This window comes from Liolophura sinensis, chromosome 1, assembly GCF_032854445.1.
Source record: "Liolophura sinensis isolate JHLJ2023 chromosome 1, CUHK_Ljap_v2, whole genome shotgun sequence".
NCBI classification, from domain to species: Eukaryota; Metazoa; Mollusca; class Polyplacophora; order Chitonida; family Chitonidae; genus Liolophura; species Liolophura sinensis.
Genome location: NC_088295.1, coordinates 50,099,904 through 50,224,419, shown reverse-complemented (window position 1 = coordinate 50,224,419; position 124,516 = coordinate 50,099,904). Strand labels below are relative to the sequence as shown.

General features: G+C 37.7%; 4 protein-coding genes across 6 annotated transcripts; 2 read left to right on the top strand and 2 right to left on the bottom strand.

The window, feature by feature from the left end:
* Positions 1-4,044: 4,044 nt before the first annotated feature.
* LOC135482091 (toll-interacting protein A-like) lies at positions 4,045-12,394 on the bottom strand. The gene is made up of 7 exons (XM_064761929.1): positions 12,324-12,394; positions 10,057-10,227; positions 7,112-7,245; positions 6,842-6,890; positions 6,275-6,427; positions 5,862-5,970; positions 4,045-4,602 (listed from the first exon to the last, which is right to left on the bottom strand). The coding sequence occupies exons 1-7, from the start codon at positions 12,375-12,377 to the stop codon at positions 4,418-4,420; spliced, it is 855 nt and encodes a 284-aa protein (XP_064617999.1). The 5' UTR covers positions 12,378-12,394; the 3' UTR covers positions 4,045-4,417.
* A 1,371-nt stretch (positions 12,395-13,765) lies between these two features.
* LOC135482090 (homogentisate 1,2-dioxygenase-like) lies at positions 13,766-41,462 on the bottom strand. The gene is made up of 16 exons (XM_064761928.1): positions 41,444-41,462; positions 40,267-40,338; positions 39,732-39,820; positions 38,980-39,085; positions 38,269-38,328; positions 36,025-36,116; positions 35,285-35,319; positions 26,126-26,205; positions 24,694-24,793; positions 23,423-23,544; positions 21,825-21,929; positions 20,980-21,106; positions 19,468-19,520; positions 19,089-19,217; positions 17,405-17,549; positions 13,766-16,825 (listed from the first exon to the last, which is right to left on the bottom strand). The coding sequence occupies exons 1-16, from the start codon at positions 41,459-41,461 to the stop codon at positions 16,794-16,796; spliced, it is 1,365 nt and encodes a 454-aa protein (XP_064617998.1). The 5' UTR covers position 41,462; the 3' UTR covers positions 13,766-16,793.
* LOC135482089 (mitogen-activated protein kinase kinase kinase 15-like) lies at positions 30,768-84,865 on the top strand. Of its 3 annotated transcripts, XM_064761925.1 has the most exons (42): positions 30,768-31,169; positions 31,330-31,468; positions 48,789-48,955; positions 49,470-49,692; positions 49,988-50,169; positions 51,884-51,959; positions 52,531-52,623; positions 52,945-53,051; positions 53,648-53,696; positions 54,543-54,664; positions 55,029-55,141; positions 55,552-55,711; positions 56,077-56,167; positions 56,711-56,779; positions 57,063-57,134; positions 57,524-57,612; positions 58,653-58,748; positions 59,283-59,376; positions 59,875-60,008; positions 60,329-60,456; positions 60,893-60,996; positions 61,357-61,495; positions 61,827-61,888; positions 62,337-62,402; positions 63,309-63,409; positions 63,671-63,739; positions 64,211-64,287; positions 64,899-64,968; positions 65,453-65,527; positions 68,061-68,129; positions 70,005-70,034; positions 74,400-74,565; positions 74,860-74,928; positions 75,233-75,311; positions 75,670-75,749; positions 76,973-77,078; positions 77,576-77,741; positions 78,174-78,266; positions 79,305-79,363; positions 79,866-79,939; positions 80,699-80,775; positions 84,466-84,865. In XM_064761925.1, exons 2-42 carry the CDS (start codon positions 31,424-31,426, stop codon positions 84,545-84,547), a joined length of 4,023 nt encoding a protein of 1,340 aa, XP_064617995.1. In that variant the 5' UTR covers positions 30,768-31,169; positions 31,330-31,423; the 3' UTR covers positions 84,548-84,865. The 3 variants fall into 3 exon arrangements, with proteins under 3 accessions (XP_064617995.1, XP_064617996.1, XP_064617997.1); XM_064761927.1 differs by lacking the exons at positions 30,768-31,169; positions 31,330-31,468 and adding an exon at positions 41,791-41,867; XM_064761926.1 differs by lacking the exon at positions 70,005-70,034 and having other exon boundaries at positions 30,768-31,468.
* A 5,066-nt stretch (positions 84,866-89,931) lies between these two features.
* LOC135468149 (SWI/SNF-related matrix-associated actin-dependent regulator of chromatin subfamily A containing DEAD/H box 1B-like) lies at positions 89,932-123,580 on the top strand. The gene is given in 24 exon segments (XM_064746237.1): positions 89,932-90,037; positions 91,987-92,156; positions 92,844-93,048; positions 93,344-93,471; positions 94,064-94,215; positions 94,217-94,271; positions 94,979-95,059; positions 96,216-96,409; positions 97,133-97,276; positions 97,606-97,820; positions 99,156-99,246; positions 99,915-100,014; positions 100,453-100,591; positions 101,438-101,573; positions 102,634-102,771; positions 103,963-104,032; positions 104,035-104,057; positions 104,992-105,249; positions 105,737-105,838; positions 118,121-118,216; positions 118,392-118,510; positions 119,077-119,259; positions 121,298-121,407; positions 121,716-123,580. Coding segments are annotated over 23 exon segments (2,994 nt in total). The 5' UTR covers positions 89,932-90,037; positions 91,987-92,017; the 3' UTR covers positions 121,832-123,580.
* Positions 123,581-124,516: the final 936 nt, after the last annotated feature.

Genomic DNA, 124,516 nt, shown 5'->3' with positions numbered 1-124,516 from the left:
TTTTTTTTGTATTAGAATGAATGTCAAAGTAACTCAAACAATTGTGCATGTGTGTAAAGCACATTGACTGGTACAGGATGTTCCATGGATGCCCTGCTAGTGTATTAATTACCTTAAATTACAAAATTCATGACCACATCTTTTCTGTGACAGAATCTATGGTAAGGTAAATGTTTGAGGACTTAATGTGTTGAACTGAAGTGTTCCTACAGGTGAGCTATTTCGTAGCCTTGTCTAGGTTATTATTTATTTCTCTTCCGGCTTATACGTTATGAGATAACATTTGTGTATATGTGTGTGTACTTCAGTATCGATTTGTGTTTTTGTTCATCAGCTTCTTACACTCATACAGCTTATCACAGTGTTTCCCCTCGCTCTAATCAGCTTCATCCACCTGACCACAGTGTTTCCTCTCATGCTCTGATAAGTTTCATCCACACATACACCTGATAAGTGTTTCCTCTTGCTCTGATCAGCTTCATCCACCTGACCAGTGTTTCCTCTCGTGCTCTGAAGTTTCATCCCCTCATACACCTGATAAGTGTTTCCTCTTGCTCTGATCAGCTTCATCCACCTGACCACAGTGTTTCCTCTCGTGCTCTGAAGTTTCATCCCCTCATACACCTGATAAGTGTTTCCTCTTGCTCTGATCAGCTTCATCCACCTGACTACAGTTTCCTCTCATCCTGTGATAAGTTTCATCCTCCTCTCCGGCCGTATGTGGGAAGGTCTGCCAGCAACCTGCGGATGGTCGTGGGTTTCCCCGGGCTGTGCCCGGTTTCCACCCACCATAATGCTGGCCGTCGTCGTATAAGTGAAATATTCTTGAGTACGGCGCAAAACACCAATCAAATAAATAAATAAATAAATAAGTTTCATCCACTCATACACCTGATCACAGTGTTTCCTCTCATGCTTTGAATAGCTTCATCCACTTGTACACCTGATTACAATTTTCCTCTGGCGCTTTCTATCACAACGTTTTCTCTTGCTCTGATCAGCTTCATTCACTAATACACTTGATCACAATGTTTCCTCTCATGTTCTGATTTCTCTTCTGTCTTGTGCTCCGACACATATTATGAGATGACATTTATGTGTATGTGTTTACCTCAGTATCGATGTGTGTTTTTGTTGATCAGCTTCTTCCACTCATACGGTTCATCACAGTGTTTCCTCTCGTGCTCTGATCAACTTCAAACACTCATACACCTAGCCACAATCTTTCCTCTCATGTTCTGATCAGCTTCAAACACTCATACACCTGGCCACAATTTTCCTCTTGTGCTCTGATAAGCTTCATCCACCTGACCACAGTGTTTCCTCTCAAGCTCTGATCAGCTTCAAACACTCATACACCTGGCCACAATCTTTCCCCTCATGTTCTGATCAGCTTCTAACACTGAGACACAAGATCATTTCAGTTTATGGGGGCCTCCGTAGCTCAGTTGGTTAGCGCGCTAGCACAGCGTAATAACCCAGAAGTCCTCACCAATGCGGTTGCTGTGAGTTCAAGTCCAGCTCATGCTGGCTTCCTCTCCAGGCCCGTATGTGGGAAGATCTGCCAGCAATCTGTGGATTTGTTGTGGGTTTCCTCTGGGCTCTGCCCGGTTTCCTCCCATCATAATGCTGGGGCCGCCGTCGTATAAGTGAAATATTCTTGAGTACCGCGTAAAACACCAATCAAATAAACAAATAAATAAATTTCAGTTTACAGTTCAAACTTTTTATTCAAATGAATTATGTACATACTGTGCATGATCAAACAAATGAGCACAGAAAGTTTGTATGCCCGACTTTAAATAACTGTGTCCTTGTATATAAACAAGTACTCATCTCACACAAACAAGGCAAGATATGGAAATGTATTACTGCTGATACATAAGCAGTGACCTAATTAAATCAACCAATTATATCACTGTGTTACAAAATGACATTGGCAATTTACCAGGAGCCTTGTCACAGATGAAATATAAAAATAATAATTTCACAGAGAATCAGATTGAAGGATGACTTACAATAATAGATCCATGGCCAAATCCTGATAGTACTGGGTCACATGACCCATTCACAACCTGTGCACAAAGAGCTTGAATTAATTTCAAGATCATATATGCCAAGAGCTGTTAGTATAAAGCCTTTACCAATGGAGTCAGATAAGCTGGTGAAGCCTTAGAAATCCAACCAAAACATCTCACTCCTCATATTTTTTTTAGTAAATTCAATCATAGTGTGTGATTATTCTGACAACACTTCATTGTGCTTTATAGTTGTTTCCTACAAGTAAGTATAAAGATCTTAGCTGAGATCAAGGGTCTGTTGATGTTATATTAATGTATGTTATATTAATGTAATGTAAGTAAAAATTTAAACTAAGCATTTAGGTCATAAAAATGTGATCAAGTTACAAGTAGTGGTGCCACAGTTGGCTGATATTTTTCCAAGCCACATGCTCATGTAAAAAGAAACAACACACGCAGTTTGCTGATCAGGCTATTTTTAGCTCAACTCACAGATGTTCCCTCGGACTAATATATCAGATTCTTTATGATGCCTAAAATGATATCAGTCTACATAATAAATACTCATAACTTTTTACCAATCCTAATTCTTTCTAACAATCAGCGCTTCTTGCTAAAGATTCACAAACAGCCAACAAGGTAAAGGAAGCCATCTTCTTTAATTAAACCCTCGCATGAAAAAAAAAATTTGTTGTCCAAAATGGGATTTTCAGCTCCCAGTGTCATGATAAGGAATATCGATTACCCACAGAGAAGCAACATTTGATACGTTCAAGGTCATGTGAACACAAAAACTACATGTAGTGTCACATGGGTAACAGATGTCATTTGTATACACTATAGTACAATTCCATAAACTCTGACTGGTTGATCTCACAAGATTCAGGTCACGCGCACACTGACACAAATCTGTGATTGGCTGATATGTTTCTGACCTTTCTGTCACTGGATTTCTGACCTTTCTGTCACTGAATCTTTGGATCTAGCTTCCCAAATTCCTGGTTACCCACATAGGAGTGAATTTTAAAGAATTTTGTTGCCAAGATTAAGAAATTCTGATTTCTGTGACAAATATTGTCCTTGTGCACTGGGCAGTCCTGTTATAGAATAATCCATGTGCAGTATTTAAAAAATAAATTAAGAACTTGATGTATCAATCCAAACAATCCTTTGAGTTTTAAATTAGTTTTTCAAAATGCAGGAGAAAAGACAAATAAATTCTTTAGCACTTTATATAGTTCCTTAATAACATGTGCAAATTATGCTTGTACAAAAGTACTGAGAGCTTTATAGCATATGGCCTTAATAATTTGCTATTTGTAGTCTAATATCAGCTATGAAAATAACCTATTCACACAAACTCCCAAAAAAAACTTGGTCCATTTAAAACAAATCAAAGCACCCATTTTACACAATTCATGATCACATGGAGGTCACACAGGTCACGAAGAACTGAGCACATAACACACGCAGCGAACATAAACCAGGGGAATGCTCAGAGAAGAGAAGAGCACAAGTTTAATATGTAATACAATTAATATACACAGCTACAGCAAATATACACAACCATTAAATTATAATACAACATTTACAGATTGAATTGTTCAGTGGTGTGCACAACACTGTCTTTACTTAGAACAGGGGAGTTTTCATGAAATTCATGATACTTGCAAGAAGAGTGAAGTTTTATTCTCCCGTTTCTGAATACAAGGTATCTACAGCCTGATGATAAATCTAGCTTGCACTACCTAACAAACCTTCATTCTACATCTTAAAAATGATTTATCACACCTGAGCATCACAAAGATTATTAAAGGACAATTAATAAGCTGTAAGTTTCAAACAGTTTTGGCCACATTCACTCTCCTCCTTAAGTTAGATTGTGACCTAACTCCAGAGTAACTTCCTTAGAATTTCAGTATTGCAAACCAATAACAGGAGCACTTACTGATCTGTGAAAAAGTGTCAATACTGCCATCAACAAAATATGTGTACACCTTGACCTAAATTAAACTATAAACATACATTGTTAGCATTTCAAACTGAACACAGTTGCTATGTTGTGAATAACCTGTGTTTTTTATCAATAAGTACAAAAGTGAACTAAACAAGGAGCTTCAATATTCTGAAAATGAGCAATGAACTGTTCGGGTGCAAAAGTTCAGAAAGAAATACGTAGAAAAAAAATGCTTACTTCAAAAGTTTTCGGCAGAGTTTCGGTGAGCATCAGCAATTAGAGTAATGTCAAACATCTATTACACAGAACAGTATTTCTTTTCCTGGTTGGTGTTTTTCTTTCTGTTTTTTTTTTTTTCTTTTTTAATTTTTCATATTTGTTACTGTTTTGCAGGTGGCTATAAAGCAGTAGTTACATCCAATGCGGCAGGAAATAAGGTTCAGTTATCAGAGTTCATGGACAACAGGGCATTGATGGAGGCATCCTTATTTCCCCGGTTAGCCTCAAACACTGATTTGATCACATCTTCCTCCATATTAGGAAACATGTCCTTGGCCTGTTTGAGGTCCTCTTCTGTAAACATGGGCTGCTGAGGCATAACATTACCCACTGGCTGAGTGTACACTGAAGACAAAAAATAAAGGGGAGATAAATGACAGGCCTAACAGCAGTTATCTCCCCTCATTCAAATTTGTTTATTATGTACCGTGATCATGTAGGTCCTTCATGAGACTGATATCATATCAAACAGAAACTAGAACATTTTGCAACCAAAACAAATATCTCCTCCATCCTAACAGCTATTTAACAGTGGTGCAATCTTGCAAAATATCAGAATGGTTCAAAGATGATCAGATGGACAGCCACCAGTGGGAAACCAAAAGCTGATTAAATTTATTTATTTATTTATTTGATCGGTGTTTTACGCCACAATCAAGAACATTTCACTTATACGACGGCGGAGAGCATTATGGCGGGAGGAAACCGGGCACAGCCCGTGGGAAACCCATGACCATCTGCAGGTTGCTGGAAAACCTTCCCACGTACGCCTGGAGAGGAAGCCAGCATGAGCTGGATTTGAACTCAGAGCGACCACATTGGTGAGAGACTCCTGGGTCATTATGCTGCGCTAGCCCTTACCAACTGAGCCACGGAGGGCCCCTGATTAAATTAAATCAAACCGAAACTAAGTTTCATTAAATCATTCAGTTAGTCCAGACGATACATGTATCAAGCAGACAAAAGTAGCCAAAGAGAATTACTGGAAACCAACAAAGAGTCAAACGGGTAAAGACACAGGCACCAAAATCTAATCAGTTATTAAGGTCCTCATAAGACAGCTTGAAACTCGGATTAGATAGAGAGTTTCAAAGATATCTTGCAGACAAGCGGAAGTCACAAAACACCAGGCTCCCTCAACATAAGTTTTTTGGAAGAAAATGAATCACAGTATCTTGCTCCTTGAATGGTGTCTTCCCCCAAATTCCTCAAACACAATGTGTGGGAGTATTTACCAGGAACATTCACACTTATGATTTTCACCAAAGTCTTAGCACATGCTGATTTATTGGCACTTTGAACGGCACAGGAAAAATATTTTAATTATATGACAGCAGTTAGTATTTTTGAGTGTCGTAAAGCCAAAGCCGAATCAGCAGAATAGGTGGGTTTGAACTCATTGTATACAGGCTATTCATCCTTCAGGACAATCCAATACGTCACGGCCAGAGAACATGTCAGTTTAAGCAGAAGTACTACAACTTCAAAGTGTGTCACTTGAAAGTCCCCCCCCCCCCACAAAAAAAAAAAACACAAGGAGTAGAAATATAGTAATAAATATATATATAAAAATAATATATAAAATTCAACCATATAATACATACTCATGGGCTGTGTGGGGTAATATGTCACCCCTGGGGCCATCATGGGGACCATCATCTGTGGGGCAGCTGGGTACATAAATCCGGTAGAAGGTGGCAAGTTCTGCACCGGCTGGAACACACAGATAGCAATGGCTACCATCACTAAGACACAAGTGTGTACTGAATGTCAAAGAAGCCACTCTTATTCTTGACAAAATAACAAAAGTTTATGGTTAGATTGTTGTTGTATTGTTGTTGTTGTTGTTGAGGCTTCATGCAATCAACATTATTTTGTTCCTATGACAACAGTGAGCTTCCAATATGATTTCTATCCTCACAACAAGTAAATGGAAAATATAACTGCAAGTATGTGGAAACACAAAAAGGAAATTTACCAAGTTTTGAGAAAATCTGACCAGCACAATCATACTCACAATGAAAGACATGACAAGATTGATCATTCCCTCTTTATCATCTCCTTGACGACCGCTCAGTGAAAACCAATCATCTACTGTCTCCCCATTGAACACAGACTCTGGCAGCTTGATGTGAGCCCAGGCTACACGGTCATCCATGGAGAAGGCCCGCTGGAGACAAAAAACAAACAAATTCATAGCTGTAACCATCCGATCTTCAGCTTAATTCATTGACAATACAGTTATTATCTAAATGGTACAGTCACCTTTAATTTGGGTCCACTTATATGAAGCCCACTTAACACTATGAGTACACAGCTGCCATGGCGATGTAATGCCTACATTCCCGGTTGCCATGGTAGTTATGTGCTCGTTATGTAAAGATGGCTTCACACAAGTGGGCCCAAGGCAATAACCCTGCAATATTTTTCAAATTATTATCATGGCATACTTATTTTACTCCAAAGGCAAGCTAATGGTAACAGCTTACTGCAACAAATTCACATTAAACCAATCAAAAACTTAAGATACAGATTTGATCAACTTTTGTCATGTTTATCGGCCAAATAATTAAACAATACCCACCTCATCAAAGATTTCAACATACATGGTATCCACACCAGGGGCCATGTAACTGTTGAAAACAGAACAAAATTGGAGTAAGAAAAAAAAGATTCCAATCTTCAAATATCATAATTCCTCTCAATTTAACTGAAATGATTTCAAAATCTTATAAAAACATATCTGTGTCTTTCAAGATTAAATTCTGACCTGTCACTCACGAAAACAGTAGTAACAATCCATGATCCATTGATGTGTACAAGAAGACAGACAAATACTGCTAGTATTTCTTACCACTGTATAGATTTGGCCCATCTCGGGTTCTTGGCGCCATTGACAGCAGTAGGTGTCTCGAAGACAGCATGACCCACTCGGATGCGACAGTACGGATCCATCTTTGTGATGCCATAATTCTTGGCAAGCCTTGCCTGTTAAGCAAAAGTGGTACCTATCAGAATGGTTGATTAATTAAATTTACTAAAGAACTGTTCCAGAACCCAGAGTCAGTCAGTGGGGAATTTTTTTTTCTTCTAGCAAATGAAAAAGATGGGGATTTCAAAGAAATTCATACTGAGAGAAAATAACCAAAACGAAATTCTATCTAAATCCCAATAAAATTTTTAGAGCAGGGGCCTTTATAGAAGGTTGGGTCCCCCCCACCGACCCCCAACAAGCATATTTTGATAATGGTAGCCCTATATATACCATGTATCCTCTGTTGTAGTTGCAAGTAGTGGCTCCAAATCTGTGTCAATAGGTCAAGGACTGTTGAGTGTCCAGTACATGTCATTAATCCCTTTGATGAGTTAGACGTACTGTGTCTCACTTGTTTATGATATCACTTTGACTAAAAAGGGCATCACTGTGATAATCAACTACTAGTATGATAGAGCTGACACTATAATTCCGAAGCACATTATTTAAAATCTACAGTATCTGTTAATACACTGTGTAGCTACAAAGCCATGTCACAGGTACACGTAAACAACTGACGCAGACAAATACAGAGGCAGATACTGCATTTCTCCCATTAGGCTTTAACATTTTTCAAGTGACACCTTTTGAGTGTTGGCGTCAAAAGTGTTATTTTCAGGCCTTTGTGTGCTTCTGAAAGTGCTTGTTTATTTACCCACTTAAGGTGTTATACAGTACATGTGACCTCTATCACGTCTATTTACTACACAGTTTGACCTTGATGTAATAATGACAACAAGCACTTATATCATTGCAGGATTTTCACAACATCTATGCTATACTGCCAGACACAATGTCCCACATGTAGCTGTAAAACCGCTATATGTATTTAGTGAATTCTTCAACTTTTCCGCATGTTTGAAGGTGTTTATTCCAGCATACTCTAAGGCAATACTGGTTGTACACTGCCAAAATTACACTCTTTGTGAAACCGTAAACTTGGCTAATCCCATCAATGTAGTTCTGTCTCCAAAATCAAATTAAAAAGCTGCATAAATTGCACTGAAAGTTCTTTCATGAGCGAAAAGGTTGAGGAATTAGGGCACCTTATCCAGCCTAGGAGGTGATTACAGTGAGGGGGTGTAGGCTAACCAGTCCACGCATGGAAGCAAATCACTTCCTCACTACACAAATCTTGTTATGAGACAAATCGGTTGTAAGTCTGGCTATCAGTGGCATTGGCTGCTGATTGACCTACTGCATCAGTGTTTGATTGGTGGTAATCAAGAATTTATAGATAGGAGAACCAGAGTGTCTGGAGCAAACCCTCCAGGCACCTGACACAGCTTCTGACTTTAGGTAGAAGCTGAAACAGCGGGACGCATTCGCACAAGACCCCATTTGTCAAGGTCCTGACAGTTGCATGGTCTAAATAAGACACAAACTCTCGTGGTTTGCAACACTGTAAATTACTTAGCGGACATATTTACAACCACACCCTATTGAATCATGTGGCGTGATGATGCGTTGTAATATCGCAGTGCACTCTCCATAATCCCACTTGGGTGCATGTACTTTGCATGTGCTTTGTGCCACTATCTGAACACAACCAAGTGAGAAGAAAGGACAAACTATTTATCTTCCTGGCAACAGTGTTTAAAGGCAGAAAAACACATTCAAGGAAGCCTTTCATCGTAAGCCATTCACAAAAACAACACTAGTGTCATCCATGTACTTAATTCACACTGCTACGCTCCATTGCTACACCATTCGGTATCAAACCATACGCTATCCATTCATGATCCATACTCTCGGACCTACATGCAAAGATTATTACTGTAAAAACGTCAGCATGACACATATTTGAGAGTCTAATTTAACCCTGAAAACAGATCATTGAGGCCCATGTCCCCCAACCAACAATAGCATAACATGTAAATCTTCTCACTACCTGTATTATATTCTACGTGCACACTGCTTTTATAGTTATTCCAGATATGAGGAAGAAAGGAATTAAATTATCAATAACATACAGGCCTTTGTTTTGATGTCTTTGAGTTTTTATCGCTAGAGGTAAAAAAAAGTTCTACTGTATCATGTTACCCATCAAAAATGTTAGGCCACTACTGCAGGATCACATTTTACTACAGCATGGGCATCTGATAATCAGGTTTCACAAAAAGTTGTATAGAGATGGAGAAATTTGTGGAGCAGAACGTTCTAGAACTTGAGAAGCTTCCAAAGGAAAGAGGTGTTGTTTGAGCCTCTGAGCCACAGTGAAACAAGTGATGGGGACATTAACATCTGCAAAGGTTGCCTAACATTTTCCACAAGTCACTTGATACAAGAGGACTGTTTTTACATTTAACGACAAAAGAGTCGAACTTGAGACTCCCCTACTGAAGGCAATAAGTCAAACTCACAGTTTTCACTCAAATTTTCTTGTTGACAAACAACAAGGAAGCCAGGATGGTTGAATGAATGATTATGGCTTAACACCACATCGGCAATATTTCAGCCATATCGTGGCGAGCAGGATGGTTGAAGCATCTTCTTAGCTTAAAACCAATCCCAGTGATTAACTTATTGATGTCATGTCCCAGAATAGCTTGAAAGTGTTCACGAGATATTGTTCGCATATCTTTTCCAGTTAATGTGTCTTCCGCAAGTCCATAATGGGGGACAAAACAACTTCAAAGCGCATTTAGAATGACTTTTAATGTTAAACATCACATAAACATTTCTGATGATGAGCTTCAAACTTAAATAAAAGTGAAGAATGTAACTGGCACAGGAAAACAAATCAAGCCATGTGATATACCCACCTGAACAACAGTGATGGACAGTTTTCCTGTGATATTTGAAGGTTGGCAGACATAGCCAGCTTGCTGCTGAGCTTGTAAAATTTGAGCTATCCGCGCATCTTCTGCCATTTGCTGCTGCTGTGGGTTTGTCTGTACTCTAAGAAAGTCATCAGGCAAATCACCCAGCATTACCTGTAACATAGACAGAAAAGTGTGTAAATCACCCTGCACTACCTGTATTAAACACAGGTAGAAAATCATCAAACAAATCACCCAGCACTACCTGTAATAAACGCAGGTAGAAAATCATCAAACAAATCGCCTAGCTTATCCGTAACAAATACAAATACAGAGAATCAGCTAAATCACACAGAATTACCTACAACAAAGATGGAAAGTCATTTGCTAATCCACACTATGTTACATGTAACAAAGAAATACATCAAGTAAATCATCTAGAATTATCTGTAACAAATACAAATACAGAGAATCAGCTAAATCACACAGAATTACCTACAACAAAGATGGAAAGTCATTTGCTAATCCACACTATGTTACATGTAACAAAGAAATACATCACGTAAATCATCTAGAATTATCTGTAACAAAGTCAAAAGAAGTCAAAGAATCATCAAGCAAATGATCTCTTCATACACCAATGAAGCTCTGATCTGTGCATCTCCTATTTTCTTCACTTCCCCAGGCAAAGGCAAGGCTAAGTACAGTTTTTATTCAGCAGTCTGACTTTTCTCCAGTTATTAAAGGAAAAGACAACAAATAATTTAACCTTAGTTATTCAAGAAGAGAGGTGGAAATAGATCTAAATGGTTGCAGCAATTTTTCTCTGATGAAATTGGTAACTCTGTTAATCAACTTTTACGCTGGACTTCTTACGAAGGCAGAGACTTCGTCAGTGAAACCAGAATTATGATGTTGTGTGCCCCACGCTCATGTGTCTAAACAGCAAAACAAAGTTTGGGTGACATCAGTGAAATTAGTTTAAAACTGGCAACATGGCAGCTGTTTTGATTTTCTCATTGTGCATGATTTATGCAATAAGAAAAAAAAAGAGAAAAAGAAATGAAATGTTTGCTTTTTAAACTGTATGTGGGGTACTGTATTGATGCATATTTGCACTTGGTCTAGAGTTGTCTTTACTTTTAAAACCAGGAAGATAAGAAACCAGATCCACTGATATAATACCATATATGATCAACTCTGTTTCATGGTTAACAGGAACAAGTCATCTAAATTCATGATGATCACAGTTATCACCTCCCAAAATGTAATTTCTGATAATATTGTCTCGTCTGATAGATGAGTAATGGGCAGTTACAGGAAAATAACTTATACAATACAGGAATTGATAATCCTTGATTCCTACTAAGATGACATAGCTCATTATGGAGTTTCAATAGAGGGTTAATATGCAATTCATGTAGACATATTTGAGAATATACATGTACTTTACATATGTGACTTATGAAGTCTGGTGGACATATAGACATTCTGAACTTTGCCAAACAAATCAAACCTTAGCATAGGAGAGGTGGTCTGCCAAAGCTATACCAATACAAGAGCATGGATCCAGATGTAGTACAAGGTAAGTGTGGTGGTTTTTTTTACCCTGCATACTGGACAAGTTTACTGTACTACCAGATGAGACATGTGCATTTGTGTATATCACCACCATTACATTAGGAAGAGACACTGTTTAATTAGCATGGTTAAAAAAGTTTTAAAACACTATCAGCCACGGACATGGACTTTATAGGGACTTAGTGACGAAAAGGACATTACAATAACAGAAGTTCACAAATGTAGAGCGTAATTTTAAAAGTATCGTTAACATTTAATGTAAATTATAATGTAAAACGCCATAATTTGCGCATGATGCAGAATATATGATACTACAATATAAATTATTGTGACATGACGACGACAAATTATCAACTATATCATGTAGCCGATTCTTCAACTGTCTAAAGTGAAGTGACAGGACAGGAGATTCACGACTGTAACACACCATACTGCTTTCATGTCATCAGTCCTTGGTCTCAATTATTAAGACTGTGGCTCAAAGAGCATACATGCATCAGATCTATGCAATGAAATCTCAACCTTAACCTAAGTCACACTCGATCAGTGACAGTTGAAAGATCACAATGCATAAAATGGAGATTGCCTCCAAGATAATGAGCAATTGGATCTTTAAATCGACGTCACTGAAGAGAAACCTTCCACACATTGTCTAGCATCTCAAAAAGAACGAATAAAACAATAAATACCCGATCTCTTCTGGATCCTGACGAGCTATCATGACCTGGTTGCGTCGAAGCCATTTTTACTGTACGTGCACCTGTGAGTTGTGTGACTTGACGTCACATGCTGCTGACTTCCTCGTAAAGGGGAACAACTCTGCAGAATGACACAGCTGTTTGCCCTTACAAACGTTGTATAGTGTGTATATTGATCAACACTTAACTTGAACTTGAAACTGTTGTCAAAGTCTCAAAGGCAAAATTACCACCAAAAAAAACAAACAAAAACACAACACGAAAAACACTTCTGCAGATTGAAACGACAGTTCCTTCAGTATTATAGCTCAAGAATGTAATTGTAAGGTATGTGTAGGCCAGGGGATTAGGAGAACCTATCTTAATCCCACGTAGGCCCTAATATATGATTTTTTTCTTAGTGTATTTTCACAAAAAAGTCAGTCCAGTAAGCTTTTATATGATTCAGTAATATAATTATTGGGTAGATAATATTGCAATATCCAAAAAGAAAAAAGGAATAGATAATAGATAATACCAAATTATAAAAAAATAGGGTACTGGAACTCTGCCAGTGAGTTTGAGAATATCCACCCATACTGACCAAAATGAACATACTGGAAAAACTGATACTGGCTTCTAGTAAAAAATTATGTTATAATTTTGGTAATCACACTCTCTTGCCTACGTTTTGCAGATTGTGTGGTCAAGATAAAAGGGAATATAGGTTTATTTATTCATCTGATTGGTGCTTCACGCCCCGCAATCAAGAATTTTAAACTTATGTGATGGTGATGACTTAGGCTTACAGGTAGAGGATAGCAGGACACCCAAAGAAAACCCCTGACCTCAAGCAAGTAACTGACAAACTACATGGAGTTCACTATTACTTATGGGAACCACTGGTTCCGAACTTAGAAGAGACTGTGTGTCAGCTGTTAATAATAATCGGTGTTTATGAACATTCATCCTGATAAAGTCACCATCAAAATAAATTCCATTCTTGTAATTAAAAGGGTATCCATCCGGAGAATATACATGGAGGTTGTGTTGGCTTCAGTGGGTTTTATGTTTGCACAGACATCTATACATGTTGGGTAATTTGGTGGTTTACTCTAGCTGGGCACCCTGGTTCCCGACACCCACTGATGACCCGAGCTGGGCACCCTGGTTTCCGACACCCGGTGAAGACCCGAGCTGGGCACCCTGGTTTCCGACACCCGGTGAAGACCCGAGCATAGACCAACATCATGATGGTACCAAAAATAGGAAAAACTCTCCTGTGCAGCATTGCACCAAAAGCAAAGACCTGAACTCATCACATACTACGACTCTTCTTAAGACAGGAGAACGAAAATAAATGCATATCACTGCTACATATGTACCCGTTACCTGAAAATCATTTGAAAATTAATTCATTGATTGCAAAATACAAAGCAAAATCATTGTTCTTTACCACATTCAAGATTTATTGAAAAACTTCAACTTCAGACGGATTATCCATTCTTAACATTAGCTTACAAGGCATGTGGGTCTTCACAAGAATAACAAAATACAGTACACCAATTCCAAATAGCTAGACACCTGTAACCAAGCACTTATAGTCAATTAACACTGAGATATATATATAGTAAGCTTGTATTTACTCACCGTGAGAAATGCCCAAAACAAATTTCTTAAAAAACACATCTTAGTAATTGTTACCATTATTCAAGTTGGAATTACCCCATCTGAATAACTTACATTTGTTACATAAATGTTTTTTGGGCAGAAACTAATTTACATAACAAATAATGGCAGATCAGATCTTGGACGCATATTGCAAAATATATATTATCTTCTTTTAAAAATCCAATTTATATATTGCAATGGGAAAAAAAACCCTTTCACCACATACACAGCTTACAATACTTTTCAGAATGTATTTTACCTTATTTTTGTGTTCACTTAACACAGGCATACATACTCTGATTATTACTGATATCACATAGCCTTCTGGTTGATAGCAGATTTACACAATGTTCTTAAAGTTTTGACAAACACATCAGTGTCAGTGCCCAGAACAAAATTAACCGTTCTTCAAATAAGCTTCTGGGCCTTCTTTCACAAAACTTTTCTTGTAAACGACATCGCCTTATAGCACGGTAACCTAGACAACGTCTGAAAAATGTTACGAGAAATATGACTAGGAAGTTTTGTGAAAGGGGGCCCCTGGGGTATAAATCACAGCAAGCATGAATGACAGCATGAACATACTTATATATACAATAAGTATATCCTTTATGATAACTATGAAAAAAATGAGAACATAATTATGATAGAGTAAATTTCATACCTTCTAAATGATGTAGCAGCTTGAACAGATCTACAGAAGAAGACCACTCAAAGTTTGCATCGACCCAGTGGTCAATGCCAAGCACTGGTTAACTCCCTTTGTTTGTGTTTCTAAACAAATCTATACACAATCCCAAAGATTTCCCACATGAATGTACACATACATTAGGACCTTGGCCTCGACCAACACAAATAACACAAAACAATTTCACTTGGCTGACATCAGTAAGTCCCCAAATACTAGCCTCCTGTCACTATGACATCATGACAAGACTGAAGATACATGATTCCTGTTTCAATATTTTGGGACATTGATGCTGGAATCTAAGAGCAATTTTTTCAGGATCATTAGGTTGTGTCACCTTTCGTGAAAGTTTTTACATAACAATGAAATAACGAGTTCCATAGTTGGGGTGCCGAGGATGAAATGCTGGCTGCCAAGGGAAACAATTAAGGAGTCAAATGTGATAGGTTTAATTGGACAGTAACTGAACCATTGCAGTCAGGGTTGCCCGGTAAAATTTTGGTCAAATATTATTGCAAATTTTAAATAACCAGCCAACAATGTAAAGCATTAGCATATGCTTATATTGTTGTTAAAAACGTTACGGTATGGTAAGAGGTTTTAATTTAGAATTCACTACAAAATATCAATATATCTTTGTAATCGTCATACAGCTGTGAAATGATATAGTCTTCTTGGCTGAAGTAACAACACCTAATATTTTTTTATTATTCATGTTTGATACCAAATTTGATCGTGAAGGTTTGATCAGAATAATGCCCTCACAATATGCTTAAAAAAAACTCTAGCACACCTGTAAAAAGTTGGAAGAATTCCAGTAGTCTAACATACATGTAATCGTTAAATTTTACAAGTGGAACAGTCTATGCATCAGCCCTCCTTCTTTACACTTTTGTATTTATTGACATAGACCTAATGGAGCCTAATAATTTGCCAGGAAAGCTGGCTACTTTGCTAGAAATGAATACAGTACGAGCTCTGGCAGCACCTGAATATTGCATAGTATCACCCTCTCACCACTCAACACAAAATCAAAATTTCATTTCACACAAAGCACCAAAACCAATTCACCACAATTTGATAAAATATATTCTGGAATACATACATTGTATATGTAGAAAAACTGTAAATGGGCTTAACTGACAAAACATGAAAAGCACTTGATTTGCATAATGCCCTTTACTTTATGATTCATAAAGAAATTCATGCTTTGGTGTTACATATTTTTTTTCCATCAAAACTACACAGCATGATATGTATTCCAATTTAAAACTCATAAAATTCAACGTCCCAAAATAGACTTATGCATTGTCAATTGATACTGACAACACATTGACAACACAATGACAATGCACAAACAGAGCTTTGAAGCATACCAGTGCATGTATATAGATATTTATTTTATCATATTACATAAAACAGACTTTATTATCATTATTTTAGATTCAAGACACTTTGGAAGATCACAAAATGTGCTCTGGAAAGAAGGATAATACTGGATGTTAAAATACCTCCTACAACAAACCCAAATTAAATTGTTACAGCAAATTGGTAAATTTATAGCTTTGCACGTAATGTCTCGTGGACTTCTGTTTTACCAGAAATATTTAATTTCTCATGTAGCCTAGGCTCTATAAGACACCAACTTTCTCTGAGTATGATGATTTTTCTCACCTAATTTGGAGTATACTATCAGCATGTTAACACAAAAACAGGTTTTATGCCATTGTGGCTTTGCCACAAAAAGACAAAAGTATACCTTTGTGGGTGATTTATTGCAATTCACATGCATTTGCATGCTTCTCTGGCAATGTATGTACATGTAAATAATTCTGTTTTATCTTCTTTCCTTTAATACCAAAGGAAAGAAGCATGTTGTGTATGTCAATATATAGCCGGTATTATCAGTTTCAAATTACAGACCACTTAATACTGTGGTGACTAGTTGGATGCAAGTTTTTCCGTGCAGAAATTAATACTTTAAATGAGAAAATATTTGTAAATCATGCAATTCATTCACTAAAATCATTTAGCTAGCTGCCAACATAATAGCAATTTCTTTTAACTGATCACAAGATATGTCTCAAAGCATCCAGGATGAAGACTGACAGCAAGATTCCTGTCTAAAATGTGTAGGTTTTTCTCTCGGAAGGGTCTGTTAACAAAAAAAGGAGAAAAAAAAAGTTTTCTTAAACACAATATTAAACAAATATTATTCAATTTTTTTTATTTGCTCAGAAAACATTATATCTTTAAAAACAAATTTTTGTCTTGATTAAAATAACACTCTCTGATAAAACATTACAAATCACTTGCTGTCCACAAAGGGAGGCAAATCTTGCACACATACATGTCCCTCAAGCCTTCCTTTGTGCTTTGCCCACATGCATGTATAAGTCTGCCTTTCATTTTGCAACAATCTTAATTTGTCCATACCACATAATTCTTTCATTACAGATAAAACACACAGGCAAAAAGACTGAACTAAAGGCCGCAGTAATATTCATATACAACTGTAGTTTTACTGATGATTACAACCTTGCTCATGACCATTCTACTATAAACAGTGGTCAGCTGTATTAATGACATAAACCTTAATGTACATGAACAGCTGATCTAATGAGAGCCATATTCAAGCTGGATGACCTGATGGGACAAGTGGAGATATGCCAACTGGGTGCAATGAGATAAGAACATTAGCTGAATAAGTCAGAACTTGTGCTAAAATCTGTACCTTTAGAGTCAGGCCTCTTCCAATTGGGATCAAAGTGTTTCTTGAGGGGTTGCCAGCACTGGTAGTAATTTTCATCTACAGCCTCACAGGTTGAGTTCCCCCACTCAGTCACAGCCATGCTAAAACTGGACTCAAACATGAATGCCTGTAAACAGCAAACAAAAAATACGATATACACTCCATTTTTTTCTGACCCTAAAGTCTAGGTTTGACATTATTATCACCATTTTTGTTTGAGCACATCAGTTTTTCCTTGTAGCAGAAGAGCCAGAATCCAAAGTACAGCTGCAATATTACTGACCATTAACATGAAACCCTCCTCACATACAGTAACATAATAGACTCTACTATGGTTGATCAGCCCAAGCTTTCTCTTTCCCCAAACTGCTGAGCCCCAAACCAAGCAGCCAAGAATGATTTTCCAAGAATTCAGTGTGAACAGCCAGTTTAAACTGATCAACTGACGGACTGATGACTAATAGCTTATTTCCCTTGATTGCTTCCAACACTATCTGAATCTCCTTGAAGTAGACTGCTTGGTTTCCAAGCCTCTCTATCCAGTGTTGTCTCATCCAAGCCTCTCTATCCAGTGTTGTCTCATCCAAGCCTCTCTATCCAGTGTTGTCTCATCCAAGCCTCTCCATCCAGTGTCGTCTCCTCCAAGCCTCTCTATCCAGTGTTGTCTCATCCAAGCCTCTCTATCCAGTGTTGTCTCATCCAAGCCTCTCTATCCAGTGTTGTCTCATCCAAGCCTCTCTATCCAGTGTTGTCTCATCCAAGCCTCTCTATCCAGTGTTGTCTCATCCAAGCCTCTCTGTCTTGTCTCATCCAAGCCTCTCTATCCAGTGTTGTTTCATCCAAGCCTCACTATCCAGTGTTGTCTCATCCAAGCCTCTCCATCCAGTGTCGTCTCCTCCAAGCCTCTCTATCCAGTGTCGTCTCCTCCAAGCCTCTCTATCCAGTGTTGTCTCATCCAAGCCTCTCCATCCAGTGTCGTCTCCTCCAAGCCTCTCTATCCAGTGTCGTCTCCTCCAAGCCTCTCTATCCAGTGTTGTCTCATCCAAGCCTCTCTATCCAGTGTTGTCTCATCCAAGCCTCTCTATCCAGTGTTGTCTCATCCAAGCCTCTCCATCCAGTGTTGTTTCATCCAAGCCTCTCTATCCAGTGTTGTCTCATCCAAGCCTGTCTATCCTGTGTTGTCTCATCCAAGCCTGTATATCCAGTGTTGTCTCATCCAAGCCTGTCTATCCAGTGTTGTCTCATCCAAGCCTCTCTATCCAGTGTTGTCTCATCCAAGCCTCTCCATCCAGTGTTGTTTCATCCAAGCCTCTCTATCCAGTGTTGTCTCATCCAAGCTTCTCTATCCAGTGTTGTCTCATCCAAGCCTGTCTATCCAGTGTTGTCTCATCCAAGCCTGTCTATCCAGTGTTGTCTCATCCAAGCCTCTCTATCCAGTGTTGTCTCATCCAAGCCTCTCCATCCAGTGTTGTTTCTCATATACAAGATGGAACAATGTCACTCGTGAAGACGTTATTGAATTGCTTAAAATTACATAAAACACTGTATGCCCCCAAATATTAAAGCATTTCAAATCAAACGTCACCATAAAATTCTAGGTACTATGTGGTTATTTATGAATTCATTTATCAATTCCCAGGAGTTTCCATTAACTAACTAACCATACCATGGTGCCTTCCGCTATCTTGACTGCCTTCAGTTCATCTGTGGAGGCCTTCTCAAAGCAAGTGGCATCCGGACCATGTGGGGTCATCATACTGTGTAAGGTGGCTCCCCCTGGACGGAAACCTTCTTCCTGACAACATGACATAGTGCATAGGCTAACAGGACACTCCTTCCTTTTTCACTTGGTATCTGAACAATTTGTTGATCCACTATAACAAGAACCTCCCACCATGAATTGTATCCAAGTATACCCTAAATGTACGCACATTCACACAGACTGACAAAAGTTTGGTCGAGTTGATTTACAACTTTAATGTCGGCACCAGTTTAAGAGATTATCAAGAAGGATAAAAATGTATCTGCATGTAGCATGTACAAACCTTGGCTTCATATGATCCACAGATCAGTCCCATAAACTCACTCATACAGTTCCCTGTAAGACAAATCCCATTTATCTTGGTTTATTACTGTAATTCTAAGCTTCCCTCGTCCTTCATATAATGCAGTCCATCACTGAAAAATCTTGTACCATATTTACTCATCACAAAGAGGTAAAACCAGTTCTAACACAGTCCTTTAGTTGGGTCAATGTATTACTGTTTCATCTGATAGATTTATTTATTTTAAAGTGCTGCTTCAAGCCATCAACAAAACTTTTTTCCTCATGTGACGGAAGTTGCTTTTACGTGCAGAGGAATCTGGAGCGCACAAAGTAAACCAGTTAAAACCGCAGACCTTCGGGAAGTTACTGATGAACCTTTCCATGAAAATACTGGCCGAAAACAAGTAATATAAAACGGCCACATGAGCGCTATTGACTGCTTCTTGTCACCAATGACTCGTGCACATAGAAAACGGGAGAATCTGCAAATTTCAAGTCCAAGGCACAGGTTTATTTGAGAAAGTTTTAGATCATCCCAATTACACGTGACTTATGGCACAGCAGTCAGGTTAATGCATAGGTGTAGCAGACAAGTCAGCTGACAAATGGCCCGACAGTAAGTCACAGGTGGGCTACACGGACTACCTGGATATGAATGCTACAGTCATTAACCTGGGGTCACCACCAGGGATTGGATATATAATGCACCAATATTAGAATAATTGTCCATTGAACATGCTTGCTTGTTTTACTGTTTGGCAGCAAACATGATAATATCCAACTGTTCATTCCACCAACTGGCAAAGGAGTACACTTGAACAAAACAAGTGTTCAAAATGTAAATAGGTTAACTAATAATGTGTGCTCCTTACTGTTAATGGTAAGGTGGTCTGAATGTGTGCTCCTGTAGTAGGGTATTTACTGTGATAGTAGGGTGGTCTGAATGTGTGCTCCTGTATTAGAGTACTTACTGTGATAGTAGGGTGGTCTGAATGTGTGCTCCTGTATTAGAGTACTTATTGTGATACTAGAGTGGTCTGAATGTGTGCTCCTCTATTAGAGTAATTACTGTGATAGTAGGGTGGTCTGAATGTGTGCTCCTGTATTAGGGTACTTATTGTGATAATAGGTTGGTCTGAATGTGTGTTCCTGTATTAGGGTACTTAATGTGATAATAGGTTGGTCTGAATGTGTGTTCCTGTATTAGGGTACTTACTGTGATAGTAGAGTGGTCTGAATGTGAGTTCCTGTATCAGGGTACTTATTGTGATAATAGGTTGGTCTGAATGTGTGCTCCTGTATTAGAGTACTTATTGTGATACTAGAGTGGTCTGAATGTGTGCTCCTGTAGTAGGGTACTTATTGTGATAATAGGGTGGTCTAAATGTGTGCTCCTGTAGTAGGGTATTTACTGTGATAGTAGGGTGGTCTGAATGTGAGTTCCTGTATCAGTGTACTTACTGTGATACTAGGGTGGTCTGAATGTGTGCTCCTGTAGTAGGGTACTTACTGTGATAATAGGGTGGTCTGAATGTGTGCTCCTGTACTGACCACCTGGGAGGGAAAATGACGAAATCTGCCACAGCCACCCCTGGTTTCAAAGACGGACAGGTTAACACAGTGAATATTGAAGGGTCCTGTGTATGAAAAGAAAATGACCTGAGCGTGTCCAGACATATGACATTTACAAATGGTGATGAATTCCTTTATATTCCACTAAGGAGAAGCATAAATAGTTCAGCATTTTGTTTCAAACATTATCAAAATTCAGTATTCATACATTATAAAACTAAGCTGCAAAATAAAATTAGCAAAGAAATGAACAATTAAAGCAAAATATTCATACTAAGATAACTGATAAAATTTATCACATCTTAGTCAAAGCTAACAAAATTTTGAAGAGAAAATTCAACATAAGAGTGTTATTAACCAATAACATATTGCAAAGATGCAGAAAAAAATGCAGGATGACATACATCAGATATCTGACCCACAGAACCCACCTTATAACATAAACATTCGACTGCATTTAATTTTCCATTCAGCGAATAAAAATTTCAAAAAAAAAAAAGAAAAAAAAAAGACAAGATACAGTTTTTAATGGTCTTTCTCCTGTTGCTAAATTCACTTTTTGCTTTTCTTTCCCTTTCATTGCTATGTTCACAACACACATGCATTGCCTGACTGACCTAGATCTGATTGGGGTCATGATGGCCTCAGGCCTACAGTGAACACTGTAGTGCCATGGTTGACAGCACCCTAGTAACTAGATAGGTTTCTTTCCTATATATTTTATGTTGATCAGTTTTTTTTCTGCATAAATATGTATATTTTTAGATGATTTCTTATACCTACAGCATGGTCAAAAGCCACACAGTTGATGGTCATGAAATTACTGAGATTGTACTTGTAAGGGGCGTAGTTCCCGTGCCAGGCCACAACATCGAATGGGGAGTGGTTCTGCAAAAACAAATTGTCATTTATTATAGAGGTTTTTTATGCGTGCATGTGAATACCCTTAAGCTTGACCCTATATCATGTCACTTACACGATGGCAGTAAGCTTTATGTGAAAACTAAACACAGTCAACAAAGGAAAGCTCTGTCACCTTGCCAAGTTCCTGCCAAAACTCTAGACCTAGAGAAATAGTGTTGTCACCATACTGTGTCCCCAATCTAGAGAAATAGTGTTGTCACCATACTGTGTCCCCAATCTAGAGAAATAGTGTTGTCACCATACCGTGTCCCCAATCTAGAGAAATAGTGTTGTCACCATACTGTGTCCCCCAATCTAGAGAAATAGTGTTGTCACCATACTGTGTCCCCAATCTAGAGAAATAGTGTTGTCACCATACTGTGTCCCCAATCTAGAGAAATAGTGTTGTCACCATACTGTGTCCCCCAATCTAGAGAAATAGTGTTGTCACCATACTGTGTCCCCAATCTAGAGAAATAGTGTTGTCACCATACTGTGTCCCCCAATCTAGAGAAATAGTGTTGTCACCATACTGTGTCCCCCAATTTAGAGAAATAGTGTTGTCACCATACTGTGTCCCCCAATCTAGAGAAATAGTGTTGTCACCATACCGTGTCCCCAATCTAGAGAAATAGTGTTGTCACCATACTGTGTCCCCCAATCTAGAGAAATAGTGTTGTCACCATACTGTGTCCCCCAATCTAGAGAAATAGTGTTGTCACCATACTGTGTCCCCCAATCTAGAGAAATAGTGTTGTCACCATACTGTGTCCCCCAATCTAGAGAAATAGTGTTGTCACCATACTGTGTCCCCCAATCTAGAGAAATAGTGTTGTCACCATACTGTGTCCCCCAATCTAGAGAAATAGTGTTGTCACCATACTGTGCCTCCCAATCTAGAGAAATAGTGTTGTCACCATACTGTGCCTCCCAATCTAGAGAAATAGTGTTGTCACCATACTGTGCCTCCCAATCTAGGGAAATAGTGTTGTCACCATACTGTGTCCCCCAATCTAGAGAAATAGCCTTTCATAAAATGGATTACCGAAGGGTAACTACTTAAATGTCTGTCCTGAACATGAATCCATTCTTAGAAAAGATATAAGAAAATTTACCATGTTTGGAAGTATATGTTCCTGTCACATGTTCAAACACCACAGAAAAAATATTTCAAAACAGAACAGTCAAAAAAAAACGTAACTTTATCTTAAAAATAATGAAATAAATAAAAAATGGGTTATGTGTCCAGGCCATGGGCTTTTCTGCCAACAAAGCTAAGAAGCCACAAGAGGCGAGTTCAATTCTTACATATTTACAACACTTCTTCAGCTTGTGATAATTTTCCTCACAAATCACCTCTCTTGTTTAGGTACTACCACTTCAGATAATTTCCAGAAAACAGATAATTCTGTTTTGTTTTGTTAACATATAAATCACCATCACATATAGATCTGACCATCTTAATCTGTTCAGGTTACCTGTTTAGCAGAAAACAGCTTTCCCTGAAATTTACTGATGACGGTGTAATTGGGAACATCTCTGTCTTCATAACAGGCTACAGGGGTGAGGAAGTCTCGTGGATTGGCTAGACCATTGGCTCCTGTAATACACCAATTGGAAATCACTATGTAATTAAGACTTGAGAATAGTGTATGTATATAAATAGTGTGGTCTACAAGACTGTTATAGGTACTGACTGAGGAGAGTTGAAAAGTTAAACAAGCTGTCAGGTTTGGTCTACACAAGACGTATACAATACACAAATGTCAGCTCAAGACAAGTGATATTCCAGAAAGGCGAAGCCGACAATTCCTCATACCCCATCCCACAGCATGCACCATATGTTTTATTACGCCGAGAAAACAAAGTACCTTTTCAGGTAGTGTTTAAATCACCGAATTTGTATGTTGATAACAGAGCTAAGAACCCTTTGTTTATTTTACGAACAAGCAGATGTCAGAGAGCTAATAAAGGGAGATAACTGCCCTGGAATAAACACGTGATCGTTGAATATTAGCACAAGATCGTTGGATATTGCAACATGAACGTCAGATATTACTTCGTGAGCATGACGTTGCATAACTTTGGCGAGTGATCGTTGCACATCATGTTCTGCTGAACATCATGTGACCGTTTCTCCACCAATGGAAACAGAAAACAACCCTATAAGTTATAATAATAATACAAGATTTTACATCCTAACTATCTTGACCCTTCAACTGCACTTGTAAGTATTTATCATGAAATTTATTTTATGAGAAATTTGGAGCCAAAATTACCATCTAAATTACCAATGAAAACCTTTCCATTTCTATGAGGCTGATTTACGAGGCTTCTCCACTTATGTTACATGATTGAAATGCAAAATGTGGTTTCTGAGATATGACACCATTATACAATGTCTGTTTGTAAAGTGACACTGTTCAGCAAAACGTCAATCAATTTAAACAATGATGTATATCTTCTTGTTTTAATTTCTTTAAGTGATATAGAATAAAATATATTTACATTTTCTGCTACAAGGGAGTTACTATTGCCATGCTGCAACATAATTCCAGAAATGCAAATCAAAAGTCAAATTTTCCACTGAAAAAACTTATTACTGCACCTGCAATTACCTGAAAATAACCCAGCAGACTTCAGGTCAAATCTGTTGTGAGCTTGGCACTTATAACTATTGGTTAAATATCTACATGTACAACGTGTACAACACATACATTGCACCAGTTTATGGTAGAGCTGAACTTACCAATGGGTCCCAGGTTGGGCAATTGGAAATGGCCACTGTACACTTCCAAAATGTACCCTCGGCTTTCTGCTTTCACACTAACACTGAATCGTATACCTTGCTGAGAAAAGAATTAATGCTAGTCATACAGTGATACATACATGTGTAAGAGCATGTAAAACAGAATCTGCTTTTACAAAACCATAGGAAGCATAAAATGATCTTCATAGTTGTGTGAGGTGTAAAAATTAAACCACAAATCTATAATCTAGGACTCAATTAATTGTGCCTTTCCATTAATTTGTTTCATCGTCTTTTTTTTTCTCCATACTCAGGATTATTTCTCCTCCATGATAACAGCGAGTTCTTCAAAGTAGCATCAAAAGAAAAGTATAGCCCCATACACATTCTACATTACCAGAAACGCCGGACATTTTTCTTTGCATATCTGCAATCACAGTATGTTTTTTTGATTTATTCTACGACAATGAACAAACCATAGTTCCCAATAATCAACTGCGTCAAGCGGGCTCTTGAAAGTGACCAAAAAGAGGCAATATTATGTACCCATGTATGGACATAGCCAGTGATATCAACATCTGCCAACATAAACTGGGTTGCAAATGCATTACTGACTGCCTTTAATCAAACTCAATACGTCAATATCACTTATTATTCAAGTGATTTTTGCGAATTGCGTCACACAGTTGAACACAAATTTCAAATGAGCAAAACCAGATGTTTTAGGTGATGTAGCTATTATAGGCTATACTTTTCTTATTTATTTTATTTATTTATTTATTTGATTGGTGTTTTACGCCATACTCAAGAATATTTAACTTAGGCGATGGCAGGCAGCATTACGGTGGGAGGAAACCGGGCAGGGCCCGGGGGAAACCCACGACCATCCGCAGGTTGCTGACAGACCTTCCAACATACAGCCAGAGAGGAAACCAGCATGTGCTGGACTATAATTCACAGTGACCGCATTGGTGAGAGGCTCCTGGGTCATTACGCTGCTCTAGCGCACTAACCAACTGAGCCACGCAGGCCCCTACTTTTCTCTTAAGTCAGAAAGCCTGAGTGAGAAGAAATCCCTGCACTTTGCCACAGTTAAATAAGTGAGAGCTGTGTCAGCTGTAACACATTACCCTGACTACTAAAAATATAATGCCTTAATTCCTCAGCATTTTCGCATAGGAAAGATCAACTTTAAGTGCAATTTATGCACATTTTTAATTCGATTTTAGAGACATTGGTTGGACTGGCCAGTTTCAGGGCTTCACAAAAACTATAATTTTATCAATCTACACAGAATAATGCCTTCAGAAGATGCTTGAATAAACACTTTGCAAACAATTGAAAAGGTTAAAGAATTACAGTCGTGAGCGATCAAATGCTGTAATGCTTTATTCAAAGTTGCAAAAGTCAAACCAGTCATGCACCCCCTCACCTGAATAACACAGATCTCGTTAGGGTCAACTTGAATCTTCCCAAATTCTGTTGTGATCCGCAAACTTCCTTGTTGAGGCACTAAAGGAACAATATTCCAAAATTATATTACAATCAATATGGGAATAAGCATTTCACACTGTCTGCAGCTTACTGCAGTAATAATTCAACATGCACCAGCATATTTACCAGAGCATATTTATTTATTTTAATTTATTTGACCGACATTTTAAGCCATACTGAAGAACATTTCACTTATACAATGGCAGCCAGCATTATGGTGGGAGGAAACCTGGCACAGCCCATGGGAAACCCACAACCATCTGCAGATTGCTGGCAGATCACCAGTAAATATCCTTTTCACTTCTTGCGCAACATCTGACAACAAATGAATGCAACATGGCTTACACACTAAAACAAGTAGTTTGATAATAAAAGATAACGAGACCTTTTAATTTACCAGCAAATAAAACTTTCTAGAAGTAATACAACTGTTTATTTTGTTACACACTAAACACCAGTAGCTATATTTTTTCTGCATACACTCCACATAACATAATGTTTAAATTGTCTTGTGCACATGTATAAAATCATAAAAATCAGGTCACCATGACATGAAAAAGCTATATGAAGTTTTTAATGATAATACAGTTAGCTTTAGATTCATTAGTCACAGTCGCCACAATATGGCTGAAATATTGCCGATGTGGCGCTAAGCCATAATCATTCATTCATTCATTCGTCACAGCCTTGTACACAAAAAATAAAAAAAGCAAAAAGACAAGATTTAACATCACCAAAAAAAGTCAAAAAAAGTGTGTCAAAGTCAGAATTTATCATTTTTTTGTACTTTTACATACCAACTGTTTTCATATCTAAAGTGTTAAAGCATATTTTAGCTTAAGATTTAATATTACTGTTTGCAAGGTTTATCAAAAATATATCATAATTATGACATACAAAATATCTGTGATTGACATTTTTTTTCAATTTTGTCCTACTCAGAAATCAGCCTCATCACTGAATCCCTCATGTCAGGTCAAGGTCAACATTTGGCTATTGTTGAAAATGACCTTTGAAGATGAGGTCAGGCCTGGAACACCATGCAGAGTAGGTCAGTTATTGAGTGGAAAGAAACCTTAACCCAGTTGTTTGAAAGTGTGTATTAGCTAATACTGGTATTAATTCATATTTTATATTTAAATTTTAGGCCAAACTCAACAACCAGTGCAGTTCTTGAAAGATAAAGTATAACAGTAGCAGTTTTAGTTCTTATTTAATATCATGTTACACATTTTTTTTTTTTTTTAGGCTTGGCTCAAAGTACAAAACTTGAAGACTTGGCTTAAAGTAAAACCTGGTATGAAGTCTTAAACCAGGTTTGAAAAACCAGGACCAGATCACCAAGCAATGATAAATAACAGTCTTAGACAGCAGCATGGATGTCCAAAAGGTGTAGCTATTAACCCTATAAATGTTCTTTCTACCAAAGATTTGCATGTACACCATGCCTTTTCTGTATCCACTGTTCAGCCAGAAAGCAATATTACTGCAAATCCTCAAAAAAAGGATGGACTTAAGATGCAGTTTGGAAATATAATTTTGAAGCCAGAAAGGTATTTTTAAAGTAGGCACACAAATTATAAAGTAACTTTGTATAGACAGAGAATACTCCTTGATCTAATACGCTAAAGCACTTTTCATGCAAACTGCATCTTGAGTTTTACCATTGTTTTCATCTTCTTTTGGTTTTACTAAAATCCATTTATTTTATTTGTTTGATTGGTGTTTTATGCCATACTCCACAATATTTCACTTATACCATGGCGACCAGCATTATGGTGGGAAGAAACTAGGCAGAGCCCGGGTGGAAACCGACAAATATCCGCAAGTTGCTGGCAGACCTTCCCATGTATGCCCGGAGAGGAAGCCAGCATAAGATGGACTTGAACTGTACTAAAAGCTGTTGCTCCAAAGAAAGTTTTCCACAAATTTTGTTAATTTCATGGTCAATGATGTAAAACTCAAATGTATACTAGCTGAAAGGAGGTACAGTTATTAGAAATTAGCAATCATAGCCTCAAGTTGAAATTTTGTTCACAGTAATTTGTTTGGATTCCTGTTATTTTGGTTAACAACAGCCATAAAATGAAAGCCAGAATTAAAATCCAAGATTCCTGTCTAAAAAGACCTGGAAATTATACCCTATTTGTCCCATTTGATAAGGATTTAGAGCAGGTAGTTATCACTGTTCAAGTTATTACATCAGGGTAACCTTTTAGCACATTTTTGCTTTGTGTTACGGTCAAAATATTGGACACATTTTCAGGGAAGCTCATGTCTTGGCCAATCTACCTCTGCTGCCTGCATTGGTGGTCTTGAACCTTAGGCCTACCCAACTAAACCTCTCGTCCACCCATTTAAACCTCACGCCCACCCATCTAAACCTCAGGCCAGTCCAACTAAATGTCAGTCCCATCAAACTAAACCTCAGGTCCACCTAACTAAACCTCATGCACACCCAGCTAAACATCAGGCCCACCTAACCAAACCTCAGGCACACCCACTAAACCTCAGGCAAACCCAATTAAACCTCATGCAAACCAACTACACAGTAAGGCCGCCCAATTAAACGCCAGGCACACCCTATTAAATGACATGCACACCCAGCTAAATGACATGCACATCCAGCTAAATGCCAGGCACACCCTACTAAATGACTTGCACACCCAGCTAAATGCCAGGCACGCTCAACTAAACACCTGGCACACCCAACCAAACCTCAGGCACACCCACCTAAACCTCAGGCACATCCAACTGGAACATTAGGTCCACCCAAGTAAATGTCAGGCACACCCAACCAAACGTCAGGCACACAGAACCAAACCTCAGGCACACTCAACCAAATTTCAGGCAAACCCAATTAAACATTAGGTCCGCCCAACTAAACATCAAACCAAACAGCTGTTCTGACTGCTATCACAGCCGACATCACAACTGCTGGTTTATTGTCCAAATTACTGGCTTTGGTTCCTTGGGGAATTTTCGTTTAAAGCCGGTTTTGCACCCTCAACCTATGTATCCCATAATAGATGGGGTTTACCTCATATGTATCACAATTTTTATCTACAAATTTTCCCTGTATTAATACAGGATGAAAAGGATAACACTTCAACTTTCTAGGTAAGCTTGGCATATTAAAGAGGCAACTATTTAACAATGTTAAATATTGAATTTTAACTGATTTTTGTTTATCATAGCTTTTTTCAAAAGTATACCAGTCATTTAGAATGTTAGAATGTTATCATTCCCAATGTCAGAGACAACTGTTTTCCTCATTCTCGCACATTCTCACCAGAATTTGGTTGAAGTAATGACAAATGTGATGTTAAACCCTAATCATTCAATCCTTCATTCTACAAAATTTTAACAGTTTAATTTTATAATCTAAAATATAACACCGGCCATCAAAAAAGGAACTCTCCGCAACATGGCTGCAATATGGCTGAAGTGGTGTTAAGTCATAATCCTTCATTCCTTTCATCAAAAAAGGAACAAGGAAAACCAATTCACGGAATACAATGTCTCATAACGAAAAGGATGGAAGTCATTGCATGAAGCAGCAGACCACACCTCTCATCTTTTCAGGAAGTCATTGACCTATTTCACTGTGGAAAGAAGGCAAGTGATGTGCGTAACAGGATATGAATTCAACCCTTGATTTGTTACGTATACAATACATGGTGTGCCACTGGGTGCAACTGTACATCTCACATTTGCTCTACACTACATGGTTGAAGTATAGAACACGAGATTTCCCATCCTAGCTACCCATACTCATGACCTAATAATCACCACAAATTAAAAGCTAATTATTACCCTTGTTTGATCAAATACCTGTTCTTACAATTATGTATTCAGTTAATTATAACCTTGAGCCGTAAGTGGGAAGGTCTGTCAGCAACCTGCATGTGGTTGTGGGTTTTCCTGCGAGCTCTGCCCACTTTTCTCCCACTACATGTATAATGCTGGCTGCTGGTATGTAAGTAAAATATTCTTGATCATAGTGTAAAACAGTGTACATAAATTATAACCTTTGCTTTGACCTTTTCTGACACAAGAAAAACTTCATCAACATTCAAACTCTTTAGAGAAAACTTATCAACCACATTTTCGATTTTGTAAAATGTTATGGAAATCCCAAGTTATAAAAAGAATGAAATACAACATACAACTTTGAGAAATTGAGTTTACTGAGTACATTTTACTTTCATCAAAGATTTCTTGACATTTCTGCGGGACACTTGATAATGGCTGATATTACTTTTTTTTTTTTCACATCGTCTTGTCAAGAAAACAGTTTTTAATACTGAGACATAATCTATAGATGGCCAGCTTCAGCAGAGGAGGTCATATTTCTCATAATTATATCTCTCAAAAGATAATCTCAGGTTACTTCAAAGCTGCCATTGCGTCACAAGCGAGGCAATTCAGTGGAGGCCTATTACTTACTCTTCGCATCGAGTACATGACACCAGATCTTAATCAGATCTTTAATCACTGATGACCAGTCACTATTTTAATTACCATTTAATTTGACAGGCAATATTTTCTAACAGAATTATGATCAAGGCAAATGAATTACAGCCCTAAGTATTGTACATGAATATATTTATGTGGAACTCTGCTGGGTTTTTTTTGCATCTATATTTGTATACATAGTCTCAGCCATCAACAATGAAGTTAAATTATCAACTTTTCTTCAATGTAAGGATGTCATTAATCTTCCTTTATGCACAATAAAATGAACATACTGTACTTTATGACCCTAATTTAGGTGAGCAGAAATGTGCTTCAAGCCCCAAAAATAAGTACATGTGCCAGCCATAAACAGGATACATTTCTCTGGCAAACTAGTCTATGCTAGGCGCTGTGCTGCTTTCGTACTATCTCACTGTGAAACAGGTCAGACGAGAGAGTGAGAGCAAAACACAGAACTGCATTTGACCTGTTCACTGGGTGTATTACTCTCAAATGCCTTCAAGGTGAATTTTTTTACATATACGGTAATTTATGTTAATGGCTGCACAACAAACCATACAGAGCGGATAATGGCCGTGGTTGAATTCATGGGTATGCGATCGACTCCTTCACAAAATACCCAGCCACATGTATACATCATCATGACTTCTCATCTTATTGTAGACATAAACCATAAAAGGGGAAGGAATACTGCTAAATAGGCCGGGTCAGAATTTCTGTGACGACAACATTATCATATCCATTGTGAGAATACAGCATGTGCAACAATATGACTTCGGCAATGAGTAACCATGGAAACAAGGTAAGTAATATTTCACAGTAGTGTCACACAATCATGATAGGGATTGCTAGTGTATAACATCCATAGCAAGACTATCCTGTGGTGGACTTAACTCAGTATTATACTGAAATCACTCGGACTAGTAGACTAAGCCATGAAATCAGCTTCCCCATGTTCTTTGCTGTGCAGTCACAAGTACATAGTACACAACTGTTATCTAACAGGGTCCATTGTCTGCATGATATATATATATATATATATATATATAGATATAGGCCAAGCTTTTGTTGTATTAGATCATACAAATAGGCCCAACACCAATATGGCATGTATAAAACATCAAAGTGTCCAATCAGGCTTGTTACATACATTACATAGGAATTGATTTATAGTACCCGTATATATGTTAATCTGACGTAATAACGTCAGCCTATCTGTCATGTAGGCTTTTTATTTTCATTTTCAATAGGAAGTGACAATTATGCTCATTGTTATAAAATGTTTGCTGATCAAAAGGAGCACTAAAGTAAGGGCTAGTTGATATAACAAGATTGGATGTGACATAGTCTTCACCTTAAAGACTATGTACAGTAGTATTATGGAAAAAAGAAGCTAGGTGGAGTACCTGACATAAAACCTCCTGATTTATACCTACAGCTGAACCAGGGGGTAGTTGGCTCAATTGTGAAGTCTGTCATTTGTTCAAGGAGAAGAAAATTTTTAAAATGGCACTAAAAGTTGAAAAGAGCACATTTTTTTTCTATCTGGTGGTGCCTGCTGCATAATTTTGCGATTTTTCCTCACCTTACACGTAAAGCCTGAAAACGGCAAAGCTGGCATAAATCAGCCCATGAGAGTCAATAAAACTGCTGGCTTGTTCGTGTAAACTCTGAACCTACGTCCAAGATTCCGGATTCATGATTGTCAAGCAGCAATCACCAAAGCAATGGGAAGTACCAGTGGTTGGCAGGTCACGTACATTTTCTACCAGAAATGTACGAAATGCACTTCGGCGGTTTCCGACAAAAATTCTCCTCTTAACACAGAAGACTTCAGCACTAGTTCTTGGGCAAAATGGAGACATCTACAGCGGATTTTGAAGCTGAATTTCTTTATAATTTATCAACTTGAGGTACATATTACAATTTTTTTATGGCATGTACACGAGTGGAAATGCATACCCTTTTCAATGGTATTTGTTTGATATTTAAATTTTCTTGACTGAATTGAGCACATGTAGTTGTACTGAAGTGAAGAGAAAGACAACAAAGGTGGTAAAAAGGGAAAAGGATCTACATTCTAGATTGGACTGAGCACGGGTAGTTATACTGAAGTGAAGTGAAAGACAAAAAAGGTGGTAAAAAGGGAAAAAGAAAAAGACAAGGGGGAAAAATTGTCAACACAAAAAAAGACAGCCTTTAGCCATCCACAAAAATCTCAAAAAACATAATTTGCACCTGATTTGCACAGATTTAACCTGACAATGATCACTAGTTGACTTATCCACCCCACCCCATGTGTTATAGTGACATTCACTCACTGTGTATGTGACAGTTTAGAATGTACTCATTATCAAAAACCTTGCCAAAACAGAATTTCCCTTGAATCTAAGAGTAAAAGTTAGAAGTGGAGTTTATAAAAAGTACAGCTATATCTGTATGTTGTGTCACTAGGTGTACATTTACTAACCTGTGTTTTCCTGGAACAATTGCATACATATTGAAAAAAACAAGATGTCCCCAAAATTATAAGAATTACAGTATCCTCCCTGTAATCAAGGGAAATCATCCAGCTTCCAGATGAACATCTGTCCTTGGTAAAAGCTGTGAACCAACTAACCCTGCAACCTCATACAGTGTGGAACCAATCAGCTGCTATGTTGGTCAACAAGGCCATGGAGGGACATCAAATGTTGCCAAATTATCCACGTCAATACATAAAAGTACATGTATATTAACTACACTGTACTGTACCAGAAATATGTTATTTAAAAAACAATGGCCAAATTAAGCAGCCAAATTTTATTTAGAAATTTCCAAAGTGACAGGACTAGATACATATGTATTACAACAATTCCTCAACCTTTGCAGATATGAAAAAGCAACTTTCAGTGCATTTTATGCACACTTATAATTTGACTGGAAACAAAACTCTATTGATTGGATTGGCCAAATTTCAGAACTTCTCAAAAAATATAATTTTATCAGTCTACTCAGAATATCAGAATATGCTTGAATAAACATCTTGCAAACATGTGAAAAGATTGAAGAATTACAGTCAATACAGGTTTTAACTTATGAATGAATTTTCAAATATACCATACACTATACAGCATGCAATGAGTTGTCTTAGCCAGCCTATAAAACTTTAAAGAAATACACTTGATTTCCTGACATAGTATAATTATCAATGTTAGCCAATGAAGATAAAGAAAAAAGTACAATTTTATTGGTCAAAGGGGTTGTATGGTCTTCATTAATATTCATAACTTATACATAACCAGCCTGTCAAGACATCTGCCAAGAGGCTGACTTTATTATTTGTGAGGAATTCAGGGCCTATTCACACTAGATATATCATGAAGAGTGTGAACAACATATTCTTTATGAAAAAGAGGTTTCTGTATGCCAAAAACTGTATATTTACAACATAAATGTATAACTAGAATCTGTTACTCTTTCCATTAATCAGTTCGGATTAATGTGTTAATTACATATATTTCAGTTGACTTTCAGCCTATAAGCACGACATGTAAGTGGAATTGGACCCAGATGCTGGGAATCAAAATTCGATTTACTTTCGACTTAAGAGAGTAAACTAAACAGAGAATACAGAAAAACTCTGGTAAACATGTACATGTATGTCAGTAAGTAGGGTTCTGGGTTAGTACATGTTTGTATACAACACTATCACCTAACAGCTCCTGTTACACATGAGAATTGCAATACCCGAAATCCTCAATAAATTCAAACAGTAATGTAAACTTTAAATGCAGTCTATAAGCACAATTCCCACGATTTCCAAGACTAAGTTGATTTTTCAGGTAGGGTCACATATGACCTTCACAGGAATCTTAAAATAAAATGTCCAGATCAAATAGACCACTGGTTTCAGGCCAAACATATACATTCACAGACCTAAAGTGATGAATAATCAAAGGTGCATATACCTATACACAAACTGTATTCCCTGTACCATGACTACAATTATTCACTAAAAGCAAACCTAAGTGAAAACATAAAAATTACTGTATTTCACATAAAATTTGGTACATAAATGAGTGAGTGCTTGGCCTTTAACATTGTACTTAACAATTTTTTTAGTCACATGATGGCAAAGGAATCCCTTAGAGTGCATGAAATGTGCCTCCTTGTTGCTCTTTTATATAGTGCTGCTTCACTGAGACCACTTACTGAAGACAAGTAAGTCGCCCCGCCCAAGGCATTATACTGATACGGGTCAACCAGTTGTTGCACTATCTCCTTAATGCTGAACTCCAAGCGAGGAAGCTACAACTTCCTCTTTTAAGATCTCAGGTGTGACCCGTCCGAGGATAGACCCTGGATCTACAGCCCCCAACGCAGATGCTCTACCGGCTGAGCTATCGGGGCCAGTCAACTTGGTATGCAAAATGCCCTTTCAATGGCATATAATGCATATTAGGCCTGTGAATACTAATTCACGGCAACAGCTTAGATTTTCTGATAAGAAATTATTATATCTTCACAAAAAAAAGTTTTTAGTGGCACTCTAAGGTGCTTGAGTCACTTGAAATCAAGCAAAATTTGCCATCTGAAAAAGCTTAAACTTTAAGCAATGTACAGTCAACGCACTTACCTATTAAGAAATCTCCATCTGAGTTGTAGAAACATCTGAAAATGACAAGAATGAGTATTAAATTAGACACATTATTTTTACATCCTTTGAAAGTAAAGTAGCAACATTACGTCCAAATATAATTTTGGGTAGATCAATCAGAAGACATTTATTCACAAATATAAAGTTGTATTTCAGGGAAGCACTTGCACATGTATGGTTTTACAAAACACTGACATAAAAGTGCTACTCCAGTATCAAGACCTGTATGCCATAGAAGCAGGCTTAAATAATAAGGATCAAGATAGTCTGAACTGATTGCCTTAAATTGTAAAAATACATCAGTTGTTTTTTATTTATTTGACTGGTGTTCTATGCCATATTCAAGAATATTTTAAATATATGACGCAGGCCAGCATTATGATGGGTGGAAACCAGGCAAACCCCAGGGGGACACCCACGACCATCCGCAGGTTGCTCACAGACCTATCCACTTACGGCCAGAGAGGAAGCCATGAGCTGAACTCACAGCGACCGCATTGGTGAGAGGCTCCTGGGTCATTACACTGTGCTATCGCACAAACAAACTGAGTCACAGAGGCCCCCATTAGTTGTTAGTTTTGGAGGGATATATGGAAACGTCACATCAGGAAAAATTTATGGAAACTGATGAAAATTTTGTTTTTTGAGGATTTAAAAAACTGTTAAGCAGTGTTATTTATCGTAAATCTTTTGAGTCAGTAGATTCAAAATGATCTTACCTATCCTCCATTGGTGTGTTGCAAGTGTAAATATGAATGGCTATCCCACTCCTGCTCCTGGAGTCCCCCGCCCCACAGATTGTGTGTAGACCCTGACAATACAATGAAAAGATAACAATTACCTATTTATCTCAATATGTCAAAACACAATGTATTACAGTTATTCACATAATTAACAAACATGATAAGGTATACATGTATGCATTCACAACTATGTATTCACACTGGAGACCACGCCCCCTGTAATTACATGCCCTTATCTGGAGTAAATGCTGCTTCATCAATGTACATGCTATTGAAACCTATTTATTTTTTTATTTGATTTATTGTTAAATGCCATACATGATATTCAGGAATTTTTCACTTAATGTATGATGGTGGTTGATTTTATGGATGGAGGAAACCAGAGTGCCCAGGGGGGGGGAAACCACCCACATTTTGTAAGATACTAACAAACTTTCCCACCTGTGACGTAATTGTACACACCATATTGTTAGAAGACAGGTGGTCTTCAGCGAACACTAGACAAATGGCCACGTCCACCGTTTAACTATTACAATGTATTACCAATGCCCCACTAACGGTGAAAGCAGTAAAATCCACAAATTCCCCATCCTATATTCTACGCACACCTAAATGCACATGTAGATTTTGTGCCAAAAAAGTCCTCATTGTCTACGTTGTTTATACAGTAATTGTTCTGTGTGGTTAAGCATTTCTTCATGGGTGAGTTCATTGTGTGAGGGAGTTTTGTTTACAATGGAGTATCCACCAGTTTTCCACATGAAACATACACAACATTCATTTTTAAACTGACGATTTTTGGCCGTCTACATAAGTGAACAATCATACAAGCAAGCACACATGGTTTTAAGGTGGGAAGAAGTAGATGATACACATTAACACCTTCAACGAGACAAGAAAAGGTGAAAGGCATTTCAAAGGTGTTAATGTTTCATGAATACCACAAATTGTTTGTTTGTTTTGTTTATTTGTTTGTTTATTCACCAATATAATATACAAAACATAAGATTCATATAACATACTGAAACATGCTGGCGGGAATAAAGCTCCACGGAGCTTGCTCTATTCCATTAACACACAATTTGTATATAATACAAGCATGTAAACAATGGTGATTATAAACATCGAGATTATCTGTTCCTGTGAAAAAAAGTAAATAAGTAAATAACATATACAGGTGCTTACAGTAACGACTATCAAGTATATTATTGTGTATTAGACTAAACGGAGAATAAGTGCTGCAGCATGTACGATTTCAGTTTGGATCTGAGTAAGGAAATTGACTGAATATTGCATAAGTATGAAGGGAGTTTGTTCCATTCCTGAGGGCCAGCTACTTTAAGTGAACGATAGGACAAATTACTTTTAAAGGAGGTTCGATACAGATCTAATGGCCAACGTGTTGTGCCATAGTGATGTATGTCAATGTTTTTAATAATGTAATTATTTAAGTTAGGTGGTAATACTTCAGGGGGCAATATCATATTAGTAGAAAAAATGTTCAATTCAGATAAGGGCAGAATTTCAAGACTACAAAAAAGTGGCTTTGTGTGTTCAAGGCACCTAGACATAGTCACAATTTAAATAGCACATTTTTGCAATATTTGCAGAGGTGAGGTTAAAAACATGATTTCTTTGTGGTGCATTTTATAATGATTCTATTTATCTGTCTTTCCCACATAAAATTAAAACAAGAGAAAACTTAAACAGCTTCCATGAGTTTAGGTCATGCAATATTTTTTCAAAAATATATTTTTTCCTTTTACAGTGTATTGTCTACATTGCTATCTTCTCTTACAATTTCATTGATAAAATTTCAACATTCTTTCTATACATTAACAGATTAGTGCTTTATCTCTTATTTCCACGCATGGAAAAGCATAAAATGTTGTTGCATCCCTTTAATACCAAATGAAATATCTAATTAGTATATGAAGGAAGGATTATCTGTATGTATGTAAGAAAAAACAGGTACTAAATTTGTAAAATTCGACGTGAGGAGGACACAAACGGCACTGGATTAATTCTCCAAAGGCTTGACTCCATAATACTTCAGTTGTCTGAGAACATAGTTCTTACAACCCACACTTTTCCATACAAGTTAAAAGCTGTAACATGATACTTTCACGTTTATTGCATGAACATGCATCTTTTTTTGCATATAAACCTATAACATCTCATTAGTTACCTAAATGCAGATGTATACATGAAAGTCCATACCTCCACAAAATCCACGGTTTTCTCCATTTGAGGAGTAATTTTGAACGGATGCCATCTCAGCTGAAATGAATACTTGCAAGATAATATAAGCAATTATACGTCAGGGTATCAAAAACATTGACACGTAACGCAGAAATGTACAAACTGTGTGATTTCCTATCTAATTAAACATACACCTCGCTGTGCAGCAAATCCAAGGAAAACAACACAACCCACAAAGTACAGGGCAACATCTAAAACCATTTTAGTTTTCGAGTTTGGGTTCAAACTGTTAAGCACACAAGATAATCATGCACTTTTAATGAAAATATGACTGTTTACCAATAACACTTTTTAAAGATTTTTTTAATATTAATTTCTTTTATTCAGGTGCTATGAACAATCATAATTTTGCTGTTTTTAAATTTTGGCATCAGAACCTTCAACTTTTTCCTAGATATGGCCCAGAGGTAGCAGTTACATGTAAAAGGAGAATTCTGCAACCATTTTTCAAATCATTTTTAATCTTGGAATAACAGTTATATATATCTAAATGTTCATTGAAAATTGAAAAAGTCACCACATATCTATCAGTGGGGGGAGTTAATATACATGTATAAGACTATCAGACGAATGTGTAAACTTTTGAGTTTGGAATTAAAACATCATATTTAAATAAATAACTGAAACTTAAGATGATCACTGTTAGATGCCCTAGTCCGCACTGCTGACCTGATTAGGGTTAGGTTCCACACTATCCCAGTCATCTGTTAGACCACCCTTCTCCAGTGGCTTGAATGGCTGATGGATGGCCGATGGTCGAATTCGGTACAGCCAACTGCATAATAGGTGTGAGAAACAAAGTGTGTCTATTTATAATTCCATGGAAGAGCACAGACACTTCATTTCAGCATACACAAATAATATGCTTTACACAGTGATGAGAGTACTGATAAAGTACATTGTATTTGCGGATAGTTCATTGTTGATTTCTCTGTTTTTGGCTGTTTCAGTGCTTCTCTAATCCTGAAACCCTGCAAAAACTACTAGCTACTAAAAATTACTATAAATACTAGCTGTGAGTAATCTGTTATATTGTCACTAACAGGGGAGACAATGCAGTTTCAGTTTTAAGTCTCTTATTACTGATTATAATGTCAATACTAAGATAATCAACTGTGTCTATTTTGGTATGTTACTTATAGTGTATGAGCATATGAGATGACCTGTTGCCTGTTAAATGAGCATACGAGATGACCTGTTAAAACAGGTTATTGTCTTCTAGAATGGTTAATGAAGTGTGTAAGTCACTGCATATAATTCACTCATTTACAGAGACAGTTACAGTTGAGTTTTGTAGATGAAAGCTTATGAGAGCCACAGAATGCTATTGTCAGTTATATAGATGAAAGCTAGAGATGGTTTACTGTTTCCCTTCTAACTTTATTGGTCAAAAGCTATATGAATTTACCTCCAAAACTTACCTTCTTTGATTCGTCTCTCTTGGGCAAGTGAAGGCTGTTCCAGACAATTGTTCTGCATAAAGGCCGTATGGGCACCTTTGAGGGTTATTCTAAAATCAAACATACATTTACAACATAAAGAAAACAATATAAGTAACCACAGCCAATTTGATACACTTAGCATCTATGGGCAGCCAAACTCGTACAATAACTATGGACATAATTTAATTTTCATCTTCAAGATTTAAGCATCACTAATAGGCTCCTCCAACATGACCCATAGCAAACAAGATTACATGCACATTAACACAAAGAATCCATGGACATGCACAGTTTAATGCTAATGTACATATAACAGTGAAATTATGTCTACCTGCGCATTCTGACTGTAAAACAAGTTAAATGCTTGAATCCAGTTATTTTTTCAAGTACCTGATAAGTGTTTTCCTCTACCCATAAATCAGACAGCTGACACATAAACATTTGCGGTTACAGCAACCAAAAAAAAAAAAAAAATTAAATAAATAAATAAATAAATTTTAAAAAAATGCCTTACCTGTCCCTCAGGGAGAGAGCCTGGACACCTGGGATCTTCTGATGCAAACTCATTGCCAAATCCAGACATATACTGCAAAACAAAAGATCAGAAAAAGTTCCTTTAATTATTACTACTAGTACACCCAACTATACATTACGTTTAACTGCAAGATACTTCTTTGATTCTGGAGGTTTGACGCATGTACTTTAGAATGTGGTACTTGCACTAATTATTGGCTTGTCTCTGCCAGACAGATTTCTGATGTGACTCCAAAATTTTAATTCAAATTCATGTTTATGATGAAACACCAGTGCATATCTTGCGGAATAATGCATGAAAAGCCACTCCCGACTTAGACACTGTAGCATATTGCTGGTACTGTATATATGGGGTTTCACTTTACTATTGTTAGAGATTTCTGTGAACATATGCAAAAATCCATAGCGCCTACATGTACATAATATTATAGTACATCGAGTAAGTAAAATTTCTTTTTTCTTCCCTACAAAATTACACACACATACATATATGTATATAAATTAGAATATATTATGTGCCCAAAAAATCTCTGAAACGTTAGTGTAGGTGCACAATTCAATTTTCAATTGACATTCATCAAAAAAAGTTGTAGGCAAATATTATATCTGCAATTTTGAAAAAATCATCAAAGCAGTCTTTGATTTTTTAAAATCCAGCTAGATGGGTACAATTCAGCTGTTACCATGGTTTGAACTCTGTACCATGGATATCAACCAATCAAATTAATGCAACGTCAACACACCCCCAATGTCAAACAATGTCATCCTTATTCTAGGTCACAGATGCTCTATCAAAATACAGAGGAATTAATTCACTCTGTGAATTAATGGCAAATGCAAGTATGATTTTCATGCAATATCAAAAAGTGATGAAAATAAAATATCTAATGAATAGGTGTGATCAAGTGTTTGCGAATGTATCTGTAAGGAGTTATGTCTGGTAGAGCCTTTCCCAAGACAGCTGTAAATGCTGAAAACGATGCGGCGTCAAAGTACGCGAGACGTTTGAGTGTTTCTTAAGGAGAATTTCAGAACAATCTTAGGCAAATACCATTCCTGATTATTGGGTCAACTAATATTTAAATAGCTTACGACATATCATTTAAGAAAACTTAACTGACAACAGAGGTAACATAAAGTGCACAAGTCCAACGTACCTTCAAGTCACCTGCCATGGTTGAGGGGCCAGCATTAAATGATCTCCACACAGCGCCTGTTGTCGGCAGTTTTTTCTGTGTCAGCTGAGCTGCCTTTAAATTGTATGTCTAAGGTCACGGTTTTGCCCTTGACACGAAAATACCCTGAGGCAGGAGAGCGTTTGCGTGGCTAAGCCACATTTGCTCATTTATTTTAGCGCAATTAAAAGAAAATCAGAGTTATTATCGAAACAAAATAGTCAAGTAGAATAAAAATTATGGTAGAATGTTAAGTTTAGCGAACATTTATGTATATTAAGGAATATTTTTGAAAGTTTAGATACGAAACAGTGGCAGTTGCCCACAATTGACGAGTTGATATGTGCGTCGAAGGTTGTCTACAAACTCGAACTTTATTTCTCTAGGATGCGTTTACTTTTGTTGGGTAAGGTATCTCTGATTACAACAGTGTTAGATTGCTTTATTTCAGGAGGCGTTGACCACTAGCTTTGGTGATGCACTGGCATCGTCTGCTTTACTTGCTGCATGCATCCCGCAGATCTACAGTCTATCTCATTTTGAAGAGCGTGGCTAGCCTGTTTACTGTATGATAACTTGTTTTCAGTTAACCTCGAAAACAAATTAGCATACCCAGGGATATGCTGGCCATGCAGGATCTTGTAAACAATGCTGTTAAAGTCCCTGCACAGCTTATGTCATTATCCATTTTAGCGTGAGTCTATGAAGAACTCAGACCTGCCTGAATAAGTAGCCTATAAGTAAAGATGTATCAAGAGTTAACAGTTCATCCAGGATATAACCTACAAAGATACATGCCCAGAAAAATTATTATATTATATTCAGCCACTTTGAATCGGGCAAATCTGGCCATTATTTACTGTCCCAGTTCAGTTTTAAACTATAAGTGGCAAAATCTCAACAGTACTTTGGATTTCGTAAAATGTTGTTTTGTAGTTTTAACTTTGAAAGTTACTTTGAATTCAGCCTAAAGTAAACTGTTATCTCACTCACTCATCACCTGTCATCAACACCAACACCTACCTGTTCACGTAAAATATTCCCTTGCACAACTTGAAAATGTGCCCTGGGATACAATATGCCAGATGTACCATATCAGCTATATAAAGGCAGGAAGCATTTTTTTTTCAAGACCTTGTAGCCCTGTGCCATGGTTCTTTTGCCTGCAGCTGATGATGAGAGCTGATGATGTGAATTGATACAATTTCAGATTTTAAATGTCCATTTGGTCTTAAATGATTACAATATTTATCATGTAGCATTATAGAAATCCAGCAGAATATTAAAATGAACATTGTTAAGGTTATCATAAGGTGTGAAATAAAACATCACTTTATATTAATACTGAAATAAAGAACAATCGTTTTCATGGGGGATATCACTGTGACATGATGTGGAATCAAAATGTTAGTAATCTTGCTAATATTGTGGCCGGTCTTTATGTGGCCCAAAGATCTGGCGCTGTAAACAGTTGTATGATTCATGCGAGAGCATTCTGACTGTAAGTAATATGTAAACAATCTGAGTGTTGTGAGATCAGCTTTTTTTTTTTCTTTGTATGGAATGTTTGTGATAACTTAACATCAACTATTTATTTCGTGTATTTTTGAACCACAAATCCAATAAGATGATATCTTCAAAATGTACATAGCATAATGTCATACACACAGTCACTTTTCAGTTACATCATCGTAAACCTCATTTAGGTAAGTTAATGTTATCATATATCATTCCTAAAGAGATTGCACTGATTCGTCTCCTATTCATGATGCACAAAAATACTGAATACATAATACTGTTTAATTGAATTAAATGATGGTGATTACCAGTAATTACATGAAACATGCACGTTTCTTATCAAGGGCAATTAAATACATTTATGACGAAGATTTGATGTGATAGTGGGTTTTAAGAAATCATATTGTTCCTAATCTGAATGATAAAGATCAAATTGTCTTTACTATTGATTAGATTCATGACTTTATTAATTGTTGTAATTGTTTTGTCAGAGTGAAACTTTTTCATCATTGACAGTAATATACTCGTAAGAACATATAAAGCTGAAGATGTTACTGAAGTTACCACCCCCTCCCATCCTTGCCCCTCCTGTCTTTCCCCGCCCAGCAACCCCCTCCCCACCAACAATTTGAAAAGGGAACAAAATCATGCACTTGTAGTATATTACCAAATTTTGAAATAAAAAAAAAATATAGTAATTTTCAAAGTTACTTGAAAATGTTTGTAATGGAAGTGAACAGATTTCCCAAGCTGTTCTAATCTGTATTTTTACCATATTACAAGTGTAAAACTTCTAGACCAAGTAACTTTCCAGATGAGAACATGTAACATATGTCAGCAATGTGGAAACAGGTTAATTGCCATATACCCTAACTGTTACAGGTGTGGTAAGCACATATGTTTCATTCACTGTCCAGGCTTAACCTGAAGGTCACCTTTGGCATGAAGTTCAATAGTAGACCTGTGTGCTGTGTCTTATATCATAGTTGTTGACAGCTGCAGTTTCCACAGGCATCAGTACTTAGCCCTGACTGGTCAAACTGTTATGTATTAACCTCTTCAGCCCCCATGTATGCAGAAGGGGCCAGGGAAGTCTCAAATCGTTAATACTGGTAATTTACTAGGTAATAAAAGTGTACTGTCAGCTAGGAATAATCTCAGCATTTCCCACCCTCTCAGTTCTTTCCTATACTTGTTGGAGCTGAAATGTATTGTTTCTATTAATACTGGGTTTCATATTCAAGAAGTGTATTATTTTTCTTTTCCGTTTTACAAGGGTTATTATGTTTTTTCACTGTGCACAAGAATACATAAAACCTAATTTACATCCTGCATGATCTTGTGCCATTCTATTGTCTTGAAAAGTAATGCGGAAGAGCTCCGCTTCCCAGCACAATATGTTACACAAACCCCGTGCATATGGACAACATTTGTTGTCGAAAACAAGATTTTACTCCTTGAAATTTACTTGTGTGTGGATAACTGCAACAATCTGGATAGTGTGACATCGTTGTCATCTACATCAACCAATCAGCATCTGTGGAAATGTCATGTGAGTACATGCAAAGTGGAAACTGGCAACTTTTTGGGGTCACATGACCTTGAATGTATCAAGTGACCGTCTTTCGCCGTTGGAATCTTCAAAAATGGACAGCAAATGTTACTCATGTGCAGGTAAATGATATTCCAGATCATTTGATACTGGGATCAGAAAATCTGATTTTCGACATAAAATGTTGTCCGTGTGCACTAGATTTTAGTTTGTATATTCTTCTTTCTGAAGGATGACATAGTTTTCACAGATTACTTTTGTTGTTAAGCTTGCTTTAAGCCTGTTTGACTGTGAATAACTGAAGTGGGTGTACACAATTAGTACTTAGTACCTATAAGGTACTTTACTTAACATTTTTATACACATACTGTTGTTCTTCAGATATGAAACACTCAAAAATACATTTTTATTGTTTGGAGATATCCCACATTGCTAAGTGAATACATCTGTTTGTTTGTTTGTTTGTTTGGTGTTTTATGCTGTACTCAAGAATATTTCACTTATACGATGGCAGCCAACATTATGGTGGGAGGAAACCGGGCACAGCCCAGGGGAAACCCACAACCATCCACAGGTTGCTGACAGACCTGGCCACTTACAGCCGGAGAGGAAGCCAGCATGAGCTGGACTCGAAGTCACAGCGACCATATTGGTGCGAGGATCCTGGGTCATTACGCTCCACTTGCGCGCTAACTAACTGAGCCACGGAGGCCCCTTGAATACATCTGAGTCATAGTATTAATATCCGTCTTATTGATAATAACACAAACATATTTTTTCTTAGAAATTAAAATTTTTAATATTTTTTTTGTTTCTGTCTTTGTCAGGAGTCAAAAAAATCCGGTTTGCAGTTTAATGTCTTAAAAAAAAAAAGTTGACATTGTTCTGTTAGGCGATGCATTTTTGACACAACACTTTGCAGAAGCCAAACCTTTGTTAATTTGGGTGTAACAAACAGATATTTTCCCTCTGCTTTGCTTAACATGTGCAACGTTATTTGCTTCTGTTGGCTGATTTATTATGCATTGCTTTGCTATTTTTTGCTTACTGTTGCTTCTGCTTATTGCTTAATTCGCTTATTTTATCCTGCAGCTTCCTCATAATGGAATTGTCACTCTTTGCCACACCCATGCGAGATCGGGTGCCGTCAGTCGTTCGCCGGGTATATACTCCACCATCAGTGTTGTTTTAGCTGTTCCTCTTTCTACTTCCTTTGTGTCACACTTTGTTCTTGTTTTTGGTGTGTGGGTGCTGGGTTACATGTTAACATTTCCACTCTCTAAGAAATCTTTCCTAGTCCTAAATGGTACAGCTTACCTCCACATGCAACTTTTTGGGAACCTGGGCCTAGTTCCACAAAGGACAATGGTATAGTAATAGTGATGTACAAAATATCTTACGAGAAATGCACTATAATAGAATGTTGTATGACACTTTGCGAAACTGGGCCCTGATCACTCAATATCACGAATATTATTTATCTGACATTTGCTTATTTATACGTATCTAATGACATGTAAGTCAAACGACGATATCTTTCATGCCCTTTAAACAAACTTATTGTGGCATTGCTTATGCGTAGGTCATCAGGAACAGTTGTTTTTTTATTATTACACTAATATAGTCCATAGTAAACTAGCTCTATGGGATTATGTTTATGTAGAAAGATTACATAAACATAGCCCCATAGAGCTAATATTACACGTATCAAGCCCCAAGCCACAATCATTACAGTAATAAACAGAGACGTTAATTACATATACATGTAACAACAAATCATCAAGGCAAATTTTCTCTGGGAATGGGATTTTGACGTACTTGTAATTAAATTTTAAGCACAGCTTTATGATTTTTCAGCACGTTGTACAGATTTTGGAGTGTTGTGTGAGTTTAAGTCCAGCTCATGCTGGCTTCCTCAATGGTCATACATGGGAAGGTCTGCCAGCAACTTGCAGATGGTTGTGGGTTTCCCCTGGGCTCTGCTCAGTTTTCTATCAACCTAGTGCTGGCAGACATCGTATCATGCATGCAATATTTTTGAGTATGAACATAAAACTCCCATCAAATAACTTATCATAAATGATCACACCCATTTAAGAAAACCATGTTGACTTCAGTATTAATTTGTTAACCTACAGATTACTGATATGTGAACTATTGTTTATGTCAACATTACTGTACGAGTTAATTTGTGTGCATCTGGGCATACAGTATGGTTGCACACTGTGTGTATATGGTGTATTAGATGTTACATGGTAGTGTATGTGCATAAAGAGACAATGGACTTGCTACAGTGTAAACATGGTAGATGTATTGTTGCTGGTCTACTGAGCTTGTTCGCTGGCATTTTGACTGGAGTAGTCTGGATTCACAGAGATCACACGCGCTGCAGGCATATATGGAGGTTCTGCAGGACTATGGCCATAACATCTGTAACACAGAGACTTTACACCTTTACATGCCTTTGTGTGCAGTCATATAGCATGAGCTGCAGAAGTGAAACTAAATGTAACATCTACCTACATGTGCTCATTTTGCTGGGTGGACTATCTGGGGTCTTTCTGAATGCACAAACCATGGCTCTGATGGCATACTATTGCGTTGGGTGTAAATATCTAAAGCTTTATCAGCCAAGACTGGTTACATGCGTGCCAACTTACAAACATATACATGTATATACAATCACTACGGAACTCCTGCTCTCAATTATTTCAGCATGGGGAAAAACGTTGAACACCCTGTTTTAGATATAAAAAAAAAATTGTGTACAAAGCATATGTACTAGTATGCTTGTTCACGGTCATAAGATACCTTTTAAAACAATGAAACAGGAAACAACTGGAGTTGTGATATACTCTGACATAACACCTCCTTCATCTGTTTGCAGACAAATCTTCCTACCATGTGTATTATATGAGGGTTAACTAGGTAGTATACATATATATAGATGCATGCAACAACGACTCAGTGGAAATTCAGGGCACACACTTGTGGTTGTGCTGTACTGAATCGTGTTACAATGAAAAAAAATGTCCCATTAAATGTGAACTTTTAACACAGGATATGGGCTTTTGGAATACAACCTAAATGTATGCATCATAGCAGTTTGAGATAGTTTTACTGCATTAAAACTAGGACACATTCTGACACAACGTACACATACATGTCGGAAAAAATTGTCAGGTTTGCTCTAGGCTGTGTCTGGTTTCTTCAGGGTCCCATCTGGTTTCATCTTGCTCCTGCCCGGTTTCCTTTGGACCCCATCTGGTTTCATCTGGCTCCTGCCAGGTTTCCTTTGGACCCCATCTGGTTTCATCTGGCTCCTGCCAGGTTTCCTTTGGACCCCATCTGGTTTCATCTGGCTCCTGCCAGGTTTCCTTTGGACTCCATCTGGTTTTCTCCTAACCCAGAAACTTCAGATACCCAATATCTTGTATCGTGAATAAATGAATATCAGTAACTGAGCACTGACCCATCAGACTTAATGTAGTAAATCTGAACTGTTATCTAACACTCTTTCATTGTTTTGCACATGTAGCACTTCAGTCTGGTTGTGGTGTTTAATACTTTTACATATCATTAAGATTTTTTTTCTGAGGGAACTGGGAAATAAACTATTTGACTGTCAGACATATAAAGTTAAGCGTACCTAATTTTTTCAGACAGCCTGTATTTATGATTTCAGTGCTTTGATATTAGATTTACGTTTGTTTAGTTTGCATTGTATAAGCATGTGTGTTCTGATTCAGTTGTTCTCCGTGTTGTTTTCACTAATCTGATATTGGCCCTTGAAATATACTACATGATTATTTTTATTCTGATCAGTGTACAGGGGTTTGACATTGCAGTGATTCTGCGGATAATACAAGTCTACAAATAAAAATTTTTTCCCTGATGTGTTTAAAAATGCTATACCTATCTATAACATTTTTGGTGTTTTACGCCATGGTTTCTGGTAACCATGGCAACTGATTTTATGTGGATGGAGTATTTCCAAAAATATATACATATACTCCATTTCTGATTTTTTTGAATGAATACATTTGTATTATAGAAGTGAAGTTCATGTAAATTTATGCATATGCTAATTAAGTTTATAAAAGTAATGTCCAGGATGTGTTGTTTTTCTGTAGAAAGGCCAATTAGAGATGACTCATAAAATCAAAAACTTTCAATCAGTTGTTTTAGAGCTTTTTGCTGTACCTTGTAAAGGTAACCTATATGTAAATTTCAGCTGATTGTTTACTTGTTTGACAGGCATGCTTGGCGAGGGTGCAGACTGCTGAGAAAATTATGAAAGTAGTGTACGTGATTGATGTGGAAGGAACAGAAAGCTCAGATATCGATGAGCCTACTAAAATCATTTCCGCAGACATCGCGGCACGGAAGACTGCCCGCGCAGATATCCTCAAATCATGCCAGTTGTAAGTCTCTCAGTGGATTACCACGATAAGTACTTGGATTCAGTGGCTTTTAGTTGAGAAAGTTTGGACTTTTAGAGCTGTACGGCCACGTGCTTCTCTTGTAAAACCAGAAGAAATTACTTCGAGCAGCTTATACATGTACATGTAATATCTATGTGTAGCTCCCAGAGAAAGTTTTTTCAGGAATGAGCAAAAAATGTTTTTGATGCAAAATGCCAGCATGTCCATGTATTACAAACTATATAAATGTCCAGGTAAAATTTGTATTTAATTTTTGGTCAAAAATATTGTCTATTTTTTCAGAGTTCGTGCTTACTTGTATAACATAGAACTGTAAAGTAACCTCAAAGAAGTTAATGGCCCTAGTCAGTATGGATTTGGACAACTAGATTAGTTTTATTTGGATTAGTTTGTTAATTTTAACTGAAATGTAAATTTTGCTGTGAAGAAATGTGATTATTTGAATGTCATGAGGGGGTTGATGAATAACATCACGTCCTATCATATTGATCAGTGCAAAAGCACAACTGGAGCAGGTGTTGTTTGAAAAGCTGGACTTTGGAGAGACGGCCGTCCTGGACCTCTTCTACAATGCCGACGTGGTCATCGTGGATCTGTCAGTTAGCGTCCAGCGCTCTCCGCTCTTCTACCACCTGGGAGTGCGCGAGTCCATGGGGATGAAGTACAACATCATCCTGCTACATGACACGGAGCCTGAACTCACGCTCTCTCTCAGGGTGAGCTACTCATGGCCTACATTACGTAGTGAAAATATTTAATAACAGCTGTGCAAAAGAACAAACACACAGATAAGTGGAAGCCCATGTCTTCCAACTTGCAGACCTGTGTTTTGCTACTTCTGCTATAAAAAAAAAATAATATTGACTTTTTTATTTGCACATATACGCATACTTGTAGTTTTGGCTGATTGCTTTTTTCTTGAAAAGTAGATATTGACCTATATCTGTATAGAATCGGTAGTCATGTAATGTTACAGATGTTAAATTGTTATGCTTGATTTTTTGTTTTTAGCTGTCCTGTAACAATGGTTCTACATTCTTGCCATATAAACTGGATGGAGACGGGGTATGTGTGGTCACAGACAGCTGCCCCCCAGGACTGAGGGCTGTCCCTGAGGCTGGGAGTGCTGAAGGGGGACCCACATTACACGCCAAACTCCGGAAGGCCCTCAAGGAGGTTGACCAAGACAGCAGGTCAGTAGTACAGTATGGGCCCAGAAATACTGAGCAAAAGTGCACAGGTCAGTTGCACATTGTGGATTTAGAAATACTGAGCAAAAGTGTGCAGATCAGTTGTACATTGTGGGCTCAGAAATACTGAGCAAATGTGCGCAGGTCAGTTGCACATTGTGGGCTCAGAAATACTGAGCAAAAGTGTGCAGGTCAGTTGTACATTGTGGGCTCAGATAGACTGAGCAAAATGTGTGCGCAGGTCAGTTGCACACTGTGGGCTCAGAAATACTGAGCAAAAGTGTGCAGATCAGTTGTACATTGTGGGCTTGAAAATAATGAGCAAAAGTGTGCTTGTCAGTTGTACATTGTGGGCTTAGAAATACTGAGCTAAAGTGCACAGGTCAGTTGTACATTGTGGGCTCAGAAATACTAAGCAAAAGTGTGCAGGTCAGTTGTACATTGTGGGCTCAGAAATACTGAGTAAAAGTGTGCAGGTCAGTTGTACATTGTGGGCTCAGAAATATTGAGCAAAAGTGTGCAAGTCAGGTGTACATTGTGGGCTCAGAAATACTGAGCAAAAGTGTGCAGGTCAGTTGTACATTGTGGGCTCGGATATACTGAGCTTAAGTGCACAGGTCAGTTGTACATTGTGGGCCCAGAAATACTGAGCAAAAGTGTGCAGGTCAGTTGTTGTGGGCTCAGAAATGCTGAGCAAAAGTGTGCAGATCAGTTGTACATTGTGGGCTCAGAAATACTGAGCAAAAGTGTGCAGGTCAGTTGTACATTGTGGGCTCAGAAATACTAAGCAAAAGAGTGCTGGTCAGTGCGTACATAATCCATACATTTCAAAATTTCAGTCATTTTATTGTGTTATGCTTGCAAAAGATCTAAAAGTTTTAATTTGACCTAAACATAAACCTAATACTTGGCTCAGACCATTGAAGCCATTCCTCACTGCAACGGTCGGGTCCTTGACTAATGAGATAGTGCGGTTTTAATTTAAACCAAAAGTCAAAGTGGACACTGGGACCAGGATTCTCCGAGTTCGAGTTGTTCACTTACGTTTACTCATCCTGACGCAAAAAGATTTGTGTTCTGATTTTGCATGAGATAGTCAAAAACAAACTTGCTAATGACAAACGAAGATTGTTTATCATTTTTGGTGGACGCCTATTTCAAATTCTGATACCACATACAAGTCATAGTATGGATTACGTCCTCATAACAATGGCCTACCACGACCCCACAAAGCTTGAAAGGTTCGCTGCTGATGCTTGTGGTGGTATTGGAGGTTTCTTTGAAATTTTTGATCACCTGATAATTTTTACACCCTCCTTTCTAAATAAGACAAAGATTTATTCTCTAAGAAATTTTATTTTCTGCTGGTCCATTGGACCAGTACCTTATTAAATGTAGGATTCTTGCAAATTTCGTGCCTTAGTGGTGAAGTCTGGCTTTGGCAACTTTGTCTGTGGGTTTCAATCAGGAAATTTGTCAGGTACGCCCTCGTATAAACTGGAAGACCGTCACAAAACAAAAGCAGTAAATATTTTCAAATAAATAAACTATTTCAGCACAGATATGGATACATGATTTGCTGGTCAGTGTGAGAAAGCAGTGTGATTATCTGATCTTGGACATGTGTACTGTTAGTCAGTTTACCCAGCATTATAGCCAGAAATTAATTCTTTTTATGTATATGTAATACTCAACCTGTACAATGTATGCATTTCAGCGCCCATGTCAAGGAACGATTTCTCAATGATTTGCGGAAGGCACGGGAAAACCTGAAGGGAGATGACTTAGGAAAGGTGAACTTTTTTCATCTTCAACTTTAAGCAGATAAATATGTGTATATGTGTATGAGTGAGAGTCAGTGCTTTGTTTTTTTTTTTCACAATCGTTCATCTAGTCGACATCACAAACACACTTGCCAGGTGTATTTGTGAAGATCCAAGGAAGTTAAATCTGGAGCATCGAAAACTGAGTGCGCAAGTTAGGCAGTTATGATGTCAGAACTCTCGTCAGTCGACAATGGCATCAGCATCCTGGATTTATAAACTAACCAACAATTGTGAGATCCCAAAATGGTTTTATGATTATTCTTTAGCGATGGAATGAATTCTGTATGATGGGATTTACATTTGTTGTGGCAGATATGCATTACATGTACTGTAAATGGGCTATGCCCTAGTTGGTATATGATAACCATTCAGTATAGATTTGGAATTAAGAATTTGTCTTTGTTTAAACCAGTAATTTCTCAGTCATGAATCTTAACAGCACATCAACTGATATAAAAACTGAATGGAAGTGATGGTTTAATGTGAATGTATACACTTTACAGCTTTCATGTTTTATGGTTTTTTTTTTTTTTTGTAGGCATTAAAGGCATTGCGTCACAGGCTGGACGATCCTCAACTACTGGCTTTTGATGTGATTTTGAATATACTCATTTCATATAGAGAAATACAGGTAGGGATCTTCTAGCAATAACCTGATATATAGATTGCCCAAAAAGTGACGCATAGTTTGAAATTGCACCTGTAAAGATCTCTGTATTGTTAAAAGGTGTATAATTAATTTAATAAGATGTCATTTTCAGCCAAGTTACACAGTGAGGAAATCAGTAATCATTAATTAATAATGAAATAAAGGCCAAATGTGGTATTTTGTTGTTGCAACTATAAACTGATTCTTATGCCTTTGCTTAATTAGTAGGAGGAGAAAAGGCTATCAAAGGTAGTTATATTCAGTATGTAAATCACTTAAAGGCTTTCATGTTGCTGTTTTCAGGATTACAATGCAATGGTTACCTTAGTGGAAGAATTGGCAAAGATCCCCAATAATAAAGTAGCAGATCTGGTGACAATTCAGCATTTATACGCCTTTGCTCTTAATAGGTATGTGTGAAAATCTGATTTTATTTATTTATTATTTATTTATTTGATTGGTGTTTTTCACTATACTCAAGAATATTTCACCATAAAGGCGGCCAGCATTATGGTTGGAGGAAACCAGACAGAGCCTTTAGGGGAAAACCACGGCCATCCACAGGTAGCTGGCAGACCTTCCCATGTGCCACTTTGTTGAGCGGCTCCTGGGTCATTGCGCCGCGCTGGCAAGCCAACCACCTTGACCATGGAGGCCCCAAAAATCTTGTTTATACAAGTGCAGAAATCAATGTGGCATTCTTCACTTTAGTATGGTGGTGACTTTTACAGTAACAAGTAGTTAATTCACAAAAAACTTCAAATGTTTTATTTTTCAAAGATAACTGGGATAAGAAGGGAACAGTTCTCTTTAGTTTTTTTTTACGGTAAATCTTGTCTTGAGCATATTGATCTTTGTTAATGTAGTGTGGATTTGTTGTTGTTGTGGTTAGCTTGGCCTGATTATTGAAACCTGAAAGTCCTGAAGCACACATACAGGAGTAATATGTGCATGCTGATGGATGTGACTTTCACATTTAAAGTAAATACATGTTTTGTGCTTCCAGAAGAAACAATGGTGGAGATAGAGACAAAGCTTTGGCCGTGATATTAAGGGTAAGTAAGATCAACGTTCTAACTGTTCCAGCTGTTTGTTGAGGATGTCTGATATTCCATTGAAAGTCCATAGACCAGTGTGAAATCCCTGTGCCTGACATAATCTTGATAGTTGTTGCCAATGCTTGATATTCTGTTGACAGCCTATAGAGCAGTGTCTGTACGTGGGAAGGTCTTACAGCAACCTGCGGATGGTGTGGGTTTCTGCCAAGCTCTGCCCGATTTCCTCCCACCATAATGCTGGCTGCCATTGTATGAGTGAAATATTCTTGAGTATGGTGTAAAACACCAATCAAATAAATAAATCAAAAAAATAGAGCCGTGTGAAACCCCTGTTTATAAAATTTAGCTCTATGTGGTTGATGTGTGATATTCTATTAACAGGTTATAGTCCAGTGTGAAACCCCTGTCCCTGACATGATCTAGCTCTTTGTTGCTGATGTGTGATATTCTATTGACAGGTTATAGTCCAGTGTGAAACCCCTGTCCCTGACATGATCTAGCTCTTTGTGGCTGATGTGTGATATTCTATTAACAGGTTATAGTCCAGTGTGAAACCCCTGTCCCTGACATGATCTAGCTCTTTGTTGCTGATGTGTGATATTCTATTGACAGGTTATAGTCCAGTGTGAAACCCCTGTCCCTGCCATGATCTAGCTCTTTGTGGCTGATGTGTGATATTCTGTTGACAGGTTATAGTCCAGTGTGAAACCCCTGTCCCTGCCATGATCTAGCTCTTTGTGGCTGATGTGTGATATTCTGTTGACAGGTTATAGTCCAGTGTGAAACCTCTGTCCCTGCCATGATCTAGCTCTTTGTGGCTGATGTCTGATATTCTGTTGACAGGCTATAGACCAGTGTGAAACCCCTGTTCCTGACATGATCTGCTTGTGTGGCCGCATCTACAAGGACAAATTTGTCGAGTCAGAATTCCAGGACAAGGAATCGTTGGAAAATGCAATTGTCAAGTAGGTGTCATAGGGATTTTGTACAGACATTATTTTCATCTCCTTTAAGGTATGAACAAAAGGGTAGACATTTTTGTTCCAAGTCTTTGTTGGTTTATGGTACCAAATGATTGCATTGTATTTGAGCATCTTCATTCGAATGGCAGAGTGAACGGTGATTAAAAGTATCACACGCTGAAAGTCTGCCAACCCTTGACAACAATGTTGCGGGTTCAAATCCATCTGTTGCCGGTTTATTTGCAATTTTAATTTGGATACTTTGTTCTGTTTTTCATCCACTAATACTGATGAATGTTCAGTATTCTAGAATATGGCATAAAACACCAATCAAATAAATAATTATTTGTGTCGTGGTGTGTTTCAGGTATCGTCAGGGTTTTGATGTCCAGCCAAACGAGTATGCAGGAATAAATCTCGCCACTCTTCTAGTCATTTCTGGCAAACAATTCTCAAAATGCCCAGAGTTACAGAGGATAGGTAAAATAATATTAGTGTTTTTAATCAGTTTCAAAACAGGGAGCCCAGATTTTGTTTTGTCAGTGACAGTGTGAACAACTTGATGTGTCTTATTACATATTGCTTGGGTACACATGTACAATTTCTGACAGTGTGAACAACTTATTACATATTACTTGGGTACACGTGTACAATTTCTGACAATTTTCTACAATATGCGAAATTTTCCAGATAAAATTTATATATAAGAGAATGAAACATAAAGTTGTCCATTTTGTCATATTTTTATTTATAGTTCAACAGATTTTTGCAGACATTTTTGTATGATGTAAGATGTTACCTCCGATTTTGTCTTTATTTATAAAGTACTGATTTCATTGATTCACTATTAATTTGCTCAGATTTATGACTGTCATCCTTCCATTTCACAGGATTAATACTAAACAATTTAATTGGGAAGAAAGGAAGTTTGACATCGTTGAAGGATTATTGGGATGTTGCTACCTTCTTTGAAATCAGCGTTCTTGCCGAGGATTATGGGAAGGCAGTACAGGCAGCAGAGTGTATGTTCAAATTAGAGCCCCCAAACTGGTGAGTGTCAGCAATTGCTTTAGAGTTGCTTTCTCCGTTCACGCATCTAGTTTTTAAGAAAGAAATACCTGTGTCTCATCACTTATTTTGCTCTGATATGTTTGAATATCATCGCACCACTGGCTCCATCTTGATGCATTAATTCATGGTAATTCTTCTGTTTGAAAATGTATTCCAGGAAATGTTAATATGTTAATAATGTTAATCAGTGTTCATGCATGGCATATTTGCAAGTGTGTGATTGTAATTAACAGAAGGTCTAGAGTGACAAGATGGTCATTCTATCTTTGTTTTTATAAACTTAACTGCAAACAAAGAGTTTGTAATATACATGTATTGACTCCATACTCGATCTGTTATGCCAGGTATCTCAAGTCGACCATAGGTAATATCACGCTTATCAACGGATTCCGAGTCCAAGAGGAGGATGGGGGTGTAATGGGAAAGGAGAAACAGGTATGTAAATTACTAGAGGTGTATAATCATCACCAGTCCAGGCTTAAGAGAGGAGAGCAAGTGTTTTAACCTGGAGATCAGTGTTTATCTTTATCAGCCAAGGGGAGATAATCAAACACAGGCTGGTGTCCTCCATCCTGCAGTGGTTATGTCTTTCTTTATGGTAGTTGGAGGACTCATATTTTTTGTGCTATTCAGGATTCGATGTAGCTTAATGGCCATGGTATCTCTAGAACTAATGAGTCAAGATCTTGTGTTGAAGGCTTTTGTCTAGGTTTGCCCATCTCTCCCTCATATGTTTGTCAATATTTTGAAATTTTAGCTGGTAATAATCATGCCCATTGGATATCTCCGGAAATTCTTGGTTGGAGCTTTGTAATATCAGAGTACCACAGAGGTGATCATTCTGAAAAGTAACCCAGTGTGTTAAAGAAAATAATTGGAACTTAGTTTTGAGTGTGACTGGAAAACTGGAAGATTAGGAGATAGAGAAATTTGACTTTCTAAGAGGATTTTATGTGAAATTTTCATGATGTTTTACAGCTATTTTTGTTTTGGATGGACTTCTTTGTGGAGGCGACAAAAACAGATATGTCAGATGTCCGCTTTCCTGTAAGTAATTGATGTCCAGTAACTATGCTTATTAGGCATTGAGAAAATAAATGTTAACTATTAAATGACCTGTGGCAAACACTTGTGTCGTTTTTGTTATGAACTAGTGAATGGTGTTGAATCTCTTGCTAAACTTTGCCAGGGCAATCGTTTCCCAAATCACAGACTGTTTGTATTGCAACTCATGTCAAGGAGACAACTCTGAAGAGATAACGTTACTGTGTGATTTTTACGCCTTCACAGTGTGAAGTAGAAATTGAGTGGAGATATTTGTCGTTTCTAGGTGCTTGTTCTAGAACCAACAAAGGTGTTTTTACCAAGCTACGTCCAGATCAATGATCACACAGAAGACAATGTGAGTTTTGGGGTTTCTTTCTGCTCGTTCTGATAAAATTCTAACCCATAAAGTTGAGCAGCCCAGTTCTGGTTCATGTTAAATCAGTTGACTATGATGAATAAATTACATCGTGAATTGCTCTTCTACATGCGTAAAGGTTGGACTATTAGAATAGATTGGATCACATTTCTAATTTGATGTGTAAAAGTTTTGTAGTGCATTGAATATGGAAGAATGAAAAGTATCATAGTTACATTTTAGTCATGGAAGAAATTAATACAAAAAACAACTTCTTTTGGTGAATGGATCAAATGGAACAGCAGAGGGTTTCTGGGAAAGATTTTTATAAATATGACAGTGTATTCATGTGCCAGTGTTATATTAAGCTTGTTGTTGTTGTATTTCAGTGTGTAAGGTTATGGCATGTGATCTCTGACCCAGAGGACAAATTCGGCCATGAGTGGATGTTCCCAGGTGCCACAATAAAGGGTGTTAGGTTAGTCAGTCTAATTTGCAGGTTTGAGGGTTAATGATAAATGATAAACTGGTCAAGGATTCTGTATTACAATTCTAACTATCATAAAAACAGCGCCAGCCGTACGTGGGAAGGTCTGCCAGCAACCTGAGGATGGTGGTGGGTTTCCCTCGGGCTGTGCCCGTTTTTCTCCTACCATAATGCTCGCCGCTGTCGTATAAGTGAAATATTTTTGAGTACGATGTAAAAAAGGATTCAAGTAAATAAATAAATAAATTCATAAAAACAGTTTTAAAATGGAGGGTTGTCATGCTTGAAACAACTTACACACCTATTGTAATTCTTCAACCTTTTCGCATGTTTGCAAAGTTTTTATTCAAGCCTATTCTAAAGGCATTATTCTGTGTAGACTGACATAGTTACACCTTTTGTGAAGCCCTGAAATTGGCCAACCCATCCAATGTAGTTTTGTCTCTAAAATCAAATTAAAAATGTGCAAAAATTGCAACAAAAGTTGCTCTTTCATATGCGAAAAGCTTGAGGAATTAGCGCAAGCAAAACAATACTATAACATAGTGCCTTTTGCTCATGATCTTTAACAAAAAAATTATTTCAACAAGTAAGTTGTAACACTGGTCTATTTGTTTACGATTTCAGCTGTTGGACGTAGACGTATTTACTGTTTTCATATTTAAAATTTGGGATGTTGTGTACTGTTTCTACTTGTTAATATATTGTAAATTTAAATATGGAGGGCATCCGAGAAGAGCAAATTGTACGATTTGCTAGAGTTACTGTCTTTTATTAGGGTTTAAATGATTCATCGTATAGATTTCACGAAAGACAAGCTTATGAGAAGGCTGACACAGGTTAGGTAGCTGATTTATGTGTATTTCGTTGCCTTCACAAAAGCAGCAGGGAGAAAACCATGTCATTATTCATGGATGACAATCTGATTATAATTTTTAACCCTAAAACATTGTAGCTTTTGGACAAGTTACTTTTCCTTAGTTGTGTGATTGTAACAAGTCTATTTGAGGATATATATCTGTTTGTTTCAGTAAGTACAAGCGTGACCACCGGGCAGTATTTCTCTATGTGGAGGAGAATTCAGATGACTTTCACATCTTCTTCTCATCAGAACTCCAAGCTACTAGGTAAAATTTCGATTTTTTAGAACCTAATCATTGATACCATCTACGAAACTGATGTATTTTTGCTCTCTAATTTTGTAAATATAACCACTATACTTTGCAATAGTATTTGTAGATTCCATCTCACTATTTGTGGAACCTTGTTGACACTAAATAGTTTTGTGAAGCTCGTGTGACCATTTGTAGAGTCTAACATTTGTTCAAGACCACTTGTGCTTATGTGTACATCACACCTGAGAAAGTTTTTTCATTATATAATGTATAATATACATGTATAATAATTAAATTAGTTAACAATTAATTGTTTCTGACTTCACTTAAAAATTTGTTAGAGGCAAATAGCCTTAAAATATTACTTTTGACGCAGAATCTGACTTTGTTCCAGCAGAATATCATCCTACCTTCCAACCAAGCCTCAGAGCACCTGTCTAAGATAAGGAAAAACTCTCAGGATCAGGAAAATATGTTACTTTTTCACGGATGGAAAATTTAATTCAAATAGTGTAATCACGCTGAATTATATTTTATGTATTTTAGATTCTGTGACCTGGTAACTGAGATGATCTCTGCATGCAAACAGGGTATTGACCCATCTGACCTGGACTTGGAGCCTATAGGAGGGTTGCTGGAGGTAAGGTGCCAGTGTACACATGCACTATACACGGCAAATATGCTCAACCAAAGCCTTGTTCATTATTGGAAAGGGGTATAAGCTTTAGAATTTTAGAAGGATATGCTGTCTTGCCTATCTTTGGACCCTACATGGAAACACAGAAAACACGGACCATAAGGAAGTGGCATGATCAGAGCATTATAAATTCACCAGTTAACTGTACAGCTGTCGTTGAGCTGAAAATTGACTACGGTGTAAAATATGGTATCAATCACAACAGTGCCCCACACCCCCCACGCCCCACCCCAACAAAAAAGAAAAAGATAATAAACTATATAACAGTGTTTTGAGTCAAAACAGAAATGAATTGAAATATATTTTTGAATAGTGGACATTTATTTATTCCGATTAACAGATTTGCTTCTCTTTGCAAATAATAAGGCAAAAAGAAGTAAAAGTGGATAGAATTTAGAACTGAGATTGAAAATTAATTTCATAATTTTGTGTAATTTTCAGTATGAGTATGACACTGATGAGAAGGGAGGGCGTGTGGTGTTGGGTAGAGGAACCTATGGGACAGTGTATGCAGCTCGCTGTTTGAAGACTCAGATCAGAGTGGCCATCAAAGAGGTGCCAGAGAAAAATATACAGTGAGTGGTTTCAGCACAGTGTACAGTCTTAAATCAAGGATTTAAAATTCCAGTATGAAAGTTTAATAAAACATTAAAAACTTCGAAATGAAAGTGTTGATATTATGGACAGTTTAATATTCCTGAGATTTTGCAGGAAACTTAAATAGCTCGGTGCAAGTGTGATTGTTAAATTATTAACATTGGCGATAATGTTTGGACCTGCGTAAAGTTTTGTTCATCATGCTCGTGCTGATTTGCAAGACGAAGATGATATTTTATCACCACAAGTTAATGTTTGACATCTTAGCGTTTGCATTGTTAAATTTTGAATTTTATAGAGAAGTTCAACCCCTCCATGAAGAAATCAAACTCCATTCCCGCCTCAGCCACAAAAACATCGTGAAGTATTTAGGATCTGTCAGTGAGGATGGCTATTTCAAGATATTCATGGAGCAAGTCCCAGGAGGTATGTGATGTCTGGTCTTGTCTTTTTTCCAGTTCTGGTTTGAATTCAGAAGAGAAAAGCCAGTTTTTGTGCAGGTTTATTCAAGATGAGCACACTTTTCTCACAGTTTTTTTTATTTTTTATGCATCATGTATAAGTTGTAGAAGATACATGTACGTGTACTGTAAATCACTTAGAGTTTAGCCGTTGATTTTGAAAAGTGTATCCCATGATTCCTTATGTCTGGTTGTGATTGTTGGTAATTGGGGGTCATTGGGGGTTTTAGAAGTGTGTTCACAAGATTGTAAGTGCTGGGGACAGGACCAATAAACATGTTCACGCTTCACTGAACGTGTAACAGTTAGCTCTAGTAGAATCACTTCACAGCTTACTGGCTGAATGCAGAGCTCATTCGTTACGTGGCCGAGTCTAAGTTTTTGCCATTTGTGTTCTTCAGGAAGCTTATCTCAGTTACTTCGGTCAAAATGGGGGCCACTGAAAGGCAATGAAACCACAATTGCTTACTACACCAAGCAGATTTTGGAAGGCTTGAAATACTTGGTAAGTGCCGGGCGGGTATTTGCTGTGTCACACATAGGTGGCTGCATGTTAACATGTTAAGCCCCCTTCACCTGCCCTCTCCCCAACATGTCCAACCCCCACCCCCACCCCCGCATATCTAAGGGTATTTCTTGCCCTCAATTTATTACCCACATGCAATTATAGAACACTCTAAAAACATATAATATATAATTTTGGTTTGGACTGTTACTATCTAAGTACGTGTATAATGACTTGACAGTTTGATCTATGTAGTTAGTGTCTAATTTTAATACCCAGAAATATTGTTTCTGGGTATTATAAAATTATTTTTATATTTATGCTCCAGATTTGAAACTGTTGATAATTTGTCTTTGACAGCATGACAACAAGATTGTCCATCGTGACATTAAGGGAGATAACGTACTAGTGAACACATACAGCGGGGTGTTGAAGATCTCAGACTTTGGTACATGTAAGCGGCTGTCTGGTATCAATCCAAGGGCGCTTACTTTTGCAGGTAAATTTTTTTTGGATACATTTGGAATTTAAAGGACTTTGTGTCCGACAGCACATCGGATGCGGAAGTCATTTGCAGCACATTTACAGAGTTTTCTCTATGTTCCTTATACCCATTATACAGTTATCTCAACAGGATGTTTTTGATTGGTAGATATCCTTTGGAAAGCAGGTTTTGTGTAACAACATCCAGAAAGTGTAGTCGCCAATAATGTTAGTTTTGTAAAGATGCTATTTACTAATATTCTTGTAGAAACATTCCTCATATGTCCTGCTAAAGCATTCTGTGAATCTATATGCTTTGTAAATGATTGTGGTGTAATTTTCCCCAGGCACAATACAGTACATGGCCCCAGAGGTCATAGATAAGGGGTTTAGAGGGTACGGACCAGCGGTAAGATTACATCACTTCTCTTGTTGAATTATTAATGTTAGTGTTCATAGTTCCTCTAACCATAGATCTCATTTCCATAGTATTTTGTGAAGTTATCTCGACTTTGGCATAACCAAAGGGTTTGGCGTGTGAGGGAAACTCATTGGTAAATCTTGGCATTAATGCATCACTTGATATTATAAAAGGTAATAGGGAAATAATAGGGAATATTTTTTCAATCTGTTTCAATTATTTTTCTAGCAATCTTTCTATGTTACGATTATAGTTATACAGGAATCATTGTAGCTAGTTAAAGCCTTGAGCAAAAACAGTTTATAGTTGTGAAAAGATAAATTCGAATAAATGTTACTTTCTAAAAATGCATGCGTTTCCATGTGTATGTGTATATACATGGTTTTTTTTTTGTGTGTATGTGTAAAGTGTAAATAGATTGTTGTCTTCTCGCCAGGCTGATATCTGGTCATTGGGCTGCACTGTTGTTGAAATGGCGTCTGGAAAGCCACCTTTCATTGAGGTATGAGATTAGTACTGGTGAGCAGAAAGCTGTGCTTGCCAGGGAAATGAACTTAGTCACTTCATACAAGCTTGTATTAGGCAAAGCTCATTTCATTGAGGTATGAGATTAGTACTGGTGAGCAGAAAGCTGTGCTTGCCAGGGAAATGAACTTAGTCACTTCATACAAGCTTGTATTAGGCAAGGCTCATTTCATTGAGGTATGAGATTAGTACCAGTGAGCAGAAAGCTGTGCTTGCCAGGAAAATGAACTTAGTCACTCCATACAAGCTTGTATTAGGCAAGGCTCATTTCATTGAGGTATGAGATTAGTACCGGTGAGCAGAAAGCTGTGCTTGCCATGGAAATGAACTTAGTCACTTCATACAAGCTTGTGTTAGGCAAGGCTCATTTCATTGAGGTATGAGATTAGTACTGGTGAGCAGAAAGCTGTGCTTGCCAGGGAAATGAACTTAGTCACTTCATACAAGCTTGTATTAGGCAAAGCTCATTTCATTGAGGTATGAGATTAGTACTGGTGAGCAGAAAGCTGTGCTTGCCAGGGAAATGAACTTAGTCACTCCATACAAGGTTGTATTAGGCAAGGCTCATTTCATTGAGGTATGAGATTAGTACCGGTGAGCAGAAAGCTGTGCTTGCCAGGGAAATGAACTTAGTGACTCCATACAAGCTTGTATTAGACAAGGCTCATGCGGGCAATATCTGGGAAATTTTGAAATCTGTTACTTATACTTGTTACTTATATAAATTAGGAACTTATATGAATCCTGTAATAATGGCATATTAAATGGCCCAGAATGACCCAGGTATGCAGGGATTAAGATGATGAATACCATACTTCCTGTGTGAAAACTTTTGAGAAGGTTGTGTGTTTCTTTCTCATGAAGATGTGTTGTCTATTTGTAGCTGGGTAGCCCTGAGGCAGCCATGTTTAAGGTGGGATACTACAAGATCCACCCTGAGATTCCAGACTGCATGTCTGAGAAAGCCAAGCAGTTTATTCTGAGGTCAGTGCCTGCATCAGAAAAAAAAACAAAAAAATATTTCTAAGCTAAATAGCGTAATATAAAGTATGTAAAGCCAAGAAAACTGCTCAGACTTTTACAATAGTTCTGAAGACATTCAACAAAATGTGTTGAAGCCATTATTGGGGAGATTGTTTTCATCTGGTTGCCATGGATTATGCTCAACTGACAATGTGTGCCCAAACCGTGCATTTTGCATGATTGTTTTAGCAGCTGCCTGATTATGGTATGTTGTCTCCACAGGTGCTTTGAGCCGGATTCAGAGACCAGGGCCTCAGCTAGTCTGTTACTGGAGGATCCGTTCATAGTCGAGTGAGTACAAGCCATACAGCAGTTTCAAGTGTGCATCAGTATTCTTAATATAGAATGGGCCGTACATGAGACAAACAGTTGGCCATGTGACATTTAATTCCTATCCCACAAAATTGCTGACTCTGGCACAGCCCAGGATGTGTGTTTTTTTTTTTTTTGTTCTTTTTTCTTTGACTGTTTTTATGATTCGACAGTATCCTATAAGTGAAATAGTTTTTTGTAACGACCTCACAGTTTGTATGTGGATAACAACTTCTGATTTGTCATACATAAAGAAACTCTATGGTGTTACTCTGTCATCTTCTAAATGCATCTTGAAGAATGTATAACCCTGCAACAGAGAAACATAAACTTAAATACATTCACGTATTCCAGTGCTGTTAAGCTGGGTTTTGCTGTTTTCTATGAAGTTGTTGTCAGGACATGCAAATTCAGTTAGTGGCATCGTATGTTTTACTGACCATGCTTCAGGTCCCTGGGATCTAAAAAGAAGAAAAAAGACAAGAAACCACCTGAACCAGCTAACATGTTCCTCAGAAGTACCTCAGGTGGGAATCCAGGCTGTTTTTTTTTTTTTTTAGACCCATCGTTAATGATGGTTTGTATTACGGTATCATGTTCTCTGGTCGACAGTCCGGCTGGCTGTGTGGCTGTCGGTTCATGAAGTTTTCAATGTTAACACTATAGCTACAGGGCCACTTCACTTAGAACTTTTTAACTGTAGGTGCTTATCTACCATAGGCCTAGAAGCCCATTAAAACAAGATCCTGACAGGTGTTTCTTGAGTTTCTGAAATCTGTGTTATTACTTGTTATGAGTTGCTCACCTCCATTGATCCATTTCAGTGTCCATCATTGCAAACTGTTAATGAATAGATGTAGAATTGGCTGTGAGTAATACCTTCTAATATATTATGTAACTGGATTTCTGGGAAGTGCACTAACAGCTGGGGCGTTACAGAAACTCGTGTTAGAAGCTTATTAGTACTTAAATATATGTAGGACAACTCCTAAGCATGCATGCATGTGCTAAGAAATGAAAACCAAACGTTTTCATGTGTACTTTCAGTCAAAAATTGTTTTCTGGAATCTGCCCCTGGACTGTATTTTACCAAGGTCAGTCCGCTATGTATATGATCTCTGTCTTGATTTTTCTCTAGTTCCTCAAGGCAATGCTCAGATGAGGCCACCAACGAATTTGAGACTTCCTCGGAAACGGCACATGCGACCGTGAGTCACTTTTTTTGTAATTTTTTTTGCCACCTGGTACATATAACTATTTACAATATGTTAAGACTTACAATAATTATTTTTGTTTGAAAATATAAAAAAAGTGTTTGAGGACACAGATTTGAATCCACCTCTTACTGAGTCGACTGGGGCATTATTAAGTCAGTAAATGGTAATTAAGAGCTAGCATATACCTGGCAGATATCTGTAGGCCACTGCATCCATTCCAGTATTCCAATATTTTTCATAAAACCGAAAAACCTGACCATTTTTGTACAATTGAAATTTTGTACTCTTGCCAAGTAAATAAATGACTAATCTTAGAATGTTACTTTTCATATTATAAACTTGTTCTTGTGTACTTTCTCTGTCAGTGTAGAAGGGTCTTCCCAAGATAAGATCATTTCTTCTTGATATAACAAGGCTAAAAGGACAAAGAATTGTGTAAACAAAACTGTATCTAAGATGTTTCGTCTGATTTTAGGACCAGGCGAATATCGTCCCCTGAAGATGAAGCTGATTCTACACAAACGGATGGATCCATACCTGAGCTGGACAGGTAGGATCCAGCTTTGTCAGTCACACCCCCATCCCACCCCCAACACAGTAACTAGTGAACTAACCCGTAAACATAACCCATGTGTGTGTGTGTGTGTATATATATATATACACTCAAAAGCACATACATGTATATATACCCTCCATGTAGAAGTAGGGAACATATAGCAGACGCATTGTTACAACAGTCCTCTATCCAATCTCATCCAGGCCATATCTGGGTAATAATTGGTGGTAGGAATATAAACTTGGGTGACAGCATTATTAAATGAGTGCATTATATCTATGCACTCTCATATTTTTGGTTTGTGCTTCTGGTACATTTGTAGAGAGAGACTTCTTCTTGTCATACATATATCTCAGTTACATATGGTGAAAGGAATCTAAAAACTGGGTGATAGTTTTCATGGGTAACCCAGTAGTTCATTCTTATAAATGGTTTGTGTTCTTACAAATGTACGACATTTGTTATGGTTAAACTGTTTGTTGTTAGATAGATTTGGTTGGCAGTTTTGACGTGCATTATGGTGGTGACCATGTTATTGGTCTGTCGTGTCCATGAGAGGCTACAGTATGCAGTCATGAAAATAATACATTTCTCATCTCTTGTTTCAGTGATGATTGGTGGTAAAAAACTTGAAACTTGGGTTACAGTTGTGATTATGTTCTGTAACATTTGTCTGTCTGTCTGTTTGTTCTTTTGTCAATACAAAACAGGGTGAACTTCTTAACACGTGTAAGTGGTCTCCATTTCTTACCCTTGGTTAGAAATCTGAAATCCTACCAGAGTTCTGGTGTGAACTCAGCGTGCTTGTGTGCATTGTCAAGTACACGTAGTTTGTTAGTCCTTCTGTTTGTCTGTCTGTTCTTCTGTTTATCTGTTTTCTGTTTGTCCATTTGTTCTTTTTGTTCGTCTGTCTGTCCTTCTGTTTGCCTGTCATTCCTTCTGTTTGTCAGTTTGTCCTTCAGTCCTTTTGTTTGTCTGTCTGTTCGTTCATCTGTTTGTCCGTCTGCCCTTCTGTTTGCCTGTCATGCCCTCTGTTTGTCCCTCATTCCCTCTGTTTGTTTGTGTGTTCTTCTGTTTGTCTCTCTTCTGTCCTTTTGTTTGTCTGTGTGTTCTTCTGTTTGTCCACCTGCCCTTCTGTTTGCCTGTCATTGCTTCTGTTCGTCTGTCTGTCCTTATGTTTGCTTGTTGGTCTTTCTGTTTGTCTATCTGCCCTTTGTTTGTCCTTCTATTTGCCAGTTTGTCCTTCTGTTTGTTCGTTTGTCTTTCTGTCCTTCTGTTTGTCTTTCTATTTGTCAGTTTGTCCTCCTGTGTAGTCATAAGCTCTTGCCTTGACAATAAACCCATAATGGCAGCGACTGAAAAGTTGGGTGGTAACTTTGATGTACTAATAGTTCTTATCTGTGATGTTGGTTTAACTCTCCATCTGTTCTTTTTGTGATTCTGTACACACAAAGAAGCGAAACCGTTGTGGTTGCTGTAAGGGTCCTGAAGTTTGGAGGTGTTGTGGGTGTGTACTGTTGGTCTGTGGTAGAATTATTAACTCAGACTGTGACCAGTGTTGTTTTTGTACAGATGTTGATATAATGATATACCAGTTGTAATGAGATACATGTATGCCCAGAAGTTTTCAGGGACGGAGAAAGATATACATCCTAACATCTATGATAGACACTACGCTTAAAAATATAGGATTAAAAAAAAAGGCACATAAATGAATGTTGATATAGCTTAAAGAAAATACAGACTGGAATATGTATGGTTCCAAAGCTAGTGTTTAAGCATTATGAGTTGAAAATTGAAGGTAATAGCCATTTAGTATCACTTCAGAATTGCATAATTACCTTAAGGCCCCCTGTTGGAACACCCTACTTTTCCCCTATATTATGTTTCCATACACATTTTACGTACACACTGTTGACCCACACCTGTGACACATAAGTACTGTAAGTAGCTACAGGGTGCTGAAGAGGGTAGCCATGGAGCAGGAACTGTTCAAAGCCAGGCCAGTGTAGTGCGAACTGGCTGACGGCTACAGTTTACGGTTCAGCTCTTCACGGCATGGTCTACATTGAAATGACTTTCTAAATGCTTATTTCTGCAACAAATGCCTTGGAGATGCTCTTGAAATATTGATGTATTCTGAACGGTCAAATTTGTTCGTCCAAATGTCATAACAGATAAATAAAGAACTGTACATATGACAATGTTTTCTCTATTTTTCAAAGTAGTATCAGGTAAAAGTATAGTTACAGTCAGCCTTTGTGTTAATATGCCTTCATTTCATCTCAGGTAGAAGCATTTGAAAGTGTTGTGTCAACTGTCAGTGGCGGTATTAGTTGTCTTTGACCTTGAAGTTCTTATAGGACTTTTGTTTCAGAGATCTCGGAGGTTTTCAGAGATATATACTTTTAGTGGTGAAAGTCACATGTCTGTGTCTTTACATTTCCTTTTTGTCTACTCTGAAAGCACATTCCTGTTGTTGTTGTTCTTTTTGCACTCCTTGTTTCACTTTCGGTTTTGTTTGCAGTCCTATGGTTCACCCTAAAACATGGCACAAGTCAACAACTGCTGTTCCGGCCTCTGCTAGCATTTCAAGGTAGATAACCCCTTGTCCCCTATCTCCATGGTTATGCAAAATTGATACTATTAATAATTCAGAATTACATGTGTTCATTATTTACTTTTTCATGTCTAATGCAGTCAGCTGGAACCAGGTTTTGAATTGCCCAACATTTTCTATACCAGCTGGCTAAAGACAGAGAAAGTTCCGATGTGTAAAATCATTAAACATCGAAACAGAGCAGAACAAAAACAACTTAAACATTTTGATTTCTGTTGAGGCAGCATATCATGTAGATGCTGTAGACATGCATTTGTCTGTGAATATGGAATGATTTGACATCAAGATGTGTGAACAATCTGGTAAAGATGAGCCGTTCATGAATATTATAATGGTTAGCAGCAAAAATTTGGTCAGTGTGTAATCATGATAAAATTTTATAGTGGAAAATTACAGTAAAAGTAGTAGAAGGAATCAGTTGTCTCATATTAAATCTGACCTGCAGAATTGCTGTGTACATGTGTCAGCATGAATCTTTTGAGCATGGTGTTTTGTGACTGGCACATTCGCCGTACAAATTCATACCAGCAAAGTACAGTGTAATCTTAAACTATCCCACATAATCTAGAAAATGAACGTAAATGGCCTGAAAATATGTCAGAGTTCTGAAAAATCCTTATATTTTTATAATGTATATGAATGAAGTTTGGATGAGATTCCTGGATGGGCTGTGTAGTTTTACCAAAACTCTGTGTGGTATTTATATGTGCCTGCGTTTGGTTTGATGTTGCATGCCCTGTTATTTTTGTTGTTAAAGTTGCACGGGAAAGAATATAGTCAGCTGAATCACTCTCATACATTCATATGTTCATAATTTTGTGGCACTCAGTGGCAACTGTCTTCATACATATGCAAGGCAGACTACCATTGTAATGAAATCTATCTGGTTTTGATGTAATAACACTTTTTTTCTAGGATTTAGAAACATGAGCAACCTGGAAGTCGGCTCGTTTTAGCCAATCTACATGTAACCGTAACAGGAATGCACAGTTTCCAGATAGTTAGTCCATTTAATGAACAACATACATGTAACCATATCTTTACTTTTCCACAAAAAAAAAGAGAGAGAAATGTAATATTTTGTTTTCAGCTCTACAAATACATGTATCTGTCCTAAAAATGAGAAGACTTACATTAGTAGTTGAAGTCTAGCTTGCAATCTTTGAGTCCATCTTGGTATTTGATATCTCTTCACACACACCCTCTGTATAGACATAGCATCTTTCTCTGATACAAACCACACAAGATGTTTGACTCTGAAATTTAATGTCATTAAGAGGCACATCTCGTACAAAGGTGCTTTAAATTCCTTCAGAGAACAGTAGTGTAATTCTTCAACATTTTCACCTGTTTTAAAGGTGTTTATTCAAAATATTCTGAGGGCAATATTCGTAATATTCGTTATAAACTCATAAAATTATGCTTGTCATGAAGCCCTGAAATTAGCTAATCAAATTTTATGTAGTTTTGTGCATAAATTACGCTGAAGGTTGCTCTTTCAAATGTGAATAGGTTGAGGGATTAGGGTAATACAATTGATAACAATGAATGAAGAGTGGTCTACTGTTAAGAGTTGTGCGACGGATGTTTTACTGTCTTACTGCCTGTTTTCTCTACAAAACAAACTCCTGGTTTTCTGACATACATGTAAGGAAAAATATAACCCAAAATGAATATAAAATAAAAATATCTTCCTTAGTATGATGGAAGGTTTGTGACCGTATAGTTTTGGGGGTATTTTTTATGTTTTTTTCTCTCATTTTTTCACGATATTGAGAGGTCCTATCTGGCCATTACGATTTTACAGTGGATTACACCCCCTGCATGCATCTGTTCATTTTTTGATTTCAGCACTAAACGCTCAAAATCCAGTGCATCAAGGTTGGTACTGTTCCATCACATGGCAACATCTTTGGTGCATCATGTTCCTTCTTTTCTTTTTTTCACTGACAGCTTTCTGTTGGAATGATTTTCTGTTTAACTTCCAGGCTGGTTTAATTTTAGTCCTTACTGGATTTTGTTGTTTTTGAGAAGGACGAGTGCTGGTCCAGTGTTTTTCAAACTTTGAGACATCTGAAACACGCATTATGATAATATTAATATAACACGTTGTTGAAAGAACAAACACCAGTGTTTGAAAAAAGCTATTTTCAATATGAAAGCTTTAAATTAACATAACTTTGGTCATTTTTTGTTAAATTGAAATAGTACAAATACATATACATTATGAGTGAATCAGTCAAAGATAACTCACATTGGTGGCCTTTACTTGCAAAGATTACTCTCCTTTCATTTTAATACCATGTATTTATCTTTGGTGACATGATCTTTATCGACTTTAGAAACGTTACATCAGAAGTCAATATTTCTTGTCCTTCTAGAATAATCCTGGCAAAATTATTAGGTCTTCATACTTTATTCATAAAATTGTTCATAATTTGTATTATTTATGTGAACTAGACCTTGTGATGCTCAAAGTCTGAAAATTCACTTGTTTAGCACTTTGCTAAATTGGATAGGAAACCTTAACCCATCTACTGAATGGTGTCTGTCTTTTACGCCCTTCTCAAATGATTGACCTGACTGGACATTGTGTTATGTGTATTACAGTTAAACGCACGGGTCAGTGAGCTGCATGTAACAGCATTTAGGAGGTCTGAAGGCTAATGTCTGAAGGATAACAGTGCTGCACATGCACAATTCTCGCAGTATATGTTTGTGCAGATGGACTTAGAACTTGATTTGGACAGGGGAGACCTATACCCTTTGGCTTGGAGTTGTTGTGCTCATTAGGTTCACATTGCTGTCCAAAGTGCTGAAATTCCTCAACCATCCTCACCATAGCAGGAGAACTGGCTTGTTCTGTGCATGATCCTGGCATCAGAGCTACACTAAGTCATACCCTTGGCTGTATCTTCCATGGCTTCACATATTGAACAGCAATACTATATCCAAAATCCATTGTTTAAAAATGCATGATTTGTTTACATTATTGATTTATTTGACTGGTGTTTTACGCCGTACTCAAGACTATTTCACTTATACGACGGCCAGCATTATGGTGGGAGGAAACCGAGCAGAGCATCGACCATCCACAGGTTGCTGGCAGATCTTCCCACGCACGTAAAAACGCATGACCTGTTGCAGTTAATGTTTGTCAGTTGAATTTATTTTGCTAAACATTGTGGATTAGTGATTATTTAGAAATTCTCTCTGTTTAGGTAGTGATAATAGTTTTGGACATGAGTATACCAGTTATTTAGAAATGTCTAGAACTTGATTAAATTGCCTTTGACAGTTCAGTTAAAGTGGTTAGACTTTAAACTCTATTTAAATATGTAACTTTAGGAAGTTTTTCTGTGGAAGAATTAATCATGGATGAATCCTCAGTTGACAAAATTTGATACAGGTAGATACCATTCATAGGAATAATTGGTAGATACTTGATAGCTACACATTATTTACAACAAGCTACATGTATATCTTCATACCACACCGCTGGCTTCCTCTCTGGCTGTATGTGGGAAGCAACCAGCAGCAGGTCGTGGGTTTCCCCTGGGCTCTGCCTGGTTTCCTCCCTCCATAATGCTGGCCTCCGTCATGTAAGTGAAATAGACTTGAGTAGGGCGTAAAACACCAATCAAGTAAATAAATAAATCATACCACACCTCCCCATGGTTAAAGATTTTTGTATGTCCGGTCGTGCAAATATCATTTAATATTTCCAGAGATAGAAAGGTGAAATTCAGAAACACCATACATGTGTTGCTCCAACTTTTTTACCATTTTTAACATGTCAGTGCACACAGTGTCACCACGATCGAGTACCTTGAGACATATTTTAACACAAAATGTCACAGAAACAAGCATTGGCTCACAGGCGTGTCATCAGGACAGTTTGACTGAATAAACTCCAATTTCACTTACTCTCACTCAGAAAGGTTTTACTAGGAATATTAAGATCTTTTTTTTTTTTTGTCAAATTGTTTGGACATTTTCCCTGCTTGGAATATGTTTAAAAAAAAAACTGTCGACTTACACAGTTACATACATTCCTTTTTATTATGAGGTAGAAATAACCATCACTTTAGCACATTCCACCTGCCTTAATATATGGTTGGATCTGTAGTATGTTAGCATTGTAACCGAACACACCATTTAGCATAGAAACTTTAAAGATCCATTCATAAAGCAGAAAGTTATGTGTTGAGGTACGAAGCTATGGGTTGTATGGTAATGCATGTGTAATGTAATATCAAAGCTAACTCACTTAACCCAATGATATGCTTATACATGTAATGCTTATTGCATGTAGGAAATCTTGAAATCAGAAATGTTCATAATGTGGTTGCACCATGGCTGGTGAATATCATTAATTGGCCATTAATCATTTAGTGCTTCAGGTATATTTTGTATATTGTACAGGATGAGTCATCGACTAACAACTTATTGTAACATTTTAATATTTGCAGGCCTTAATAATATTAACTTATAGTAAACTACGTAAAAATTCATTTAATTTTTCACAAACTAATCACCTCGCTGTACTACGATGGTGAAAAATCATGCGAAATAATGTGGGATTTACTGAATAACGTATAACTTTTTTTATGATTTTCCACCAACGACTTCCGCTTCTGCTCTGCGGGGCGATTAGTTAGGGGGAAATTCCACGAAATTATAGGTGTTTTACCATAATCATAGTGAATACTTTGCCATAATCATCCTGATTACTTTACCGTAATCATCCTGATTACTCAACCTGATTACTTTACCATAATCGTCCCGATTGCTACCATTGTATGTTTTTCGAAATAGCATGATTATAGAACATCTGCTTTGTAACTATACAGAAGAAACAATATGTTTCAAACAGCTTTTAACTATTGATCTAGTTAGCTCCATGTGCTGTGGAATTTGCCAGATGGAACAGGTAATTGAGGCATTTTTACAAAGCGATGGGAACTTGATTTGCATGTGACTACTGTGGTGAGGTGGTGCTGTCATTCAGCCCAGTTCACTATGGTAGTTACAGAAGGTATTGGAGGTTACAAGTGCTTCCCTGTCTCTTTGTAACGCTTGTCTCTTGATCCGATGCCATTGTCTCTGAGTGAATTCACAAATTAACTTAGTTTGTTCTGTAAAAGTGTTTGTACTTTACACGTAGCTTAAATCACAAAACCCAGCCCTTACGTTTACATGAAGACCCATTTTTACTTGAATGTTAATTAATTGTCTCGCTTCATGAATGTGAATTTAGACATTCCTTTATTTCATAGGCATGCACTTCAAGGGCCCATTCTCAGTGAAAAAATGAAAAGTGTAGCACTGTAGTTACTGAGACCTTTGTCACATGGCAGTTGTAAACTTTAGTCATATTCAGGGCTGAATATAATTATCTAAAGCTACACGTGCATTATAAATTTTTTCAGGGATACATATACATAACAGAGACAGATTTGAATTCCCTTCTGTTATGTATAAAATTATTATATAAAATTTAAAATGTATAAATGTATAAAATTTAAGCGAAAACAAAACTTTGTCAATATTAGCGCTCCCTGAAAACATCATTGCCATGGCTAAACTATGTTAAGTTTACTTTTAAAAACATTTAGAAGTTGAGGATTTTGACAAAAGAGCAGTTTTATTACATTTATTGTAATGATACAATATTATATGTACTTCTAAAGCAAAGATAAAAACGCAATAAACGAGGAGACAAGGAAGTTAGGATTGATAAAATTGTAAGCGTACAACCAAAACATGGCTTATTGACTCTGTCTTGCAAACAAACATGTCCACATCATGCAGAGTAAACTTTGATAGGTAGCCACTAGGAAGATGAACATGCAAACAAGAAAATAAAATACAGTTTGAAAATCAAGCCTGGTAAAACAACTCCTTGAGCTTTTTCTACAGCATTGTCAGGTACAAAATTTCATCCTACCAACAGGATCACTCCAAAAACAGGCATCTGAATTCAGGCATGTTCCTGGCACAATATTCGCTGTGAAAAAGCTGCAAAAGTATTGTCTTGTGGACTGTAAATGCATTTTTCAGGAGAATAAAAAATAGAATATCTACAGGATTCTGTTACTTTAAAAAAGATTGTAGTTGGATTGGTTTATGATTGAGAAACAATGTAGCACCAGTTGTCAGGTTTTCAAAGAAATACGATTAATCATCCTAGTGCCCTGTACTAAATGTGTGTCTTCTAATTACCATGGTTACCGTGTGTTACAGTGCCGGAACAGGATCTTCCCATTCTCCTGTTTCTACAGCTGAACTTGATGACCAGCCGCCAACAGCCGATAGCTTAACAGGTCGCGAAGGAGGACTTTACCTCCTCCGTAAGGAATCTGAGAGGAGAGTTACACTGGTCCAGATACTCTCCGACGATAAGGATGATGTAAGCGATAATAATACACTTTGTGAAAACTTTCTCCTTTGAATGCCATTTTTATAAGTTTTACTACCATGGTGATATTTCACATTACAGCCTTCGTTGCCATGCAAGATCATCTTTTTGATCTTTGCAGGTTTGTAACTATGGGAAATGTTCATACAACAGGGTTATGCTGAAGTTAAAATTATGAATTTCATCAAGAGAATTATATGTTGAGTGAAATATGAATTATGAATTACCTTTTATCTCTAAACTTTATGAAGGTGTGTAGATGTAAATTATGAATTTTTTTTTCAGATTTGTCAGAGATGGCTGCAATTTAAGAATTCAGATTGTCATGGAATTACAGATCCAAAGCTGACTCTGGTAGGTTTGTCCTGCAGGTTACGACATACAGTGTTTGACCCATGTTATGTTATCTTCGCCTGTGTTAAAATTACTCATTTGGCCTGATTCTAAGAGTATATTGATCTAAGAAGGCAGTGTTAAGGGTTGTTTGGACATTAGAATGCTCTCCTACTAGAATTTTGAGGTTAAATACACATTAAAGTAATCTCCCTGATTACAGCTAATGCATCATTGAATTTATAACCTACCAAATGCAGTGGATTCCCCACATCTACATCAAACTATTAAACTAGCTATATGCCTTTTTTATTTTGCTTTTCAGGAGCATTTAAAAATCCTGCTAGAAGGTCTTAAAACTTTTATCCAAGACCGTAACAAAGTGGTCATCTCTGAGGTGCTAGGTAAGTGAGAAATATTGTGGCAGTTAGTTTAAATGTGTATACCATTTCAGATGTAAGTTGTTTACTTATTATGTTAAGAAGGTCAAAGATTTTACATATTTTTATACATTAAACTTTCAGCCTGTCACAGTAAGGAGTGCAGCCCTAAACTCGACGACAGGCCACCTGTAGACGATAATCCGATAGCAGTTCTAATTGTGATATTATCAGTATATATGACACACCTGATCTATGCTATGTGATCCATGCAATAACTCAAATTAAACCTAATTAAATGGACTGGGATTTAAATTCTCTGAAATTCTGAAATTCCGAAGTTGCTTGTCACTTACTGGTTTTGCATGTATTTTCACCCCAGCTAAATTGAAAGAGGAACTAGATTTTGACATGGCAGCAATAATGGAGTTACAGATGGCACTCTATGTGTTCCAGGAAGCTGTGAGTATAAATACATGTTGTTCAAAACGGATATAAAGTCAAGGCAAAACTTGAAATATTACTGCATGTGTATAAATTTGAAATCTAATATATGTAGCCATATTGTGTTTATTTGCTACCTTCTGCTATCCATTTAAAGATGATTTGCCACCTTATAAATCCTGTAATATAAAACGTAACAAATGGAATAAATCCAATTTTACTGATTTAATGGGCTCAGTTAGAGCTCAGTCCTGAGTATGGGAGATAAAGTGTTAATCCTCTTATACACCAGAGTTAAGCCTTGGACAGGACTGATCTCAGCATGTTACATGTGCTTGCTGTTTCTTTAGCTTTACTTTGTTCTGTTCAAGTGGTTGTCTGATCTCAGGTATTAAGCATGTAACACACATCACAGTACATGTAAATGTTGACTTTTTATAACTTTTTTACCATCTACACATTGTCAGTTTGTGACATAATTGCCTTTAATAGGAATTTGTCCTCATTTCGACAAGGAAGTGGTGGCTCTTCAAACACACAGCATTAGAAAAAGATTTAAACTGATCTGACCTACTTTTCTTATAATACTTGTGTTAAATAACCCATTTTAGTTTCATGTTTATAACAATACCTGTTTTCTACATGAACAAAAGATGTATTTAGCACACCACTGCGCAGGAAATTTAAAACAATTTTTTTTTTTCAATTCAGTAATGAATCGAATCGAACATACAGTTGTACTTCTGTTGTTTTCTAAGCTTCATACGTTTTACATAAAAAGGAAGAATAAATACATGTCATTGAAGTAATAAAATTTGTTTGATAGTTGGTGCTTATTTCACAGAATACTGTGAAATATAGGCAGACAGGGCTTTCTAATCTGTGGCAATGTTTATGTGATTATTGTACTGTTCATTTCCATGAATAAAGCTTCAAGCTGGAGTTTTTTCAGTGTACATATATATATATATATATATATATATATATATATATATATATATATATATATAGGACAGTAATGTTTTCTACCTGTATCCTGAGTGTAATATGATTATGATCAACATTGCGTGTGAATCTTACCATACCTTAGTGTGTACTGTGTGCCTTGCAGGTGAAAGTCTCCCTCAGCCATCCCAATATCAGAAGAGGTGGTTGAGTGTAAACTGATTATTGTCTTATCATACCTGGTCTTGTCACCACTACCTGTGACAATGGGTGTTTACCTGTCGGTCTGTTTTCAGGTGAACGTCTCGTTGAAACATCACAGTATTCAGCCTCACTGGATGTTTGCCCTGGACACGTTGCTACGGGACACTATACATACAGCCATCACCATCCTCTCTCCAGGTACAGTTATTCTCTTCCATTATTATTAACAACCATCTTTTGTGTGTTTTGTCTTTTGTGTGTTTAGCTCTGTCTTACAGGTGTGTTCAACATGGACCTTGTGTATCATTGTTGCAGGTAAATTTTAATGGAACATTGTTTGATATTACATCATAGGTGTAACTTTTTTGTTGCGATTATTGGAGTAATTTGTTGGGAAAACTACACACATGTATTTGAAAAAAAATGTTACATGTATGAAGGATATTGATAAGTCCCAGAAAAAAAAAGAGAGATTTAAAATAACATAACTGTATATGTGAATAGATTTATGGCCTGACAGGCAATGCTGTAGCCGCATTGCGTTGACAGTATTCACGGGTAGGTACATGCTTACTTTGTGTCTCTGTAAGTTAACTGTAAATTTGTGTTCACTGTAAGTGTGGGTACATGTATGCTTGCTCTTTGCCATACGATATTATGCACTTTTTTTATTATGGTGTCTGAACTGTTTGTAGACTTGGGACCCCACCTTGCCCCCCAGCCACCAGATGACGACGGGAATACATCAGGCTTCTCCACTGACAACTCTCTCAAGTCTCAGACCATGCTGACTCAGTATCAGGACAGTGCTAACAAGGAACTACACACACAGATACAGCAGCTGCGGGATGAGAACCAGAGGTAGCACCTGCTTCATGCTTTCATGTCCTGCTTATATTCCACTGGCCGCTCTCACCAGACTTCACCAAAATCTATTTTTCATATGTTTTCTCTAGATGGTACCTTATGGTAGTATAACCCAAGTAACATCTTTTACGAGAAATATGACTCGTGAAGTTTTTTTTTAAAGTGGCCCCAGCTCTTGCTACTTCAGCTGTTGTTGAGAGCTTTGTCTGAGCTAACATACTATTTTGCCATGAGGAAAGGTGCAAGCTAGGTGATACCCCCTTTTGTGACCTCTGACCCTGATTGTGATATTTAATATAGTGACATATACCAGTGACATATACAACCAGCCAAGTCTTTATGAAGGGTGTTTACTGTATGATGTTCGCACTTCAAGTGCACATGTGATGTTCAGCTCATGTGATTTTTCATTTAATGTTATTTTAGGTTATTGCGAGAGCTGCTAGAGAAGGAGAAGCAGTATGGGGATCTGTTAAAATACTCCATACAGTGCAAGAACCAGCAGATGGAACAAATCAGGTCAGTGCACTGAGAATATGACGTGATTGTTTACACAACACAGATAAAGAGTCTGAAACCTTGAAACTCACATAAAAATACATGACTTGCAAGGACAAATGATCCAGATTAAATGCCCCTGCTTTACATTCACACCAGCAGCGTCAAACTGGCTCAGTTTGAATGTCATTTTCGCATTTAAACCAACTTATTACTTAGCCCATGTGAACAGTGTATAACCATTTCTTATCCAAAATTATCAAATTTTCCTAAAGTTAGTGCAAAGCTTACGGAAACATCTGAATAACTGATTATATTTTGGTGCCTGTCCATTTGTGTGATTACCAAAGTAACTTAAACGTAAACTGGAGATAAGCATCTTTTACACAGGTCCTGGTATCTCAGTGTGTACCTTGACTGGATAAGGTGTCCTAGTTAATATCCTTGACATAGTGTTTTAGTGAGGAAGCATGACAGTAGTGTGTGGACTCTCCTGATACAGGTACTAATAACTATGATGTGATTCAAATGATGGCAGAATTGATTTTTTTTTTTTTTTTTTTTTTGATTGGTGTTTTACGCCGTACTCAAGAATATTTCACTTATACGACGGCGGCCAGCATTATGGTGGGTGGAAACCGGGCAGAGCCCGGTGGAAACCCACGACCATCCGCAGGTTGCTGGCAGACCTTCCCACGTACGGCCGGAGAGGAAGCCAGTATGAGCTGGTCTTGATCTCACAGCGACCGCATTGGTGAGAGGCTTCTGGGTCACTACGCTGCGCTAGCGCGCTAACCGACTGAGCCACGGAGGCCCCTGGCAGAATTGACCCAAGGAGTGTCTTACAAAGCTCTCAAAACTCTACCTCAGCAGCATTTACGACATATTTCTTCACTGTACATTGACGTGGGCCTTACGCCATGTTCACATTGTGACAGCTTCTTAAAACAGGCATTTGCAGTTGGAAAAAAGCAAACAACCAAACAAGAGCTGATATGTACTACATGTACTAAACAGTGTGTGATTCTTCAACTAGAATTTTATGTTCCTTATTTTCAGGGTTTTAAGCGGGATGAGAATGCCCATCACAAACAGCACAGACCCACATCATATTGAAGGTAAAAGTAAAACGTTTTTTTTTTTGTCTTTGGTTTTGTGTTAAATGAATTGTCATTTTTTGGGGGGGGGGGGGCCAATCTGCAAGGATAATAGAAAGGACATAGTTGTCTTTTTCTGTCAGTCTTTCACGTGAAGATACGGATCTACATGTAGGTATATTCTTGTCTCTGACAACATTTTATGATATTGACTGCCAATAGAGTTATGTCCCAGTTAAAATGCATAGTTTACTGCATAAAGTTGCACATTATAAAATATGGTAAATGGTTTAAAATTTTACCCATGACTAAGTTGCACATTTTGCCTCAGTCTGAGAGTTCTGTGGATCATAGAAAGCAGGTGTTTTGAGGGTTTTTTTTTTTATCACCAAGAATAATATTTTATGATGTATATACACCTCTAAAAATGAATTTTGGGGGTGAAATTTCAATTCATTTACCCTAGCAGTGGATCAGTCATTCAGCCATTCATTTTAACCTGTGTTTCTTCTTTCCTTGGTAGTTTCTCCTCCCCCAGATGATGCCTTAACGGAGTGGCTGCAGAATGCGGGCGTTGATGATGACTGTATTGCCAAGGTACAGTCTTGGGGATTTACTCAAATTCCTCAACCTTTTTGCGTGTAAAAGAACAACTTTCAGTGAGATTTACCTTTTTCATATGCTTTAAGAGGCAAATATACATTGGCTGGGTTGACACATTTCAGAACTTCACAAAAAGCATAATTGTATCAGAGCACACAGAATAATGATCGCAGGATATGCTTGACTGAACACCTTGCAAACATGCAAAAATGTTGAAGAATTACAGTGATAAACAGCCAGGTGTACAAAAAGTTAACATAGTGTTCCACAGCTCAAGTCTACTTGTTCTTTGAATGCTGACTTCTATGACAAGAGGAGAGTAATCTGTTATGAAATGTTATATTATGTAACTCCTTTCTTTATGTAAAGAGACAAGTGTTAATACATGTTTAACTTTAACTTTTTTATGTAAGCCTAAAAATAGGTGCCTGACGTTTTTAATAAGGTGATTTCCATGTTACATTGGATCAAATCACCTTGGTACAGTATTATAAGACATGGACATTACAAATTTTACCACTTTCTGCAAAGGGATGTTTTCAAAAACGCCAAGGCATTTCAAAGTTGCAAAAGAGCAGTGTTATCTACATGTATCAGTGACTTGCATGGCAAGAATCCATTGGATTTAGTTTGGCTGAAGAACCCTTATGTCTCCTCAGCTTTTGTAGATTATCTTAGTGCATAGTTCTAGCTGTTGGATTGGTTACAACTTTATATTTTTTATATTCATTCTGTTGATTATGTTATTTTCAGATAATAAATGAAGATTACACCTTGTGTGACCTCCATGACCTTGTGACAAGGGAAGATTTACTAAGGCTGCAGTTAAGGTAATTAGTCAGTTTAGAGAAGACTTTCTTAATGTAATGATCATGCTGGATTCCTCCCCGGCGGTACGTGGGAGGGTCTTTCAGCAACCTGCAGATGGTCATGGGTTCCCCCAGGCTCTGCCCAGTTTCCTCAAAGAAATGCATGCATTATTGAGTGCGACATAAGAAACACCAAACCAGTAAATAAATAATTCAGGTGGTCTTGTTTTTATTTGGACCTCATCACACTTACCGTTATTTGTTATTTGTTATTTATTTATTTGGTGTTTTACGCCGTACTCAAGAATATTTCACGTATACGACGGCGACCAGTATTATGGTGAAAGGAAAACTGGCACAGCCCAGGGGAAACCCACGACCATCCGCAGGTTACTGACAGACCTCCCAACTTACAGTCGGAGAAGAACCGGCATTTGTGATGTAATTCCTATTAAAGACGGTGCTGCCAGGGAGTTGGTGTATTAACTTTGCTAGTGCTGTGGTTAACTTTGCGATGATGCAAAATAAAAAACAGTAAGAGGGAGATGGTTGTGTCAAAGATGTTTGTCTTTCAGTTAAGTGTGGGTGATGACCTGGGCTTTCAGTGCTTGTGGGGCCTTGATAATAAGTGAGCCTGACGGTGCTCTTGTGGCGCTTAATAGCGTGGGGAAACTTTGTTGGTAACTTGTCAAAGAGTGGTGGTTTACTCAGAGCATTATTCTTTCTTCCACCCATAAATAACTGCCATTGTTTAATTGACAAATCCTTGAGTGTGTCATCAAGCGATGATGAAAAACTAAGATTTAGTCACTGTGCTTCACCCTCTGTGCATGTTAGGCATGGTCACATACCAAATATCACTCAGTTGTCAAAAACTGAGATTTAGTCACTGTACTTCACCGGTTCTGCATGTTAGGCATGGTCACATACTAAATATAACTCAGTTGTCAAAAAGTGAGATTTAGTCACTGTACTTCACCCTCTGTGCATGTTAGGCATGGTCACATACCAAATATCACTCAGTTGTCAAAAACTGAGATTTAATCACTGTACTTCACCGGTTCTGCATGTTAGGCATGGTCACATACCAAATATCACTCAGTTGTCAAAAAGTGAGATTTAGTCACTGTACTTCACAGGCTCTGCATGTTAGGCACGGTCACATACCAAATATCACTCAGTTGTCAAAAAGTGAGATTTAGCCACTGTACTTCACAGGCTGTGCATGTTAGGCATGGTCACATACCAAATATCACTCAATTGTCAAAAAGTGAGATTTAGCCACTGTACTTCACAGGCTCTGCATGTTAGGCACGGTCACATACCAAATATCACTCAGTTGTCAAAAACTGAGATTTAGTCACTGTATTTCACAGGCTCTGCATGTTAGGCATGGTCACATACCAAATATCACTCAGTTGTCAAAAAGTGAGATTTAGCCACTGTACTTCACAGGCTGTGCATGTTAGGCATGGTCACATACCAAATATCACTCAATTGTCAAAAAGTGAGATTTAGCCACTGTACTTCACAGGCTCTGCATGTTAGGCACGGTCACATACCAAATATCACTCATTTGTCAAAAAGTGAGATTTAGTCACTGTACTTCACAGGCTCTGCATGTTAGGCACGGTCACATACCAAATATCACTCATTTGTCAAAAAGTGATATTTAGTCACTGTACTTCACAGGCTCTGCATGTTAGGCACGGTCACATACCAAATATCACTCAGTTGTCAAAAAGTGAGATTTAGCCACTGTACTTCACAGGCTCTGCATGTTAGGCACGGTCACATACCAAATATCACTCATTTGTCAAAAAGTGATATTTAGTCACTGTACTTCACAGGCTCTGCATGTTAGGCACGGTCACATACCAAATATCACTCAGTTGTCAAAAAGTGAGATTTAGCCACTGTACTTCACAGGCTCTGCATGTTAGGCACGGTCACATACCAAATATCACTCAGTTGTCAAAAAGTGAGATTTAGCCACTGTACTTCACAGGCTCTGCATGTTAGGCACGGTCACATACCAAATATCACTCAGTTGTCAAAAACTGAGATTTAGTCACTGTACTTCACCCTCTGTGCATGTTAGGCATGGTCACATACCAAATATCACTCAGTTGTCAAAAAGTGAGATTTAGCCACTGTACTTCACAGGCTCTGCATGTTAGGCACGGTCACATACCAAATATCACTCAGTTGTCAAAAAGTGAGATTTAGCCACTGTACTTCACAGGCTCTGCATGTTAGGCACGGTCACATACCAAATATCACTCAGTTGTCAAAAAGTGAGATTTAGCCACTGTACTTCACAGGCTCTGCATGTTAGGCATGGTCACATACCAAATATCACTCAGTTGTCAAAAAGTGAGATTTAGTCACTGTACTTTACCAGCTCTGCATGTTAGGCATGGTCACATACCAAATATCACTTAGTTGTCAAAAACTGAGATTTAGCCACTGTACTTCACAGGCTCTGCATGTTAGGCACGGTCACATACCAAATATCACTCAGTTGTCAAAAAGTGAGATTTAGCCACTGTACTTCACAGGCTCTGCATGTTAGGCACGGTCACATACCAAATATCACTCAGTTGTCAAAAAGTGAGATTTAGCCACTGTACTTCACAGGCTCTGCATGTTAGGCATGGTCACATACCAAATATCACTCAGTTGTCAAAAAGTGAGATTTAGCCACTGTACTTCACAGGCTCTGCATGTTAGGCACGGTCACATACCAAATATCACTCAGTTGTCAAAAACTGAGATTTAGTCACTGTACTTCACCCTCTGTGCATGTTAGGCATGGTCACATACCAAATATCACTCAGTTGTCAAAAAGTGAGATTTAATCACTGTACTTCACCAGTTCTGCATGTTAGGCATGGTCACATACCAAATATCACTCAGTTGTCAAAAAGTGAGATTTAGCCACTGTACTTCACAGGCTCTGCATGTTAGGCATGGTCACATACCAAATATCACTTAGTTGTCAAAAAATGAGATTTAGCCACTGTACATCACCCTCTGTGCATGTTAGGCATGGTCACATACCAAATATCACTCAGTTGTCAAAAAGTGAGATTTAATCACTGTACTTCACCGGTTCTGCATGTTAGGCACGGTCACATACCAAATATCACTCAGTTGTCAAAAAGCGAGATTTAGCCACTGTACTTCACAGGCTCTGCATGTTAGGCACGGTCACATACCAAATATCACTCAGTTGTCAAAAAGTGAGATTTAGCCACTGTACTTCACAGGCTCTGCATGTTAGGCACGGTCACATACCAAATATCACTCAGTTGTCAAAAAGTGAGATTTAGCCACTGTACTTCACAGGCTCTGCATGTTAGGCACGGTCACATACCAAATATCACTCAGTTGTCAAAAAGTGAGATTTAGCCACTGTACTTCACCGGCTCTGCATGATTACTTAGTTGTGTTACTGTATTTTTGCACATTTATTGTTTGTACAGCTGCTGTAGTGTCGAAGTGTTGAATTTCTAAACTTCAGATTCAAAATGTCAACTCAGGAAAAAGTCCACAGTGTAGGTGTCATCTGTTCTAACCTCTCCTTTATTTTCCATCATTGTATCAGGGAGGTTACAGAAACTGAAGACTAGTTTAACTAAATAAGCAGATAACCATACATAAAGGAATACATGTAAATAACCCATCTCTGGCTTTGCTTCATTTCAGGGGTGGTGTCTTTTGTCGCTTGTGGAGAGCCATTCTAGATGTTCGACAGCAAAAATTCGCGCACAATTGTGATAACAGATAGCACGCAGTATGGAGCTGTGTAGTTGACAGTGGATTGCATCATTGTGTTTCATTTATTTCTTGTTTTCTTTTTCACTTCTTCAAAATATCCTGCAACTAAGAGTTACCAACAAATTACTCAGTAGACAGGTGGGTGTTAGCATTCTGCAGTTGTCCTTGTCAAATTTTTATAGCAGAAAGGCTAGGATTTTGAAAATGGATGAAATATTAGTGTTTAAACCCATGCAATGTCATTGATATCCATTCTAGATCCTGCACTTTATAATGCCCTCTCACTTACTAGAGTCACACAAGTCATACAAAATTCAGGTGAATTTCCGCTCCTTTTTTCTGGGGTGGGGGGGAGGGGGGGCGGGTAAGTGGAATCAGCTGTTCAGACATACAATACTTTTTGAAAACTACCTGTTCTGATAGGTACGTGATACAAAGATTTGACCTATGCATTCAGAGAAAGGTCAGTGAGGTTGAAAGCAGGTGTAACCTCAGATCTAGTTGTACGTGCAGGTACACCTATCTGCTGTAGATATGTGTACAGGAATACTCAGAGATCTGAGAACAGCTTGTGTCTGCCGAAAAGTATTGTATTAAAGTTGGTAAATTGTTTAAGACTTGTTTTTTTTATTGATAAAACAGTTGGTTATGAAAGGGCATTTAAGACTAGCATATATTTTCATTACTTTTTTTATTTTTTGGAAATAAAACAGTTGGTGTGCATTTGTTGCCTTTAGAAATTGTTTATTTTGTATTATGATCATGTATTATTGGTTATCTATCCAAAATATAAGTTACTCTCTGTACTAGTTTCCAAATGGTTTTAATCATAGAGCTGCTGCATGCATCACAATTACTATCCCTTCTTTTTCATTATTCAATGTTGGCCATTATCAACCGATGAAACATTTTGTTAATGTTATAGTGCTGTGCTACTAACTTCACACGAGTGATTCTGAATTTTGTTTATATTCTAGCACTTGCAAGTTTTGTGTGAATCTACAATGTGTTTTGATTTAATATTAGTTGTGTGAGGGTACATGCTTACATTTGTCGCATCTGAAAACACAGCTGGATGGTTGAATTTTTAAGAGTACCTCAGGCCAGTCTGTCATGTTACCATGCACACACTTATACATGCCAGTCAAGGCCTTCTTCCAATTTAGCATAATCAAGGCATGTTTTGATATTTTTTATCAATTTGTGTCCAAGGTTTGACCCTTTAGTTCTACTTTTAGATTGTAGGTCATCTCAGTACAGAGGGGAGCAAACATTGATGAGACAGAACTTCTGTTCATCAAAGCTAGTCTTAATCAGTGAGTTATATCTGTTGCTGTGAGATTTTTAGATGGGACACAGGAAGCAGTTAAGAACTAGAATTATTTGTCCAAAAACTATTGCCTTGAAATGAAACAGAAAACAATAAGTGTTTTATTGCAACATCCAGTTCCTCCAGAAACTATTGCCTTATAGTGAAGCAAAAACAAACTGTTTGATTGCAACCTCTAGGGATTATGACTTGCAGCTGGTCTGTTAGTTTTTTTGTGTCATCTTCATCTGTTCGTCATTATCATTCCATCACCGATGGATTTCATCATTCTTCTTCATCGAGTCATTCTTTCATCATAACACTGATGCTGGTATATGCATGTCTTCATCCATCCAATACCATTTATTCCATACACATATTTACATGTGCCTGTTCAAGTTTCTTACATATAACTATATACACACATATATATTACCATTTGTAATACCATTATTACTGATTTTTTATCAGTGGTATACAGTACTATACCATAACATATATTATACACATGTTCTTACCTCTTATTAAATTTACCATTTATTACAATGTTAGTTTAGATTGGTAGATGCTTGTTGTTTGCCCAGTTAAATGCTAGTGTTCAGATATATGGTAAATTTGTGTAGAAAAGGTCGTTAACCAATGACGATCAAAGGTTCATGCCTTGTGGATTTTAGGATTTTTGTTGTTGTGTTTTCTCATCTAAATAATTGAGTTTAGAATTCCTATTTGTTCATGTATATAGTGCCAGTTCCTTGTTTTGGGTCAAATTTTTAAAACTTTTAGGCGGTTTTGCCCTTGCCAAAACCTGCTGAAATTGTTACAAAGTTCATATTATAGTTAATAGTGCATAGAGTGAATGCTGTACAGCCAAATAGCTAATGCTATGAATATACAGAAACTGTATGTGGTTTAAAGTCAAACAAACCTTTATTTAAAGTTTTTACGCTATGTAGAATGATAGCTGTGCATTTTGCTATTTCTGTGTAGTGGACAATTAAATAGACTTCCATGATTCATGTACATGTTTATTTCCTTTAAAAATTTTGGATTGTAAATACACCCAATAAGATTTCTGAATTTCCTGCCATAAAGTTTTCAATTTTTTTTTTTTTTGCTAGATTAACACCTCACGATTATTCACCTGAAAATACATTTTGCAGGGTATTTAGTATTAGACCTTAAAACATGACACTGTTATATGTGTTATAGTATTAGTGCAAATAATACTTACAGCTGTTATCCAACAGCGTTGTCGGGGTCCATGCCCTAGTCTTTTACCACTCCATGCCCTAGTCTTTTACCACTTCTGGCAGCCTGATGTCTATAAATTTCATGATAATAGGAAAAAACATGAAAAAAATGGAAAGGAATGTACTGGATTTGAATCCTAGACTGCCAGACATCATTTACAATTTGCCATGTACGGAAGACTAGCAATACACAATTGGCTGCTTTGATCTTCTGCTGATAGCCGAGGACAAAAGACAAGGAAAACATTGTCGCAAAAATGATGCCTGTTCTCAGGGTAAACTGCAGTGAATGGTTTCATTTAGTCAAGCACAAGTCTCGCGTGCTATTTACATGGGACAAATTTTTGTTGGTTTCTTGGTCATAACATGAAAACAACACAAAGTACAAAAATAATTCTTGCAGATTTGTAATCGTGACTTCAAAGAAAACCAGATAGTGTGTTTGTTTAATGATTATAAACAGTTTTAAAAGTTGACCTACTTTTGAGCCAAATTCATAGGTCAGTTTTGGCCATATTTGTATAGCAAACTAAAAGTTTGATAGGGTAATCCACCTAAAACCTGTGAAAGAAAAGTTGTTCTCGATAGCATTAGTCCTTTTGGGGAAGAAAATTTTTTCAGCTTATCATTAAAATTCAAAATGGCCGCTAAATCACATGACTGGTAAAACAGCACAAAACCTCCAAAGTTGCTTCATGTATTCCTCATTAAGACTCCAAAGGTTGGTTTTTCTACCTTATCAGTTTTTAAGATATTGCAATTTACCAGTTGCCTAAGAATGATAATAATCCGAACAATGTTAAAGGTTGTCCCTAATTATAAAACACTACTAAAAGCTACTTTGTATGTTACAGTTATTATTTTACGGAAAATCATTATGGCATATAGAGCACTGTATCAGACCATAATAGTCTCCAACACCTGGAGGTATGTAGTATTAAGGCTTGTTGAGCTGTTCAATGGGCCTTACACAGAGCTTGAATGTGAAAACTATTTTTGTGTACAGTTCTAAATAATTACAATATTATGATCACATTGTGTATCATTATTGTGAAATATGCCTGTTCAATTACACACATCAACACCACTGTAGAAGTGCATAATACCAGCATGCCACACCCTTACTAGCTTCTTTGCCATGAGATTTATGCAGTACTTCCGTAACTTGCCATTCCATGCAATGCACGCATGCATTTATCATCTGGCATATTAACGATTTATTAATGAACTCGATCATGTGATGAAACGTAATCCCTATAGTTGTTAATATTTGTGGTTAAGGCTTGCCCCAACCTCCCACATTTCTCATGAACAACCCCTCCATTTAATTTTTCTGTTGGAGAGAATAAAATTGTGAATAATATGTTAAATCACTTTGTGTTGTTGTTTGTTTTGTTGAAATGGTAGTTATTGGGAATACATTAAGGTTGCTTTTGCTGTTTACTCTCTTCATCATGGATTGGATATGTGACTCTTATTTAAAATCAAAAGCAAATGCCACTGAACCTTTTTTTTATGTACCATTACCATAAATGAATAACATGCTGGTGACTGACAGTCTGATTTGTGTTGACAATAAGAGGTAATCTTTTCAGAGTTTTATTTCCCTGATTTAGTTCTTAGTAAAAAGCCCAGTTTTGACCCTATTAAACAAAGATAAAATCTCGGATTAAAGCTTTTGAATACATCCAATGCCATTGGTTCAAATGAGAAAGAAGTTCACCAATTAAGCACGGCCTTTTGTGTTCATTATATGTATTGAATACTGAGAATGGTGTTTATTTGGTGTTTTATGCCGTTCCGGTGCTAAAGAATATTTCACTTATACGAAGACAACAACTATTATGGTGGGAGGAAATCAAGCGGAGACCATGCAGGGCAAATGTCAACCCTTCCAAAATTAGGCTAAAGGAAACAATTCAAAACTCACCCCCAAAAAGAAAGCGTGTTTCTCAAGGTTAAGCATGATATTTATGTGACTAAAATCCACATGGTGCCCAAAACTGAGATTGCTAGAATCTTGCTCACTCATAGGCCTGGGTGGAACCGTATTTGACAGTTTGGTTTGGACATGTGCTTTCGATAGGAGGTCTGTCATGAAATAATCAATTTGTTAGATATTTATTCCGTTTAGGGAGTAACTGTACACAAAGAGGCAGCTTGACTTTCTATCACTAGGATTTGCTTGCGGTATGGGTTCAGTGCTGGCCTAGCTTCCACAGGGTTAATGGATTCTTCAACCTTCAACAACACTCCTGTACTTGATTGTACTGACTAACGTTCATTGAAATCTATGTGCCTTCCACCAATCCGGTGTGTTCAACTGTATTTCAGATTTGTTAAAGTTTGTCAGTAACTTACCACAAGTCCATGTTCACTTCGCTTTCCTGTACCTATAAAACAGACTGCCAAACGAAAAAAAAAAAATGAAGTAAAAATTTTTGCGTTTCATGTCAAATAACAAACAAATAAGTAAATAAAATATTCCAAATAATACCAGGCTTAATACCAGCACATTAAAACATTGTCAAACTAAATAATAAAACAGGCTTGTACCCTGGATACTTTGAGTCCCGCTGTTAGGTACACAGTTGAACTATTGTCTGAACCTTGGCTAATTTTGAACTTGGTCACGCACAATAATGTGCTCAAATTTTTTTTTTTTTTTGTCACACTGTAAAGTAAACGCCATACAATATATGGCCACGCAATGTATTTCTAAGTCTACGAAATGCAACATACATGTCATCCGCATGGCAAAATGTTATTGTCATTTAACTCTCGATTGTCTCCCTTAATGATGGAATCTTGTGAGCTGAAGATAGATAAGTATAGATTTCATGTTTACTCTCTTCATGACAAGTGTTCTGAAAGAAAGACCTTTGTAAAAACACTTACTGGGAAATATTCTGTAAAAAGATCTCAGTTTATCGTGTTGAAGGTAAGAGAGGCGATTGGTTGTAGAAATTATTGTTATTTATGCTCACCAAGCAGAAACGGAAGCCTTCTGTCTGGGTAATTCGCCGACTCGGCGCCTTCCTCTTTTAAGTTCCATTTCTTTAACCAGGGATTGTGCACCACACCAAGCTGAACAACCTTTGCGAGTGGCGGTTTTTCAGCTGTCAGAAATTGGATTTGTCGAGCTTCCTATCTTGCTTGAAGTCAGAATCAGGGTTATGAAACATGAAAGGTCGTAAAACACATCAAGGGTTGACATTTCACCTAGATCAGAAACACCTGTCTACATTATGTATTGGCGCGAATTTAACGTTGATAAATTTATTTTCAATTCAGCTTTGGAGAAGCTGAACAACAACGAACAAAGTAAACAGATTTTAAGACAAATTTGCATTTAAGACAAAAGTTCACAGCATGAGAAAAATAAACTGTTAAACTTAATATTAATCTCCCCAAACCCCATCCTCCAAAAAGAAAGAAATGCCTACACACAAATCTCTTCCTCCTGTGCTGTCAAGAAAATATTTCATTTTTGCAACAATGATTGAGTAATTTGGAACTTCTGAAAAAAGCATTCAGTTTTTTACTCATGTGTATAGTTTGATGTGAATTGTCTGAAATGAAATTTTGTAAATTACTGTAGATCTAAAATTCATGTGGGGCAGACAGTCGACCGTAAGAGTCAACAAATAACCTAGTTGCACAGTGGGATAACTCTCATTGAGAGTTATATTTATAGAGAGAACAGCCCCATATTTGTCGGATTATCAGGAAGGAACAATTACTGCTGTTCACACCCACATTGAATCTTCCATAGCTTAAAGCAATGTCAATTGTGTGGTCTCTGTTATTACCTACAACCTGTTGTAAAACCAAAAAGATTCATTGCAGTCACATCTGTTCATGAAAATAATCACATTTTCCGAGCCTATACCATGGCAGTTGGTGAGTTATCGAGATGGTGGCCATAATAGGGTACACCCTGAAAATGATCGTTTTGTCAATTTTTGTGGTTGCCATGGACCATTTTGGTTAGGCCTAAGAACAGGTTTGTTAATTTGTAGGAACATGCAGTTGACATCAATTTATGGTCGATTTATGGTAGGGAAGACATAATGCACATGTGAACAGCGGGAAATGTTCCTCACTGTCACTCCCGTGCATTTTGGGCTGTTTATCTCCGTAACTCTTGAATCTGTGTTGGCTGATAAGAGTTACCCCATTTTGCAACTACAAACAACCTGAACCATACAAGAGAGATCTTCTTCAACAGCTTTCTGCCATTATAAATTTGTTGAAGGAGATTTAATGATGACCTCAGATGTATTGCCTTCCATATGAAGCGCTTTATGGGCAGTGCATAATAACATTGAAAACCATCATCAGGTTGAAGAAATTTTTAGAGTGGACAGTGGACAGATATGAACTTGACAACAGAAATGATAGGAACTGACAACAGAAATAATATGAACTTGACAACAGAAATGATATGGACTGACAACAGAAATGATATGAACTGACAACAGAAATAATATGAACTAAACAACATGAACTTGATAACAGAAAGGATTTGGAATGACAACAGAAATAATATGAACTTGACAACAGAAATGATATGGACTGGCAATAGAAATGATGTAATAGGAAATATTGGGTTGAGTTGTTGCATTAAAAACAGCTTCTTTTAGGCCTCGTATAATGTTTTGTCTGGTTTGGTGAAAATGAGGAGAAAATCATGAAAAAAGATATTACACCCTTTCTTTTAATATGTCATATCCGGCTTAATCTATCTATGATTATGTGCACAAAGTGTGTCACAGTGAATGGCAATGATATTTGTTCAAGAATCATAGGTCACCTGTAAAAACTAATGCTTACTAAATAATAAGCCGTGTACAAGGATCAAGTTATCACTTTGTTGTTTTACAACAGCAGCTGCTAGTTGAAGGCAGACTGTGCTAGTATGAGTGGTTTGAACAGCCTGCTGAAGTACAGATTTACCAAAAAGCCAGCCAAGATTCAGCATGATGGAGATGGGAAGAGCGAATCTTCTCAAGATGGCAGTCAAGGGGACTGGTGTGTCACATCAGAAGTCAACTCAGGTAAGATTTCATCTGTACACTATACATGCCTACTGCTCCAGAATAGTGAGTGTTAGCCCCTCCCCTTGCACTGTGTCCTTCAGGCCAATCCTGTGAGACACACATTGTATGTACTGTTGTATTTGGATTTGTAGGACGATATTGAGGCTTCAGTTGAACAGATTTGATTGGCTGCTGGCTTCATGATGGTTTTTGTCAATAGTTTTCGTCAGGAGAATACATCTATTTCATTTGTACATCATCAAGCCAAATAAGTACCTGGTTAAAAGGATAGTGGTAAAGAAATGCGTACCTGAAGTACCTTTGTTGAACTCCTGGAGAGACATTCAGCTATGAACATTTTTAAAACAAAAATAATTTGTTTATTTATTTATTTATTTGATTGGTGTTTTACGCCATACTCAAGAATATTTCACTTATACGACAGCGGCCAACCTTATGGTGGGTGGAAACCGAGCAGAGCCCGGGGGAAACCCACGACCATCCGCAGGTTTCTGGCAGACCTTCCCACTTACGGCCAGAGAGGAAGCCAGCATGAGCTGGACTTGAACTCACAGCGACCGCATTGGTGAGAGACTCCTGGGTCATTACGCTGCGCTAGCGTGCTAACCAACTGAGCCTAAAACAAAAATAACAATCTATGTAATTTATATACATTACTTTTCATGTTTGCATACGTATTTACAGAGCCTTCCGTGATTGCAGAGACCCCTTCATCTTCCCAGTCATTCCCAAATGAGACCAAACCATCTCAGAATGGGGAATCAAGGGTGTCCTCCAGTAACAACACTTCTGACCATGAGGAAGAACCCGAGAAGGAATCAAGTGGACCATGGCTGTCCAAGAAACAGGGCAGTCTTCTCAACAACTTTAATGATGCCTTGCTCAAAAAGTATGTGACACATTGGTTGATCATTGTTGAATATCAGAAAGAAGTTGCATTCATACTGATTTGAATAAGGGAAACATTTTGAGTACGCATTAAACTACAGAGAAATGTGTAAGTCAATGTTGAGTTATCTCCCCTGATCCTTGATTAAGTAGTAAAATGAATCAAACTAAAGACTTTAAAAATGATATTAGTTACTTCTATCACTGCATGTATGTTGCATATTTATTATATTACTTGTTAATATGTAACCAAAATTCTGGTAAGAGCAAAGGAAGAAAAAAATCTTGATCTTCAGGAAGAAGGTGACGGTTTTGAGTTTTGGACGTCGGAGATTGAAGAGCGACTCAGAATCCTCCAGCGATGATGATGAAGAACAGAATGACAGCAATGGTTCCCTCAGTCCCTCCTCCCCTTTGTCTGACAGTGAGTCTTTTGTTTCGGTAGTTAAAGGTGTTAATACCAAAAGTAAATGTGCTGGAAGCAAAGAACCAAAAGCAATCCAACATACATTTGACTCCATAAACTAACTGACTTGTTGTTCTCATGTGCAGTATTAAAATCCTGGTAGATTACACTAACTAGATGTGTGTTTTAAGATTTAAGTTTGAAGTGTAAGTGTGTCTCTCTTCTTTCACTAATGAGGATCTCCCAGCCTCTGTCAGAGAAGATGTACTGCAATCACTCTAAACTTATTTTTAAGAATTATGTTAAAATTTAAAGCCTGTATCAATCTGCTCTCAGAACTGAAGCTTACTCAATTCTCACATGCCCTGCCCCTCTCCACATCCATTCATCTGTAGCTTAAGGTTTAAAAATCTGCAGCTCTCCTGAATTGTGATAAGGTTATGGTTTCTGACATGAGAATATTTTTGTTTTAGAAAAATGTTTTGGATTTAGCGTAAAAGTGCTAAATATGACAAATTTATGAGATTGATGAGGTGGTTTCTTCTTTATCATCACATCGTCAGTTTCATTACTGTGCTTTTAGATTAATTGCTCTGCTGTCTTATTGAAGATATTGATGAAAATCGCAAAGGAAGAACCTATCATTTGGGAACTCGGAATCTCCAGGTGGTCAGCCAAAGCGCAGGCGTGTTAAGCTGTTATCGGAGTCCTCAGTGGAGGATGTGGCCGTCTCTAGTCAGGAGACTATTCCTGACTCTGAGCTGGTGGTGGAGAAGGTGAACACACTACGAGAGGCATTCCCTGCCGCCACTGTTCAGGTGAGAAGAGGGGAATAAGTTGGGGGTTGGGTTGAATGTTTGGGTGGGAGGGTTGTAGGCCAAATGCAGTGAGTCAGGTGAAGCTATTTTTAGCTTGTTCTAAAGTATGACAAGGTTTTTGGTTAGGCTTTTCTGTTTAAGCTGTGTAAGATTTTATACAGTCATACGTTGAAGTCTATGCTTACATTTCATTGTGGGCAGTTGTACCGTCAGCTTTTATGTTTGTCAGTCTGTAGGTTTTTCTTTTCTTCTTTGTGTAGCAGATGCTATGAGTTCCTAAAAACTCTACCCTGAGATTTTCATAAGCCTTTTTTTTATTCAGTTTGATATTCATATAGTTTAACACAAGAAATTAACAAGTATGTTGATCTTTAGCGTTACAAATCATTAAAAATATTTATTAGCATATCTGTTTTGCTCACTGAAAATTAAAAGGAGAACATATGTAGATTCATGCATTTCTGTTCGAATACTAGGACACTGCACGTGGCTGTTTAGATACTTTGCATTGTTGAACAGTTTGCAGAATATGTGTCAAGTTTCTCCAGTACAGTACAGTACTCAGGGAAATAAAGTCAAGAAATGAATGTGACCGAGAAGTATAAGCTATGTGTGAGTGAAAATGTGTCTGAAATTCACAAGGAACAATTTGGAAGTGAAAGAATGTTAAATTGTGTGTCAAATATGTTTTCAATATTTTCTTGTAGAGGATAAAAGCTGTCCTAAAGAAAAGGATTATGACTTGACAGAGGCTACTGAAGTTCTGCTGGCTGATAGCCAAGAACCTGGTAAGCTACAACAGTAGTACTGACCTGTATATCTGGTGGTGTTAGTGGTGTTAACTTGGTCCCTGACTGGTGTTTCACAACAATAAGTGGTGTTAACTTGTCCCTGACTGGTGTTTCACAACAATAAGTGGTGTTAACTTGATCCTTGACTGGCGTTTCACAACAATAAGTGGTGTTAACTTGATCCTTGACTGGTGTTTCACAACAATAAGTGGTGTTAACTGGTCCCTGACTGGTGTTTCACAACAATAAGTGGTGTTAACTTGGTCCCTGACTGATGTTTTACAACAATAAGTGGTGTTAAGCCGTAATTGTTAATTCTCTGAATGGTGTCCTAAAATACTGTACTCAAGAATTGTTCACTGTACATCACAGCAGTCAGGTTACTAGGTTGTAGGGAGTACCTGGAGTGAACCACTGACCTTTGGTAGATATCTGGTAAACCTTCTTACTTAACAGTGTGAGCTGGATTTGAACATGGGACCTCATTGGTCAAGAGCATTATAGTTGCAGCAAGCCAAAAGCCATCTGAGCCAGTGATGCCTTTACAAGGCCTGCTGTCACATGTTTTTTTTCTACAAGTTCTTTCAGATAGCTTTTCAGCAGTCTTCAGATTTAAAGTATAAAAACTAGCCTCCAATGTTGATACATTTTACCTTGAAAATTTTGAGACATTTGGTATTCTTTAGAACTGGTGTATTTTACTGATCCTTTACCTGATAAGCAGTGGAAGTGTTCTCAAGAAATTTCAAAAAATGGGAAAGGGGCATGCATCGTAGAAGTTGATTATATGTTTGGGATGAATACATAGTGTTACAGTTTTAACCTTTATGAACCTGAGGATGGTCATGGGTTTCCCCCGGGCTCTGCCAGGTTTCCTCCCACCGTAATGCTGGCCGCCGTCGTATAAGTGAAATATTCTTGAGTACGGCATAATACACCAATCAAATAAATAAATAATTTTAACCTTTATGAAATTGTGTTGAATTTCAATATTGATTGGTCAGATACAGTGAAACATTTTTAATGAGAAGAAATACATAGGGCTGGGGTTTTTTTTAATGGAACTTTAAATACCAAAAACATAACAAGAAGACATTTGAAGACCTTTTCGTGAACATTTTCAAACTCTAGGTATCATTTTTATAATTTACAGAGAAATCAAGAGATGGCCTATCAAAAGATCAAGAAAATGGCACAAGACCAGATGAAGATGTGAAGTCAAATGGTGACAAGTCAGAAGGAGTCAGAGCCAATGGTATGGGTGTAAATGGTCACAAGGTTGAGGTGAATGATGATGAAGATGATGATGATGACGCCGATATTGGAATGGAAGAGGACAGTGACCAGGTATATGATGTAGTTGTGACCGAAAGTCAGTGTTGAAACGGTCACAGCCACGCCCACTTAATTGCATAGCGGTTTAAGGAGTAACCCACTTTATTGCATAGCAAACTGTATAACAAAATCATATAGTAGTTCAACTCACTGTTTTACGACTCGCTAACTGCATTTTAATGGATAATCCGTTTAACTGCATGACCATGTGGTGGTAAGTTTGCCCCCCCCCCCCCCCTCGGAAACCCAAATCGGAAAGGCAAGCAAGATGACAACTTGACGTACGTTTAACGACCATGGGAGACAACTCCATACATTTATTAATAAATTTGGTTAAACAAATAAATTGCGAACGCGAATCATATTTTCTTGCATTTTCCCTGTGCCATTACCCTAAAGCCAGTCCTAGTGTATTGAACAATATATCCTCTCTCAGTTTCTTTCAATCTGGTCTGAACCTCGCAACATACTCATAGTTGTGAGGTTCAGACAAGATTAAAAAAGGTTTGAGATGTTTGGAAGTATACATATGTAGAAGTGCAAGGAACAAATCTGTGTGGAAAAATTCAGAGGTTTGAATCAATCATTAACTCGAATATTCTAATGATATGTATTGTTTGTATTGAGGGAAAAGGGAAAATTTTCATTCGAGACTTTTGAGGAAGTATCTTTGCCCTTGATTGCAGTGCTGTGTTGTTTGCTTTCATGCTAAAATTGTGTACTGTTATGTTGCAGGAAGAAGAGAGTTCAGAGCGAGGGCCTGTTTTGTCTTTCTTCGAGACAGCAACTGTGGAAGAACTGTCCTCTATGCCAGGTTGCTCTAAGAAAAAGGCAGAAGTTATTATAAGTATGAGGCCATTCCAGACCTGGGAAACTTTGGTAAGACAACCTGTTATCTTCACAGGACTGTTCAGGATTATATATTATGATGACAATTAAGAAACATACCCTCAATATAACTCAATAAAGTACTTCCAGCTGACCATTTTTCCATTTTGGTTCATACTGTGTGTCTGGTATATGATTTTATTCAAAATCAAAATATTAAATCATTTACCTTATTGAAAGCCCAACCTCCTGTGTTGCTTTATGAGATAGATAGACGTAGAAAAACGGACGAATTGTAATTTCTGCTGTAATTTTGAATGTTGAAATTTTGTAATTTTGAATTTTGAAAGTGAATGTTGTTTCTTTGCTTTATTTATCAGGTAACAAAGTTTCAGACGACGAAGCCGTTGTCTTACAGCCTGATAACTCGCTGCTGGGAGATCATCCAGATTCGGGAGGTTGTCATTCGCCTGATGCAGCGCTGCGAGAAGATTTCTGAGCGCCTGGGCTCCATGGTCAGCGCTCTGGCAGGACACGTAACTGTGGAAGAACTAGAGGACCAGATCACATCCCAGCCCAAGAACCTTAACCCAAGGTAACTTAGATAGAACCAGGGCGTCATTTCACAAAACACAGGTAGCGCTGTGTTCACGTAAATACCGTGATGACATAATACCTACGATACTAGTTGCCATGGAGGATATGTGCACGTACATTACGTGCACTTTGTGAAACAGGCTCCTGAGCCCAAGTAACTTAGACAACATCCCAGGACAAGAACCAATAGCCAAGGTAACTTATATAATATCGCGGCCCAGGAACCTCAATCCCAGCTAACTTACATAACATCCAGGCCCAAGAACCTCAACCCAAGGTAACTTAGATAACATATGGCCCATGAACCTCAACCTATGATAACTTAGATAATATCCCAGCTGAAGAACCACTACCCAAGGTTGTGTCAAACTTAAATAACTTGCCAGCCTGAAAACCGGGTGACCTCACTTGGGACACTTGAAAGACTTGAAAAATGATACTGGTTGTCGCGTCAGTCCCAAAAGGATAGAGCCAGGCAACAGGACTGTTTGGCCAGGTGTCAATATAATGTGACTGGGTGGGGCATCATGTCTGGCGTCTTGTATTTCAGTGGCGGCAGCATTTTGGTGACATGGATACTCTATATGTACAGGTACACACGCCAAAAACTCTTAGTCGTCATATGACTGATAAATTGTTTACGATGTAAAACCCCAAGCATACATACATACATGTATAATTCATTTGCAGAGTAAAATGCATAACTGTTAATCACCACCCACCTACATTTATAACAACATGTATGACGTGAGGCTGTAGCCTCTGGTAGTGACATGCTGATAGATCACTACTTGTAGACTGTTTGTGAACCTCTAGCATTCCATTACTCTTCACCACTCATATGCAGTAGTTATATGTGTTCCTGTAATCTATAAACACTGTGACCAATGAAGAGAATGGGCCGAGGGGAGTAGCGTGCTAGCGAGGCTCACTGACCCTGAAGCCTGTCACCAACGTGGTCGCTATGAGTTCAAGTCCAGCTCATGCTGGCCTCCTCTCCGGCAGTATGTGGGAAGGTCTGCCAGAATGATTGTGGGTTTCTCCCAGACTATGCCAGGTTCCCTCCCACCATAATTCTGGCCACCATTATTTAAGTGAAATATTCTTAAGTATTCCTCAACAAACAATCCAACCAAGAGGTGCTATTCCTTCAACAATCCAGAATCATTTCACAGGCTCAAAACAGACACACCACTTGAAGGCTTGAAGCTTGCTACTGGGTCGCCTGTGGAAAGCTTTTAGTCAAATTTGTAGTGGTGTACTTTGTTTCTGTGGAGAACTGTTACATGCCATTAAATACTGTAGTGGTATTACTGTTAGTCATGTTATGTAGCTTACAGATGAAGCCGTACCAGCTGGTAGGATTAAACTGGCTGCGCCTAATGCACACCCAGGAGCTGAATGGGATACTGGCTGATGAGATGGTAAGCTTGGGAAAAGCAGTTCTTGTCTGTTTGTACTCCTATTTCTTTATCATTACCTCCAAATTAACCAGAAGAGCATTTAAGAGAAATCTAACAACAAATTTGTTTGTGTCCTCCTCAGAAAGTTTGTACTATTTCAGGACTGCTATTATAAATTGATTTGAAGGAATACCAAGAAGGCCAACATGTTTTAGCTCAACAATTCAGTTAATATCCCCGTTTCCTTAGTCAGAAAAGTTAAAATAAAACATTCTGTTCACTGTGATGCGTGTCCTGCCATCCTTTTATGCCTATTAAATCAGAGTGCCTTGCCTTGTCTTTTCATAAAAACATTAAATCTGGTGGGGGGGGAGGGGGGGCGCTGTTTTAACTGCCTTGTCACGCTGCTGGTACTGACGTTGAGTGTCAGTAAAATAATATGACATACACTTACGCGTACCATTATGCCTGCATAAGAGTATTTTGCACTTGCGGTAGACAAAAAAAGTAGTTTGATGACCCCTTTTTTTGTTAATGGATACTATTCCTTGTTCATTAGACAAAAAAGTGTTTTGGTGACCGCCAGTATTTACTTCTTATAACAAATATCATCATTTAACAATTTTTTAAAATTTAAGTTAAATGTAGCAAGCTAGCTTAATGTAAGTTATTTGTGTGCTTGTTTTCAGGGTTTAGGTAAAACAGTTCAAGCTATATCATTTTTGGCCCATCTGTTAGAGGAAGGAGATGATGGTCCACACATTATTGTTGTCCCCTCCTCCACCATAGGTAACTATGGGTAGAATGGTTTCTATATATGTACAGGTAGCTAGAATGTTGTGATCCACAAAGTAGCCCCATCATATCTTTGTTAACCCAGGATGTTGATTTTTCTTACGGCAGTGTCTTTTTGACTGGTAAACAGATATCCCTGTAAACTGAAATAATAATTCTCTTGGGTATAAACAAAATCCTCCTCTGACAAAATGTCATACATATCATAGAGCAATAACATGCTGAATAGTTTATGCACATGTCTATAAAACATTTCTTATAAAAATTTAATTATGCCTACACTCAGTAGATCAGCCCAGATCTATATGTGATATCAACTCTATCATATTTACCAGTTGATGTTGATTTTTTATCTCTTGAACTCTTTTTGGAGCCACTCCCCTCATATGTTTCACTCAGCAGCTAATTGCAGTGTTAATTCTGCTTCCTCAGAGAACTGGCTACGTGAGTTGACGACCTGGTGCCCTGACCTACAGGTGGTGCTGTACTATGGCAGTCAGGAGGACAGGCGCAGACTCAGGAAGGAGATACTATATGATCAGAGCATGGAGTACAATATAGTCCTCACCACGTTAGTATCCAATATTACAAGTACATCCGGGGGCCTCTGTGGCCCTACCCAATGACCCAGGAGCCTCTCACAAATGGGGTCACCTTGAGTTCAAATCCATCTAACCCTGGCTTCCTATCGAGCCATACGTGGGGAGGTCTGCCAGTACCGTGCGGCTATAGGGTTCCCCCGGGCTCTGTCCAGTTTTCTCCCACCATAATGCTGGCTGCTTTCGTGAAATATTCTTGAGTACAGCGTAAAACATCAAATAAATAAATGAAAACACAAGTACCTAGTCAGAAATCATTCCTACAAGCAAAGCTACAGGTACATTCCTCAAGCAAAGGATAGGTAACAACAGTTACTCTTTAATCTATTAACTTTGTACATGTACCTGACAGGAAAGAGGCAGGATGCACATTTGTGGGGTAGAGTGTAGCACCTTTCTGAAAAAGCGTAGGTGTGGGTACGTTTACTTCCCCACTTCCCCCTGACCTTCATCAGATTAGAGAAATATTCCTCAGTGCACCACTTAAATCTTCTGCACCCGAGTCCCCACTCCTTTCCCTAGGGGTGCCTCGGGTACCTTGGGAGATGCTGCAGTTTCATAAGCCTGATTTTCACCTTCCATGTAAACATACAAGTAAAATGGTTTAGTGCAGCAGGGCTAAGGGTTCTAGTTCAATATCATATAACAGGCCTTTGATTTTTTCCTCTTTTCGAGGAATTCCTCACCATCTGACATGCCAGATTTACCAAGTGTGTAGTAAAGGTAGTAACCTCTTTCTCATCCTAGTGTCTGCCTCGTCATTGAATACCTTTATAACTGCATTGCCTTGATTTACCTTAATGTTTTTATATCTGTAGGTACAACATGACGTCAGGAAGCCCTGAAGACAGATCACTATTTAAAACTTTGGTCTTCCATTATGCTGTATTTGATGAGGGACATATGTTAAAAAACATGACATCACAGAGATACCAGCACCTACAGAAGATACAGGTGAGTGGTTTAATACTTACATTTTCCTCAGGATCAGAGGAGCCTTTGCCAACTCAACTGACTAAAGCGTGTTGTTGTTCCTTTAGAGATTAACCCACTGATCAGTGAGGTCTTATATCAGAAACCAGCTATTGATGGTTCAATGAATAAATGAAAAGGAAAAGCAGAATCAGACAAAAGCAGCTTGGAAATGTCACAAACTTATCTTAGAATAGAATGTTAAGGGTGAATAAAAACATCCTTTCTGCAGTGAGAATTACCCTTGACTAGATAAAAAGTCATGCCCCGCTCAAAACCCCTGCTAGAGCAGGCACAAGTACTGTGCATCTCAAATATTTCATGAATGACCCCCATTTGAAAACTAGCATAGCTTGTCACAAGGCTGTACATTACTTCCTTTTTGCAACTGTCAAGGACTTTTAAAAAAATGGGATGTTCCTTGAAAAAAGACAGACCCAAACAACCTGCATATTTGATAAATTCTTATTAAAAACTTTAAAATTTTTCTCTGAATAAATTTAATGTCGGTTTTGGATAATCTCTGATGTTCTTTTTTTCAAACTAAATATATCATTAGAAATATTAGATATACTAATAATATCAATCAAGAAGGTAAACAGAGGGTACACTGATAAAGGTAAACAGAGGGTACACTGATAAAGGTAAACAGAGGGTACACTGATAAAGGTAAACAGAGGGTACACTGATAAAGGTAAACAGAGGGTACACTAATTCCTCAACCTTTTTGTATATGAGAGATCAACTTTTAGTGCGATTTTCAATTTGATATTACAGACAAGACTGCATTGGCTGGGTTAGCCAGTTTCAGGCTTCAGAAAAAGTACAATTTTATAAGTTTGGACAGAATAATGGCAAAATGCCTAAATAAACACGTTGGAAACATGCGAAAAAGTCTAAAGAATTACAGTTTGCCTGAAAGAAAATTTCATAGGACAACTCAGGTATCGTTTCCTTATAAACAGTGAAATTTGCTTGTGATGAAAATTGCAGTTTTGCATTCAGCCGGTAACCTGAAGTTTTTTTTTGTTTTATGCTTCAGGCCCAACGTAGGTTACTGCTTACAGGGACACCATTACAGAACAACCTGCTGGAGTTAATGTCTCTTCTCTGCTTCGTGATGCCGGATATGTTTGTGGGCAAAACAGAATCTCTGAAGCGCATGTTCACTATGATAACCGTAAGTGATCATTACTGTTGAATCATTACAACAGTTCTGAGCGTTGGCATCCGCATCCAATAATCGAGAAAGTTATGTTAATCAAAATGTTAGGGGTGGTATCTTAAAAAGGACTGCAGGTATGGAGGTCAGGGTTTGCATGCATGTAGAGCACAATAGCATGACATACTGGATTGCTCTTTGGCCATATGTGGGTAGTGTCTGACAGCAAACTGCAGATGGTCGTGGGTTTCCCCCATGATAATGCTGGCCGCCATCGTATAAGTGAAATATTCTTAACTACGGCATAAAACACCAATCAAATAAATAAATAAAACAATAGCACAAGGGGGATATTTCATCGTTCATTGGACGTGTGCATATTAAGTACCATAAATTACTGAATTCCTAACTTAAGGTATTGTGTAAAAGAATCAGTGTTAAACAGAGTGCTAGGGGTGGTTTCTGTAAAAGTACTGCATGTGTTGAGCTCGGGGTTTTGCACACATGTAGAGCACAATTGCAGGAGGGGGACATTTCATCGTCGATTGGGTGTGTGCATATTAAGTACAGTAAATTACTGAATTCCTGATTTAGTGTATTATGTATTAGAATCAGTGCTAAACAAAGTGTTAGGGGTGTTATATTAAAAAGTATTGTATGTATTGACCTGAAGTTTTACATGCAGATGAAGCTCAATGGCGTAAGGGAGATGTTCCATTAGCAGATTCATGATTTCATTTCTTTATTCATTGAGCTGAAGTTTTGCATTCATGTGTCTCATACAGGTGAGCTCTTTGGTAGCCTTGCTACCAATTGTAAGTTTGCAGTTGTGTGTTATTTCAAAGAGATACAAAATGGATACTGATTGGCTAGAACAGAGATGTAGACTGTGCCAGATTACAGTGTGACCTCTTCGGTGACCTAATGGTTAGAGAGTCCGATAGAAGATCCTGGGATCAAACCCGGCATGGGTCATACCAAAGAGTTTTGAAATGATACTTACTGCCTCGCTTGGCTCTCAGCACTGAGAGGTTTGAGCAAGGAAGTATGACTGACTGGCCTGGTGTCAGTATAATGTGATGGGGTGAGGTGTCGTGTCTGGTGTCTTTGGCCTCATACTTCTGTGTTGGCAGCACTTTGGAAAAACTGGGGCTTGATCATGTTTTGTTGTCTTGATGAGTTTAGAAATGGTTTGTGTCCCGTTTTCAGAAAGGAGATGAGGGTAGAGGAGCTTATGAGAAGGAGAGGATAGACCATGCTAAGAATATTATGAAGCCTTTCCTTTGAGGAGATTAAAGAGAGACGTGAGTATTTTCATGTGAATTTATTCAAATTTGTCTGGAGTACAAATGCTAATTAGATCCAAGTGTCCACAAATATATTAGTGAATTAGGAGTGTAAAATTTGAGGTTATAAAAGAAAGTATAATATATATATGAGTGTATGACTCTGTGCTGAAAGACTTCTGTGTTTTCCAAGTACACCTGTTCCTCATTACAACGCTGTTGTTCTAGGACAAATCTGCCAAGCTTGTTATAAGTGGTGTGTGTTATATGGGATTTCTGAGCCAATGATAGCCGAAATAAGTAATACCGCCATGTTAAGTGGGTGTACAGGCTGATATTTTATCGAGATGATTAGTATTTTCACGTGCCTGCATCAGAGGGCTAAAATTGTCTATGAAGTGTGATAATCTGATGTGTAATATAGGAACAGACACAGTCTGCTGTTGGATGTTAATTGTAAGCCAAATCAGCATACTGTAATTCTTCAACCTTTTTGCAGTTTTGCAGGATGTTTATTTAAGCATATTCTGAAGACATTATTCTGTGTAGATTAAAAAATTATAATTTTTGTGAAGCCCTGAAATTGGCCATTCCAACCAGTGTAATTTGGTCTTCAAAATCAAATTAAAAGTGTGAAAAAATTGCTTTGAAAACAGTTCTTTCATATACAAAAAGGTTGAGGAATTAGGGTAATATTATAGCTTCTAGTGAACTATTACATAATTGTCAAGCCTGTGATTATAAAGAAGATACACAATTTGGAGTTTTTAAATTTTGAAACATTTGAATGTATTGTATGTACGTTATGTAAAACAAGAACTTTGGGAAAAAATTGCGGGTGGGGAACACATTTTTTGAACAGCTAGTTAGTTTAGTTAATGAATGGTTCTTGGTACAATATTCTGTGCATGTTGAGCAGTACCTGATGTGGACATTTATTTTTGTTCTGCAGGTATTAGGACAGCTTCCCAGGAAAGTGGAGTCTATAGAGTTCTGTCCCCTTATTCCAGACCAACAGGTGCTTTATGATAACCTAGTTGATGCGTTTTCAAAGAAATACATGGATCACGAGAACAAATTAGCCGGGGATAATGCGGGGGGCGGAGCGGGCATGGTCATGCAGCTGCGAAAACTTGCTAACCACCCTCTGTTGATTAGAAACATCTACACAGATGAAAAACTCAAAGAGATGTCCAAGAAAATTGCCAAGGTATATCTGTGGTGCAGCTTTTTCATTGCTGGATAGATATGGAAGCATTGTTTGCAGTGATGTGCTTGTGAGCAGAGGACTAATTTGTTACCAGTGTGTTTTAAATCTTTGCAACATTTCAGAGATATGGCATATTTTTTTTTTTTGTTATTGTTGTATAAGTGTATACATAATGTAGCTTATTGTTGGCCATTAACAAAGCACACAAATTCTGACTGTCTAAAAATCACTATGGTACCCCTCCCACAGGCATCTCCACCCAAGTTTTTGGGGGGGGGGGGGAGTGGGAGGGGAATTACCGTACTGTACTTGAGTTTCTAAATCCAGTAAACATTGTTGTCCAATAACGTTCCCAGCTACTCCAGGAGTTAACTATGTGACGATTTACCCGTTTTCTTTGGCCCTGGATCATCATAAACCCTTTCAACATGTAGTTATCTCCCCTTAGTGCTCACCCCAATGTTACAGTGTTATCTTCCACTTGTAGGAACCATCACACAGAGACCGTGGGGCATTACCTCATGTCATACAAGAGGACATGGAAGTTATGTCTGACTATGAGCTCCACACACTCTGTCAATGCTACAAGGTAGGACAGTTCTGCTTCATATCTGGAACATTTTGCAGCAGCTCTGAGTCGAGTTTGTTATGGCTGCTATGTCATAACCCGCGGTTAATATTGGGAGTGAGAAAGGAAGGTGTTTCTGTCATTTGTAGCGTCACCTTAATATGGCTGAAATGTTACCGACATGGTGCTAAGCCAGTATCATTCATCCAGTGAGTTAGTGTCAATCTTGTTTTTTAATGTGGGTTCTAATATTTCAGGATTTATATTGAGTCCGTGTCGTTGAACAAGCGGGTATGGTTTACCCGCTCATTTTGATTTAGCGGTTGGCCAGATTTCCTCAAGAATCGCCTGACTAGTCTCGCATGCAGTACACTCCATTGCCGGAAGTTCAAATCTTCTTTGCACATTACATTCTGACATAGGCTTAGATAAGCATACTACCCTAAATCTTCCACCTTTTCTACCACCTCTACCACCAATATTTTGAAACATTCTGTGAGAACTACGGGGTGTAGAGAAATAATTTGCACAGTTTTTTGAAGCTTGCGTCTTTAATGACACACAAAAAAAATAATTTTTGTCATCATTTTTCTAATAATTGCATGCATGAATTCCACTGAAAGAAGATGCTTTAGTGGTTGAAAAGTTGAAGATTTACAATATCTACACATGCATATAATGTAATTACTGATTATGCTTTTAGATAACCAGTTGGACAACCCAGAAAATGGATTTGTATCCTAAAAAAAATTCTTGCATTACAGAAAATGCGTCTGAAGATGCTGTTTTATGGGTGAAGAGGTTTAGAATATCTGTATTCTAGGTTTACCTTGAAGTCTTGTCATTCGTGCTTTAGTGTTTTATACACTTTTTAGTAATGATGGGTGATAGTTTGATATGGTGTTGAATGTCTGCTTATCTGTCCACATGTACACCTATTGGCATTGCTCTAAAACGAGTCACTTTGCTCTAAACGTTATGCCTTTTTTTCTGTCATACTTATGTTCCATGTCTGCACTATTTCAGTAATTGTTTAACTTAAGGGTCTGAAAGGTTCGGTGGCCAAATGGTTAGAGTGTCCGCCTCAAAAGCCCAATCAAACCCAGGTCAGGTCATACCAAAGATTTTTAAAATGGTATTTGCTGCTGGCTTGTTTGAGGCTCAGCATTGAGAGGTTAAAGCGAGGAAACATGACTGGATGGCCAGGTGTCAATGTAATATGACTGGGTGGGGTGTCATGTCTGGTGTCTTTGGCATCATCCTTCAGTGGCGACAGCACTTAGGCAGCATGGACTCACCTTGTCACAAGAAGACGCAGTGTATGTACACACACCTGATGACTCCTCGTCGTCAAGTTGTTAAGTATGATGTTAAACCCCAAGCATACATTGCTGAAATGGGATGATCTTGGGTGTTTATATCAACACCAAACCTTATGACATTATCTGTTATTCACCTTGCCATTTCTTGAGGTTCCAAAACCCTTGTCTGAAGCTTGCATGGGTCTCTTAGTACCAGAAAGTCTCTTTTTGGTTGTCATTACATGGATAAATACTGCAAATGTGGCTGTAAACCCTTATGATTTATTCATTCATTCTTTTGTGCAGTAGCTTTTGTTCCTAATAACTACAGTATCATCCTCGACCAAAATAGGCATACTATGTACACATCTACCTTATTTACCCCACAACCCAGAAAATGGACTTGTATCCGTATAAAAATTACTGCTTGGCAAAAACTGTTTGAAGATGCTATTTTATGGTTAAAAAGATTGAGAATATCTGTATTCAGGGTTTACCTAGAAGTCTTTCTTATTCATGCTTTAGTGTTTATACACTCCCCAATCATGAAGGCACAGATTATGACATGGCATTGCCTGTCTATCCATCTGTACAGATGCATACTTGCTGGCATTACTAGTATATCTTCACAACCTCTTCACTACAGTAGGGGCCTCCGTGGCTCAGTCGGTTAGCGCGCTAGCGCAGCGTAGTGACCCAGAAGCCTCTCACCAATGCGGTCGCTGTGAGATGGTCGTGGGTTTCCCTCGGGCTCTGCCCGGTTTCCCCCCACCATAATGCTGGCCGCTGTCGTATAAGTGAAATATTCTTGAGTACGGCGTAAAAACAACAATCAAAAAATCAAAAAAAAAATCACTACAGTAAATGACCTAAAGTTTCGCCCTTGGGCTCGGAAAGCGTGTTCCAGGATTCACTGTAATGGCACGGGAGAGGTTTTATGACATCACTCTAGATAGCTATAACATGACAAAATGGCGTGATCAAATTAGTGCCTAGGTCCTGATGATTGATTGCTATTTTGTTGATATTTTAAGAACATTTCTGGAATACTACTTTATTAAATTAATTCAGCTGTAGTGGCTGACTTTATGTTCACGTTAAGTTAAGACTAACATTTCACTAGGATACATTTGTAAACATGAAGTTCAGGGATTAGTAAAGGGCTTAGTGAGGTATGTGCTTTATTTCCTGATGGTAAGGATTGAACAACAAATCTTAATGAAGACAGTTACGTAATGAAGTCCTCAGAGGCCTGTCTACACTTTCCTGTATCACAGTATGTCAAACATTAAGATACTCTTTCTTAATTCTCATTTCACCTTTACTGTGCTTACCTGGCTGGTGTTCTAAGATTTGGAGTGGGGAGAGGGATAGAAGGGTATTTTCACTGTGTTATTCACTTCAAAATTGTTTCTATACCTCCCTCAATGATTGCATAATAATAAAGACAGTCTGATTATTATTTTTATTTTTATTTTCTTTCTTTTATTCTTGGAAATGTTGAGGGATTTGTGTGGGGGGGGGGGGTGTATAACAGACATCAAGATTCCAGGTTATTCTGGGTGCTAAATGTAAACAGAAGGATTATGTTAAAATTTTGTAAAAATGTGTTGTGAATTAAACACCTGATTTGCACTGCCTTAAGGTCATGAAGAGCAGGTATGGGAAATTCATTTTCGTAAACAATTGAATGTTTATTTAGGAAGACTTCAATATCTCGGACTCCAAGATGAATTATATACAAGTAGCAAATGTAAATTATTGACTGCTTTAGTTGTAATTTATGAAAGTGTTTAGGATAGATTTATTATCTTTGAATAGTACAGGCATTTGTCTTTGAGCAGCTGTGTGATTATCAGACCCTTCAGAAAAAACCAGGGGTGTGAATTGCACACCTAAATTCAATCTCCCATCCTTTTCCTTTTGTCAGGTGTGTCTTACTAACACACCTAGACTTTGTTTCAGCAGGGCATTAGGCGTGGGAGTGTCATAGGATGCCTCAAATTCGAAGGCCTCATAGAAGGCTTATTCAAGTCACTTCAGAAATTTAATGAATGACTGCACTATCCTCTAATACATTAAGAATAAATCTGCTGGTGAAATCGTGTGAATTTGTCATTCATTGTCAAGACTTCTGCTGAGACTCAGATATATTCATAAGCAGAAAATACACAAAACCTAGACACTTTGGTTCCCTGTAGGCAAACCACATACTTGATAACCTCATAGGTACAATAGGTTTCCTGCTGAAAATGCTCACACTCTTCCCCTAATCTTTGTCAGTGTCATCGAGTATTTGTTACAATATCCTGCTGTAAAAAATAAACAATGCGTACACTGTGAATTAAAGAGATCCTGGTGCCAAGAATCGTGATCCTAGTCACATACATGTAGATGTACATGCAGTATAGGCTTTGCAGTAAACAGAACAGATATATATATATATATGCACCAGTCTTTCCCAAATCAGCGTAGGGATGGATGGCCCAAATTCTTATCACAGTACAATAAAATTTCAGTAATTTTTTTTTTGTTTTTTTTTTTACCTTTTTTTTACAATTTACTCTCCTTTTTTTTGGATATAATCAGTTTCTCTTTTGCTTTCTCTTCACAACAAGGCTCTCATAAGGAGATTTACTTGAACCTGTATTTACTCACTGTGGATGGAAAAACAAATAAATCTTTGCACCTGCTTCCTAGAGGCCAAAATGAGGTTGTTTATCGTAGTTTAGTCTTGAAAGCATATAATATTGAGATGCATATAGAGTTTTTCAAAAAAAAAAAATCTTGCTACCTATAGAGTAATAAGAATGGATGTGTATATGCACCCCGAGCCAGTGTTTTTGTCAAGAGAAGGCTTTGCTGTGTAAAACACCACAAATTTGACCAATCGTTTGACAAACTCAGGGAGCTTCCAAAGTGGAGAGCTGATATGAAAGATGCTGGCATGCTGTAGGAATTGTATGACTTTTATACTTTTCACCTTTAGGTGCTAATATGGTGGTGCTAACAGAGCACAGTTGTGTCACCTTGGTTACCCGTGTGGTGTTGCGTGATGGTTTACCTGTTCTGACCTGTTAGATCAGACAAATAGTTATTACTTTCATTGTGTGTAAAGCAGGCTCCATATTGATCAACTAAGTACATCTGCCTGCACCCACACATGCTATATGTGTATGTGTGGCCACATCATCTCTGCAGTGCATTTAGGGTTAATTCCCATGAAACTATCATGGAACCATTTCTTGATCAAAATCACACTGTTAGTCTTGTCTTGCTGTGGTTCAGACAGCTAAAGCACTGGCTTACTGTAGGGGCCGATAGGGTGGATGGCTGATTTGGGGCACTCCGGTTTCCTGCTCCCATAAACCTAACTGGAGCAGCATTGCGTAATGGACTAATACATACTTGTTTGCCTTCATAATGCTACATGGTCCATTGAATTATGGCCGTGATAATAAGGAAATATCTGTTGTTCAGGATGTTTTTTTTTTGCTGTTCCATAATTGCCACTGTAAGTCGTACAGTGACAACACATGGTAAAGATGTACAGGGCAATGGTAGTTACAGTCGGATCCATTATACATGTAGCCAGCTGCATGTAGAACAGGGCCTTGGGGCCGATCACTCAAAGTGATTTTCAGCTCATATCAGAGCTTAAAACCTCAATATGATAGGCAGTTTAAGGCCCTGGAGGTTAAGATTTTGTTTACTGAATATCTTAAGAGTTGCCAATATTACTCATTATTTTGTCCATCTAAAAATAAGCATTTGAATCAAGTTTTAAATTTTCACTGGAATAAAAAGTGGCTAAGGGGAATCCGCTCTGTATGTCTGTCATAATGTGAAGGACATTGTGGGGTACATTTCATTAGCAGCAAGGGTCCATGTTTTTCCAACACATTCTACACACAGTTCACTGAGAAGTGTTAAATTTTATGAGCATTTCTGACTTGTAAATGGTGTAAATAGCCTATCACTTCATGGAATTTTATCAACGGTGGACACTTAATGACCTAGTTGTACTAAATTGGTGGAAAATCAGGTGACATTTGAAGTGATAAGTGCACAATAACTCATGCACTTTATGATTTTCCCAACAGTTCCTCACCCTTCTGTACTACATTACCTACAGCATATGCTACGTGGCCTGCAATGACGTCCTAGCAGTTGAACTGACCTAAACCACACTGCTTCTGACTTAAGAAGAAATGATTGTCAACAGGTATACATATACATGTAATCGTCTGAGTCCAGGTTTTTTTATTTGTCTGACATGTATACCCTGCAGAGAATCATAATCTGTGAAATGATTCAAGAGATAATGTACAAAAATCAAGCAGTCATCAGCTTCTTTAGCGCTTACATTCCTGTTAAATACCACCCAAGGTCACTTTACCTGAAGCAGCTGGCTTTGCTTCATTTACACAACTTTGTGGTGCTTATGACGCATCTATATACTGTACATTATGCTGAAGGTACAGGAACACAGGCTGTGCAGAATGTAGTACTCATTCCTGCTGGTCCACAGAGATTCTACGTTTTTGCCTTAGTTTTCATTTATTGTCGAAGTTAGTTAAGCACAGATATGAAATGTGTTTTAGTATAACATTGATGAAATATATATGGACAGTTCACTTGTAAATGAACATTTGCAGTTTAATAACTAAATCCATATTAATTAGCGAATATTTCAAATAGACTAAATGTTAGCCATGCATGGTTTGAACTTTTAAATGTGATTCATAACAGATGAAGAGGACATCTATGATTCATAATTGCAAGAAAATAGCATTTCTGAATAGCAATTTAGGTGTAAAATTGAAGACGAAAGAAATTATACATGTTAAATTTAATAGTATGTTCCTCTATTGAGCATATACTTCAAGCTGAATGACATATTGCTTCCGTGAAACTCGGTTGTTTTTCTTTAGATCTTAATTTGATTGATATACTCATTATGGTTTAAAGTGATAATTTAAGTTTGCTTGTCAATATACATGTATATTTATGTGATTAATATAGAGCATGGAAATATATATATATATATAGACACACACTTTCTTGTATTACAGTATTAAAAGGAGCAATATTAGAATGAGATTAAGCTAGTCTGACCGTATGGTTGGTGCTCAGCTCAATGTTTGGTTGTCAAGGCACCTTAGTGTTAGACTTGCTGTTGTAGTGTTAGCAAGGCCCACCTGATCCAGGGGTGCAAGGGAAAGGACCAAGGGAGAGAAAAAAGAGTGGGGTGGGAAGGGAGGGCACAGTGGTAAACTGACTCCATAGTGCTAGGGCTTATTATCAGGCAGTTGTTTGAGGTCAGCCCACATGTGCCTCCTACAGACCAGACTTGTTCTGTGTATGCTGTCCTTTGTTCTGTGCCTACATACCCTTCGTATAAACCTTTGGGTCATCTTGGTTGAGATTTATGGCCTTTTAACTGCATTCGAGTGTGACCTTAAACCCCAAGCACTCACTCACTCACTCTAACTGCATTCTTGGCCCTAAATACACAGTTTTTAGTAAGGAAATACATTTGTGTCACTTCAACACTTGGTAGGAAGTATAATTTTTTTTTAGGTCAAGAGGTACTAAATTTATGATATCATACAATACCAATAAAGAGAAAATATTAAAGTCATAGAGTGTACTAGCCATGAATATATGGTATATAAAGTGGTATCAGAGTGGATATTATCGGAGTTAACGGAATGGCAAGCTTCAGTTAAACTAAAAGTCTGAGCTTCAAGTGTAGATTTCCTGCCAGGCTGCATGGTCAGTCCTCTATTGTTGTAAACGATATAAAAAACATACAAGTTCCTAGTTGCCCGGTGAATGAACAAAGTATTTATATCCTATATTTGTGTTAAATGAGGGAGCCTTGCTGGCTTAGTAGTTAAAGCTCTGATCTGCTGCTGGGGCCCTCCATGGCTCAGTCGGTTAGCACGCTAGCACAGTGCAATGACCCAGGAGCCTCTCAACAATACGGACGCTGTGAGTTCAAGTCCAGCTCATGCTGGCTTCCTCTCTGGCCGTACGTGGGAAGGTCTGGCAGCAACCTGCGGATGGTCGTGGGTTTTCCCTGTGCTCTGCCCGGTTTCCTCCCACCATAATGCTGGCTGCCGCCTTATAAGTGAAATATTCTTGAGTACGGCATAAAACACCAATCAAATAAATAAATAAATAAATCTGATCTGCTGCAACTATCAGGCACTTGACTTTTGAGGTCCAGTGTGTTTGAATCTAAGGCTCGCTCTGTCAGCTGTGGCTTTATGTCAGGAAGTTTATTATGTACCTTGGATAGGTCACTGGTTTTCTCCAGGTTTTCTTTACCCATAAAGCAGATTGCCTTGATGCAAGGGGAAAATTGTTGAGCCCTATTTTAAACATAGTCATACAAATTGACCTCCATGATAATATGGAACAATACTGGTGGAACTTAGGATAGACATTTTGTTTCTCTTTTTTAGCTCCTGGTAGCCATTAAGCAGTAGAAAAACAGGATAGATGTGTATGTGATAAGAATAGCACCATATTTTGCTGACCATGTTATCAATACATTGACAGATGAAGGTCTCCCTCCTACACTAAGCCATTCTTCACTGTGTTTACTCATTTGTTGCCATATGTTTTTATGAGCATCTGGGTGAAATCTCTTGGTCCCTACTAATGCATATATAGGTAAAGGTACAGAAGCTCTGTCTGTTGAGACTTGAAAACATCACCTTAAATAATTTGTGTCCATTTGCCTCACTCACAGACAGCCCAAGAGTTCTTGTCTGGATATGTTTGCCCCATTTATTGCTCATTTGATTTATGACGTGCTGTTAGAGGACAGAACCAGTGAAAGGATTGTGTTATAGTCTAGTTACTGGCATACATGTGTATTTGAAAGTATTAGTTAGCCTTGTTAATAGGGAAATCCCCGGATTTTAAGGAGTATCGGAGTATTCAGCACAACCAGACAACAGCTGCATACAATGAGACAAGATTCCTGACAAGATTGAGGTTATATCTCTGGTAGAGAGAGCAGTGGTATAACACATTTGGCCCACATTTGTACAGGGCTGCTATAGTGGAATATTATTGTACCTGTTATGTGTATATACTCCGGTCTTGGGCTTAAGAACAGCTACAGTAGGCTGTGTAGTGAACTCATCAATACTCCTATCTGTGGAGTCCCAATCAATAGTCCATGGCATTCTCCAAACCTACCATATAGTGTGTTTGTGTGTATACTCTAGTACTCTAGCTGCCACAGGCTTCTATATAGGCACCAGTTTAATCATCACCAGAATGCAAATTTCTAACAGTTGACAATCCCAGCCCAGCATATTCGCTTTGCTCGTGTTCTCCTGCATGTGGTGAGGGTGTATAATCCCTATATCATGTGTCAAGTGTTTTAAATCAAGTTTGAGACTTTACCCAGGTAGTTGTCGTTGAAGGATGAGGATAAGTTCTGTAGTGTTAAATTCTCTGGAAATGGATAATCTAGGAAATATGTGGAATTACTCCAGGAAATGTCTGCTGTACTTCGAGCAATAATGACCATGTCAAACAAAAATCATATACTACATGTATTAGCCATTGTACACATTACACACAATATTATTTTGTCTAAACTCTTGGAATTGATTGTCACAATATGACTGAAATACTGCCGACATGGCATCAAAGCAAAATCATTCATCATTCTAGAAATACACATATACACTTATCATGTCTAAGCAGAAAATTTCCAGTAATTTGTAATGGTGTATAATAGTGAATGAAATAAAATTTTTAATTTTACCTGTTGTAGAAAAAAAGGAGCACACGTTATTTCTAAACCCAAATAGACTAAACATACTAAATGGTCAATAGATGCATTATATACTGTTTTGTTTGTAGAAGTTCACTGTGACTTATTGTGTTAGTCTTAGCCCCTGGGATATTTTGTATCATGGTCAACTCTAGCATAGCAACCTCTGTATTGTTTGTAACCATTTATCACACCACCATATACACCAGTGCTTTGTTAAAGCTGTACAATCCGGTGCTTATGTCCTTGATGGCATTGTAGTCGTTGTCGTTTGTCACAGAAGACTGCTCTTGAATAGAGAATTAAGTCTATAGCCTGTACATAGTACAGTGGTCTATTGAGCATCGTACATCAAAGTGTCTAACGTACATGTATACTGTAAATGACTTAAAATTTGGTCCATGACAAAGTGTTTAACGAACATATATGCTGTAATTGACTTGAAAATTTGTCCATGACAAAGTGTTTAACGTACATGTATGCTGTAAATGACTAGGAAGTTTGTCCGTGACAAAGTGTTTAACATACATGTATGCTATAAATGACTTGACAGTTTGTCCATGACAAAGTGTTTAACGTACATGTATGCTGTAAATGACTTGACAGTTTGTCCATGACAAAGTGTTTAACGTACATGTATGCTGTAAATGACTTGAAAGTTTATCCATGACAAAGTGTTTAACGTACATGTATGCTGTAAATGACTTGAAAGTTTGTCCATGACAAAGTGTTTAACGTACATGTATGCTGTAAATGACTTGAAAGTTTGTCCATGACAAAGTGTTTATCATACATGTATGCTGTAAATGACTTGAAAGTTTGTCCATGACAAAGTGTTTAACATACATGTATACTGTAAGTGACTTAAAAATTTGTCCATGACAAAGTGTTTAACGTACATGTATGCTGTAAATGAAAAAAAGTTTAGAATTTTGTCCATGAATAAGTTACTTTGGAATGGTATTATGATATCCTATCAGAGAAATGTAAGTTTCAGCACCGTAAGTAATATTTTATGACGTTTTCCTGCAGACATGCAATTCTGGGGCAAAAATTATGTTATTAGCTGAAATGTGGTACACAAATATATGAAAAGGGCTGATGAATTACATGTTTAATAATCAGTCCTTAGAATTTAAAGTGAGCAAGAATAGGATTGCATCATATCAAATGTCAGTACTGGATTTATTTGTACAGGAACAAACGATTTTTTTCCTGGGATCTATATTTCACACTGTGTACCACCAGCTATTGTTATATCACTGTTAAGCTGTTTTCTGTCAGCTTGAATTCTCCCCACTTCACTCCCAGAAGACAGTGCCTTTTGGTGGAGTAGATTGATTAGTGGTTATTGGTATGTTTATGTTATGCACTGTTCCTGGGATATTGTGTGTACTGATTGTGGTCCAGCACATGGTGTGTACCAGTGCTGGGGTTCAGTGCTGATAGTACATTATTTCTGTGCGTATGTGCAGAGCATATGGATCCCGCTATTTGGCTTCATGTCAAGTTGGAGGCCTATACACTATGTACAGACGTCATCTCTGACATGTTTGGACCTAGATGATGGAAATTGTCTACATTGAGTACATGTATTATTTAAGCTGTAATTAGTATGTCCATGAATCTGTCCTTAAGGATTCAATTAAAGAGACAGGAGAATTTCTGTATTGTGGCCTTTATATATCTTATATGTGTATTAAAAAAGCAGTTTTGTATACTGTGGACATACATACATGTATAACTGTTTGGAACTCAGATGAGATTAGAACACCATCTTTCTCATTTTTTTGGTGGTATGCATGGTGATAATGAGATGCTTTAGTTGCCTGTCCAAACTGTACAGGTAAGAACTTGTATATGAGAAGTCATAATCAGTATTGTTTCCTTCACCTATAAAACAGATTGCCATTGTATAAGTGAAACAACAATCACATAAATAAATAAATATTGTTAAATTGTTTAATCGCCTGTCTTCTTGTATGATGTACACTGTATATGAATTCATCTGTTGAGTGTATATCAGCATTCAGTTTTGCTGAGGTGTGTTAAGACAGCATCGTAATGCAGTATTAGGCATGCTGCCAAGGTTGTCTCCCCAAATGGATTCCTTCACCAGGGGTCACTGACCTGTAGGAGGTAATCTACCAATGCAGGAGGTAGGAGGGAATGCACGTGCCTGGTTAACGTGTGTATACGTGTATTTGTGGCTGGCACTAGGGCTAATACTGTCCTGGTTATTCCAGACCACCAGGTGTATAATATGTGTGCTGAATGTTCGCACTGAGTTAATATTACATGCTGGTAGTTGGTTATGGGATGCTTAGCTTTGTGATCGTTTGCATCACAATATTTGATACCAGGGAATACTTGGGTTCAGGAAATATGAAAAATATAGCATTTTTATTGACAAAGAGTCCTATTTAAACTATCATCTGATCAAGGTTCTGGTTTTGATGGCAACTAATAGGAACGTGTCAATGAAGTGAACACACTGGATTTATTTATTTATTTATTTATTTGATTGGTGTTTTACGCCACACTCAAGAATATTTCACTTATACGACAACGACCAGCATTATTGTGGGAGGAAACCGGGCAGAGCCCGGGGGTAACCCACCACCATCCGCAGGTTGCTGTCAGACCTTCCCACATACAACCGGAGAGGAAGCCAGCATGAGCTGGACTTGAACTCACAGCGACTGCATTGGTGAGAGGCTTCTGGGTGAACACACTGGAAATCACACAGTTAATCACAGGGGTTCCAAACTCACTCTATGGGCTCGTATGCGGATAAAGTGCTTCCAGTTCTAACTAGGACTAAGTCAGTCATGTTTCCAAAAATACCAAGTTATAAATGTTGATTTCACACATACATTGTGGTATAAATGTCAAAATTGATGAACGATTATGTCTTAGCAATATATCTGGAATATCAAAGCCAATGAGAATATGAATGTCAGACTGTCTTGATCTGTGATAGACAGGTTTCTATCTGTACTCCATCACAGTTTGATGCTTGTATGGTCAAAAGCTCAGGTTTCTCCCTTGGAACTGTAACAGAAAGGGGTTTTGTATGTAGTTCCTACAAGGCCAATTACTAGTAAGAATAAATCCATCAGCACTTGATCTTCCCAAGGGAATGTAACATGTAAGGTATTGAAATGTATTCAAGTGATGATTTGCCATTTGTTTCAGAAATACCTTGGAGAATATCAGTTAGAATCAGAAGACATTGAAAACTCTGGCAAATTCCGGTTTTTGGACAGCTTTTTGGAAAAGAGAAAGGCAAAGGTATGTTTCTTTTGTGTATATTTCTACATTGTTAATGTTTTTGGGTTCATCTAGTGAAGCATAAATGTCATCAAGTATAAGTCATCAAAGTTCATAGCCTTTAATGCCATATGGTATACAGTTGCAGATTCTGCTGTATGTCGATATTGTAACCATCATACGTCTTTTCTTTCAGGGTGACCGAGTTTTACTATTTAGTCAGTTTACAATGATGTTAGACATTGTAGAAGCTTTTGTCAAACTGAAAGGATACAAGTATTTACGACTCGATGGACAAACGGCAGTGGTGGACAGGTAATTATTATCTCATTTTATCTGCAAATTTGCATTTTTTAACATGTACAACTGAATATTTTCTTTGCTAAAAGCTTTGTTATAAAACTAGTTGCTTTATTAAAAGGTACATGAAACGCTTTGGTTTTATTTCTAAATGTGTAATAACATAAACAAATTTTTCAACTTTCACTTTGGGGGGTAAAAAAGGTTTCAGAGTACAGAGTTCTTTTGGCCTCGGCGGGTAGTCCGGAAATTAAGTAGCTTGTAGCGGTGATGTCAACAGTGATGATCCCCGTTTAAAAAGAAATGGTCTGCAGAAGCCATGCATTATCTGTGTACATGTTACCTCGCTGACATTGTTCTTGTGATTAGAACATGTTGAACACTTTTCAACTATTCAAACTCTTACTATTACAGTGGTTGGCATTTATTTCATCTACATAATTCTGAATGGCTACTGTAAGCCATGTTAGATGTCCAATGAATGGCAATTTGTGTCACAATAACATAATGTCGGAAGGTTTGCTCTTTTAAAAAACAAGCTCCAAATCCTGACATCTGTGCCTAATATTCTTACCTTTCAGACAACAGATGATTGACCAGTACAACCAGCATGAGGACATCTTCATATTTCTGCTATCCACACGGGCAGGTGGGATGGGAATCAACTTGACAGCTGCCAATGTGGTTGTCTTACATGATATAGACTTTAACCCATACAACGATAAGCAGGCGGAGGATAGGTGCCATAGAGTGGGACAAACCAGGTAACAATCACCTCAAATCTACAATTGTAAACTGACTGAGGATAGGTGCCATAGAGTGGGACAAACCAGGTAACAATCACCTCAGATGTACAATGATAAACTGACTGAGGATAGGTGCCATAGAGTGGGACAAACCAGGTAACAATCACCTCAAATCTACAATGATAAACTGACTGAGGATAGGTTCCATAGAGTGGGACAAACCAGGTAACAATCACCTCAGATGTACAATGATAAACTGACTGAGGATAGGTGCCATAGAGTGGGACAAACTAGGTAACAATCACCTCAAATCTACAGTGATAAACTGACTGAGGATAGGTGCCATAGAGTGGGACAAACCAGGTAACAATCACCTCAAATCTACAGTGATAAACTGACTGAGGATAGGTGCCATAGAGTGGGACAAACTAGGTAACAATCACCTCAAATCTACAATGGTAAACTGACTGAGGATAAGTGCTATAGAGTGGGACAAACCAGGTAACAATCACCTCAAATCTACAATTATAAACTGACTGAGGATAGGTGCCACAGAGTGGGACAAACCAAGTAATAATCACCTCAGTTCTACCATTATAAACTGACTGAGGATAGGTGCCACAGAGTGGGACAAACCGAGTAATAATCACCTCAGATGTACAATGATAAACTGACTGAGGATAGGTGCCACAGAGTGGGACAAACCAAGTAATAATCACCTCAGTTCTACAGTTATTAACTGACAGATAGGTGCCAGGTTTTGATATCACGCCTTTCCGAACAGGGTTTAAAACATGATAAATGAGCGTTGGATAGGTGCCACGTTTTGATATCATGCCTTTCCAAACAGGGATTAAAACATGATAAATGGGCGTTGGATAGGTGCCATGTTTTGGTATCACGCCTTTCCAAACAGGGTTTAACGCAGAGCTGTAACATGATAAATGGTCGTTGGATAGGTGCCACATTTTGATATCACGCCTTTCCAAACTGGGTTTAACACAGAGCTGTAACATGATAAATGGTCGTTGGATAGGTGCCACGTTTTGATATCACGCCTTTCCAAACAGGGTTTAACACAGAGCTGTAACATGATAAATGGTCGTTGGATAGGTGCCACATTTTGATATCATGCCTTATCAAACATGGTTTAACATCACAAGCTTACAATGGAAGGATGAGATAGAATGCCTGCCCAGTAGGGTTTAATATCAAAGTTTGAGTGGAAGGCCTGGTTGGAATGCCTTCAGGTCAGGCTTTAATTTAATATCACAAGCCTGTAATATTCTGTGTTATTAATACTTTTGAAAATAGGAACCCTCACAAAAATGTTAATATAAACTGACAATACCAGTGGCATGTCTCATAAACTATTTGAAAGCGCTCCTGGTTTGTAATCATAGGCCTGGACAACTGGTTTTTAAAAATCTTTTACATACTTTTGCCACGTCCATCTTTTATTTTTATAGAATTTTTATTTACAGATTTTGGATTTAGCGTTTTTTTGGGTACATAGTATTTAATAACACAAAAAAGCTGGCATATGTGTTTTACGAATACTCAGCAGAGCTTACAGTTCTTCTTTTGTGATGGTACGTAATTGAGATGACATTCTATTTAATCAGTCTCTCACCAAAGCTGTTTCTTCAAGGTTAGCTAGAGGAGGTGGGTGAAGGGGGAGGTATTATTATTATGCTCTTGAAAGATCTGTATAATGTCAAGTAATACAGTTGAAATGGGGTCTCCAGTTCATTATGCTCAACTTTGTAAGTTTAACTTGGCTGCAGAATTAAGAACAATTCACTTTTTATTGTCATTTTAAGTGATGTAAGGGAAAATCAGAACATCATTTGCCTTAATAAGCCAGATGGTTCCTTCAAGCATTGGTTTCATCCATCCATCACAATGATTGCCGTCATATATGAAATATTCTTGAGTATAACACCAATCAATCAATTAATCTGGTATCCTACAACTCTTAGATTGTGTATCTTAGATGGCCATGAGTGCAGGGCACAAACAGTGCAATAAATAAGGATAAAAACCCTTTTTACAGAGCTGTGGAGGTTGTAAAGCTAATCTCAAAAGGCACTGTGGAGGAGGGCATGCTCAGCTGTGCAAAGTTCAAGCTTAACCTGGAGAAAGATGTCACATCTACAGATGCAGGTCAGTCACTTTCACCTTATATCATTGTCTACGCCGTTGTTTCTGTCCATGAATTACAGCAGTCACAAAATATATAGTCAGTTGCTTCCGGAAACAATGTTCTGATTCCACTACAGTAGTGTTAACTAGTACACATAGATCACATACCTTCCAAAGAGCTGTTGTTTACTGTTGTTTTCCCCCTCTCATAGAACTGACCACCATGTTAGTGAAAAATACTCGAGTATGTCGTTAAATAACAATGAAATAGATAGATAAATAAATGTAAATGCAAGGAGTATTCAATGATACATACAATTCTTTTTCAGATGACCAAGAAAACCCTAGCGATGTGCTTTCATTACTAAAAAGTGCACTGGGCAGGCATTTAAAACACGAGGAGAAGAATCAAACAAGTACTGAGGACAAATCAAAGGCAGTTTGATGAAGATAGTTGTATGTACTTGATGCTGCCTTGTAGAGATTACAATACCAGTCATGGTGATGTCCTCGTGTTGTGAGCTTGCTAAAGGTCAAGTAGATCTGCTTACGTCAAAAAGGTTTTGTCCAAGGGAAAGAAGTTCAAGAGTGCATTGACCAATTTCAAATCCAGTATTAAATCTTCTTGGCTTTGAAGATGTCATTTTGCCATGATATGGCTGCAGCTCTGCTGAAGTGGCATTAACACATAATCATTCATTGAAGATGTCAAAGCTCTGTCCCTTTCCAAACAGCAGTGGAGTTGTAAAGTTAAGGTGGTGTTTTGGTTATGTGGAATATGACAACTGTTTCACCATAGTGAAAAGGCCCGTTTCCAAGTGAACAGCAGAAACAAAGACATTACCATTCATTTTACATCTTGGAACAGCAAGTCCATGTCCATACAGGTATAAATGAAATCTGACCGATATCAAAAAAGCTTCAAACATTTAGTGAACTGCTAATACACTCATACAATGAGTTCACATGTAGTTAAAAACTTAATCCCTACACATATACTACATGTAGTAGCAATGTTGGCGGTTATGGAACATCACTGTCTGAAATAGGAACTTTTCTGCAGTATTTCTGTGACAAACTGATCCAAATGGCAATCTGAATTTCGCCACCATACCCACGGATGCCATCATTGCCCATCTCAGTCCCATGTCAGACATCACCCCAGTCAGATACAACAATCATATGGGAATAGACAATTTGGCATGTGAGAGATAACCTTTTGGTTGGGAGTGGAAATCTGTCAGAGGAAGAAAATCTGGTTCTGTGTCATTATTTATTATTTAAAAAACTGCGAATGATAAATTTGTATTTATTGTGCAATTCCAGGAGAATTGAAGGGACCATTTATCTCATCAAACGCAAGATATTGATGATAATAATATTTTACAGAGTGCCAAGCCTGTGGTATACTGTATTTCTCCTAAAGTTAAGCGTTTTCGAAGTGATGCGTTTTCCTTGAGTGTGATTGATTCATCCATCTTATAGGGCCATTTAAGAGTTGTTGTTTTTTTTTTACGAAATTTGATTAATGTCAAATAAGCTTAAGTGTTGGTATCAAAAGCATTATTTGAAGGCCTTTATGTGCTGAACGTTACATACCAAACGTGAGGTGAAATACAGTAATTATGATTCTGTTCTGTGTTTGGTCCTGTTGTTGTTGTTAAAGGATTGTGGCCATTTTGTTGGTGTTAAGAAGAAGGCTTGGTTTTTCAGTTGTCGTGGATATTTAGTCCAAATAGTACTGTTGATGTACAGCTTTGAAGTCCGTAAAAAAGAGATCTTTAGTAACTGAATGTAATTTAGTTTTGTACTTGTATTCCTTAGGTCTCATTTCTGCTACACAAATTGTACAAGCGTGTTGTCACCGCTGTGGTTGTCCCGATGATTTTCGGTGTAATTGCTTCAGAGAGCAGGCTCCTGGTCCTTATTGACTGCATTTATTATGAGCAAATTACAGTACACATGATAACACATTCAGTTTGTTTGTTGTCACTGCTTTATATTCACTGTAACGACTACTGCTCGATATACTTGATATTACCTTCGTTAAGGCTACCTCCACCTTACCAGTGAGGGTGTCTGTCCGTATTCGCCAAAGGTTGGCCCAGGCCTTTCCATGAGAATATTTGCCAGGTACCTGGTTAAAGACAAAAGTTTTCTACAAACAGATTTCCTCCACACGTCAACCTGACCACAGTCGAACATATGAAACATGTGACATTCACCAATAATGTGGATGCCCGCCCCCCTCCCCCACTGTGAATACTGTGGAAGTGGGTTCGAAAAATACAAAAGGGAAAAGAATTAGAAAGAAGGAAAGGAAAAACGAGAAGGCACGAATAGCAATTTGCATACATTTTGCCAGTTGTTTTGAATTGGTTGGTACTTATCAGCTAAAAATGTTCTTGAATGTTTGATTATTCTTCTGAAAATCTCCGGAAATCCCCTAATATTTTCAGAATGACTCTTCTATCATCCCTGGGTCAGGCAACAACCTGCGGTTGGTCGTGGGTTTCCCCCGGGCTCTGCCCGGTTCCTACCACCATAATGCTGATCGCCGTCATATAAGTGAAATATTCTTGAGTATGGCGTAAAACACCAATCAAATAAATAAATCTATCATCCCTGTACAAAGACGCATGTTAAAGAAGCCATTCCGGAAAATTTTGGCAAAACAATCCATATTTGATGATCAAATCAAATTTTCCCTATTTACCAAGAATATTTGAAATTATTACCTTTCGAACTCATACCGGTACTATATATAACTCATACCTGTACTATATTTATAATGTTAAACTGATATCCTAATACGTCATTTTAAACGCAGTAGTCGAACGGAAAAAAATAATAAACAAAAAGGCGTGAATAACAATTTGCGTAGATTTTCCCAGTCTTTCGTTCAGATAGAATGTTCTTGATTATTTGATTATTATATTCCAACTCTTCCAAAGAGGCTATATTGGAGACTTTTGGCAAAAAAATACATATTCGCTCATCCAATCAGATTTTCTATGTTTAGAATATCTCAAATTATAACCTTTCACAAAATATAGGACTCGTACCCGTGTACTATATATCGTGTTAAAACTTTATAATCTATTTTGAAGGGTAACACGTGCAAAGAATA

Coding starts and splice junctions, on each gene's coding strand:
- LOC135482091 (XM_064761929.1), bottom strand. CDS start 12,377: ATGGCTTCGACGCAACCAGGTCATGATAGCTCGTCAGGATCCAGAAGA. Junction 10,228..12,323: donor CAGGATCCAGAAGAGATCGG/GTATTTATTGTT, acceptor TCTATGTTACAG/GTAATGCTGGGTGATTTGCC. Junction 4,603..5,861: donor TTACCCCACACAGCCCATGA/GTATGTATTATA, acceptor TTTTGTCTTCAG/TGTACACTCAGCCAGTGGGT.
- LOC135482089 (XM_064761925.1), top strand. CDS start 31,424: ATGTGCAACAATATGACTTCGGCAATGAGTAACCATGGAAACAAG. Junction 57,613..58,652: donor GCCACAATAAAGGGTGTTAG/GTTAGTCAGTCT, acceptor TGTTTGTTTCAG/TAAGTACAAGCGTGACCACC. Junction 65,528..68,060: donor TCCATACCTGAGCTGGACAG/GTAGGATCCAGC, acceptor TTTTGTTTGCAG/TCCTATGGTTCACCCTAAAA.
- LOC135482090 (XM_064761928.1), bottom strand. Junction 21,930..23,422: donor AGCTGTTTTCTGCTAAACAG/GTAACCTGAACA, acceptor TTGTTTTTGCAG/AACCACTCCCCATTCGATGT. Junction 17,550..19,088: donor AGATAGCGGAAGGCACCATG/GTATGGTTAGTT, acceptor TGCTGTTTACAG/GCATTCATGTTTGAGTCCAG.